The following is a 121,394-nucleotide window of genomic DNA, read 5'->3' on the forward strand; positions in this document are numbered from 1 at the left end:
TTCTTTCTTTAATGTTTTGTAATTCTCATTGTAGAGATGTTTGACATCCTTGGTTAAATTTATTCTAAGGTATTTGATTTTTTTGTAGCTATTGTGAATAGGATTGATCTTAGAAGTTCTTTCTCAGCTGTGGCAATGTCTGTGTATACAAAGGCTGTTGATTTTTGTGTATTGACTTTATATCTTGCTACTTTACCAAACTCTTCTATGAGTTCCAGTAGTCTCTTAGTGGAGTTGTTTGGATCCCCTGTAAATAGAATCCTGTTGTCTGAGCATGTGGAGCCTCCCACAGTGACTGCCCAAAGTCTCAGCCATACCCACACAGCCTCAGTGTTTTCACAGTCCCGGCACATGAGCCTCCCACAGTCACGAGCACCCAGCCCCCTTCAGCTCTCCCTGCCAGACTCAGGAGTCTCTGCTTGGCTGGTTGCTGCGTGTGGACAGAAGCCAGCAGAGTTGTTATGTGTGTCCTAAATGGCGCCTGCGCTCAATCAGCTTGTTACAGGACACCATTGCAGGGTGACCGGGGAGTGAGAAACATGCCCCCCTCTTTTCTCCTCTAGGTTGGCGGGTACACCATCCCCCACGGGGCTCCAAGCCGGATTTCCTCCAGGCTCTTCCTGCAGCTTTATTGCCAGTGGCTGGGGCTGATGCACCTGGTCTCACTTCACTCCAGAGCTGGTGCTGAGGTTCTCGGCTGCGCGGGTCCTGAGTTGTGTGTATCCACACCCTCCATGTAGCTCCACAGTGTCCCTCTAATTTGCATGGAGTTCCCTCTGCCATTTTTGCCCTACTCTTCCCTGAGACTTTTTTTTTTTTTTTTTTGACAGGCAGTTAGACAGGTCTTCCTTTTCCATTGGTTCACTCCCCAAATGGCCACTACGGCCGGCACGATGCACCAATCTGAAGCCAGGAGCCAGGTGCTTTCTCCTGGTCTCCCATGGGGTGCAGGGCCCAAGCACTTGGGCCATCCTCCACTGCACTCCCGGGCCACAGCAGAGAGCTGGACTGGAAGAGGAGCAACCGAGACAGAATCCGGCGGCCCAACCAGGACTAGAACCTGGGTGCCGGCACCGCAGGCGGAGGATTAGCCTAGTGAGCTGCAGCACCGGCCCTTCCCTGAGACTTTACTCTCTCTACTTTAAAAACTGTCTTCTCCTAGACTTGAGCAGTAAGCTGCCTCCCTTCTCTGCCTTCTTAATCCAATCCATTTATATATATATATATATATATATATATATATTTATTTATTTACTTGAAAGTCAGTTTATTTATTTACTTGAAAGAGCGCAGAGAGAGAAAGAGGTCTTCCATCCAATGGTTCACTCCCCAGTTGGCCACAACAGCCTTAGCTGCGCTGATCCGAAGCCAGGAGCTTCTGGGTCTCCCACACAAGTGCAGGGGCCCAAGGATTTGGGCTATCTTCTGCTATCTCAGCCCATAGCAGAGAGCTGGATTGGTAGTGGAGCAGCCAGGTCTTGAACTGGCACCCATATGGGATGCTGGCATTTCAGGCCAGGGTACTAACCCACTGCACCACAGTGCCAGCCCCATCCCTAGATATTAGATTTATTTTATTTCTTTGAAGGGCAGAGTTAGAGAGTGAGATTGATCTTCCATTTGCTGGTTCATTCTCTAAATGGCCACAACAGCCAGGGCTGGGCCAGGCTGGAGCCAAGAGCCTGGAACTCCATCCTGGTCTCCTAGGAGGGTAGCAGGGGCCCAGGGACTTGGGCCATCATCTGCCAAGGCACTGCATCAACGTGGAGCAGCCAGAACTTGAACTTGAAGGCAGTGAGCCAACCTACTGTGCCACCATGCTGGCCCCTAGACCAGACTCTTTTATCCAGAACGAAGAACTCTCATATCTCGCACGAGACCATGTCTACATCCTTAGCCATTAAGGAAACAAAACCATGAAGAGTGATAACTACATCTAATCCTACTTGGATTAAAGTAAAACACACCATGCTGAGGGCAAGGGAGGCCGCGCAGCAACTGGAACCGTGGGACACTGCTGCTGGGAGGGTGCTGGACTGCAGTGCTGGGGGCAGCCGGCCTGAGAACCGGAAATGAGGGTGAACACGCACCTCCTGTCCAGCCGTGTCTTGGGTACTGTCCCAGGGGAAGGTGTGGACAGTGGCGCTATTTCCAATTGCCCCAAACTCCCAGCAACCCGGATATCTCTGTTGGATGGATAAACAGATCCCTGTGCATTCGTACTGCGGAATGTTACTTGGTGATTAGGAAATAACGGACTTTTGACACCCAGAACAGCTTGGATGGATCTCGGGCATTGCTGATTGAGAGGCCGACCCCACTTACCTGATGTTCTGGAAAAGAAAGAAACCACAGTGACACAGAACGGGGGATGCAGGGCTGAAGTCGGAAGGGTGGGACAGTAGAGGACCAGCATGGGGGCTGGCGTTGTGGCCTAGCAGGTGCCGCTGCCTGCGATGCCTGCATCCCATACGGGCACTGGCTCGAGTCCCAGGTGCTCCATTTTTGATCCAGCTGTCTGGTAACGCACCTGGGAAGGCAAAGGAGGATTGGGTCCCTGCCACCCACATGGGAGACCCGGATGGAGTTCCAGGCTCCTGGCTTTGGCCTGGCCCAGCCCTGGTCACTGTGGCCACTTGGAGAGTGAACCAGTGGCTGGAACATCTGTCTCTGCCTTTCAAATAAATCTTTTTTAAAAGGAATAGAATTAAGGAGCCCAAGGGGGTGGTTGAACTGCTTTGTGTCCTGATCCACAGTGGTGGTTCCATGAATCCGTGTGCTGAGATCCACTAGTTGCACACAAATCATCAGCTTTACTGCGTGACTATTTGGAAACGATGGACTGGGAAGGTTAACCGTGGGACAGGCTTGCAGCTGTACGTAGACCACGTTTCCTGCACTGCTAACGGATGAGGTCGTGTGTCAGTCAGCTTTTTGTTACTTTAAGACTTGTGAGGGGAGCTTCTTTGGAAAGAAGGTTTGCTTCCAGCTTAGAGCTTTGAGGTTCACCGCCTGAGGCTGCGCAGTCATTAGTCCGGCCTCTGATGAGGGCAGAACACTGCAGGAGAGGGGAACAGGGAGCGGGTGGGGAACCGGGAGCACCTCCTGAATCCCCCCACCTGCTCTCGCGTAGCAGCAGCACTTTTTAAGGATTCACTTATTTGAAAGGCAGAGGAGGAGAGATCTTCCCTCCACTGGTTCACTCCCCAAATGGTTTTACTTTAAACTTCCTGGGCTTTTCATAAATCATCTGTGTTTTATATATACTGTGGTTAAAATCTTTCTTGTAATATCCATTTTTTTTAAATTTGGATTTTTCCTGAAGCTTCTCAAAAGACAGAGTAGGTGACCAGAAGTCTTTTTAGAGGCCGATACTTGAGAGCTTTTTTACTCTTGATTTACTGGAGCTGAGGTCTCGCTGGGGCCACTGCATCAGTGGAGACAGTGTGTTAAGCGAAAACCCGGTCTCGGGACACAAGTTGTTGTCTGGGGAGGCAGCCCGGGTCCCTGGGGCTCGAGATGCACTTGCTTCCCTCTGCATCTTCAGGAGTGTGCGTGACGTGCACAACGTGTGGCAAACGTCCAGCATCTCCAACAGAAGGCAGAGGGGCGGCGCCCTCGGGGAGCCGGCGGGCCGGAGGGGAGGGGGCTGGGCACAGGAAGGACGCTGGCGTCCTCACCTCCCAGAACGTGAAGGGTGGCATTGACCAGTTTGTCGCTGCCACACAAGCGTCCTAAACAACACAGCCACATAGAAAGCCGGCGGCCGCGGCAAACCATGTCCTCAAGAAACGGTTCGCTCCCATGTGCTTGAGAGGCGACCAGGTGGAATGACCACGTTTCACCAACTCGCCCCAGATTGGCCACGTAGCGTGAAGCCCGCGAGCATCGTCCCAGGGCCGAACTTGCACAGGGGCGAGGGGGTCAGTCGTGAAATGTCCACACTGAGGATGCAGCAAGCCCACACCAAGCCCGGAGGCCCTCACCTGGAACCACGAAGGGATACATCGTCCATCTTTGGGGGAGACAGGATGCAGAGCGGCCGAGGCTGGAAGGTGCCAGGCTCCACGGCTGTCTCCAGGCCTCGGCTCTCTGGGTTGTTCTGGGCTTCAGGTGGGCAGAGGAAGGAGTGAGCGCCTGATGAAGTACAGGAAAGTCTTCAATCATTACTCAAAACTGGTGCATGCAGCGCCCCCTCCTGGTGACTCCGCGGAAGAACGGACTGGTGCCCACGGGATGAGGGCGAGTAAATGGCCCACGCCGTGACTTCCCACTGCGCGGCTTCGTAGTCTCCGCCACCCACGTGCACGTGCTGCCTCGGGGCATCCCCCACGTGATCTGTTAAGTGGGAGAAGTCTCAGGCTCCCTGTGCCCAAGGAGCACGCCAACTCGCCGGGAGGAAAGGCACTCAGGCTGCGTGTGACCTGGGTCTCGCCTCCGAAAGCGCACCTGGACTGGGACGTACGCGCTGTCGGTGCGTCAGTGGTGGGCGTACATCCAAGGGGAAAGTGAGAGAAACACACGGTTCCTGGACACTGCAATTAAAGGGTAGTTTTATTACTACTTTTTTTTTTTTTTTTTGGACAGGCAGAGTGGACAGAGAGAGAGAGAAAGGTCTTCCTTTGCCGTTGGTTCACCCACCAATGGCTGCTACGGCCAGCGCACTGCGGCTGGCACACCGTGCTGATCCGAAACCGGGAGCAAGGTGCTTCTCCTGGTCTCCCATGCAAGTGCAGGGCCCAAACACTTGGGCCATCCTCCACTGCACTCCCTGGCCACAGCAGAGATCTGGCCTGGAAGGGGGGCAACTGGGACAGAATCCAGCGCCCCGACGGGGACTAGAACCCGGTGTGCCAGCGCCGCAAGGCGGAGGATTAGCCTATTGAGCCGCGGCGCCGGCCTATTACTACTATTTTTAAAAAGTCTTTATCTGAAAGGCAAGGAGGGGGATAGAGACAACTTAGCTTCTCTGGTTCACCCTCCAAATGGCTGCAACAGCCGGGGCTGGGCCAGGCCAAGGTCAGGAGCCAGGCGCTCCATCCAGGTCTCCCATGTGGGTGGCAGGGGCCCAAGTCTTTGAGCCCTCACCTGCTGCCTCCAGGGTGTGCATTAGGGAACTGGGATTAGGAGCGGAGCTGGGACTTGAACCCAGGCGCTTGGCATCCTGGACAGTGGCCGAGCTGCTGTGCCCACTCAGCCTGATCGGTTTATTTGGGTGCAAAAAAAACCCTGAAATCCAGGCAGTGCCTTCGTAAGACACATCTCACGAGCTTCTCAGAGACTCCCGTGTGTCGCTGAGTTGTTTGGTGATGTCAGATCCGCAGGCTGTTTCTCCACGTTTTAATCCCACACAGGATGTACGTAGATGGGGCCTGGCTCCGGACTCGGGGGCTCTGGTGGAGACGCAGGAAACTCGCAGAGAGCAAAGGAAGGGAACCAGGCAAACAGGATGGGGTTGGAAAAACCTCCCTAAAACCTCTCTGGAGCGCAGTGACTGCATGTCCAGTTTTTTTTTTTTTTTTTTTTTTTTTAATCATTCTCATTGTCATGGTCAAGGCTCTGAATTTCACTTACGGGTGCAGCTGTCCCCTCCTTCAGGGCCAGGTTGAGGGTGAGGCGGGGTGGGACTGTTCCTGCTGGTGTCCTGGGGCCGGGGTGCAGGCGCTGAGCCCCCTCTAGGTGCCTCTGTGGGTTCTCCAGGCTGCTGTTCCCTGCCGGGAGCTGGCGCCTCCTCCCTCAGTCCTGCAGCAGCAGCCCCGCCCCCTTGTGGGCCATGCGGGGAACTGCACCCTCAGCTACAGACTCCAGGGTCACGGCTGCACGTGCTGTGTCAGGACGGCCCAGGCTCCTGCGTGGCCTCCCTGAGCCCCCACATGCTAGGCCAAGGGAGAGGAGCCCGCTGTCCCTCCCGCCGTGGGCTCAGATCTCCCCTCTCCACCTGGTCCTCCGGGTCCCCAGCGGGGGAGAGGCAGGAGTCTAGCAGCGGCTTCTCACCTTGGGAGGCGAGGTCTGGGACCCCAGCCACATGGGGTGGAAATAGCTGCATGCATGCACTGTCTCCTGAGGGGTCCATCTAAGGAAACCCGCAGAGCGCGTGCCCACCGTCTGACCACTAGGCGAGACGCCTCCCAGCCCTGGAACTGCTGTGAAGGGAGCTCCTGGGCAGGGGGTGGGAACGTGGCACTCGGTGGCCCTTGGCTCACGTCTCGGCTCTGTCTTTGATTAACGGTGTGTCTCGGACAAGCTTTCTCTGCTTGTGTCCAACAGATTGTTTTATTTTCAAGATCTATTTATTTGAAAGGCAGAGTTAGAGAGGCAGACTGGGCGAGTGAGCATGCTTCCATCCGCTGGTCCACCTCCCCAAATGGCTGCAATGGCAGGGCTGGATCAGGAGCTACTTCTGGGTCTCACACATGGGTGCAGTGGCCCGAGCACCTGGGCCATCCTCTGCTGCTTTCCCAGGCCATTAGCAGGGAGCTGGGTTGGAAGTGGAACAGCCAGGACTTGAACCAGCACCCATATGGGGTGCCCGTGTTGCCGTCGCTGCTGCGTATGATGCTGGCCCCTCTCCAAAGATTAATGTGCAGGCTGCCTGCCGTGTGTCAGGCACTGTTTCTTCCTGGCACGTCATGGTGAGGGTTTGGTCAATGGCAGCCATATTGCTGTTGATGAAGGTCCTGGCTCTGTGTCAAGGCTTCACCCACCTTGTGTTTAATCCCTACAGTGCTATAGGACTACCGGCTGTCTTTGGACAAGGAGCTCAGGAGGCTCTGCAAGTTCATACTTTGTGATCGCTGGAAGCCAAGTTCAAAGCCAGGCCTGCCTGCCCCAGGCTCTCAGATGCCCTTTGGGCTTATCCCTTAAGGCAGAGAAAATCTTTGACCTCCTTGTTTGAGAACCAGGCCAGGAATAGCCCTTTAGAATCTAGCTCCAGGGTGCCCTCTTGTGGCTCCTGTGTCCACTTGCACTGGTCAGCCGCGCCGCAGAGCCTTGTGCTCCAGGGCTGTGGCTTTGCCGTGAGGGTTTGGATGCGGTTCTGCCTCTTATTTCGTGTGTGTGAGTTCAGGCAAGCCCCTGACCATGCTGGGCCTCAGTGCTGTCTTCTGTAAGGTGGGCAGCCACGGAACCTTTGGGTTGTTGTACACATGGCTTGGCTCAAAGTTAGTGCCCAGCAGACTGCAGCTGCTACTATGGGCAGCAGCTAAAGGCTAAAGGTTGGAGCCTTTAAAAAAAAATTTAGCCGGTGCTGCGGCTCACTAGGCTAATCCTCCACCTAGTGTCGCCGGCACACCGGGTTCTAGTCCCAGTCAGGGTGCCGGATTCTTTCCCGGTCGCCCCTCTTCCAGGCCAGCTCTCTGCTGTGGCCCGGGAAGGCAGTGGAGGATGGCCCAAGTGCTTGGGCCCTGCACCCCATGGGAGACCAGGAGAAGTACCTGGCTCCTGGCTTCGGATCAGCGCGGTGCGCCGGCTGCAGTGTGCCGGCCACGGCGGCCATTGGAGGGTGAACCAACGGCAAAGGAAGACCTTTCTCTCTGTCTCTCTCTCTCTCACTGTCCACTCTGCCTGTCAAAAAAAAATTTTTTTTTTTAATATTTATTTGGAAGGAAGAGTTAGGGAGGAGGTAGAGGGAGGGGGGAGAAGAGAGGGGAGGAAGAGGGAAGAGACATCTTCCATTTGCTGGGTTTACTCCCCCAAATGGCTGCAATGGCCAGGGTTGGGCCAGGCAGGAGCCAGGAGCTTCAGCACGAGTGTAGGGACCCAAGCACTTGGGCCGTCCTCCCCTGCTTTCCCAGGTGCATTAGCAGGGAGCTGGACCAGAAGTGGAGCAGCCAGAACTCTGGTGGTCATGTATGATGGCAGTGTTGCTGGCCGTGGCTTAACTTGCACCAGAGCCGACCCCTAAAGGCCTAGTCTGGGCCTGTAGGGTCTCCAATGCTGCTGGGGTGGGAACCTGGCGGTTGGTGAACCTAGTGGAGCTGAGGGGCTGGGCAAGGTGTTGGGGGCGTTCAATACTCCCGGTCCCCCCCCCCCCCCCCCCCCGCCGCACCTGTTTTCATTCCACCTTTTCACCAGCTGGGAGGACCTGAGGCCGCAGGTGCCTTTGGAGCGATGCCACCTTGTGGCTGACCGAGAATTTGCACCCGGAGGCAGGGATGGAGGGGCGGAAGTTCCTAGGGGGTACCACACGGGGGCACTCCCAGCAGTGCTGTCTTCCTCCTCAAGCCCAGCAGGCTGTGATCTTTCTCAGCTTTATTCGTTGAGTGTCACGGTAGTGAAGGGTACAGAAATCCCTGCCTACAGGCGTTTAGCATCGATGAGGGCCAGCAGACAGACTCGGAGTAGAAGAGGCAGGGAAAGAAGAGCAGGCAGAGGGGGACGGGTGGGGCTGTCTGGTGGGCTCTCGAGGCGCCCCGGGGAGGTTGTGCTCCCTGTGTGAGCAGCTGTCAGGGCAGGCGCCCACGAGGCTGGTCCAGGAGAGGGCAGCCCAAGGATGACCAGCGGCACCCGGGGACTTGCTGAGGCCTGGACGTGGCGTGAGGACACTGTGAGAGGTGCGGTCCCACGGTGCAGGGCTGGCCCGGGCTGGGATCCAGTGGAGGCTGTGCTTCCTCTGGCCCTCTGCACGTCTCTGGTGGGCGTGGCAACCTGGACCCTGAGCCTCAGTAACGAGCCTCTTGTGGCTCATGGACGAGCCTCCCCCCCAGGCCACCCAGTCAGAAAGCCTGGGCTGGACCCAGCTTGCTGCAGTCTGTGGCCCTGGGCCACCTGACCTGCACAGCAGTCGTGTCAGCTGCCTCGCTGGGTGGATCTGCCCTCTGCCAGCTCCTCTGAGTGGTGCGTGCCCGTGAATGCAGCGGCTGAGGACATGGCGAGAAGGGGCTGGGCACGGGCACACAGGGCGCAGGTCCTGGGTGCGCTCAGGTAGCACCTGAGCCCAGGTCTGGCACTGGCACTGTCTGGGGACTTCCAGCAGCCCCTCAGAAAGCACCAACTCCGTCCTCGTTCTGCTTTTTAATGGCCAGGGTGGCACTGGGCCCTCCAGATCTGCCTGTTTCCAGTGACTGCCGTCTGCAGGGCCCCCTCCCCTGCTCAGGCTCTGGGGACACCGCAGGCTGGGCTGGGGCAGGGGTGCAGCAGCAGAGGACTGGCACGGACTGTGTGGAAGGAAGCCCGAGGCTTGGACGGACTTTGATGTGTTCAATGGGGAGGTGAGTGGGCCCCATCTCTCCCAGCTCTGGGGGTGGCAGAGGCTTCAGGTTGGGACAGCTGCCCCATTATCCCAAGTCAGTGGGGCACAACTGTGACGCAGGCGCTGCAAACCCCAGCCAGCAGCACGTCTGCCCCATGGTTCTTTGACTCTTAGGCCCAGCTCCCTCGGGCTTCCATGAGCCGTCTCATGGGAAACCCCCCACCTCAATGTGTGGAGGTATAGCTCACTTGTCCACGGTGGGGGGCAGTGGGAGGGGCCTGCGGGGGGCAGGTGCTGCTCTGCCCCCCTTCCCCATGGAGGAGGCATCCGGGGCAGTCAGTGGGGGAGCTGCTAGTGCCTGAGGGATTCCTGGGGAGGTCGGATGATGCTTCCTCTCCTCTCCTCCCGCCCTCCGGGTAATCTGACTTTAGGGCAGTCACTGCTCCTGCCACAGCGTCCATGGACCATGCTGGGGACAGTCCTTCGTTTTTTTTGGTGGTTTTATTATTTTTCTTTAAAGTCCATCTTCACAAAAACCCAGGAAATGAAACTAAGGAGAAAACAAATGTCCAACTGAGAACCAAGAGCCCAGAGCTACGGCCGAGACGCGGTGTGCACTGGACTGGGGGTGTGCACGGGGGTGGGGGGCAGGGCTGCCGGCGCCGGGAGGCTATGTCAACCGCTGCACGATGACGGCATTGAGCAGGTTGGCTTCCTTCAGGGTCTGGCTCTCGTCCGCCAGCTCTTTGTTCGGGAAGGTGGTCATGAGGACAAAGCTGGTGGCAGCCATGGCGGGCCGGGCGTCCACGATGAAGAGTCGGATGTCGCTGACCCTGGCGTGGGGTAAGCAGAGAGGTGGTGAGCGGGGCCTGGCTTGATTCTTGCCTTTCTAGTTCATCAGGCCACATTCGGGTCCCATGTTCCAGAGGCTCCCGCCTGACTGCTTCCCATGATCCCCCTCACAGCTCAGCCCCTGCACTGTGTCCTGGAGGAGACCGTCTCCTATAGCCCAGGAATTGCCACAAGGGCCAAAGTGTCCTGCTTGTGTCACCATATCTGTGAGAATTTACAAGGGCCAGGAATCCCTTCTCCCACACTGCTGGTGCCTGGGATGTGGGGAGAGTGGGAACAGCCCGCCTCCTTCCCTAGGGGACGGCAGACGTTTGTTCCTGCCTCCCACCCGACAGCCGGCCCAGCTAAGGGCCCACACGGAGGCAATCTGAGGCTGCTGTGTGGGCCGTCCCCCAGTCATGCTGGGGTTGATGAGGGGCAAGGAAGAGATGTGCCATAGCTTGTTTCACACCCTAGGACTGCTACCCCATTGGCTGGGCCCACTCGGCCTGGCTGACACGATGCAGCCACCCTGTTCTACAGAAGGCCGCTGCTGTATTTCCACCGGCAACCACCCACCAGCTCGCACCGCCTCTGCTTCCTTGCCCTTAAAGCTGAGGCGGCACAGTCTGCTCTAATCTGGCCCCCGGGGCCTGAGACAGTGGAAACAGGTGTTACAATTCTCAAAGGCCAGGTTACCGGCCCTGGACCCCTCGGTCTCACGGAGAACAGCAGTTCTGGTCGTATCTATATTCAACCTTCAGCCTGAAGGAAGTGAGAAGGGACAGGCGCCTGCCGGTCGGGAGGAAGAACGGCGCTCTACTCCTCTCACACAAGAGGCCAGAGCAGACAATCTGGTACCTGTGGCTGTGGTTGAACTTCTGCACCAGCCGCCCACCGTCGGCAAGCCGTATTTGGATATTTGTGGTAGGCTCTGATTCGTCGATTAAGATGGAAGAACTGGCTTTGGCTTCGTTTTCTGCCTGCTGGGCTGGAGAGCTGGCACTCAACACCTGGGGGGCAGTGCTGAAGGGAGAGGACCCGTCAGGACGCAGGCGGAACCCAGGCCCTAAGGACTCTTCTCAGTAGTCTCTGGTGGCCCCTGACAAAGCTGCCCAAGCAGAACTTCAAGAGCCAGCAGCTTCAGTCCCTGAACCACACAGTGCTGCTCGCTCTCCCACCCTGTGTAACCGGGCGAGTGACTCCTCACCTGCGCAAGGGCTGGAAGGGGGGGAGCAGATGCAGGCCAGCCTTGGCCAAGGCAGAGGCTCACCAGGCTGGAAGGGTTGCAGCCTTAGTGCAGTGGCTGAGGCCGTCCTGGCACAGCCTGGCAGCTGACTGGTGACAGGAGGTGGCTTGGACCTGCATCCTATGGTTAACTCGGGCACACTGAGACGTCGTGGGGTTTCATGACGTCTGCTACAGCGGGCAGGGCGCTGACCTCGGCACAAGCTGAACCAAGGCTGGAACTCACCCACTGGGCATGTGCCTTGGCTAAGTTACTCAGTAAGGACAATAAATAGGATTTCTAACAAGGGATGGGGCACCTCCCTTGCTCAGTTTCTGTGCAGACTTACCTAAAGCATGGGGGTCCTTGATGCTACACAGACTCCCCATTCACCACCGGAGTCCTGCCCTGCCTCCCTCTTGGCAGACGACGGAAGCCGGTAAGTGAGCATGCACTAGCCTCCCCTGCTGTGCCTCTCATTCAACCAGCTCCTACTGCTCGCCTTCACCCTGATCTTCACAGCCCAAGCAGGGCACCTGTAGCAAATCCAACTGCAGGGTCTGTGTCTCACAAACCCTAGGCCCTAGGAGAGCTAGGAAATGCCACACCAGCAGAAGCTTCCCTGGCAGCTGGGACAGCAGAGGCTTCGAGATGGTGCAGTCTGATTTAATCACCAAGCTATGTATGTAAATAATGCATATTAGAGAAATAAAACTCAGGACTGCTTATTTCCAAGGCAAACTTGAGAACATTTTCTTAAAAAACATAGCAAAAGGAAAGGTTTTCCATCTAGCTTAGCTGTGTGAAACTCTGAACATCTGTCTCCATGAAAAGCCAATCCTGAGTGAAGTGGAAGGGGCCCTGGACGCTGGTGCACACGCGTACTTACTTTCTAGCGGCACCTCCTGTTGGGCTATGATGTCCACTAAACCCAGCCTGCACGGCCCCTTACAACAGATGTGGGGTAGAAAACTGACACCATCTATTTGAAGGGCAGTTTGACATCTTAACGTGAAGACCTTCTGAGCCAGCAATTGTATTTGTAGCTCAGCTTTAGGGAGTACACGAAGCTTTACTTAGATTCACTGCAGTACTGTTCATAATCCTGGCAGCGACCAGCTAACTCACATGGACACTAGTGTAGAAATGCATTTCTGAATATGGAATGACCACAGGACCTCTGGCAGAAGCAGGTGCTACAGCACCATGTTTACAAACACCGGCAATGCTAGCGGGGCGTCCTCCCCTGGGGGCGTGTGTGTGAGCTGGCCATTCCTGGGGGTTACAGGGAGTTGTTACTCTTCATCTGCACTATTTTTCTAAAATGCAAGGAAAAAGTTGCAAATGCCTCACAGACACTGCCCAGAGCCACACGGAGGCTCACTCCAGGCAGGCTGTCCCAGTAAATAAAGCCTTGGGTCTCTGCCAACCTAACTTCTGATGCTTGCTCCCAATGAGGCACAAATGGCTGGTAAGGAGGGGATTCTAGGAGGGCCAGCTGCAGGTCGACCAGGCCAAACCCTTGAAACCCAAGAGCCTCAGTGTTCCCAATGTAAAACAAGGGCTGTACTGGCAAGGAGAGGGTCACTGCTCTGCCTGCCTGCGCAACCTCACGGCCAAGGCCAACAGTGGGCCTTTGAGAGAAGACAGCTGGCAAGGGCCTGGTGGGAGAACCCTGCCTTTCAGGGATCACAGTGACTATTACCCAGTCAGACTCAAGTGGGGTTGAAATGCAAGATCAAGAATATCTGTTGGCGGGGGGCTACGGAGGTGAGAAAACAAGGTGGTGACAGCAAGAGACAAGTGCCAGGTAAAGACGAGTTGCTGGGCAGCCCTGAGTGGGGGCAACCCTGCCCTGGAACTTCCTTGGACCAATGCTACGGGGAGGCCTGGTGGGTAGGGGACTCCAACTTCTTCTTCCCCTCAGCATCTCCAATTCAGGCCTGAAGCCATCAGGGAGATACTGCCTTCCCTGGCTACCCTAGGGTCGCCACAACAACGCTGACCTTGCTGCGGTAACAGCAGGGTAAGGACTCCTTAGAGGAAACAGGCTGAGCATCAGGCCTGTTCAACCTGCAGCGCACATCTCCCACACTCTTCCTCACAAAATAAGCCAGAGTGTTCCTTGGACGGCAGAGTTTGCAGAGAGCAGCTGGCCCTGGCTGCTCCTCACCTGCCCAGTTTCTGACCCTCGCCGGTGAAGGCTTTGAAGGCTCCCTTGGGCTTCACGAAGTCCTCATCCCGATGGTCCTCCATGTCCAAGTTCACCTGCCCGCCGTGAGCTAACCTCCGCAGCTCTGCTGGCACCTCCCTGTGGGAGAAAGGGCAGGCAGGGTGGAAACGACAGTGCGGGGGCTGAGGGGAGATGAGACCTCTCGGGCCCCGTGGTGAAGCCGGCTGCCCTCTGGAGGGAGCTGCTGACTCTGGCGCCTAGCTGTCCGCTCCACCCCTACACACACTTCTTTTCCCTCGCAATTCGACTTTCCTCCCTCCTCTACTCTGAGCCCTAAGCAAACACATACAAAAAACTCTGGACCGTGAATTCATGGGAAAGCACTTCGCTCCCAGGGCTATGTGCAGACTGGGCAGGAGTGGGTTGCATACTCGGCCCCCAGGGCCTCCCTTCCCCAAGGGGCCGTGCCCGGGACACACCTGAGCATTTATGCAACTCCCCAGCAAGTCTGCACACACCCCAACCCCACTGGAGCCACCCGAGGAATGAGGAGAGTGGCTGAAGTTTCTGGAGTTGGTAGGAGAGGTTGGAAACGTAACTTGCCTGACAGGAATAGTGTCTGTGCTCCTGTCGCCCACGGGCACACGCCTATTTCTTATTTGGCCATTTGGCTCTGCTCCCAGAGGGAAAATGGACAAACAGCGTTTCTGGAGCAGATCTGTATCTCAACCACGCAAAACCTGCTTTAAAGAATTTACTTTCCCGTGGCAGGTTACTTATCCTCGTGGTTCAGACACACATGCTGGAGTGCCTGTGTTCAACCCCCAGCTCTGGTGTCTACCCCGGCTTCCTGCCTGTGCAAACCCTGGGAGCTCAAGGGTTTGGGTCCCTCCACCCATGCAGGAGACCAGGACTGAGTTCTGCACTCTCGGCTTCAGCCTGGCCCGGCCCTGCCGTTGCCAGTATTTAGAGAGTGAGCCAGCAGATGGGGGCTCTCTAATAAATCAGTATTCAGAAAGTTTTTCTCAAATCATACACGTTCTGCCTCCTGTTGCACCTGCCATCTCATTTACTGGTTCAGAAGGTGGTTTTTCAGCTCACCCTCTGCGAATAGACTCCAGAAACTGGGCATTGGACGGGTCCTGGTAGCTTCTGAGGTCACCGTTGTCCAGGCTGAATCCACTCTTCCAGAGCTTCAGCACTACATGAACCTGAAGTGACAGGAGGTCAGGCAGCTGGTACGTCTGCCAGGTTGCTGACAGCGTACCAATGTGAACCTAAATTAGTGGGGCTTCTCCTCTTTCACTGTGTTGGTTTTAGAACACCAACCAACCCTTGGACACACACACACACAGGTGTGCAAAAGGAAATCAACCAGTGCCCAACCAAATCAGCACTAACCTCAAGAGGAAGGTGCTGGGCGCGGGGAAATGAGCAGGGGCTTTCTTTTAACGAGACCTGGAGTGTGTCCTGTTCCTGCCACTCGCCAGCCGCGTGGCTCTAGGCAGGTGACACGATCCAAGTTGTGCCTCCTCCCTGCCCCAGCAGAGAGCTGCCTGGGTCCAGAGGGAGACTGCAGGGCACCATCGACGCAGGCCTCCCTCTCCAGCCTGGCAGAGCAGCAGTTCCCACCTTCCCTCCCGGATACTCACATCTTGGCTGGAATGCCGCCGCCTCTCTCCTGCCACATAGGCTGACTCTTCCTCTGGTGTCGCCCCCAGGCGGTAGCCACCCCCTGCAAATGGCTATAAAGGACAAATTGATAAATGCTGGGTGGAGCGTTACTCAGATACAATGATGCCTCTCAGGTGAGTGGGGAAGAGGACACGGTTCCTAACCAGGTTGCTTCACCAGGCCCACTTTCTCTGGGCATCACACTTGGTGCCTACTGGGCCAGGCAAGATGGTAAATGAAATAAAGGACCCAAACTGGAGTGCAAGCTGGCAGGAGTGCATGCCTGATTAAAGGGAGCAGCTGCCACCAGGCTCTGGTTACAGGGCCCTGTAGGAATCTGGGTGCAGGAATATACTAAAGACTTGGATTTTTCCAGAGAAGCCAGAAATCTAGATTTTATGTAAAACAGGTAGCCATTAATCCAATGAAAACAAAACACCTAGTAGGCCAAACTGGACAGGACGAATAAAACATGTGCAGGACCCACACGCCACAGGCCTGAGAACTATGCCCCCAAATCTTCAGTTTCATGTTGAAAGGTTAAAGAGAGAAACTACGCTAGTCTTCTTCTGCAGAGCAGGCCAAGCCAGCAAGAAGAAAAGCATGAGCAAAAGCCCCCTTCCCCAGCCGGGGGTCCCGGGGGCAGACGGCGGCCGGCACGCTCACCCTTGGTTTGCTTGTCTCTCCGGGGCTCTTGGTCACACGTTCCACAGCTACAGCTCCGTGCTCCTTGGCACCTTTAAAGAGGTCGTCCACCAGCTCGTTGGGACTTTTCTTCCTCGGAGGGCCAACAATCTGCTGTCCGCTTCTCTCTGAGCCCCCAGCATAAAACCTGCACAGAAAATGTGTGGCTTAGTATCAGACACACTTGGAAAGCAGGAGAGCACGCGCCAGACTAGGCTGGGTGTTGGGCACAAGGTCAAGTGTACGATGCTCATCTTTAAGGAACCTGCTGGCTAGCTGGGGGCAGCGGTGAGGAGGCAGGTACGACGCGGTGTGAGCAGCAGTGCAAGTCAGTAAGTGGGAACACTGGGCTGGGAGGGCAGCTGAGGCTTCCTAGAAGGGCGTCTCCTGGGCCGAGTGTTGAGGACGGGCTGATCAGGGAACAGCATTCCAGGCATGCGCAACAGCATGTCAGCTCAGAGTCCCGCTGGGAACCTCCCAGTCAGTGGCCAGCAGCTGCACGGGTCAGAAGCACTACCCCAGCAGCTCCAAGTTACCGGTGGTAGTGTGTGGTTAGTACAAGCAGCTGGGCTGCATCCTGGCTTTGCCACTGCGGGACCTTCTAAGCCAGTTTGCTGCCCTCTACATCTCCTTTGTCTTTGAAACCGGAAGGAAGTAGCACATGCCCTACCTACCTGCTCCTTAAGTCAGGGCCGTGAGGTTCAAACCAGCGGATGTATGCAAAAGAACAAGCACAGAGTAACGCACGCATGTAAGGTGGTGTGACACAGCCCTAGGAACTCCCCACGCCGCACCACACTGCTCCTGGGACACACACTGGTGGCCCCAAGCAGAGAGGGGAAGCTCCAATCTCAAATACTCAAACCCAGGCCCTGAGACAGCCACTCTGGGCATAGCAATAGGCCTGGCATGGCCTGAGATTCAGCTAGTTTGTTTTTTTTTTTTTTTTTTAACCTGACTCCTTATCATTCCTATTCACAGTTAAGTCAACAGATAGTTCCCAAGTGGGTTGAAGTGAAAACCTGTAACATCATCCCCGGCTCTCTATTTCCCAGCATTCACCAGGATATGCAAAGCTCTGGCAGGACAAGAATACCAGCATCATTTTGGGTGTGGAATGCTGAGGGGCCCAGGAAGTAATGGGGCCGTGAAGTACAGGAACATCGCTCAGAACATGTCACTGGTCGGGCGGGGCAGGGCGAACTGTTTAGCAAGTCCCACACAGCGCAGTTGGTGTAGCAAGTTAAGCCTCGGCCTGCAACTCTGGCATCCGCTGAGGATGCCGGCTCGGTTTGTGTCCTGGCTGCTGTACTTCTGATCCAGCTTCCTGTTAATGGCCTGGGAAAAGCAGCGGAAGACGGCCCAAGTGCTTGGGCCCCAACACTCAGGCTTCAGCCTGGCCTGGCATTGGCCGTTGCAGCCCTGTGGGGTAAACCAGCAGACAGAGTATCCTTCTGTGTCTCTCTCTCCCTCTCTGTAACTCTTTCAAAATAAACTTAAAAATTTTTAAAGATTAAATTGAAAGGTAGAGTTACAGAAGGAGGGAGAAACAGATCTTCCATCTGCTGGCTCACTCCCCAAACGGCCGCTACGGCCGGGGATGGGCAGATCCGAAGCCAGGGGCTTTTTCTGGGTCTCCCACGCGGGTACAGGGGCCCAAGGACTTGGGCCATTCTCTACTGCTTTCCCAGGCCATAGCAGAGAGCTAGATTGGAAGTGGAGCAGCCAGGACTCAAATCAGCACACATGTGGGATGCTGGCGCCACAGGTGGAGGCTTAGCCTACTGTGCCACAGTGCCAGCCCAAAATAAATACTTTTTTGAAGATTTTTAAAACAATAGTTTGTGGAAAATTTAATTAAAGGATACCTATTTTGGTGTTAAAATTTTTGAAATCTAGGCATGGTTTTTATATAATATGCATTTCTCACATTCTTTTAGAACTCTCATGTACACACATTTAAAAATTTTTGCACTTAAACAAACTTATCTTAATTCTGTTTTTCTGCCCGCACTATGGTGCAGCGGGTTAAAGCCCTGGCCTGAAGCACCGGCATCCCATATGGGCGCCGGTTTGAGTCCCAGCTGCTCCTCTTTTGATCCAGTTCTCTGCTATGGCCTGGAATGGCAGAAGATGGCCCAAGTCCTTGGGCCCCTGCACCCACGTGGGAGACCCGGAAGAAGCTCCTGGCTTCGGATCAGCACAGCTCTGGCCGTTGCAGCCATCTGGGGAGTGAACCAGCGGAAGACCTCTCTCTCCCCATCTCTACCTCTCTCTAACTCGGTCTTTCAAATAAAAATAAATTTTGTTTTTTAAAAAAAGAAATTCTATGTTCCATGAACTTTGGATGTACCTTGTACTTGATGACACTGCCTTTCACTCAAGGAGTTAAAACTCTACAATTAACATATTCCTGAGCCTTGAGTGTAGCTCAAAGCAAAGTTCGGAGGCAGTGTGAAGGTCACACCGTGGATAAAAACAGAGAACAGAACATATGTAATTTCTCAGGCCACTTCCCAAAGACTGGCCGTGACGAAGTAACTGCATTTCCATAATGGTTACTACACAATGTTCTTAGAAGTATTTGCCAGGCCGAGGCAGAGCACATGGAGAACCAAAACCCGTGAAATGAAGCTGCAGCCAGTTCACTCTTGTTTATGCCAGGTGGATAAAGTTCTGCGCAACGGACTGTAAGGTCTTATTAAGGGATCTTAAGCTTTCCTTTAAGAGCTGGGAGCCTCACAAATATTCATGCTCCTGACCTTGCTTTTCATTTCTAGGAACTATTCTAATAATCAGAAACATGGCCAGTGATTAATACACAAAGATGTTCAGAGCACTGATATTTACAACAGTAAAACAATCTAAACAATCAAAATGTTGGACATCCCATATGGTGATTACAGCCACTGCAAGCTGTACAAAGAATTCTAACAACAGGGGGACGTGTTAAGATGTAGCATTTATCTGGGGCTGGCACTGTGGCACAGCAGGTTAAGCTGCCATCTGTGGCGCCAGCATCCCATATGGGTGCTGGTTCAAGTCCCGGCTGTTCCACTTCTGATCCAGCTGCCTGTTAATGTGTCTGGGAAAGCAGCAGAATATGGCCCAAGTACTTGGACCCCTGCACCCACACTGGAGACGTGGATGAAGCTGCTGGCTCTGGCTCTGGTCTGGCCCAGCCCTGGCCATTGCAGACATTTGGGGAGTCAACCAGTGGATGAAAGACTTTCTCTCTCTTTCAAATAAACAAAATAAACTTAAAAAAAAAAAAAAAGTTGCATTAATTCAACAAAAGCAAGAAATGAAATGATCTGACCCTCTCCATGTGAAATACAAAATAATCGAGACTGAATGGGAATATACCAAAATATTAACTGCAGTCACCAAAGGATGGATTGCTGCTAGACTTTTCATTACACTAGCCTACCTTCCATAGTGCATATTAATTTTTATAACATTCCCAAGAGTTAAAAACAAACAGCGTGTGTGTTGGAGGAATATATACTTATAAGGCTATTATTCTGTTATTATGTGATATATTGCTTTTTCAGCTAAAAACAAAAAGCTGAGAAGAAATATTCCCAAAATATTGATAACCTGGTCATGTCCAAGTTGAGGTATTATGAACAACTTTTTTTTTTTAAATATTCTTTTTTTATTTTTTATTTATTTATTTTTTATTATTTTTTTTTTGACAGGCAGAGTGGATAGTGAGAGAGACAGAGAGAAAGGTCTTCCTTTGCCGTTGGTTCACCCTCCAATGGCCACTGCGGCCGGCGCACCGCGCTGATCCGATGGAAGGAGCCAGGTGCTTCTCCTGGTCTCCCATGGGGTGCAGGGCCCAAGCACTTGGGCCATCCTCCACTGCACTCCCTGGCCACAGCAGAGAGCTGGCCTGGAAGAGGGGCAACCAGGACAGAATCCGGAGCCCTGACCGGGACTAGAACCCGGTGTGCCGGCGCCGCAAGGCGGAGGATTAGCTTAGTGAGCCGCGGCGCTGGCCATGAACAACTTTTTATCAATTTGCTTCCCTCGGGGCCAGTGCCGTGGCTCATTTGGTTAATCCTCCACCTGTGGCGCTGGCACCCTGGGTCTAGTCCCAGTTGGGGCACCGGATTCTGTCCCACCTGCTCCTCTTCCAGTCCAGCTCTCTGCTGTGGCCCGGGAGGGCAGTGGAGCATGGCCCAAGTGCTTGGACTCTTGCACCCGCATGGGAAACCAGGAGGAAGCACCTGGCTCCTGGCTTCGAATCGGAGTAGCTCCGATCATAGCGGCCATTTGGGGAGTGAACCAACGGAAGAAAGACCTTTCTCTCTGTCTCTCCCTTTCACTGTCTAACTCTATCTGTCAAATAAAAAAAAATTGTTTCCCTCTTCCCAATATTTCTCAATAACCCATAATACCCCAGAATACCATAAAAGAAAAAACATTAACAGGGGACAGGGATCACTTCCAAGCTGTAGGAGGTAGGAGCCTGTTCCTACTCGGACTGGCCTACAGTAATGGCTAACAGCTATGGCATCTGTCCCCCCATTAAGTTATCTGTGACTGCACTTTCCTGTGCATTGTGTCCTCTATCAGACTCACCTCTGGCCCTCCTCCTCCTCCTCCTCTTCATCTTGGTCATGAATGAGGTCTCTGAAGGATGTTACTCTATTGTCACTGGAGACACAAAAAAGAACAAATTTCAGGGAAAGCTAAAGAAAGGTAATCTCTATTCTCAGCTGCTGAGTTGAGGACACTGGGGTTTAATTTTTTTTTTTGGTAGAGCAAGAAAGGGATATATGTGGAAAAGGTCAATCCCCAAATCTGTATGCAAACACAATGTGCCCTTTTCCCTTCAATGTCACACAGGACTGAGAGCGAATTAAATGAGGTAAAATGGAAACCAGTATCAGCTGTCCTGTGGGATGGAGAAGATGCGGTCATTATTACTTAAAAATTTACTACTGGATAACTTTTCATCACTTAATTTTTGAAAAGTTTATTTTTATTAGAAAGGCAGAGATGGGGAAGGGGAGATGGAGGGAGGGAAAGGGGTAGGAAAGAGAGGAGAGAGAGATATCTTCCATCTGTTTATTCCCCAAGTCCTGCAGCAGCAGGGGCTGGGACAGGCTGAAGCCAGGAGCCAGGAACTCCATCCAGGTCTCCTACGTTGGTGGCAGGGACCCAAGTACTTGAGCCACCATCTGCTGCCTCCCTGGGTGCTCATTAGCAGAAAACTGGAGTAGGGGTGGGCACTCTGCTATGAAACATCTGGCTGGGTGGGGACTTAACTCACTGTACCACAACAGCCATCCCTCATTGTTTAATTGTTAAATATGGCCAGGCACTGATCTGGGTGCTACTTCTACATAGATAATACAGATAATCAGTTGGTTCTTACAAATTAGTGGAACACATGGGCCAGGAGAGCATCCATTCAACGCTGCACAACGGGGCCACGTGTGTACTGTTCCAAGTGTGTATGGGGAGGAGGATCAAGAAAGGTGCCCCCAAAAAGGCACCATTTGGCTGGAATGCCAAAGAACCAGAGGACCGGCAGGCGGCGGGGGCTGGCAGGAAAAGGGCACCAGAGCGCTCTTCCAGGAATGCTGCGTGTGCAAATGCAGACCCGGGAGCGCAGCGCATCTCAGGAGGGACAGGGAGTGAAGAAGCAGGAGTGAGCGTGTGGCTACCCAGCACTGCAGCGGAGAAGGCTCCTTTCTCTGCTGTAGGCCGGCCAAGAAAACTTTTTATTATTATTATTTTTGACAGGCACACTTAGTGAGAGAGAGAAAGGTCTTCCTTCCATTGGTTCACCCCCCCAAAATGGCCGTTACGGCTGGTGCTGCGCCAATCCCAAGCCAGGAGCCAGGTGCTTCCTCCTGGTCTCCCATGCGGGTGCAGGGCCCAAGCACTTGGGTCATCCTCCACTGCCCTCCCGGGCCACAGAAGAGCGCTGGACTGGAAGAAGAGCAACCGGGACAGAATCCAGCGCCCCAACTGGGACTAGAACCTGGGGTGCCGGTGCTGCAGGCGAAGGATTAGCCAAGTGAGCCATGGTGCCAGTCAAAACTATTATTATTTAGGGGAACAGCAGAGTCGTGTGGGTCGGGAAGGGCAAAGCCACAACTGGGTGAGAAGGGGCTGATGGTCTCCCACTGCCACCTTTGTTGTATCTTAAACCTGTCTTCAAGAAGCAAACCTAGTTTTCAGGATCCTAAGACACAAACTCTATGCTCAGGGGGAGAGCAGGTTTCCTGTCTGTGGCAGAGAGGGGAACGCAGCGTTAGCAAGGCCGACTGGGAGGAGCGGCTGTCTGCTAGAAGGAAGCTCCAGCTGGGTCTTGAGGTTTATTCCAAGGAGACGGTCAGGGACCACAAGAGGCTCTGAGGGCAGATCAGCCAGAAATGAGAGGACAGAGACCAATCAATGTGGCAAGTGCACTCTTGGCTTGGGTGAGCAGAAAAGCCTCCTGGGCATTCCCTAGAGCACAACAGGACATACGTGGTTCAAAGGACCCAAGTGATGTTTACACCAGTGTCCGAGAGGCTGATTCTACTTGCTCCTCTTCCTAGTTTTCCAGAGAGACTTGGCCAGTCTTCAAATGAGCAGGCTAGGTGAGCATCTGCGGGAAAAAACCCTCTCTCCTTGTTAACCCCCTTCAGATATGCCTGTGTATACACATCTGAGCAGACGACTCGCTTAGGCAGGGTTTGTTTATGTCCGTTAAAATTCACACCCAGACCTGGTTGGAATCAGACAGATTCTGGCATCCATGTATCTAGTTCCAATCCAACTCTGCCTCTGCTGGGATGCTGAGTGCACTGTTCAACGCCTTCATTTCCTCATTGCAACCGAAAGCCACCGCGTCAGCCTGCTGGGCATTCTGTGTGTAGCCAGGGGACGCAGGCAAAGCCCTGTCAGCCTGACTGGCACATACATACACACCACTCTTGAGTAGTGGTTCTAAGTGTGGTCTTTGCACACAAATCAAACTCGGGAAAGGGTGCCCAGCAATCTGACTGTAAGGAGCCCTCCATGGACTTCCACTGCAGACTCAGGTTTGAGAACGACCACTCTGGCTGGAGTAAATGCATGGGGTGTCCAGGGCCATTAACCATTTCAGAATACTTTGTCCTATGATCTCCACAAGTGGGCAAAATGTCTCAGAAATTGGAATTTTTCTGCATTAAAAACTTGCCCAGCCGACCCCAGCAAGCTGAAGGGACACAAGGTCAGAGCCCCTCTCCTGCTTTCCCTCTGCTCGCCCTGGCTCTACAGCGGTTCTCTCCTGTGACCATGGAGACGCTGCTGCACGGTCCTGGGGGGGAGCCACTAGCCACGTGTGGTGCAGAGCATCTGAGCGTGGCTACTGCCAAGGAGCAATGCAACGCTTCTTTTATTTTAACTAACTTACGCAGCTACATGAGGTCAGTGGCTGTGGTTTTGGAGAATCACAGCTTTTTCCCCCCCTTTCATGGGACAGAGACGGGAAGAAGCTGTTGGTTATTTGTTGCTCAACCCTAAGCACAGAGGTGGGAGGTGCTGGCCTGGAGGCAGCACACAGCAGTGGAAGCAGCTTCGGGTTTGGACAAGTGTGGCCTCGCATCTGCCCACCAGCAGCCGTGAGCTCCTCGATGAGCACTCACCCTACTCCTCAAGCTGCTGAGGTGTAAGAGAACAGAGGTGCCAGAATCTGACAGACGTGAAATACTAGCCTCCCACTTCCAGAAACACAACTTACCTAAAGAGGGAAAAAAAATCAAGCTGAGTATCAGGAATGAGTTCAAGACAAGACAGAAGTTACCCAGATTGTGTGGATGATACTGTCACAGCAGCGTGGCCGGGTCTAAGGACAGGACCAGGGCACGCTGCCTAGCCACGTCAGGGCTGCCGGGCTTGAGAGAGGGGTAGGGATGGAGGTGAACCTGGAAGGGTTTGTTCACACACGAGAGTGGGCATGTCCATTTGGGTAAGATGTTTAAACGGAAGTGGAACAAAATAAGGCAGAACTGAGACACCAAAAGAAATCAGCTCGGCTGGAACAAAGGAGTTAGGAAGGAGGAAAAGGGATTAAGTTTGGGGCAAACTCCGGAGGACTTCAAAGGAGAGGTGGAACACCACCACGGCCGAGAGCTGAGGTGCTGGATGCAGGACAGCCCTGCACCGGAACCCTTGTTTTCGTGGGAAGACACGAGCTGGCCTGTCCTCACTGCACAGGGTTGTCGTGAAGACTGAACCAGTGTGTCCGTGAGGACTTTCCCCGGGCCTGGCACCCGCTAACTGCACACACACGAACTCGGGAACTCATTACTGAGGAGCCCGGTTTTCTCCCACAGCAACGGTTAACCTCTTTAGGTCCCCTAGCCCTTTGAGGATCTGATAAAAGCTATGGATTCTCTTGCCAGGAAAGATACCTGCACATGCGCACAAACTTTTGGCTACAATTTCAGGCCATTTATGGGCCTCCTCACACCCAGTCCAGATTCCTCCTAGGGTGCAGGGTTCCACCCTGAGAACCCGTGTTCTAGGGACAGAGGAGGCCCTCACTGGTGTGTTGCTGTGGCAGTGGTGATAACACGGACTGGTGTCCGACAAGATGGAGGGGAGAGTAGGGAGAGGCCAGCAGCTGGCTAAGGGGCTTGCCACAGCCAGGTCGAAGGGAGTCTGGTCCCACAGAGTCCTGATGAGCGAGCCGCGTCTGCCTTCTGAGAACAGGGGTTTCCTCCTGGCTGAGGATAGCAACACAGTGAACTCGGCCCTCCCTTACCCCAGCCAGCCCAGTACGCAGTCTGAGTCCTAACCAAAGCAACAGGCAAGGCCTCGGAGCCTGGGGTGCATCCGGCCCAAATGCTGTTAATTCTTTGGCTTTTGGGTCTATTTTAAAACATCTGTAGGGGCCGGCACTGTGCTGCAGCAGGTTAAACTGCTGCTTGGGTCATTGGCATCCACATCAGAGTGTCAGTTCGAGTACTAGCCACTTCACTTCAGATCCAGCTCCAGGCTAATGTGCCGGGAAAGGTAGTGGAAGATGGCCAAGGGCTTGGGCCCCAGCCACCCACATACAAGACCCGGATGGAGTTCCTGGCTCCTGACTCCAGCCTGGCCCAGGCCTGGTTGTTGCATCCATTTGGGGAATGAACCAGCAGATCTCCTGACACCCTGGCTTTCAAATAAATGAATAAATCTTTAAATATATATATATATATATATACACGCATATATATATACTTGTGGAATGAGCAGGATATATGCACTGGCAAAAATAAAATGACAACAGTAGGTAATAGAGGTCAGTGTTGTGGTGCAGTAGGTTAAGCAGTCCATGTCAGAGCACCGGTCTGAGTCCTGGCTGCTCTGTTTCCAATCTACCTGCCTGCTCATGAGCTTGGGAAAGCAGCAGATGATGGTCCAAGTAATTAGGAACCTGTCCCCTGCATGGGAGATCCAGATGGAGTTCCTGGTTCCTGCTTCAGCTTGGGCCAGCTCTTGTTATTGTGGGCACTTTGGGAATGAACTAGCAGATAGAAGGCATCTGTCACTTTGCCTTTTGAATATTTTTTTTAATAGCAAATCATACATAATGTCTTTTCTTTTTCTTTCTTAATTTTTTTTTTAAAGGCAGAGTTACAGAGAGGCAAAGGCAGAGAGAGGTCTTCCATCTGTTGGCTCACTCCCCAGATGGCCCAATGGTCAGAGCTGTACCAATCCGAAGCCAGGAGCTTCTTCCGGGTCGCCCACACAGGTGCAGAGGCCCAAGGACTTGGGCCATCTTACATTGCTTTCCCAGGCCACAGCAGAGAGCTGGATCGGAAGTTGGAGCAGCCAGGACTCGAACTGGCACCCCTATGGGAAGCTAGCCCCGCGGGCCGCAGCTTCAACCACGTATGTGCCACAGCACCGGTCCCTCATATGTGTTCTCATTGCTATACTCAATATTAACTCATGTAATCTGACATGTGGTGGGCACTACTGTCACTCCATCTGACAGGTGAGGAAAGCAGACCGAGATAATAACCTGCTCAAGGTCACAGAGTAGTGGCAGAGCTGGGATCTGAACACAGGCCACAGTCTAATAAGTCACTGCCTCAATGCGACTCTGGGACCCCTGGAGGGAAGAGGAATGGCTGGCTCTGGAGGTCCAGTTTCAACTTCTCCACCTTGTCTTCCTCCCGTGCCCCGACAGTAACCATGCTCACGTTCTGGGCAATCAGCCCTAAGAACAGCCCTCATCCTAACAACCACACCGGGGCAGGAACTTCCTGACGCACCCCTGCTGACACCTCTCAGACAAGCACCTGGAATTCACTTTGCGGTTCTCTTTTCCCGAGACGGAAGGTGGGGAAAGAGGTTAAGGAAGCAATGAGATCTGAGGTTAGCGCTCCTTCTTCAAAGGCAGGAAATGTCCATTAAGACTCAAATGCCATTAGAAAGAAACACAATTTATCACTTCATGGCAAACAAACAAACAAAAACATCTACATGTGTTCTTGGATTGAATTCAAACCCAAATAAAATATCAGAAAGCAGGAGCAGTCAGGCTAAAGCAGAGAGGTCACAGTTCAGACACACCCGCCACAAGAGGCCCTGCCTGTCCCCTGGGAGCCCAGCACTGTCCCACTCTGCACATCGCAGCTGTCGCCTCCCTGGGAGCCAGGGGGCTGGGCCCCAGTAAGGTCTCCCTAATCCACCAGGGAAGTGTGTGTGGTGTATTTTCTACCTGACTTCTTACGGGTTAACAGGCTTCCCAAAATATCAACACAGCCTTTGTAGTCACCTACCCTACTCTTTTACAATAATAGCACCTGCAGGAGGTCCTCTGGCTTCTACTTAAAAACTTCCGAAGACAGGGCAGTCACTGCTCGTATCTCATGGCTAGAGACGCTCCAAGACCCTAGGCGGGCTCCGTGGCATCTCCAGGCTGACCCACAGTCACTCAGGGAGGATGCCTGCTCTCAGCGGTGGCCACCCACCACGCAGTGTGATTTTTCCACGCAAAGCTCTGGTCCACACACCCCCGCCTTGTCAAGTCAGGAACAGCTCCCAGCATTGCTGAAAACTCATGTGGCAACCATTAAAGCTGGTTAACGCACCTAGGAAAGCAAAAGATGGCCCAAGTGCTTGGGCCCCTGTACCCACGTGAGACCTGGTTGGAGTTCCTGGCTCCTGGCTTTAACTTGGCCGTTGCAGCCATTTGGGGAGTGAACCAGCGGATGGAAGATCTATGTCCCTAAAATGAATCTTCAAAAAAAAAAAAAAAAAGAAGTGGCCCTTACCTGGGGGCTGTGCCTCTGGATACTGAACTGGGGGCTGCCTGCGAAGAAATGGTCACGATATCTTCATCCCCTCCATCCTCATAGAAGCTCGCTAGTGCGATCTGAAACAGAGAGGTAGGACCTTGGGACCCTGAACAGCCTTCACCTAACCCACATCTCATTGGCGCACAAAGGAACAAAGACACAGCCATGCTTACCAGGAGGCCTGTGACTGGGGCCACAGAAAACTGGCCTGAAGGGTAACAGGCTTCCTGCTAGTCTACGTGTCGCCTGGGCAAATCTCACCCAGGGAGCGCTGGGACGGAGCACACTCTGCACTCTGCCAGGAACAGCAGCGTCCACTGGCTGAGCACCCCGCTATGTGCCAGGTCCTCCTGTGTTGCGACAGGCGCTACCCTGAGAAGTTAAGAAAGCTGCCCGAGTTTCACAGATGGCAGTCTGGTTGAGGCAGTCTGGCCAGGCTCTCGCCCTTAAGCTGCCGTGTTATGGCCAGAGGCCTGGGGCTGTGGGACTAGTTGGAGTCGCTTCCTCTCTTTTCTTTCTGAAGCCCAGTTTCCCAAACTGTGAACCGGGGCACACCTGCCCCAGTCTGCACCCTGGACGAGTTGACCCGTCAGGATTTACGCACTGTCAGGAATTCGCTCTACACCACAGGAGGACCACGGGAGTCCTGAGACCCTGTGGGATGTAGCACACATCCTTCTTCTCACTGGATAGGCAGTCACCAACGGCTCGTTCCCAGGGGAGGAGAAAGGGCCCTGGGACCCACAAAGGTGAAGACGACGCAGCTCCTGCCCCCAAGACCAGCAGCCTCACAGCGGGCAGCGAGCTCAGAGGCAGCCTGGTCTCAGGGCATCCACCCGTGCGGCGTTCAGCCTTCAGGAAGGCTACATGCCGGCCCTGCCTGCGGTACACGCGCGAGCCTCAGTTTCCCCACTGGCAGTGAGAGGAAAACCCACAGCATTGTATTTTCAGGGCTTTGGGGCCAAAGCTTTTGTTTCGCATTTCTGCCGGGCCCAGGGACGTCACGCCGCACCTTAGCTTTGGGGAGCAACTGAGACGGGGGAAGTCCGCCGTGCGGCGGCGCACTGGCTGCTGGGTGGAAGACCCTGGGCACAGCCCCTGCCCTCTGGGATTCCGGCTCCTCGGTCATACACCGGGGCTAGTTTACCGGACCTGTCTGCCTCCGACCACACAGAACTGAGTTCTAGTCTCCTCTCTCCCGCTCCGTAACCAGCGAGCCTCAGGGCACATGACCTGACCGCCCCAGGGCCACAAGGCCGAAACCAGCGCCCGGCTCGCGGCAGGGCCCCAGCAACCACAGTCAACACTACGGGAGCCTGAGGCCGGCAGAGGCCGTTTATGCAATCGCGTCTCCCACCGAGTACTCTGGGCAGGCACCGTTCCGGGTGCCTGGGGACCCACCGGTGCGCACAAACCGCCCCCTCACACGTCATCTTCCAGTATTTAATGAGCATTTACTATGCGCCAGTGACCAGGGCAGCGAATTCCACGGGGAAGTTCGCCGCGAAAGGTGAAGCGGCTCCTGCCTGACGTCACCTCCCCGCAGGCACACGCAAGCGGTCAGGCCGGAGGGGGGCGTGGGGCCAGCTCTCGGGCGGGACCTCTCCCTCCATCCGCGACCCGGCGGCGGAAACGGGAGCCGGGCATTGCGACCCACCCGGCCCCGGCCTCCAGCGGCCGCCACGCCCCCGGGCGGTCCCGCTCCACGCGGGCGAAGCAGGGGGGAAACTGAGGCCCAGCAGGGGACGCCGGGGACCGCTCGCGTTCCCCACGCCCCAGTAGCGCCGGCGACGCGCAGCAAACGACCCCTAGACCGTGAGGCCTGGCTCCGGCGCCGGCCGGCCAGGCGGGGATGACTGTGCGCTTCGGCCACCGCGGGCTCACCGTGCTGGGCGCCCCTGCCCCGCGGCCCGCTCCCCGCCCACCGCCGCCCGCCTCGCGGCCCTACCTGCAGGTCCCAGCCGGCAGACTCGAGGAAGAAGCGGGCCCGGTCCTCCTCGGCGCCCGTCACCGCCACGAACTCCCTCAGCGCGTCCTGCCGCTCCGCCGCCATCTTCGCCTTGTGCACCTCCCAAAGTGCTCCGGACGCCGCCGCACGGCCCGAATCCCGTTGCTGCGTTCCGCCCGCCGCTCGAGCCGGCCCAGCCCCTGGGCGCCCGCCGCAGGCCACGCCCCGCGCAGTGCCTCACGCAAAGCCCTCCGTGCGGGAAACCTCGCCGCTCCGCGCCCTCTGGCGGCCGCGGCGCGCACCGCAGCCCAACGGCGGGCGTGGAAGCCCGGAAGAGAATGGGGGGTGGGGGGAGGCTGTCTCTCCGGCAGGTGCCTGAGGGGCGGAGGGTCCCCGAAGGAGTCGAATCGGCAGTTACTCGGGGGCTCGTCCCTTCGTTTCATCAACGCATTCGTTCGCTCATTCACTAGTTCCGGCGTTACTGACAGCCATCAAGGATTCTGGGCTCTTCCAGGGCGGTGGAACAAAGTCGCTGCCCCCCTGTCGCTCACATCCCAGAGGGGAGAACACAAGCCAGCCAGACCCGGACCGTCACGTCACTCACTCCTCTGCCCACAACCCTTCCGTGGCTCCCTGTCTCGCTCCGACGGATGCCAGCAGCTCCCAATGCTCCAGGCACCGCGCCCTGCTTGCTGCTCCTGGAATGTTCCAGACGCACGCCTGCTGCCCCCTTTCCCTTGCCGTCTCCAGCCTCTGCCCCTTCTCAGACACTGTTCTGTTCCCTGGGTCCTCAGCTGCTTTACCACCCTGCCTGGGACACTCCCACACCTTCTTCAGGTGAGAAGGAGTTGTTCCTAAAAGCCTGCCAGGTGTTCAAAGGAAACACCTGCTGAGCCTCCCACCTGAGCAGCACAGAGCTGGCGCCCTCAGCGATCAGGTGAATTTCACCTGGGTGAGGTCGGCATAGGGCCTGCTTCTGGTTGCCTTCTGGAGCACCCTTGAGCAGCCCCTTGCTCCTCACCCACGCCTGCCTTGCGCCTTCCCAGACTAGCCAGTAGCTTTCTCTTCAACGCCTCCTTCCGGGACAGCACTCTACCCCTCTCTGAAGGTGTTTTTGGTCAATGGTCTTCTAACCCCCAGGGCATAGGGAATCCCACCCCGCCCTGCTTAGCTGAAGCCCACCTTTCTAGGCCAAGCCGCTGGGTGCTCACTGTGGGACAGAAAATTCTGGCTAGCATTTGACCACTGTGAAACTCTTCCCAAGGCTCCTTGAAAGCCACTAGGCTTGTGTCTCCCGGACCCCTGTCACTCATATTCTGCCCTGCATAAATGTTATATTAACAATTTAAAAATTTATTTGAAAGGTAGAATGAGAGAGAGAGAGAGAGAGAGAGAGAGAGTCTTCCATCCACTGGTTCACTCCCCAGATGATTGCAACAGCCAAAGCAGGCCCAGGCTGGAGCCAGGAGCTTCATCCATGTCTCCCACGTGGATGCAAGGGCCCAAGCACTTGAGCCATCTTCTGCTTTTCCCAGGCCATTAGCAGGGAGCTGTATCAGAAGTGGAGCAGCTGGGACGTGAGCTGGCACCTACTTTAACCTTCTTACAGATCCTGTTTATTTCCATTGACCCATGCAAATAATACATGAAGTTTTCACATCACATGTTCTGAGCAGGTTTCCAGCTACACTGGGCCCTGGCAGGACCTGCGGGGGGAGGAACCCCCCAACTGAGGTGCATGGCCCTCCCAGCACCAGTGTCCCAGTCCCCTGTGGCGGCAGATGGCAGGTCCTGCACTCCTGGGCAACCGTTACTGTTACAAGAGCACTGGACTCACCTTCCGAGAAAGACAACACTGGGTATTGATTACAGGCCCGAGGGAGGAAGGAGCGGTCACCTCAAGGCCCCAGTCCATCTCCGCATCGAGAAAGGCGTCTGGGAATTTATGGAGTTCAGGTCACTGGGGCGGAACTGTCGCAACCAAGTGACAGCACAGAACAGGTGCAGAGGAAAGGGGCGGGGCAGGTCCTGGGAGCACCCACCTTGACAAACCGTGTCATCACACACGCTGTGTTCAGATGGCCACCAGGAAGCCACTGGAGGTGTGTCACTTTGCACGATACCGAGCCACAGGTAAGTCGATGAGTCTGTGCTGACCTGCGTAGGCTCCGGTTATGGAGCCGGCCGCAGCTGGCTGGTGCTGTCCAGTTTTATTAGGGGTCCTGATAGACAGCTCTTCTGGTCCTTTTTTTTTTTTTTTTTTTTTTCCAGTTCAGAAAACTATGATGGGACTGCAAGTTACTAGGCCATAAGTAGGCATGTGACTATTATGGGCTGTGAGTATGGGAGGCAGCCTCCGGAAACTTGCTGGTAAACAAGGGGGAGGGTCCACAGTGGCACCAGCCCTGCTCCCCTCATGGCCGTGTCCATCTGAAATGGGCCCCGACTTCCCAGGCTGTCCAGGAGGCCGAAGGCTCTCTGGACCACATTGGCACTTGGTTGTTTTCTCATTCTGGAAACTGACAATGATTTCATGTAGCTTAGAGATCCGTGGGTGATGGGCTCCCCAAGATCCAACTCCTCGATGGCCTTGGAATCTCTGAACCTGGCTGTGACACCCTCTTTACTTCTGGTCCACCGGGCAGAGCCCTTTCCTGGACCAGAGGGTCTTTGTGCTTCCTCCAGAGGCTGTGGAGAGGGACATCCTGCCTTGAATCACCCCCCACACTCCCCCCATGCCCCCACCCCTGCCGCTGAAGCCTGCAGGGCTGTGCCACGCGCCCCAGACATTCTTGAATGCGCCCTCAGTATCCTGACTCCGCCATCCTCAGGGCGACCCTGAGAGGTGAGTACTGTTTGCGGCATTTCGGCTTTACAATCGACATGAGCTTGAACCCAGGCCCCTGTAGGCCATGAGTCTGTTTTCCTGACCTCTGTGCCATCCTGTCCCGCCTTGGCCCCCAGAACTGCACTGGTCCCGGTCTGTCTGCTTCCTGGAAGCAGCTCCGGGTTGTCTTCCTGGGGGAGCTGACGTCAGAAGTGTGGCTGGAAGAGGACATGACCGCACGGTTAAGACCCAGCCAGGAGGCCAGATGCCACCCCGGAGGACTTGGGCTAAGGCAGACCCTGGGAACCGGCAGGTGATAGCTCTGGTAATTAATTGGGTACCCTGTCACCCACGTGGGAGACCTGGATTGAGTTTCTACTTCCTGGCTTTGGTCTGGTCCAGCCCCAGCTGTCGTAGGCGTTTGGGGAGTGAACTAGCAGTTGGGAGTTCTCTGTCTTTTAAAAGCAATAGATAAATAAATGAAACTAGGAAATAAATTCACCAATTTATTCAGTTATCAAGCTAAACTGACGTCCTCTTTGGCATAGTTTAAGCAATTTTTCTGTTTGTCCCAATGGAACTGTGTCTCCCTCTTCCTCTCTCTGTTCTTTCTCTCAATACCCCTAAAAGAGAAAGCAAAAACCCAGAGCAGCCTCCCACTGGGGGCCCCGGATCAGCCACACTCTGCTCCGCTCCCTGAGGGTGCCCCTGCACTTCTGGGGGCCCGCTTCCTGCCCACCCCCTGCCAGTCTCCACAAGGCACCTGACCCATGCTGGGGCTACTACAGGAGCCTCCAACTGCAGGTGGTGACCACAGTCACTAAAGAAGGGCCCAGACCCCAGGGCCGCCCTCTGCCTGTCACGTGGAGGGTGGTGGCCGCAGCTTACGGCCGGAACTGCGTAATGGCAGCTGTCTGTGCTTCCCAGGTGCCGGGCCCGGGTCACAGGTCACGTGCCTCTGTGCACGTTTGCCGCAAAACCACCTAATCAGGGAGGCACTCTTGATATTCCCAGTCCACAGGGAAACAGAAACAAACTCACCCAGGAGAGACATGGGAAAATGACTTTCAACCACGTGGCCAGATTCCTCAGACCACGGGCTTCGCTTCCACCCTGGAGACCCCTCCAGGTGATGACAGGGGTCTGCCCTGCGCCAGGCATCCTGCTTGGTGTCTGCTGTGCGTGTGCCGTGTCAGCCACACTCCTACCCCAGGGCCTGTGCACTTTCTGTTCCATATGCCATTATGTTTCCCCTAAGGTATCTATGAGGCTGCCTCCCTCGCTTCCTCAAGGCCTCAGCGCAAATAGCACGTCGTACTCTGAATAAACCAATATCATCAGGGCCGGCGCTATGGTGTAGTGGGTAAAGCCGCCGCCTGCAGTGCCGGCATCCCATATGGGCGTTGATTTGAATCCCAACTGCTCCACTTCCAATCTACCTCTCTGCTATGGCCTGGAAAAGCAGTGGAAGATGGTCCAAGTCCATGGGCCCCTGTACCTGCATGGGAGACCCGGAAGAAGCTCCTGGCTCCTGGCTTCAGATCGGTGCAGCTCCGGCTGTTATGGCTATCTGGGGAGTGAACCAGCAGATGGAAGACCTCTCTCTTTCTCTGCCTCTGCCTCTCTGTAACTCTGCCCTTCAAATAAATAAATCTGTAAAACAACAACAATATCATCTCCCCCCACACTCCGGCCCCTCCCATCCCCTGCCTCCTACCTTGCTATTGCCTTTGGCACTCAGTAGCGTGTGGCACATTTGCTTGTCGCTGTTTATGTGCTCACTGTCTGTCTAGCTCCAGCAGGAAGGAAGCATTGAGAATGCAGGCTTCGCTGGTGTGTCCTTAGCACATTGATCAGTGTATACCGTCAGCCCCAAACTGCCTTTTGTAACTGAGTGAAAGGAGCTACAAGGGTGTGAAGGTAGCTTCCTGCCCTCAGCTTAGATTCTAGTAGGAATAACGAACTGCCGTTGAGAAAATAAACACCTGGGTGCATTCACACACATGTGTATGCACACACACACATGTGTACATGTACACGGGCACAGACACGTACACATACATGCACAATGCATGCACACACTACCCCCAGATAAACACGCATACACACGTGTGTGCACACACTCACTTTTCTAAGGCGGCAGTAGGTGCTGTAAAGAAAACAGAAGTGGCCAGGGGACCCGAGAGCGATGGACGTGCCATTATGCACAGAACGGCCCAGGGAGGCCTCTGGAGGGGCATCGCTTCTGGATGAATCGGAACCTGGAGTGGCAAGGGGCCAGGTGGGTGCCTGAGCAGGGCCCGGAGGGGTGCCGGGAGATGAGGTCAGAGGGGCAGCATGTGCAGTTTAGGGATCCTGGTTGTTATGGGGGCCCAGCTCCCTGCTTCCATGCGGTGTTGGATTCCTGTGGCTGCTGTGGCAAGTGACCATGAACTTGGTGGTTTTACAACAGAAACATATCCTTCACGGTTCTGCAGGCCGGAAGTCGGGAATCAGCATGCCCGCAGACTCTGGGGGAGACGTCTGGCGGCTGCAGGCGCTCCTTCGGCTGTGGTCCCGCTGCTCCCTCCTCTTCATCTGATTCAAGGCCTGATGCCTCTCGCTAAGGACACTTGTGATTGCCTTTAGCGACCACCCCACCTCAGCATCTCAGCATCCTTAATGAACCAGCACTCTCTCTTTAGATTCCTGACTCACGCCTGCCAAGCCCCTCCTCTGTCGTCTAAGGAGACAGTCGCAGGTTCCCGAGGTTAGGACGTTGACATCTTAGGGGGCAGGGGTGGCCTTACTGAGCCTCCACGCCTGCCCTTTCTTTGAAGCCTGGTGCTGTGAGGATTTATTCAATTCCTGGGCTCAGTGCATGTCCTCTTGGCTTGATCCAAGCTGTTTTCTGTTTAAGGAAAAATGCCTAGGCGAAGCCTCCATCCCCCCCCCCCCCCGCCCCGGTAGATTCCAATAAGGATTTGCCTGGAGGGAGGACTGACATGCAGTGAATGTGGGAATTGAATTGATTCTTTTTTTTTTTTTAAAGATTTATTTATCTGAGAAGCAGAGTTACAGACAGAGGCCGAGGCTGAGGCTGAGAGAGAGAGAGAGAGAGGTCTTCCATCCACTGGTTTACTCCCCAAATGGCCATAATGGCTGGAGCTGGGCCGATCCAAAGCTAGGAGCTTCCACGAAGGTGCAGGGGCCCAAGGACTTGGGCCATCTTCCACTGCTTTCCCAGGCCAAAGCTGGATTGGAAGAGGAGCAGCTGGGACTCCAACCAGCACCCATATGGGATGCTGGCACTGCGGGCGGAGGCTTAGCCCACTACAACACAGCGCCGGCCCTTGAATTGATTCTTGCACCGTGCAGAGAAACCCATGTTTCTGACCTCAAGCTTCCAAAGAATGAAGCGGCTCTGGTTGTCATCGAGGGCGCACAGGGAGGGAGTGCAGGCTTCAGGGCAAGAAGTCAGATGTGGGTCTGACTTCACGGCCTCTGCTCTGGCCCCGGGGTCAGGGAATCTCAGCCTCAGCCTCACTGACCCTTGGGTCAGAGAAAATCTTCGCAGTGTTGGGGCTGTCCTGTGTTCCAGGAGGTTTGGCTGCAGCCTGGCCTCATACCACTAGATGGCAGTGGCAGCCGCCAAGATGTGACAAGTCCTCCAGGGTAAAGTCGCTAGAGAACTCCAGCCCTCCCTCGTGTCACGCTGCCCCCGTGGAGACGAAGTGGGAATCAGCACTTGCTCAGCTGGGAGTCAGCTTAGCTGTTTCACAAAGCAAGTAAGAGGGTGCCTTTGCCCCCGGAACAGAGCCCGCGGTTCATCCCCTGATGCCTGCAATATCACAATAAAAAATGTGTTCACAATAAAAAAAGAAACTATTCACAATAAAAAAATGAAACCTTTGGAACAAATTTAGATATGAAAGACCTCCACAATGGAAGTTAGAAAAAAGAAGACACAAAATTGGAAAGACGTCCCCTGTTTCTGGATGGAAGAAATGGTATTAAAGTGTTCACACCACCCAGGCAACTTACAGGTTCAATGCCGTTTCCATCAAAATATCAATGATGTTCGCCACAGAACTAGAACAGAGAATCGTAAAATGCATGGGAATCACAAAGACCCTGAGTGGCCAAAGCAATCTTGTACAAAAAGAACAAAACCGAGGCATCACAATACCTGATTTCAAGACATACTGCAGAGCTATGGTAACCAAAACAGCATGGTACTGGCATAAAAACTGACACATAAAAACAGACCGAGGGGGGCAGGCACTGTGGTGTAGCATGTAAAGCTGCCGCCTTGTAGCTAGGTATGACCATGTGACCACATCCCAACCACGAGAGGTAAGTAAGGCGGGGACATTCCCACAAGAGGGAGAGTCATGCTTCCTGCCCCTCCCTCCCTTCTTGCCAGTCTAGCTGCCTGGAAAGTGGACCTCGTACTGACAAGATCAAGGGAGCCTGGGTCTCCACAGCAAGGCCTGACCTGCTTATGGCTGGATATTACCAGAGATGTCAGCTTTTCTATGGTTTCAGCCATTTTTTTAAATTTGACAGAGTTAGATAGTGAAAGAGAGACATTGAGAAAGGTCTTCCTTCCCTTGGTTCACCCCCCAAATGGTTGCCATGGCTGGCGCGCTGCGCTGATCTGAAGCCAGGAGCCAGGTGCTTCCTCCTGGTCTCCTATGCAGGTGCAGGGCCCAAGCACTTGGGCCATCCTCCACTGCCTTCCTGGGCCACAGCAGAGAGCTGGACTGGAAGAGGAGCAACCGGGACTAGAACCCGGTGCCCATATGGGATGCTGGCGCCACACGCGGAGGATTAACCAAGTGAGCCATTGCGCTGGCCCCGCCATTGTTGTTTAAGAGCTTTGTGACAACTGCCAAGCCACCAATGCCAGTCATGGTGGGAAGGAAAGAAGCCAAGAAGGAGACAGACAGTGAGGAGAGAGGGATGTAAGTGGGGAAACACAGGCGGTCTTGCTGGGTGGACTCAGGCCCAGGGAACCTTCTGGAAGGAGACTCTGAGTTGCATGTGAAAGACAAGAAAGATGTGAAGAGGTGCAGAAGGGGCTGGGAAGAGAGAGGGAGCCACATCGGGAGAGCCCAGTGCCGAGCAGGGCGATTCCAGGTGGGCTGAAAGCAGGTGTGCAGGTCTGGTAGTTCACGTGAGGCCTGGGGACGTGGGGAGGCTGGGGCCGGGGGCAGAGGGGTGGCTGAGGAGCCTGACTTCTCTCTGACTCGGAGCTTCTGCTCCGGGGCTGACCTCTCACTCTCGTCCCTTGTCCCATGCCGAGATGTCCACAGTTCTGCTGGGCCTGGGGTCCTGACGCCGTCTCGTCTTCCAGCAGGCAGCCAGGGCCAGCAGCAGCACGGCCAAGGTCACGGCCTTCAGCCCCAGAGCGAACGTGAGCACAGGTAGGAAGCCTGGGGGACACAGCTGAGGGCTCAGCCAGGCCCCTGGGGGAGCACCGCCCCGCCCACCCCTCACAGCCACAGTGGGCAGGCTCGGCCCCAGGTCGGTACAAACTCTGGGACTGGATTGACCACGAGGAGGGGACATCAAAGCCAACCCCTGCCCGCTCCGCCCCCGTCCTGGCCCAGCCTCCTGCCCTCTCCATCACAGAGCTCTGCCAAGGGCTTTCCTTTCTTGGCTTCTGAGCTCCCTGCCTCGGACCCTGGGCCAAGCCCTTTCTTATCGCCTGTTTGAATCCTCACACTGGTCCTCCAAGGTTGGATAATGATCCCGTTTTCATGGACGAGGACACATATCTAGAGGGGAAGAGATTTGTTCAGGGCCACCTGTGTGAAGGACGTGAGGGGCCCTGGCTGGTCCCACGAATGCAGGAGCAGTGCTGAGCATCAGGGGGACTAATCGGGCCACCTGGTTGCCGTGTGCCCACAGACACAGAGTGCCCAGGACTGGTAACAGACGCTGTGTCAGACCAGTCCCCGGTGCTTGGCTGGCGGCAGCCCCATGAGGTAGGCTTCTTGTCCCTGTCTCCCTTCCTTCACGGAGTTGGACATCAGAGATTCATGGAGCAAGGCCACCGCCCGCAATCACACAGCATCCGGGAGGCCTGGCCACACAGCCACGTTCTTCACCACTGGGGCACAGAACTGTCAATCACAGGCACTCACGCAAGACCGCCCACTGAACAGTGAGACGGTGCTGGCTGTCAGAACCGCCTCTTGGACCAAGCCCTTACACCGCCGTTCTCTCGGTTCCTGTTGTGCAGCTGAGATGGGGCCCTGGGAACTTTCTTGGTGGCAGATGAGCCCCAGGAGTCTGGGGCCGTTCCCTTCCCACGGCCAAGCTCTCCGTGGTCTCCCATCTGAGGGGTCTGTGAACTCCCCCTGGGGCGGGCACACTCACCCATCGGAGCTTCCCGCACTGCACGTCCTCTGTTCAATTCTGCGTCTTCAGGAGCGGTGGGTTCTGCTGCAAGGGAGAGAAGCTTGCTCATCCTTCCCCTTCCCTCTGCCACCTCCTGAGCTCTGTGCTGGGAGCACATGCCACCCACACAAGTCCGCCAGTTCCCACCCTGGGCGGCGTGGGGGTGGGGGTGGGGGCTACGAGTCAAACCCTGTGGCTAGGGAGGACTAGTCAGACCTCTGGGGCATAGCAAGTATCTGATTCAGCGCAGTCTCCCAGGCACTTGGCACAGGGAAAAGCACTCAGCAAGCACGCGACAGACCCGTGTTGAATTCTCAATGAAGTTCTGTGGAGGCCCGAATGGGGAGTGGTGACCTCTTCATGGTTTCACAGAGGAGGGGCTATTTGTGTTGGGTCTTTTTTTTTTTTTTTTTTTTTGACAGGCAGAGTGGACAGTGAGAGAGAGAGAGACAGAGAGAAAGGTCTTCCTTTTGCCGTTGGTTCACTCTCCAATGGCTGCCGCGGCCGGCGCGCTGTGGCCGGCGCATCGTGCTGATCCGAAGCCAGGAGCCAGGTGCTTCTCCTGGTCTCCCATGCGGGTGCAGGGCCCAGGCACTTGGGCCATCCTCCACTGCACTCCCTGGCCACAGCAGAGAGCTGTCCTGGAAGAGGGGCAACCGGGACAGAATCTGGCACCCCGACCGGGACTAGAACCCGCTGTGCCGGCACCGCAAGGCGGAGGATTAGCTTATTGAGCCACGGCGCCGGCCTGTGTTGGGTCTTAAAAGATGATTAGGAGTTCTCCGGAGTAAAGGGGAAAGGATTCCTGGTGGGGGGAAGATCTGGCTTCTTTGGGACACGAGGAAGAGTTGCCTGTGGACCATCCGCCCCCTCCCCAACACGTCCTGGACACCCACACCACCTTTCACTCTCAGCCTGGTGCCCGGCCCCGACAGGTACTGGCGGTTGGGTTTCCTCTGAAACTTGACACAGTAGTAGGTGCCCGCCTGCTCAGTGGAGACACCTTGCAGCAGGATGCTGAAGTCATTATTGGAGGCCCGCACGGCGGTGATGTTGGGGTGGGAGATGCCCTGGAAGTTGTAGATGGCCTCCCGGCTCAGACCAGCCCCCCGGAACCACCTCATGGGGCCAGGGGGGCCATCTCCAAGTGCCGTGCAGTTCAGGAAGGCGTTGTCTCCCGGGGCCACCAACACCAGCTCCTGGGGCTGGATGAGCCAGAGATCTGGCTTAGGGTCCCCAGTGCCTGAAGCCAAAGAGAGAGTCCTTGTTAGATCCCCGTCCTCCTCCATCGCCCACCCACTTCCTCCCTCAATTCCTTCCTGATCCTTGACTTCTGTGTTCAGTACCCACCTCCTCCCAGCTCCTCCATTATGCACCTGCTGAATTCCTGCTCTGTACCCATGCTGGGACTGAGAAAGACAGAGCTCAGAGAGACACATGAACACCTGCCCTGAAGTCACTCTCCATGTGGTGCTGGACACAGTGAGTGAATTGGCCTGAGACGGGAAACCCGGAGGAGAGCAGGACCCCAGAGGAGGCCCCACGGCGGCTGGGAGGGAGCTAGAGGAGCCTTCCTGAAAGGGTGGTGTGGAGTCAGTGTGACCCCACCCCCAGCACCCACTGTCTGAACCAGCATGACCCCACCCCCAACACACGCTGTCTGAGCCAGTGTGACCTCACCCCCAACACCTGCTCTCTGAGCCAGGAGCAGATGGGCTCCCTGCTCACACCGGATCATCCGAGTGGCCCCTGGGGACGGACCTGGGGCCCATTCTGCAAGTTAAGCTCCTGAAGCCTGCAAGCCTCCATGACCGACTTTAGGACACGATGCCGCCGAGGGACAGACGCAGGATTTGGGAGTCTGGGTCTCTGGTGGTGGAATCACAGGTACTGTGACTGATTCTGCGGGGAGTGGATCGACTACATAGTCGGCTCCAGGTGCGGACACCTCCTAGCACAGTGTGTCACATCCACACTCCCGTCACAGCCTCCCGAGGGAGGACTACACATCCCTCCCCCCTGACTCCGAGCTGTCTTGTGACTTGTTTTGCCCAGAGTGCTGTCAGAAAGCCCTGTGACAGGGCACTGAGATGTGCTGGGGTCACTGACTGGACCTCTTACCCTTCTGCCACTCCCTGGAGGAAAAAAAACATACCCCAAGTAGCTGCTACCTCTCTTGCCTGGGACCTGGCATGACACACGGGGAACAGAACAGCCTCAGACACCAGGAGACATGAGAGTGAGATGGAGATCTGGCTCACTGGTGTTTGGTGTGATGCTGTGTGCTGTGCTGGTGCATACAGGGGACCGAGCCGGGAGCCGGGTGAGAGCGAGCGTGTGAGTGGCAGGGCCTGAGACTCACCCCTCACACGCACGGACGTGCCCTCCTCCAGCTGCTTTTCTGAGCGCTCACCCAAGCTGTCCACCCCGACGCAGTGGTAGGTCCCGGTGTGCTCCCTGGTGACGTTGTGGATGTAGATGGAATAATCGCAATCGAGTGGCCCTGGTGTCTGCTGGGTCAAGGGCGTCACCCCAGGGAAGGAGCCATGTTTGAAGTTATAAATGTCTTGTCGGTCATGAGAGCTCACCTTGACCCATTTGATCATATTGCCAACGCAGGAGCCCAGCACCACGCACCTCAGCAGCAGGCTCCCACCTTCTGCCACCAGCATGGGGCCCTCGGGCTGCAGCACCTGCCACTCACTCCCCTTGCTCTGTGCACAGGCGCCTATGACAGAGGAAGAAAGGTCATCGGTTGGGTGGGAAGGACGTGGAGCCCTCAAAGGCAAGCTTAATGCAACCTAACCATTGTCTAGCCAAGGGGAATCGCCCAGCACAAGAAAGGGGTATTGCTGGAAAGGGGAGGAGGGCCTGAGTGGCTGGCTGCAGAGGACAGAGCGTGGGCTGCAACACCTGCAGAGGCCAGTGGGAACTCCAGTGCTCCCCACGTGCTGGGCTCTGCGTGAGGTACCTCACTGGTGCCCATGATGCTCCTGTGAGGCAGGACCATTGGCCCCATTCAAGGACAGTGGAAACTGGAGGCCCAGATGGGCTGGGGTTGACTTGTGCCTTCCTCTGGCCCCAGCCCAAATGCCTGTGTTGAAGTCCTCCCCCCAGCACCATGGAGTGGGACTGCATTTGGACACAGGGTCTGTAAAGCTGTCAGTACGTTGAGATGATCCCATCTGATGGATACCCTTCGAAGAGGGAATGGGGGCAGCTACAGACAGAGGGAAGCCACAAAGGGAGGCGGCTGTCTACAAGCCAGGGAGGGAGGCTGCAGAGAGACCAGTGCTGCCGGCACCCCGAGCATGGCCTCCCGGCCTCCAGAGCTGTGAGAGATGTGCTTCGGCTGTGAGACTTTGTCACAGAAACCTGAGCTGGTTCAAACAGCACCCAGCTAGGAGAGCACGGCAGGGCTGGCGTCAGAGCCTGGCTGCCTGTGTCTGAGGCCTCTGCTTTCCCTCCTCACCCCCAGCTGGGCAGCTGTGGTTTGTGTGCTGTGGAGTTGTTAGACTCTCCTGCCCTGTGTGAACTCAGCCAACAGCAGTGCTCGCCCATGTGTGAAGTGGGTCTGCCTGTGAAGAGTCTGGTCTCAGGGTGGGTGCCGAGAGAGAGTGAAAGCTCCCGTGGAGGGTCTTCTACATGGGGTTGTGGAGAGAGAGAGAGAGAGAGAGAATTTCGGTCTCTAAAGTCAAGGGCACAGGTGACAACACTACAGACACAACAGATATTACAAGTATAAAGGATTATTATGAGCAACTTCATGGCTATATGTATTTGACAAATTTTTAATTTTTAATTTTTTTTTTGACAGGCAGATTGGACAGTGAGAGAGAGATACAGAGAGAAAGGTCTTCCTTTGCTGTTGGTTCACCCTCTAATGGCCGCTGTGGCCGGCGTGCTGCGGCCAGCGCACTGCGCTGATTCGATGGCAGGAGCCAGGAGCCAGGTGCTTATCCTGGTCTCCCATGGGGTGCAGGGCCCAAGGACTTGGGCCATCCTCCACTGCACTCCCGGGCTACAGCAGAGAGCTGGACTGGAAGAGGGACAACCGGGACAGAATCCAGCGCCCTGACTGGGACTAGAACCCGGGGTGCCGGCGCTGCAGGTGGAGGATTAGCCTATTGAGCTGTGGTGCCGGCAACAAATTTTTTTTTAAAAGATTCTATTTATTTACTTGAAAGGCAGAGTTACAGACACAGAGAGGTAGAGACAGACAAAGAAAGAGATCTTCCCTCTGCTGGTTCACTCCCCAAATGGCCACGTTGGCTGGAGCTGAGCTGGTAAGAAGCCAGGAACTTCCAGGGTCTCCCACATGGGCACAAGGGCCCAAGCACTTAGGCCATCTTCCACTGCTTTCCCAGGCCATAGCAGAGAGCTGGATCGGAAGTGGAGCAGCCGAGACTTGAACTGGCACCCAAATGGGATGCTGGCACTGCAGGAGGTGGCTCAGCCCACTGCACACAGCACCAGCCCTGTATTTGATAAATTCTTGAAAAGTCCAAACTGCCAAAGCTACCTTAAGAAGAAATAGATAACCTGAATTGTCCTATTACTTGTTAATTTTCAGGTCATTATTAAAAACCTCCCCAGAGGTCTTTCATGTCAACTAGGTGAGATGCAGTCTCTGTGAAGACCCTGATGGGCAAGACCATCACCCCTGAGGTCGAGCCCAGCGACACCATCGAGAATGTCCAAGCCGAAAGCCAAGTCGAGGAGGGGTCCCACCCGACCCGCAGCGTCTGGTTTTGGCGGGCAAACAGCCGGAGGACCGCCTAGCTGTCAGAGGCCGCCCTGCACTTGCTGCTCTGCCCGCGAGGTGGCGTCATCGAGCCCTCCCTCTGCCAGCTCGCAGGACTGCGACATGATCCGCCGCAGGTGCCACGCTCGCCTGCGCCCCGGCGCCCTCATGCCCCAAGAAGACATGCGGCCACACCGACAACCTGCGCCCCGAGAAGGAGGTCAAAGAGGCCCCGCCCGCACAGGGCGGCCTCCAGAAAGCGTCCCTTTCATTGCCCGGAGCAGTTAACAACAACAACAAAACCAAGAAACCTTCCCAGAAAGAAAACTCTGACTCCAGCTGCCTGTAGTAATGACTTCTACCATCCACTTGAGAAAGCAGTCATGCCAATTTCATAGAAATACTTCCAGACGATGGAAAAGCAGGGCACACCCTGACTTAGGCCGTGAGCCCAGTGTTACCTTCACACAAAATCCTGGCAAGAAAAGGAAAGCGATGCCCCTCTTGAACAAAGCAGCAAAATTTCTGAACAAAAACTTAGCCAATCGAATGCAGCAATAGATAAAAATAGAATACATCGTGCCCAAATTGAGTTTATCCCTAATTAGAATCGGAAGTTCATTTAACATTCCAAAAGTCAATCACCGTATTACTTAACTAACACACACACATACATAGGCACACTGCACACCTATATGAACGTCTACATAGACATGGGAAAGGCAGTTGATAAAATCCCACATCCCTCCCTGATAATAACCTCCAACAACGCGAAACATGGGGAAACTCCATCAGGCTGCCAACGACAGCTGTAAGGATGCTGGAATAAAGAGCACACTCCACGCCAAGAGAGGGAGTGTTTTTCTCGGCCAGATCGGGCACTAGATGAGAGGGCCTGATCTCGCTTCTGCTCTTTCACAGGGTGCCAGAAAACTCGAGTCAAAACAGTTTGACAAAGAGCAGAGTTGGAGAAGTAATGCCAGTGAGTTCAAGCCTTACGCAGCTACCGTCATCAAGAGGGAGTGGGAGTTACAGCAAGATGGGCGCGTCCGGGAGTGGGAGTTACACCAAGATGGGCACGTCCGTGGACATGAATTGAGTGTCGAAATAGCTAACTGAGTGTAGAAATAGTCAGTGCACATACAGACAATTTTTGACAAAGGTGCAAAGATCATTCAGTGGTGAAGGAGGGTCTTGTAACAAGGTGCTAGGATAATTGGAAATTCACATGCTAACAAAACTTCGATTCACATTTAGAACACAGACAAAAATCAACTCAAAATGGATTGGAGAACTAGGATAAAATGTAAAATGCTACAACTTCTGGATGAAAACAAAGAAAAAAATGTTTTTTTAAAAGATTTATTTTATTTATTTGAAAGACAGAGTTACAGAGAGAGGTAGAGAGAGAGAGAGAGAGAGAGAGAGGTCTTCCATTCGCTGGTTCACTCCTCAGATGGCCGCAACGGCCGGAGCTGAGCTGATCTGATGTGAAGCTAGGAGCCAGGAGCTTCTTCCAGGTCTCCCACCTGGGTGCAGGGGCCCAAAGACTTGGGCCATCTTCTACTGCTTTTCCAGGCCATAGCAGAGAGTGGATAGGAAGAGGAGCAGTCAGGACTAGAACTGAGCCCATATGGGATGCCGGCACTTCAGGCCAGGGCTTTAACCCGCTGTGCCACAGTGCCAGCCCCAAGGAAAAACATTTGTAACTTTGGGTTGGGCAATGATGTCTTAGATACAACACCAAAGGCATGATCCATAAAAAGAAAAAACTTGATAAACAGGACTTCATGGAAATGAAGAACTCCTGTTCCAAAAGCCACTTGTAAAAGAATGAGAAGACAACCACAAAGCGGGAGAAAACCTTTGCAAAGCATACATCTCATGGCGGTTTAGTATCTAGAATATATACAGAACTCATAACACAGGAATAACAACACTTAAAAAGTGAGAGTACAGGGGCTGATGCTGTGGTGTAGAGGGTAAAGCCACTGCCTGTGAGGCCAGTGAGGCCGGCATTCCATACGGACGCTGGTTTGAGTCCCGGTCGCTCCACTTCCGATGCAGCTCCCTGCTAAATGGCCTGGGGAAGCCGTGGAAGATGGCTCAAATGCTTGGGCCCCTGCTGCCCACATGGGAAACCTGAAAGAAGCTCCTGGCTCCTTCTTGGCCCAGCCCTGGGCCATTACGGCCATCTGGGGAGTGAACCAGTGGATGGAAGACCTCTCTTTGCTCTACCTCTCTCTGTGTAACTTTGACTTTCAGATAAATAACTTTTAAATACTTCACTAGAAAGGGTGAATGAGGAAGATACTCAGCTTCATGACATGCTAGGGAAACACAGCTCGAAACCAACCACACCTATCAGAATGACTGACATGAAGAAGACAGCCCAGCGAGGGGTAAGGAGGGGGTGGAGGAGCCGCCCTCCGTACACTCTCCCCATGAGAACGGGCAGCGGTACAACTGCTTTGGAGCTGTGTCTTAGAAAGTAAAAAATGTGCCTGCTGCGAGAGCCGCCCTTCGAATTCCCTGAGAGAAAAGGAAGCATATGTCCACACGGAGACCTGCCCTTGAATGCTGATCTAGCATTCGTGCGTGACAGTCCCCATGCCATCAACCCACACGTCAGCCGGAGAACAGAAGAACCAAGTAGTTTATCCACTCGACAAGCAGGCGTGGGAAGAAAGGACTTTGGAAATGTGCAACACAAGCACGTCTCCCGTTATGCCGAGCGGAAGAAGCCAGACAGATAGGAGTACAACCGACTGCACAAGCCCCGGTGACGGACAGGTCTGGACAATGCTAACCAAGTGACAGAGAGCAGGTGAGTGGCTGCCGGGGGACCTGGGGCGAGGAGGAGTGGGAAGGCTGGGTCCCACGGAGACGTGTGTGGGTGCCCCATGTGGCGGCATCTTGGTTCTGGGGGTCTTTTCACAGCCTGTTAACGCCCACAACATCCATCAGCTGATACCTTCCAGATGCAGTCCTAACTGAATGTCAGTTGCATCACAATAAAGCGGTTTTAGAAAAGCTAAAAGCATTTATGAGGAAGGAACTCTGCTTCCCTGGGCGCAGGCTCCCTGTTGGGGCCAGGAGAGTTCTCAGCAGCTGCCCTCTTGCCCCCCATCCTGGTATGCAGTGCCCATGGCACCCTTCTCTGGGACCAGCCCAGGGAGAGCCCGATTCTGTCCCAAATCCCGCTTACCCGAGAGGACGAGGAGCTGCAGCAGCAGCAGGGAGCAAGGGGGTGAGCAGGTCAGGTGCGTGGCTCTGGGCATTGCCAGGGGCACGAAGCACCTGCTGCAGCCCAGGACTCGCAGGCGATCCTCTCCCTGGGTGGCGCTGGAGTGCGAGGTGGGGCTGGTGCTCCAGGCTGTTCCTGCTGGCTTGGCCACGGCTACTTGGGGAAGTGTTTTGACTGTGGCAAGGCGAGGCTGATGGTGCAAAGAGGAAGGAGCTGGGTCCACGGGTTTTCGGCTTCCTCGTCCAGGCCAGGGTTCCCGTAATTGCTGTGTCCAAACCTAGAGCCCTTGCCAAAGCTCCATCCTGGGTGCCTGAGAAGGAGCCAAGCACAGGTGCACGCTGGAATCGGACTCAGGATCAGATGCTGGGCTGGGCCTCTCTCCGGCGGTGTGAGATTTCCAAGTTGCTAATCGCCTCTGAGCCTTTGCTTTCTCATCTGTGAAATGGAAACAGTAGCGATCCCCTCCTCAGAAAGACATCGGGAGGATTACCGGAGATGATGTTTGCGCACCAGCCATCACTCTTCCTATCTGCAGGAACCTGGGGAGGAGACACTCGTGTAGAAGGGATTTGTTACAAAGCAAGCCCCACGGAGGCCTCTTTCTGCAGGGCAGGGAGGGCACAGCCCCATTCCTGGATGTGCAATGAGGGGCAACTCTCCGAACCTCTGTTTTCTGGGGCTCAAATGTAGCAGAGTCAGATTGTGCAAAAATCCGTGTGTGTGGCATCTTCACTTCCTGTAACTGATCTAAACTTCCCGGGGAGCCTCCCAGCTGCAGACTTGATGAGACAGAAAACAGACTCAGCAGGTTTAAAGACGACTTTTGTAATGACTGAGGCAGAGGAGGAAACGAATGAAGAAACTGGGCTGGCGCAGGTTAAGCCGCATCCCAGATGAGCGCGGGCTGGCAGCCCTGCGGCCGCAGTTCCTGTCCTGTCAGCTAGCTCAGCCTGGCTGGAGAATTCTGCTGAATCCTTTCTGGGGATGCATCCTCTTGCTTGCGGACGTGCACGCCCAAGCGAAGCTTTCCATTTTCTAGGCAGGAGCTCCCTCTGGTGGTAGGTCTGCGATATTGTTGGTGGGGGGGGGGGGGGTCACGGGAACCGAAGTCAACTGCGGTACTGGAGCTCCGCCTCGTGTCCATCTGTGATACTGCAGGCTCTGGGGCTAGTCCAAGCCTTTACTGAACATTTTTGTTTTCATGGGTCCCAAACTTGGCCTACACTTCTGTCACTGCTTCGGTACAGGTAAGACAGAAATCAGTCTTCCAGGAAGAATCTCCAAAAGTTTGAACATCAGACAGATGTTGCACTCCCTCTGATCCCCCGGGAGAAGTCAGGACTTCTGATTTTCCTCCCATGCATTCTGCTCTCTGCCAGGAGGAGGCGCTCTAACAAGCGCAAGCCAGGACTTTTCCTATGGGACCTCGGTTCGGTTGGCTTTAAACTCACGGCGTGCAGGAACCTTTCCACTAGTTTCTGGATTTCTCACAAAAGCAACTGATCCCTGCACTATTGTTAAGTTCACATCTTGGAATGAAAAAAAAAAGTCTGAGTTGTCATGAATGTGTGTAGGTCATGAATTTCTCCCAGCGTTAGCTTTCTGCTCTCTACAAATGGTATAATAATATCGATCTTCTGTATGTTTATGAGGATTAAGAACACCACAAGCGGTTCCAGGCGTGCCATTAGTACCAAATGCAAAGTTTTACAACAGGATACTAGATGAGGCTGCCTACCTGGTGCTCCCCAGCTGGCCATGAGAACTGCCAAGCACCCCGGGAAATGAAGGAGCTGGAGCAGCTGCACAGGACGTACAAAAGGGGTGGCAGAGGGCCAGTTCTGCTGGCGACAGCCCGACACCTGCACTGATGCAATCAGAGGGGGCTGGATGGTGGACCAGGGGGACGCCAGGGAGTGGGACTTCCTTAAAGCTCACACGATAAAGATGCTCGGGCATGGAGGAGGACCTTTGCCCCACCCTGGGCCAACCGGGGGGCTTTCGGGGGCCCCTCAGCCAATCTGCCGTGTGTTGCCAGGGCATTTGCACTGCGGCACACCTAGACAAAAGGAGGCTGGGGCACTAGCCAGCTGCTTGGACATCCCCTCTGGGACGCCTCTGGGAGGCTCACAAAAGTGCCGCTAGAATAGCACGTGACTTGCAAATCGCCTCAGGAGAGGGGGAAGGAAAAATGGGTGAGAAACCCCTTCTCCCTCCCCTTTCCTCTGCTCCCATCTCACGGGAGCCAGAGAGAGCAGCGAGAGGAAGAACGGAGGGGCAAGGTGGGAACGGCCAAGCAGCCCACCCTCGCCCAGCCCCACGCGGCGTAAAGCGCACTTTCCCACGGCGGGGCTTGTTGCCTCTCAGGACGGCCCATGTGGCTTATCTGACGGGCCTGTGCTGAGGAGGGGGCAGCAGCTTTCTCCTGGACCCTCACTGAGTCCAGCTCGCCCTGGACGTTGTATGGAAACAGGAACACGAAGGGGCAGTGTTCAGGAGGGCTGGGTGAACTTGACCCGGATAGGGATTGGGAAAGGCCGTGTTGTTCCCTGTGGACCCTGCTTCCTGGCTCGGGCCATCGCGTGTGTGGCCTCTGGGTTCAGCTCCCCAGCAAGCCTGTTTGGCCCCTCATCCTCCTCACGAGGTGGCCAGGGGACACTGGTGTCGGTGGGCTGGAGGTGGCCAGCACGGTGCCCTAGGGCTGCATGCTCTGATCACCGGAAGCTCTATCCTAAGAAGGGAGGGGAGAGGGCAAGAGAGTGCCCGGACAGAGAGGGGTTTCAGTCCTGTCACAAACGGCTGCTGCTTCCCCCACCTTCGTCCAGGGAACCTGGGGACAGCGTGTGACAACTCCTCCACAGCACAGGACGTGTCTTTCAGCCACCAGGGAAATGACAGCCACGGATGAGCCCAAAACCACCTCAGATCCCGCTGCTTGCTGTCCAGTTCCGACCACTGCTCCCCCCAGCATGCTGCTGTCACACCGGGGCACGCCGTCGCGGACTGTGGGCGCGGCTTCTGGGCTGGCAGGACCAGGCGCTCTCGCTGCAGCCCTCGGTCCTCCCTTCCTGTCCTCTGCTCTCCAGTCATCCTGCTCTTATTGCGACACGAGACATTCCAGGGGGCAGTCGCTCATCCATTCAGCAAACACTGACCACCCACCCACCACGCGCCAGGCACTGTTCTCAGCGAGAGCAAGCAGACAAAGCTCACCGCCCTTGTCAACCGGAATTTGCATTCCAGTGGGGTAGACAGGCCATGCAAAATGCGTAACAAGTAAAGCAAAGAAGTAAACGATGCGGCACGGCCTACGGAGAACACGGAGCAGGTTCAGGAGGGTGGGGCAGGCGGTGGTGAGGGCCGAGGGGGTGGGGGGGGGCTGAGGCAAGGTTTCACCTTGCAGCGAGCTGAGTAGCTGTAGCAAGGTGTTGAGCAGAGGAGGACAGCACTTGTCTCATTGAAAAGGAGCTGGGGTGGGCAGTGAGCCTATCCATCATGATGTCTGCATCCCATGTTGGAGGGTCTGGGTTCAAATCCCAGTTCCGGCTCCTGACTCTAGCTTCCTGCTGATGCTGATTTTGGGGGCAACCGTGACAGCTCAGGTGCTTGGATCCCTGCCACCCACGTGGGAGACTTGGGCTGAGTTCACAGCTGCCAGCTGTGGCTCTGTCCAGTCTTGGTCATTGCAGGCATTTGGGGAGTGAAGATTGGAGAGCACTCTGTCTGTCTGTCTGTCTCTCTCTCTCTCTCCCCCCCTTTCAAATAATTAAGTAGTTTTTTTTTTTTTTTAAAGTCTTCTTCCCTTGGCTATACTGAGAAGGAGTGAGAAAGGTGAACAAAGGAGACCAACAAGGAGCTCATTGCTGCCATCTGGGAAAGCGAGGATGGAGGGGGACTCTTGGCGGGGGTGTGGTGAGGAGTGGTCAGATTACGGATGTATTTTATTTATTTTTTTTAAAGATTTATTTATTTATTTATTTGAAAAGCAGAGTTACAGAGAGGGAGGGAGGGAGGGAGAGAGAGAGAGAGAGACTTTTATCTGCTAGTTCACTCCCCAAATGGCTACAATGGCCGGAGCTGCACCGATCCAAAGCCAAGAGCCTCTCCCAGGTCTCTCACGTGGGTGCAGGAGCCCAAGGACTTGGGCCATCTGCTGCTGCCTTCCCAGGCACATTAGCAGAGAGCTGGATTGGAAATGGAGCATCCAGGACTCAATCCGGCGCCCCTATAGGATGCTGGCACTGCAGGCGGCGGGTTTACCCCCTACGCCGCAGCGCTGGCCCCATGGATGTATTTTAAAGTGGAGTTATTTCCCGAGAGAAGGGAGGTGAGGAGGCAGAGGAGAGGCGTCAAAGGTGCCTCTTGGGTTTTCGACCCTGATAACCGGGGGAAGCAGGACAGTCAGTGGGGGAGCAGATCTGGGGGAGGATGGGCAGAGGGTCAGATTTTGCAATGTTGACCTTGAGGCATTGCTGGGTGTCCACGTGGAGCTACGGAGCAGGCAGTTGGAAATGAGATTCAAGCGAGAGGAGAGAGAAATGGAAGCTTCCTGGGGCTACTTTTCAATGGTACCTAAAGCCGCAGGACTGGACAGGAACATCACGGCGAGGAGCAGGGAGGTTGAGCCAGGCTGCCCGGGTTCAAATCCCAGTCAGGCTCTTAGCGGCTGTGCGACTCCGGGCAGCTTAATGAGTGTGTGCGTGTGAGTGAGTTTCCTCATTTGCAAAGTGAACATAATTATAGGGCAGGGTATGTCTCATCCAGTTGTTGCAAAATGAAAGTGAGGCAATCAGACCGCGTCTGGCTTGCAGTAACCTCTCAATATGTGTTAGCTGTCTGTTCATTCGCAACAGAGGTAATTTGCTTCATGATACCTGAGTGTCACTTAATTAAAAAATGTTTGAAAATGATCTCAATCTTAGGGGAAATTTGCAAGCATGGGACGAAGAACTCTGTAGAAACACCTGTGAGTGAATTGCGCGCGTGTTGCCTTTTACGTCCCTTGTCGTGGCCTGAATGTTAGCAGCCTCTCAAATGTGAGAGTGAAAGCCGGCAGCCACGGTGGTGGTGGTCAGGCAGTGTCTTAGGGAGGTGATTGAGTAACTAATAGCTTCATAAATGGCATTAATGCCTTCTAGGAAAGAGGCTTGTTGGGCTTTCCCGGCTGCCTGCTGCCATGGAGGATGCGGGAGCAGGCGCCGCGGTGGGAGCGGAGAGCAACCTCTCGCCAGTGAACCGGCCACGGCCTCAACTACCAGTTTCCAGCAAAACCCCCAGACCAGGAGAGCCAAGTTTCTGCTGCTTCCAGATGACCTAACTAAGGTACATGTTTTTCATAAAGCAGCCCAAATGGTCTGAATGTTTTATTTTTGAAATGTATCTATTTAGTTGATTGGAAAAGCAGAGAGAGAGAGAGAGAGCGAGCTTCCATTAACTGGTTCAGTCCCCAAAGGTCTACAACAGCCAGGACTGGGCCCGGCCAACGCCGGAAGCCAGGAGCTCCATCCCGACTGCCTGTGTGGGTGGCCCTGGAACCCTCATCACCTGCTGCCTCCCAGGATGTGAATTAGCAGGAAGCTGGAGTTGGAAGCAGAGCTGGGGCTGGAACCCAGGCACCCGATATGGGACGAGGGCGTCCTGAGTGGCAGCCTCACCCTTACGCCAATCCCGGCCCCGGGGCCAAACATTTCAGCGCGTGTTTCCGCAGCCAGGGCGATCCTGCCGCACGGCCACAGCATCACCCAACCAGGTGTGCGCCACCAGCGGCCTGGCCGCAGCCTCCCTCGGGCTTTGCCACTGCCCCACACGTACATCTTACAGAGGACCCCGTTGTGCTTCACTGCCGGGTCTCGTAGGTGCCTGTAACCCGGCACAGTTTCTCCTCCCTTTACGACACTGGGACTTCGCAGAGGGCAGGCCAGTTCTTGTGTAGAATGTCCCTCATCTGGATTGTTCTGGCACCTCCTCCTGATCAGAGCCAGGTTCTCTCTCTCTGTAACTCTTTCAAAGAAATAAATCCATAAATAAAATAAAAAAAAATGGGCTCTGCGTGGGAGACCTGGAAGAAGCTCCTGCCTCCTGCCTCCTGGCTTCAGATTGGCCCAGCTCTGGCCGCTGTGGTCTTTTGGGGGAGTGAACCAGCAGATGGAAGTCTCTCTCTCTCTCTCTCTCTCTCTCCCTCCCCCTAAGTAAAATACATCTTTTTTTTTTTTTTAAATGGGCTCTTGCAGAACATGTCCCTTCCTATCACTCCCCCCAGCTGCCCCAACCCCGTCACCTGCTGGGATTAGACAACACTCCCCGCCTCTGATGTATGTGAGAGTGGAAGGGGACAGGGAGGGAGCCAACACCGGGCCTCCGGGAAGAGCCCTACGACCTGCTCCCCCAAACCCAGGTCAAATTCGGAGGGACAAGAGAGTCAGGAGGATATCCTTCCTGCTGACCCAGCTCTCGGCGTCCCAGCCTGGCCCGGGAACGGAAGAGCTGAGCTGGGAATGGCTCAGGTCTCCTTGCAGAGTTTCTTGGGGCGTCAGAGCATCGATGCTAGGGGCACTTGTGGGGACCCACGGTCAAGGGCTGCCCACGGCGCTGGGCCTCCCATGTCTGTATGCACTGATGTCATGGAGGAGATTAAGTCCACGGAGAGAGCGCTTAAAACAGAAATCAGATTATGGGAAACAATCTATGCGTAGCTCTGTTTGCCTCCCTGGAATGCATGGTGGCCTGAGCGTTGCATTGTTTTATTTTGATCCCATCACCTACTCTGTTCAGGGTACAAAAGCCTTTCCCGCTCAGGTCGGCCGTGCCCCAAAAGGCAGCGCCTCTCAGGGGCTGTGCGGCCATCGCGGTGTGATTTCCGTGTCACTCGTGCTGGGCCTCTCCAGTCTCCAGTAAGGCCACTGAGAACCACGAGGGGGCGCCAGGAGGACGGGACAGGGAACCAGCGGGACGTTCCCAGCCCAGGCAGGTAGCAGATTCCCAGTAATTCAGACCACATTTAAAACTGATTTGTTGATATGCAAATGAAAAGTGTTCTACAATCTCGCCATCCTGACAGACACGCGCATTTCATCTTTCTGTTCCCTTTCCGCGCCAGGCCTGCGTGGGAACCGGTGCTGTACCGCAGCCCGGAGCTGCCTTGTGGCCCAGCGCTCCGGGCGGCATGGCGGGTGGAAAGGGAGGATCTGGATGCTTTAGTTCCGCTGCCTGGCTGCCCTGGCAACCAGCAGCATAGCCCCAGTGGCTCCAGAAATATCTCTCCTGCTCCGACCCCGCTCCTGAACCCCGGACGTCTGTCCCTCTGCCTGCTCCACTTGGCCCCTGGATGACGAACACGCGCTATATTTAACGCTCAGAACTGAGCTGTGAATTCCCACCACCGACTGCTTCTTCCACCTGTTCCACCTGTTTCCCTTTCTTCTCCATCGCGCAATCCATCCTCCCTGTGACCGTTCCGGTTCAGTCCCCACGCGAGGCTCCGTGGCCATGTTCAGGGTCTCCCCTACCCTCCCTCCCTTTAAGTCCTCGTCACCACACATCCTCACTGGCACCTCTGTGGCTCCCGTCCCGCCTCCTGGCTCAGGGCCTGGCTTTCCTCTCATCTCCCTACTGCACAGGAGTCAGGGTGATTTCTAAACATCCGAGCATCTTGCGATTTGTGCTGGACCAAGTCTCTAACGACTTCCGTTCCAGGATCTCTCCGGCTCCCGCCCATCACGCCAGCGCTGCCCTTTGTCCCACTGCTCAGACCCAGCCCCACTGTCCCCTTCCTGCCCTGGAACCTCCCAGGCCCTGTCCCACCGTAGGGCTTGGCACAATACGTTCCTCTAACAAGCAAGCATTTATTCGAGCTCTGTACAAGCCTGACACCAACTTCAGTGTCCCGCGTCCCGCCGTTCAGAAAGGCTTTCTCTGCCCTTCTTCCTAGCTGGCAGCCGCGTGGTTCCCGACCCCCGTGGAGAGCTGGGTCCTTGCAGTGCCATTATTTTGCGTATACTTTTATTTTCTTCGGAGCGCTCATCACATTTTTAATTCTTCCTCCTCCCTCGAGCCCTCACTGCCTCCCTTTCTTCTCCCTGAAGGTAGGGACCGCCGTGACCAGTGCTCACTCACGTTTGCTCCGTGTCTACGTGGAGTATGCACTCAGCCATCTGTGCGCAGTCAATGAAGGCGTCACCTTTGCAACGAGCAAATATTTATCTGGAAGTGCTGGGCTGGGCTTGCCTGGGACAGGGGCTCCTTCCTCAAAGGGCTAAAGCGCATTCATGCCCACGCCAGGGCTCCTCTGCTTGCTTCGCTTTTCTCTGGGCACCTGGGCCACTCTCCATGTCCTGCTTGAGGACTGATTTGGGGGGATGGAGAGCAAATGGCTTAAAACCGCCCATCCACCCTCTCTTGCCCTGCACACCCACATCAAAGCTCTTAAAGTGTTGCTCTCTTGTCTACTTGTTTGTCTACAGCACAATAAACATTCCTGCAGGCCCCCACCTGACACAGAAGCTACAACTCTGAAAAAAAACTTCCGTCTACCTGTAGGCACCCAACCTTCTCGTCCTGCTGCCTTCCCACGTCCCAGGTAACAGACATTTGGAATCTTGTGTTCATTGTTCCTTTGAAAAAATATGAGTTTTTAACATAGTCCTAAACACAGTGTACTGTTTAGCTTTACAGAAAGAATATCATTCTGGAACACATCTCCTGGGGCTTCTACCCTCCCACCAAGATTTTATTGCTAAGATTTGTCTGAATTACCATGCATGTGGTTCATTCATTTTTTAACCTCCTTAGAACATTCCCTTCTGTGATTGTAGTAAATGGATCGTCTATCATTCTATATATGCATATATGGGTCATTTTCAGGCTTTGCTAATTTTAAACAATTTAATTTTAAATTTAAAACAATTTTGCTAATTTTAAAATGCTACCAGGGATGTATGCATTTGTACATATCCCCTGGTGCGCATGTGCGAGAATTTCTTTGGGGCATAAGCCCAGAGCGGGAATGGCAGGTTGTAGGTGTGTGAATGTTCAACGCAACAAAGGGCTGAGCTGTGTTCCAGAGTCATGAGGTCCCTTCCGTGCCCACAGCGATGCAGGACAGGACCGGCTGCTCCTGGGACTTTTCCAGGGAACAAAGGGCCGCTCAGCGTGCTTTCCCCTTGCTTTTCCTGATGCCTCCGATTCCTGACGGGTTTGGGTGTCTCTTCTTGTTTACTGGCCGTATTTTCTTTAACTTCATCTCATTTGTGGGGCTGACAGACAAAAATGAAAAGCCCTCCATTGTTCATGATTAGAAGAATCAATATTATCAAAATGTCCATACTACCCGAATTGATGTATAGATTCAATGCAGTCATCATCCAAATACCAATGACATTCTTCACAGAATTAGAAAAAGCGATCCTACAATTCATATGAAAACATGAAATATCTAGGATTGTCAAAGCAATCTTGAATGATTAAAAACAAAGCTGGAGGTATCACAATACCAGATTTCCAGGCATACTACAGGGCTATTCTAACCAAAACAGCATGGTACAGCCATAAAAATAGACATGTGGACGAATGGAACAGAATAGAAACACCAGAAATAAATCCATGCATCTAAATCAACTTATCCTTGACAAAGGTGCTAAAACACTCCATGGAGAAAGGACAATCTTTTCAACAAATGATGTTGAGAAGACTGGATTTCCACATGCAGAAGTTTGAAGCACGACCCCTACCTTACACCCTATACAAAAACCAACTCAAAATGGATCAAAGCTCTAAATGTAAGACCTGAAACTGCAAAACTATTAGAGGAAAACTTAGGGGAAACACTCCAAGACATTGGCAAAGACCTCACAAGCACAGGTGATAAAAGCAAAAATAGACAAGTGGAATTATACCAAACTAAGAAGTTCCTGCACAGCAAAGGAAACCATCAACGGGGGGAAGAGACGACCAACAGAATGGGAAAAATATTGGCAAACTGTGCATCTGATACAGGATTAATATCCATACATACAGGAGCTCTTGACATTCAAGGGCAACAGACAAGTAACCCAGTTAATAAATGGGCAAAGGATCTGAACAGGTATTTTTCAAAGAAAGAAATACAAATGGCCTTTAAACACATGAAAAAATGCTCAGGATCTGTAGCCATCAGGAAAATACAAACAAAACCCACCACGAGGCATCATCTCACTGTAGTTAAAATGGCTATTATCAAAAAGTGAAAACAGAAGCGATTCTGGTCCGCATGCAGACAGAAGTGGATCCTAACACACTGCTGGTGGGAATGCAGAGTAGCGCAGCCGTCGTGGAAAAACGCTATGGCGAGTCCTCAAAACCCTAAAAACAGATCAGCCGTACCCTCCAGCTGTCCTACTTCTGGGAATATACTGCAGACGAAACGAAGCTGGCACAGGAAAGAGACCCCTGCACACCCATGTTTATTGCAGCCCAGTTCACAAGGGCAGCTGTGGAATCGACCTAGATGTCCATCAGGTGATGACTGGATAAAGACAATGTGGGTTGTATACGTGATGGTGTATGACTCAGCCATAAAAAGAAAGAACTCCTACATTTGCAACAGAGTGGTGAGCTGGAGCTCATTATGCTAAGTGCAATAAGCCAGACACGGGCAGACAAGTACCAAGTGCTTTCTCTCCTATGAGGAAGTTAATAGCCACACTGAATCAGAATGTGTGGCTGCCGTATTATTTGGTGGACAGATATTCATGAATCACACCCCAAACACGATGACGTGGTCCTCTCGCCTCGCTTTACGGGCTTTGCCACAGATCCCAGGTTGTGCAATGTTAATGCCTCCACCCCTGCTTTCAGGACACACAGTATGTTTGCACATGTCATACTTGCACATGAACCAAATATGGCAAGATTACAAATCCATGTGTGCTCGTTGAACTCTTCTTTATATTTTTCTGTGCCATCTGCAACACTTTATAATAAAAATAAAGGCAAAAGGCGCCAGGGAGCTGCACAGGTTCAATGGCAGAACTTCGGTGGGCACAATGGTTTTTCCTGGGGAGCCAGCAAGGCGTCCAGGTGGGAACCTGCCTTGCCTCTGCTGGGTGTCATGGTCAAGCTTGTGGACTCAGAGGCATGAGTCTTGACAGAAACTTCCTTCCCAGGGAGGGCGTTCGAGCCCGCCTCTCACTCTGACCTTTCCGATTCATGCTGTCACCTCCCATGGGGGCTGTGGGAGACCGGGAGGGCCAGCGGTGGAGCTACACGCATCGCGGCAGGTCCTCCTGACCGGGACAGGAGGGCAGGGCCTTCGTCTCTGGGGAGGGCTGCACCCCTAGGCCTGTGCCCTGCAGAGGAAGCAGGAAGCTGGCCCAGAGCCCTTGACCCCTCCAACACCACCTGGAGGGGTTGTCTTCGCATCCGCTCCCTCCCTCTCTCCGACTCCTGCCCAGACCAAGGGAGCCTGTATCTCTGGGCATCCTCAGGCGGAAGATGTGAGAGGCAGAGTGGAGGGCTGAAGGGACTGGGGGGGGGCAGCTCTGAGACCCTCGGGATTCATCACCTTTCAAGGTCGAGGGGAACTGGGAGCGCGCCTGGAAGCTCAACCCCTACCTGATTCCGCCCTTACCTGGAAGGGTGGCTCTTCCTGTAGGCATAGACAGCAGAGAGTGAAATCAGAGCAAGCACCTTCCAGCTGAGGAGGAGGGAGGCGCTGAATTCGGCGGCACCTGCTGGCAGAAAGCGATCAGGATGTACCTGATTCCTAGGCAGCCTGCATGCAGGCTCAGCCCCACGAGCATCTCAGGGAGTCACTTCATCCCTGTGAGCCTCAGTTTGCTCGTCTTTAAAATGGGGATGATAACATGTACTTTAGAAAACTGTATCCAACGAGAGCACCCAGGCAAAGCACCCAAGAGAATCTCAGTAACCGTCGAGAGTGGATGGCTTTGATGGGTGTGGGGGGGTGGGGGATATGGGGAACTGGGGAAAGGTGCTTCCTGCTGACTTAGTGGCTCGTGGGGGATCTGGTTGTCAGGATCCAGCGGTGGGATGGAAGCAGGGCGCACTGCTCTCTGGTACCTCCAGCCTAATGCTCTGAAGAGGAGGCCGTAACTGCTGTCCCATCTCGCAGATGAGAAAGCTGAGCTTCAGGAAGGGGAAGTGATGGCGAGCAGAGCAGAACCAGCGTCTGAACGGGCCCCGCGTGTCCCTTGGTTACGGGATTCCCACTCACCCATGCTCGCTCGCGCTTCTCCAACCTCGCTCAGCCGCCGGCTGGCCTGGACCAGCACCTGCGCCTCCTGCCCCACCTGGCAGGTGACTCTGTCATCCCGCAGCTCGGAGGTGCTGACCAGGATGTGGCAGTCTTTGCTGAAGGTGCCGTCCGGGTTGGGGGTGGAGCCCGGAGCCTCGGAGGTCTGTACGCATGCGCTCCTCGGCAGCCAGGCGACGCGCAGGTCTTTGGGGTAAAACCCTTGCACATGGCAGGTGAGGACGGAGGCCTGCAGTTCTGGGATGCGGTGTGCTGAGATGGTCACCGTGGGCACCACTGGAACGACAACCCTGCCTGTGTCACCTTCCTCCTGCACGACCCCTTTGGGGACACCCATGCCCTTAGAGGCATCCTCTGGCTCTCGGAATAGGGCAGGGAACAAAGCCAGGGCTGCCCCTGCCTTGCAAAGCTCCCACTCTGCTGGGGGCACAAGGAGGAGACAGCGGTCACCACCCCACCAACCCCCCGACCAGGGGCCCCAAGAGCCTCGGACAAGACCACCGCCTGTCTCTGGAGGAGCACGGGGTTTCCGGAGGAAGCAACTTCGAGCAGAAGTTCGAAGCTGAACCGGAGTTAACTACACGGGGTAGATTGTACTCTCCAAAAAGGGGGGCGCCAAGCCCACCAGATGCTCCAGAACATCTCCCCTCCCCATCAGAGGGGCCCTCTTTCTGCTGCCTTGGACAGTGGGATGTAGCAGGGAACGGCCCTGGGTGACAGCTGAGGCTGGGTCGTGGAGGTGGGTGTGGCTTTCGCCTGGCTCTGTCTCCCCGGGAACACAGCCACCGAGATGACAGCCGGCACGAGGGCCAGGCATGGGAGTCCCGGGGGATCCCAGTCTCTGACTGGTCCAGCTCAGGCCGAGCTGTCAGGGGGCAGAGCCAAGCCATCCCTGCTCAGCCCTGTCACAGTTCCCAGCCTGCCGAATCCACGAGCACGCTCGTCGTGGGCTCTGGAATGCACGTGGAGCAGGGGAGGAGACGTGGGGCTGATTGGTTCCATGGCCCTCAAAGCCGGAACAACACGAGAAAGGGCTTGGGGGCGGGCAGGCTGTTGGGGCGCTGGGAGCGGGTGGGGGCAGGGAGGGCATGGCGGAGGCCCTGAGCTGAGCTCAGCACAGTCCAGGGACTTTGGCTGCATGCAGTCAGAGCTAGGAGGGGGGTACATGTAGCTTGCATTGCTCCTTCCCCCGATGCCAGGGTGGGTTCTGGAAGCATGGCCCAAGGGCAGTGACTGGCAGCAAAGCGATGGTGGCATGGTGGTTAGGACAATGGTGTTGGGATTCCAGATGGAGACCTTGAGTGGGAGAAACCTCCTGGCTGCAGCCTAGAAATTCTGTGTGATCTGGTCCCCATCCCCCTGGCTCCAGCCTCTTCCTCTCCCAAGCACCCGACTTCTCCCCATGCTGGCCTCCTCACTTCTTGCTCTCTACCCCCACCCCACCCCATACCACAGGGCCTTTGCACACACCCTGTTTCCTCTATCTTGAACACACTTCTTTTTGCTTGGCTTCATGCCTTAGCTCAAACTTCACTTCTACAAAAAGGCGTTTCCCAAGTGAGCTGGATTTCCCATTTCCCTCGGTTTCAACAATCTGTTCTTTCCCCTCTTGGCAAACGCTATCACTGTAGAATTGCTTATGTCGTGGCTGACGGGGGTCACGTGACTGCAAACTCAGCGAGGCAGAGCCAGGCCTGCTGTGCTTCCTGTGGGTTCCCCGAGCACCGGGGCAGTCACTCAACAAGCACCCACAGAAAGTAGGAATGGACTTCCGCCTCCCAGAGATGCTTCCAGAGGGAAGGGAGTTCTGGGAGGAAAGGCCCCGAGCAGGGCGTTGTGTGGGCGGAGGATGGCGGTGTGGAACAGGGACCCTGGCACCCACCTCCCTGGGGGTTGTGGGGAGTGAGTGGGAGGATGCAGGTGATGCGCCCCTGGGGTCGGGGGTGGCTGTGGGGGGGGGGTGGGGGCTTACCTTGCAGGAACTGGGAGATGTTCACGTGCTCCCGGAGCGGGCTCTGCAGCTCACTGTGGGCCACCTGGCAGGTGATCTGGGAGTGGAGGGAGGAGAGGGACAGGGACACCAGCACGGTGCTGGTGACGCTGTAGGAAGAGGCACCTGGCGGTGACAGGACTTGAGTCTCCAAGGCCGGGAGCTCCGTGCCGTTTTCAAACCATCTCATGCTTATGTTTCCGGGGAAGAAGCCGGCCGACGTGCAGGTGATGTTCACTCTTTGGCCTGGGCTAGCCCTGGTGCCGGGGCCGGAAACCTGCGGAGGAGAGGGCTTAGCTGCTTTGGTCAAGGCAAAGGCAGAGAGGAGGAGAGAGAGGAGGGAGAGAAACGAAGACAGTGAGTGACTCTCCGTGCGGGCCTCGCCCTGCTGGACCTCCCGCCCAGTCCACTGAGGGGCCTCCCCGACCTGGCCTCTCACTCAGAGGCCAGACCCCCGGGGTCCCACGAAGATGCAGATCTGACCTTGGCACTTCCTGTCCCCCTCCCTCCCCAAAGCACACTGTCACAAGGTCCTGCAACGCCTGTCACAAACAGCGCCTCTCAGCAGATCCTTAATTTTGTCTCCTTGCAAACAGTTCAGATCAACTGTTTTGAATTATTTTGTCTGATTCTTTGGGCATGGCTCTCTGTGTTTTCAAATAACATAGACTGCTATTTCTCAAATGTTTAGCTTTACATATTAGGGGTAGACCTACTACTATGGACGATAATGATTTAGCTCGTATGTCTCCCTTCCTGCCAGCTACGCATGCTCTGATCATAGAGACATAATTTTTTATTTTATGAGTATTCAATATTTATATTATTAAAACCATATGAGTATTGTTCACAATTGGGCCATGAAATACTCTACGGTATAGTCTTTTGTTTTCCCAGGGTTCTTAATCGCCTCCTTATTTGCATTTGCTTAGTTTCCTATGAACAAACTCATCCCCAAACTTTCTGTCTGCTAATTGTTGTAGTGACTTCAGTTTGGGGTACATGAATAGCTGGGGGAACACAAAGATTTTTCAGGGAGGTGTACAGGCTTGGATTAAAAAGAACTTTTTATTATAATTTTTAAATAAACACAAAAATAGAGTGAAAACACTCATCATGGGACTTTAACAACTAGCAACAAAGGGCTGATCTTGTTCATCATACTTCTACCATCCATTATATATTTGTGTATATTTAATCTATACAACCTAAGGTTTTGATACCAACATATTATGGAAATTATTTTTATGATCAATGAATTAATACACCCATTATTTCACAGTTAAGCCTTTTTAGCTTAAAGTACCCAACATCTATTTTCTGAGCAAATTTCTAGTATATGATACCACAGTATTAACTTGCATAGTCCTCATGCTGTCCGTCATTAGCACTCTAATTCTGGGGCTGGCCCTGGGGGCAGTGGGTTAAGCTGCATCCCGCATCAGCATCCACTGTGGGAATGCCAGCGTGAGTCCTGGCTGCTCTGCTTCCAGTCCAGCTCTCTGTTAATGCACCTGAGAGGGAAGAAGAAGTGGCCCAAGTCCTTGGGTCCCTGCCACCTATGTGGGACACTGGGACAGAGTTTTGGATTTCTGGCTTCAGCCTGGCCCAGCTCTGACCTATACAGCCATTAGGGGAGCAAACCAGCGAATGAAAGCTCTCTCTCTCTCTCTCTCTCTCTCTATCTCTTATTCTCTCTCTGTCACTCTGCCTTTCAAATACAATGAATCTATATCTCTACACTTAATTCTCCATAACCGCACTTTGGCCTGCTTGGACCTCCATCTCCCCGTTCCCCCATTCAATTCTGTTTCTGTGTATTTGAGGATGTTTTTCCATGGCCTTTAGAGTCCATATAGATAGAGAAATTAAAAACAGAGGAGCCACACGATCCAGCAACTCCTCTTCTGGAGATGAAGTCACCACCTTGTCGAGATCTTTGCCCCGGGGCTCATTGCAGTCCCATTCACAGTAGTGAGTGTCTGTCAGCAGGTGCGCAGTAAAGGCATCAGGGCGCAAGCACACAGCCTTGAAAAGAAGATCCTGCCATTTGGACAACAGATAAAGGCAGTGGGCATTGTGCTCAGTGAAATAAGTCACACATGGGGCTACTTCAGGCAAATAGCAGACATTCCTTCTTTTCTTTCCTAACTCCTTCAGCACATATGTCCAAGAGTAAGAATTCTTTTAAAAATCAAAATACCATTATTATACTTAACATTTCATAATAATTATTTGTTAGCTTTTAAATTTTCCTGCTCGTCTCATCAGTATACTTTTATAGCTGGTTTGAATTAGGATCCAAGTAGCATCCATGTATTACATTCTGCTGTTGCTTCCCAAACCTTTTACTCTCTTTTCATAAAGGAATTCTTCTTCTCTCTTTTTCCTGGTCAGTTCTTTGTTGGAGAAAACAGATCTTTGAGTGTGCAGACTTTCCCATGTTCTGTACTGATCCCCAGGGTTTTCCACCTGGATTGAGCTCCAGTTTCCTGCAGGGACCATGACACACTCACGCACCCTTCACTGAGCGTCTGATTCTGCCACTCGCTACTGGAGTTCTTTGCATTCAATCCTGTCTCATGAGCCGCTTCTCAGTGAACCCAAGCTAAAACTCCATGCTTTAAAGTCCCTTGAACTACTTCATCTCCATGTGGTTACTACTTCATCTCCATGTGGTCAAGGCATAATGAGATTAACTACTTTCATTTTAGACTTAGTAATTTAGATTTTGAAATTTTTCTCATTTTGGATTTTGTTTATTAATTATTGAAAATATGTGTTTACAGAATCAGAACTTAAGTAAGGCATATTCAGAGAAGTTGAGCATTCACCTCTGTCTCTTCCACCCTCTTTCTTCCCTTCATTATAACTAAGCATTTTTTTTTTTTTTTAAGATTTATCTATGGGGCTGGTGCTGTGGCATAATGGGTACAGCCACTGCCTGCAGTACCGGCATCCCACATGGTCACTGGTTCTAATCCCAGCTGCTGCACTTCTGATCCAGCTCTCTGCCATGGCCTGGGAAAGCAGCAGAAGATGGCCCAAGTCCTTTGGTCCCTGCACCCACCTGAGAGACCTGGAAGAAGCTCCCGGCTCTTGGCTTCGGATCAGCCCAGCTCTCACTGTTGCTGCCATGTGGGAAGTGGACCAGTAAATGGAAGACCTCTCTCTCTCTCTGCCTCTGCATCTCTGTAACTCTGCCTTTCAATACATCTTTTAAAAAGATTTATGTGTATATTTAAAAGGCAGAATTACAGAGAGAGATCTTCTATCTGCTGGTTCACTCCCTAAGTGGCTGCAAGGGCCAGAAGTGGGCTGATCAGAAGCCAGGAGCCAGTATCTCTATCTGGGTCTCCCACATGGGTGTGAGGGCCCAAGCATTCTCCTCTGCTTTCCCAGGTGCATTAGCAGGGAGCGGGATCAGAAGTGGAGCAGCCAGGACTCGAACCAGCACTCTTATGGGATGCCGGCACTACAGGCAGTGGCTATAGGGGCTACACATTTAAAAGTAGATTTTGGTTTATGCTTCTTTTTTAAAAATGTGAGAAAAAAATATACGCTTGTACAAGAGCACTTCAAAAGATGCATGGAAAAATGGAATTAAAAGATCAATTTATTTTGATGCAAACATTTTTGAAACCTCTGCATAGTTTGCTCACATACAAAAAGAACTTTTTGAAGACCCTTCATATGCATGGATTTTCAAAAGTTTTTTGTTCCCAGATAAACTTACCTTTAATCCCATTTGCCATGAACTTTAAACAGTGCCCCCACATTTTCACCCTTTTTAACACAGAACTCCAGGTTGTGTCAGTGTGAGTGATTCCTGTTGTCATCTTTGAGCCTATTAGTGCTCTTTAATGTCGTATCTGTTATTGGTCCTCCCCAGTCTAGTTTTCCTGCTAGACTTTGCAGCCTTTATCTTCAAAGCTCACTGAGGGTCTTTTTTATATTTCCTGTGCATCAGCTTTACGTAGTTCCTCTAGAATGTGCACATATAATAAGAGCGTAGAATGTGTACATACACTAATGTCCTCGTGTGCTAATTCTACACTTGCTCTTAGCCAACAGGCAGAGCTGCAATCTCGTGTGCTAATTCTCTCGCCTGTCTTCCCTGGTTAGGTTTCCAAAGGCTGACTTTTTTTTTTCTCATTATGAATCACACTTGCTGCCATTTCCCTGCCTGCTGGTCTCGCGTTGTGTGCCAGCTCTGGAGAATTTGACCTCGTTGGGTTTGGATGTTTTGCATCTCTGTGAGTGTGCTTGGGCTTGCTTTGGGACATGGTTAAATGGCCTGCGAGCAGTTCGACCTCACGCCTAAGCTTTGTGCGTCAGGATCGCCGCATCACTTAGTCTGGGCCTAATTCCTTCCCCTCTGAGGCAGAAACGCTCTGCGTACCCTACCCGATGGTGAGGATCTTCACTCAGGTTGCTAGGCACGGGTGCTGTTCTTGCTCCTGTATGAGGGCCAGGATTTCTTCTCCTGGGCCTCAGGTAGCTTCCACACGTGCAGACACTTCACCCCTCCACTCAACACCAAGGGAGACCTTCTAAAGATCTCGGAGTTCTGTGTGCGAATCTCCCTGCTCTGCCATGCTCGCCTGGCAAACCCTAGCCACTCTGACCTACATCCACTTCCACTTTCTTCTTACCTACTCAGCAAGGCCTCCAGGATCCTCCCTTCCTGCCTGCCGGCCTTGAAGCTTCCGCAGGGAGTAACCTGGGGCAATCCTAGTGGTCACCAATTTGCTTCCCACCTTGCAGGGATCACTATGCTTGGTTGCCTGGTGTCCAGTGTCTTGTCCACCATTGCTTCAAATACTGTGCCTAGAGTTTTGTGGGCAAATGAATGTAGTGCTTGTCACTATTTTGGTAAAAGTTGTCCTAAGTATTTGATTTAATTTTTCTATAACGGTATATGTTCATCTTTCCCATTATATCTTCTAACTGGATAAATGTTACAGATTTCTGTTCCTTGATTTGACAACTTTCTATGTTACTAAGTCATCTTATTGTTTGTAATAGCTCAATGTCAATGTTATTAAGTTTTCCAGATACCATATTATCTGCAAACAGAAATAAGCTTTTTCATTTATTTGAAAGGCAGAATTGACAGAGAGAGAGAGACAGATTGATTTTTCTACCCACTAGTTCATTCCCCAAATACCCACAACAGCCAGGGCTGGGGCAGGTTGAAGTCAGGAGGCAGAAACTCCATGCAGATCTCACACATGGTGGGAGGAAGCCAAATACTTTGGCTATCACCTGCTGCCTTCCCAGGTGCATTAGCAGGAAGCTGGCCAGGGAGCAGAGCCGGCAGAACTCCAGCTGGCACTGTGATATGGGACACAGGCAGCCTAAGCAGTGGCTCAACGTGCTGTGCCCCAACCCCCATCCCGAGAGAGAGTTTTTCCATTTTCTTTACAATCCTTATACATTTTGTTGCTTTCTCCTTCTAAAAGCATTGGCTAATATTTCAACACAATATTAAATAACAGTAGGCAAGAGTTTGAAGGCTATTTGAATATTCTACCAATTCTATCTTTTTGTGATGTCCTATTAAGTCCCTCAGTCTTCCTGGGTGGCCCATTGGTCATTTCTGGACCTCCCATATGTTGTCTTGAAATCTCCAATCCCTTATTCCTAGTTCCCATTCTCACTTTGTCTTGCTTTAGCTCCTATTGTGATCAAGCATAAAGGGTGCATGGAAGTCAGTTCTCGGTGATTTTGTCAACACCATAGATAAGCTAGGTATAGCATTGAGTTTGGAAACAATTTTCCGAGAACACTGAAGGTATTATTCCTGCCTTGTAGGGTCTGATTTTGCCCTTGGATATCTCATACTGATCTCATTCGCAATGCCTTTTGTACAATTTGGTTTTTATTTTTAAGTCTTTTTAAAAAAGATTTATTTATTTGAGAGGCAGAGTTACAGACAGAGAGAGGAAGAGACAGAGAGAGAGAGAGAGAGGAGAGGTCTTCGATCTAATGGTTCACTCCTCAAATGGCAGCAATGGCTGGAGCTAGACTAACCTGAAGCCAGGAGCCAGGCGGTTCTTCCAGGTCTCCCACATGAGTGTAGGGGCCCAAGCACTTGGGCCATCCTCCAGGCCATTAGCAAGGAGCTGGGTTGGAAGTGGAGCAGCTGGGATTTGAACAGGCGCCCATATGGGATGCCGGTACCACAGGCAGAGACTTAGTTTACTATGCCACAGCAACAGCCCCTTATTTTCAGTTCTTCAAAATTGTATGACCTTCACTTTGACCCAAAAGACTGCCTACCATTCTCTGTTTCTTCATGGCTCTGAGGTGTTAACATTTTAAAGATTCAAATGCTGCTATATGTTTATATGGTTCTGCCAGAGCAAATTATCACATTCAGTTTTTAAAAGAAAAAAGATCCTGATTATTAATTCATCAGTACAAAGAGGCATGAACTGACGTCTCTGCTTCTCGGGATTCCTTTTGACAGTGCTATTTACAGTCTCTGTCTTCAGCCACGATCGCATCCGTCAGGCCCAGATTCAGGAACTTGCAGAAATGAAGGCCAAGATTTAAGAAATAGATCATAAATTCTACATAAAAATGCGGTTCTTGGGACCAGAACTTCTTGTGGCATAGTAGGCTAAGCCTTTGCCTGTGATGCCGGCGACCGCGTGAGCTCTGGTTTGAGTCCCAGCTGCTCTGCTTCCGATGCAGCTCCCTGCTATTGTGCTTGGGAAAGCAGTGGAGGATGGCCCGGGTGCTTGGGCTCCTGCACCCGCGTGGGAGACACAGAGGGAGCTCCTGGCTCCTGGTTTCCACCTGGTTTGACCTCAGCAATTGCAGCCATTTGGGGAGTGAACCAGCAGGTAGCAGATCTGTCTGTCTCTCCTCCTGTCTCTGTCAGTCTCCCTTTCAAATAAATAAAAATTGAATATTGAAAAAGGAAATGCTTTTAAAAATTTAATGCTTATACTTTCCTACCTTAACAATTCTATCATTCATATTGATGAGCAAGGACAAAGCCTTAGATCTATTTTGGCCTCTCACCTGTGCGCCTGGGAGCAGGCCCCCAACTTCCTGCCACCTTCTTCAGCAGGCTCAGCCCTGCCCTGCCTCACCTGTTGGCCATACCACCATCTTAAGGTCCAGCCATTAGCCAAAACCCTCCCCACTGTCTTAAGAGTCCAGCCTTAGTCCAAACCCTCTCAAACCACACCCTATCTTGAGGGATCAGCCACTAGCCCAAGCTCTCCCTCTTCTCAAAAGCTCAGCCTTAGCCCAGACCCCACCACGCTCTCCCAGGATAAGCTGCTGGTGTGTGGGAGCAGGGGCTCTGTGCCCATGCATTCACCAGGGATGAGTCCTCTCAGGCGGTGAACAAACCTGTTCTAGCTGTGAGTCCGTGTTCTGTCTCCTCTTTGTCTTGCTCTCCTATCCTACACAGATCATATGGGAGTCTGCGGCTTCACGCCTGTAGGTTTATATTTTAAGTTTAAATGAAATATCCTGAAACTGATGATGTACCCTAATATGATTATCATGTAGCGAGCAATCTCAGGTAGGTGTTTTACGTTTACAAACACATTAATGTGTAATCTTCATGACCAACCTATGAGATCAATACTATCCCTGTCTTATTTTTAAAAAAGATTAATTTATTTATATCCAAAGGAAGAGTTAGAGAGAGAGAGAGAGAATCTTCCATCTGCTGGTTCACTCCCTAAACAGTTGCAATGGCCAGGGTTGGACTGGGCTGAAGCCAGGAACCAGGAGTTTCTTCCGGGTCTCCTGCATGGGAGCAAGGGCCCAAGCACTTGGACTAGCCTCCACTGTTTTTCCAGGTGCATTAGCAGAGAGCTGGACCAGGAGTGGAGCAGCCAGGACTCGAACGGGCTCCCCTAAGGGATGATGGCACTGCAGGTGGCGGCTCAACTTGCTACACACAGTGCCGCCCCCTCCCTATCTTACAGATGAGCAAACCAAGGCATAGAGAAGTTGAGAAACTCATTAAGGTCACTCAGCGGCAGTGCTAGCCGGTGAATCCAGGCCGCCCGGCCCTGCAGTCCTGCTTTTTTCCCTGGTCCTCTCAGTCTGTTCTGTGGGTCTAAGCTGGAAGGTTGCAGAGGGCTAGGAATCTGTGGATTATTTCCACTCTGCTTCATCACTGTGAGCTCCCAGTTTCTAGCCTCAAAGTGGGCCCACGGCTTAGCCAAGGGGGTACCCTCTGGCTGAGCTATGGACTTGTGATTCGTTACAGAACAACGGGCTGGATTTCTAGGGGTCTGGACTCACCACGCACAGACACCTGCGTGCCTCCTCCAGACTTAATCTCCACGTCATAGGCACCCATCTTCTGGAACTTGACGCAGTAGTAGGTGCCAGCGTCTGCAGTGGTGACGTCATGGATGCGGATGGAAAAGTCCGTATTGTTTCGCATTGTGGTGTCTGAGACATTTGTGGCTCGGGGGTAGTGGCCTCCCTTGAAGCTGTAGATCATCTTCCGGTTTGGGCCAGCCCCCCTGAACCACTGCATGGGCCCCACGGGCAGCAGGGTGTTTATGGTGCAGTGCAGGGTGACCGAGTTTCCAGTGGAGACCGACACCCGCTTCTGAAGCTGAGTCACCTGCAGCGCCTCCTTTGCCGCCACTGCTGGGGGGAAACAGGATTCAGTTCCAAGACCCCTGCCCTGGCTCAGCAGGGGCTGAGGCTGGGGTCCAGGCGCTTGGGTCCAACCTGCAGGTGCAGCTCCTCGATTCTCTCTGTCCCTCTGGTGTATCAGCTTCTAGGAGGGACAAATTGCTGGAGAGCAACGCAGAGACAGTTCAGACAGGCTGTGCAAAGGTACAGACAGGGAAGGAGATATGAAAAGATGTCCCGGAACCTCAGTCAAACAAGGAGATGCATATTTAAAGCAGAAGCTAAATGCTAAAGTCCACAGTAGACTAGCTGGAGAAGTTAAAAAGCAATGCACGCAGTTCTTGGCACATGAAACATGAGCACACCTCAGGGTACAGCGACAGAGTGGGGTCGGTACTGAGGCAGGAGCTGGGGAGAATGGAAGAGCCAAAGCCCCTAGAATCAGCCCTGAGCACACATGCATATACAGATTTGCCAGAGGGCCCGGGGGCAGCTTATGTCCATGGCAGAAAGCTACATGGAAGAAAGCCAACAACACTCTGAAAAAGTGGCTGTCCCCAGGGAACGGGATGGGGCTGGAGACTTGGTTAATTACTTATACATTTCTCCCCGGTTTGGGTCATTTGTCAACAAGCTTGTAATGCAATAAAAGTTAAAAATTATCTTCCTTCTGGACCCTGGGAGCATGCCCTGTTTTCAGAATGCCAACTTGGAAAAATGAGAGACTTTGCCAGGTCTCAGGGTGGGCAAGGATGTGGGAAGCAGCTCTCCCACGCACTGGGGGCGAGAACATAAATTGGCCAATGTGGTAGGTGCAAAGTGGCAGGCCGGCGCGTGGCTCAATAGGCTAATCCTCCACCTTGCGGCGCCGGCACACCGGGTTCTAGTCCCGGTCGGGAGCCGGATTCTGTCCCAGTTGCCCCTCTTCCAGGCCAGCTCTCTGCTGTGGCCCGGGAGTGCAGTGGAGGATGGCCCAAGTGCTTGGGCCCTGCACCCTATGGGAGACCAGGGTAAGTACCTGGCTCCTGCCTTCAGATCAGCATGGTGCGCTGGCCGCAGCGCGCCGGCTGTGGCGGCCATTGGAGGGTGAACCAATGGCAAAAGGAAGACCTTTCTCTCTGTCTCTCTCTCTCACTGTCCACTCTGCCTGTCAAAAAATAAAAAAATAAATAATAAAAAAAAGATGCAAAGTGGCATTACAGTCAGGACCTTGGGTGACTTGTGCCCTTGATACACCCATGTCTTAAACAAGCAGAGGACACAAGACTGAGTGAATCGGTTTTGGTCCGAAATGCTCAAAACGGGGCACCTGTGCATTGCTTTTGCTTCTATGCGGCGTGTGTTGAGACAATGTATTGCTAACACTGAGACAGACTTATTTCACAGGGAAATTCTGTGTTTCAAAATGCACACATACACTTTGACTTAATTCCTCTTCTAGAGACTTCTTTGAAGGAAATGTCAGAGGACGATGAGCTCATTGTGTGAAGGAATGGTGATGACAGTACTTACAATACAGAAAATTTGATTCAAGGCACGGGTCCAAGAACAAATCCGGAGTAGTTAGATAAACAATGGTACAACAGCATAATGAACAAACTACGTAGCTGTTAAGATAATGATGGTAAAATATATATAGGGGATGTATTGATAGTGTAGACACACATACACACATCAGCAAAAAAGGCCCTGATTTGAAGAATAATAAAGCATCATATTTAGTGTGATTCTGATTTTGTTGAAAAATTCACTAGATATGGAGGTAGCACAGTGGAGAGGTTAGAAAGGGTTAAAAAGTACTCCTTTGATTGGGTTTTGATTCCTCCTCCGTTGCTTATTTGAGATTTGACCTTGAGAAAATTCCCGAATCTCTCGGAGCCCCCTATTTCCCGTTGCTACAATATACACAACGTGAGGAATTGTATACATTGTGGTTCATGGTAAGTTTGCAGTTTTGTTGAGAAACTCAACCTTGGGAACCCTTGAGAACCACTCAGGACCCCGCCGGGCTCACAGAAGGGCTTCTGTGGGAGGGGCTCCCCCTGCTGGCCGGGAGTCCAGCTGCTGAGGTCCTGGCCTGGGCATCTGGCCCACCTGGGCTCAGGTGCATGCTTCAGCCCCGCCAGAGAACTCGCTCCCTCCCCTGCTTTCTGTTTCTTCTTCAACCAGGCAGGTTTGATCATTCCTGTGCCCCTGGCTGCTGTGAGCATTAAAGACACACAGTGGGTGCTGTAATGGCCGAATCTGTAGAGCCATTACGACGATTTTTCTTACTGTGTATTCGGGGGGTGGGGAGAGGGGAGAGAAAGCGAGCAAGCTCTCAACAGCTGACTCACTCTCCAAATGCCAAGCGGTCCTGCGCAATCCAGGTCTCCCACAGGGTGACAAGAACCCAGTCACTGAGCCATTTCCGCTGCCTCCTAGGGTCTGCATTAGCAGGAAGCTGAAGCTGGGAAATGAACCCAAGCACCCCAATGTGAGACGGAGGTGTTCTAACTCCTAGGCTAAATGCCTACTTCCAGGGTCATTTAAAAATATATGGCCTATGCATTTTATTATTTTAAAGATTTATTTTATTTATTTGAAAAGCAGAGTTACAGAGAAACAGAGGGAGATACACACACACACACACACACAGAGAGAGAGAGAGAGAGAGAGAGAGAGAGAGAGAGAGAGAGAATCTTCTGACTGTTGGTTCACTCCCCCTGCTGGCCCAGGCTGAAGCCAGGATCCAGGACTGTCATCAAGGTCTCCCACATGGGTGCAGGGACCCAAGCCCTTGGGCCATCTTCTGCTGCTTTCCAAGGCACATTAGCCAGGGGCTGGATCTGAAATGGAGTAGCCGAGACTTGAACCAGCCCTCATATGGGATGCCAGCATCGCGCATTGCAGGCAGCAGCTTAATCTGTTGTGCCACAATGCCGGCCCCTCCGGGCCCATTTTTACATGTTTGTATTTGCAGTTCCTGAACCCTGGAAGACTATAACAGCGATGCTTCTGGGTGCTGCATAGTATTCTCAACACTTCACTGTGTCACCGAATGCATTTCATTTTCACCACAACCTTACAAAAAAGTGTTATTATTCATCCCAATTTCACAGGCAAGAGAACTCGAGCAGAGAGAAGTGTAGTAAGTTGCTCAAACAGTGAACAAGTGATGAAACTTGAATTTGAACCCAGGCAGGCAGGTTTTCACTGGTTTTCTAGTTGGTGCCTCCCCTGAGATGCTAACACAGCTGGGAAGAGAAGGTGCCTCTCTTCTCCTGCCAGCCCAGCCCAGCTCTTCGTGGAATGGAATAGTCAGCAGGAGAAACGCCCACATTAAGGACATAATCTTAGCGTGCTGAGCTTCTGGGAGATGTAACAGTCTAAAAAGCACCTTTGCCTGTTCTGTTTTGTTTTTTAAAAATTTATTTACCTATTAGAAAGGCAGAGTTATGGAGAGAGAGAGAGAGAGAGAGAGAGAGAGATCTTCCATCTGCTGTTTCGCTCCCCAAATGGCTGTAACAGCTATGACTGAGCCAGGCTGAGGCCAGGAGCTTCTTCTGGGTCTCCCACATAGGTGCAGGGACCCAAGCACTTGGGCCATCTTCTCCTGCTTTCCCAGGTGCATTAGCAGGGAGCTGGATTGGACGTGGAGCAGCTGGGACTTGAACCGGCACCCATATGGGATGCCGGCACTGCAGGTCAGGGCTTTAACCCGCTATGCCACAGCGCCTGCCCCTACCTGTTTGTTTGTTTTTTCCTTAAGGGTCTACACTGTATGGACAGAGCCCATTATTCTCTCTCTTTCTCTACTCAGCTACCAAAACACACCTTGACCAGGGCAGCCCGGCCTCCCAGGGGCTAGGTCTTTAGCTGGACCCAGGAGCCAGATGTTGCACCTGCACCCCTTCCCTCAGGATGGAACCAGGTCCTGCAGTCAAGCCCCAGGGGTCACAGAGCCTCAGAGGGCAGGCAAAGGGACGGTGGCTTGGGCACTCTGGTGGGCTAAATCCTGTCTGGACCTGGATGTGAGAGGAAAGGACCCCTCCAGTCAGGGGGCAATTTAGGGACAAAAGAAACCATTTAGGGAAATGTTTTACGGCAAAGGGCAGTGAGGACACAGGCCCTGGAGCAGAGGTCCTCCAGCCCCCTGGCCACGGGGAAGCAGCACAGCCAGTCGGGGAGCACCCCTACACTGTGGGGCCACGGAGGGTGGAGGCGCTCACCTGTGAGTCCCAGCAGCAGAGGCGGCAGCAGCAGGCATGGCAGGGGCAGGCAAGGCTGAAGGGCTGGGCTCGGCATCCTGGTGGGCCCTGGAAGCCGCTCTGTCCCGAATCTGGGCTTTGTGGACAGACACAAAGCTTTGTCTCCCGTGATACAAGAGGAAGTGACTGTGGGATGGGAGGAAGTGGCGGCGAGGTGACAATAGTTCCCGTTTCTAAGTTGTAAAATAGGAATCAGAGATGAGCTGAGATGTTACTGGTACGAAGGGCAGTGCCCCCAGTCCTTAGGCACTGCCACTGGACCCTCACTCCTTGCCCGGGCTGTGGGCGGCCCTTCCTCCTCCAGCCCAGGGATGTGGCTGGGTGTGTTCAGCCTTGTGTGACAGTTGAACACCTGGGTTCAAGTGAGTTGCACAGGTGGAATCAGGAGGCAGGCTCCTGGGCACGGGGCCCCCGGTGCTGGGGCCTGTTCTTTCCGTTCCATCGGCCCTGGTGGTCAAAAGTGCCAGTGGCCATGTCTGAAGGGGACCCTGTGTGTGCAGAACGCACTTTGGTGAGCAGGGAGTTGGGTCTTGGGAGGGGGTGGTGGTTTCTGCTTAAGAGGGCGGAGGAGGCCTGGGGTCTTAAGAGGGTGGAGGTGGGGCAGGGTCTCAGCATGTTCATCTCGCAGGCAGGAGGAGGGAGCCGATGCCCTTTATGACTGTCCCGGATGTGAGGCTGGGGCAGGAGAGACTCCCACACCAAGCGTGTGCCTCCTCCTCTTTTACTTCTGAGCAGCCACAGGCCCCACATGACCACGTCCAGGGCCTCTGGCTTCTGCCCCAGTGTCCATGCGCCTCTGTGACCCGGTCTCCCCACTGCTCCCAGCCACTGCCTCCTCCTCACCGTAGGCTGGCCCAGAGCCACAGGGCAAGTCGGAGATGGGGTTGAGCCGCTCTGCATCACGATGTTTCCAGTCCCCTCCCCACCCCCACTCGGGACACACGTTAGCCTGTTTCCTACTGCTGGGCAACGCAACCCCAGAGACCAGGTGAGTTGTAAGAGAAAAGCTCTATTTCGGCAGTGGATTTGCAGGTCCAAGGTCAAAGGGCTGTGTCTGGCGATGGCCTTCTTGCTGGCAGAGCGCTGAGGTGGCACAGGGTATCACATGGTGACAGTCAGGGAGCGTGTGTGAAAGTATATGAGTGTGTGTGTGTGTGAGAGTATGTGAATGCGTGTGAGGTGAGTGTGTGTGAGGTGAGTGTGAATGTGTGTGAAAGTATGTGAGTGTGTGTGAATGTGAGTGTGAATGTGTGTCAGAGTGAGTGTGAGATTGAGTATGTGATTGTGTAAGAGTGTGTGAGTATAGGTGAGTGTGAGTGTGTGTGAGCACGTGTGTGTGAATGTGTGAGAATATGTGTGAATGTGTGAGTGTGAGTGTGTGACTCTGCATGTGAGAGAGTAGGGGAATGTGACAGTGTGTGAGTGTCAGAGTGGGGGTGTGAGACTGAGTGTGTGATTGTGTAAGGGTGTGTGTGTGTGAGTGTAGGTGAGTGTACAGGTGGCAGGGACCTGGCCACTTGAGCCATCACTACCACCCCCAGGGTGTGCACTAGCGGGAAGCTGCCGTCAGGAGCCAGGTAGTCCAGCGTGGGACGCAGGTGTATTAGCTGGCGTCTGCACTGTGGGGTCCAGCATCCACCCTCGCGCCCCTCACCCTCAGAGCCTTTCGTCTCCACACCTCTGTGTCTCAGTGTGTTCGGGCTGCTGTAACAAAACGCCATAGCCCAGGTGGCTCACAACCCACAGGATGCACCCTCAGAGTTCTGGGGGCTGGGGAGCCCAAGGTGAAGGCATCAGTGGGTGCTGAGGACCCACCTTCTGGCTCAGAGACGGCCCTGGTCTCACCGTGTCCTCTCGTGGCAGAAGGGGCAGGGAATTCTCTGGGGTCTCTGTTATAAGAGCACTATTTCCACTCATGAGGACTCCACCCTCATGACGTAAGGCCTACCAAAGGCTCCCATCTCCTAAAAACATCACGTGGGGCATTAGGATCTAACATAGGAATTTGGGGGAACACAAACAATCTGACTCTCTCTCTCTCTCATCTCTGGCTCCATGGTCATCTTGGGCTTTCCATTTGCCTCTTAGTCTTTCCCTGGTTCAATCTTATCCTCACACTGTAGCTGGCCGAGGGGTACCTTTAAAAGAGAAATCTGAGTATGCCACTCTCTGTAGTTTCCAACTGCTATTAAAATAAAATATTCTGGGGGCTGGCGCTGCTGCTTAGAAAGCTAAGCCTCCACCTGCAGAGCCGGCATCCCATATGGGCACCGGTTGAAGCCCCTGCTGCTTCAACTCTGATCCAGCTCTCTGCTATGGACTGAGAAAGCAGTGAAAGATCGTCCAAGCCCTTGGGTCCCTGAACCCTCATGGGAGACCTGGAAGAAGCTCCTGGCTCCTGGCTTCAGATCGGTGCAGCTCCAACCGTTGAGGCCTTCTGGGGAGTGAACTAGTGGATAGAAGACCTCTCTCTCTCTACCTCTGCCTCTCTGTAACTTTGTCTTTCAAATAAATAAATTAATTAATTAAAAATAAAAATAAAATAAAAATAAAAAATGGCCGGCGCTGCGGCTCAATAGGCTAATCCTCAGCCTGCGGCACTGGCACCCCGGGTTCTAGTCCCAGTTGGGGCGCCGGATTCTGTCCCGGTTGCTCCTCTTCCAGGCCAGCTCTCTGCTGTGGCCTGGGAGGGCAGTGGAGGATGGCCCAAGTGCTTGGGCCCTGCACCCCATGGGAGACCAGGAGAAGCACCTGGCTCCTGCTTTCGGATCAGCGCAGTGCGCAGGCCGCGGTGGCCATTGGAGGGTGAACCAACGGCAAAAAGGAAGACCTTTCTCTCTGTCTCTCTCTCTCACTGTCCACTCTGCCTGTCAAAACAAAACAAAAAACAAAACAAAACAAAACAAAACAAAACAACACGAGTGCCGTGCCCCAGGTGCTGTCTCTGGTCTGGCTCTCCCCAGAAGCTTTGGAGCCACAGGGTTCCTACCTATTCTGATATCCCACAACTTCCCTCCCCTTTGTGGGGCTCCCCTGGGAGCCTGACTCATTAACTAAACCACAGCAATGGCCTCACAGCTGCCTCAGCCTTGACCCCACTTGGCCGGGGTTGGGTTCTGCTTAGTTCTGGGTTCTCCCCTGAGTGAATGTTACTGGAGGACAAAGAGTTGACACCCAGCCCTGAGACTGGACACTGCCCTTTCCCCCCAAGCCTGAGTCCTATGCCCTCTATCATCCTGTAGAGATATTTTGCAAACCCTTGGTCAAGACCCATTTCTCTCACAGCCATCCCCACGGTGGAGCTTTGGAGTGGATGCGAGAGATTCCTGGGTGCTTGAGAGTGAGGGGTGCTTCTCCTGCCGCGTAAGCTTTGGCATCACACGTCCTCGTAGTCCCTTCATGGGCTGACTCCACCTTATCCTGCCTCTCTCAGCCTCTCGGCCACCCCTCGACTTACAGTCAAGCCCCCTTCTTCCTGCTGCATGGCAGCCGAGACTGTCACCAGCACCAGCTCCTCTGCAGGTAGGTCCATCTTGCTTATCACTCGGTGGCCACTTACTTAGTGCCCGCCTAGTACGTGGCAGTCCGCAGCACAAGGTGTTGCTCACCAGCTGGATGTCCCCGCTGTTATTCCAGCCCATGCCCTGATGCAGATTTGGGGAGGGCGAGCTCCAGCGCCAGTGAAAGTCTGGCCATATGTGGTGTCGCCCACCTTGCATGGTCTCAGCCGACTCAGCATCCCCGAGAAGAGAGTGTAGGGTGCTTGGGGGGTTCACCTTGCAGGTAGTACACGGAGCCAGGGCCGTGTCAGCATACTGAAGACTTTACAGGCATTTCTTTTCTTCGCCTGAACCATCTGAATGTGAAGGATGAGTGTTCTTTCCTTTTTTTTTTTTTTTTTTTTTTTGACAGGCAGAGTGGACAGTGAGAGAGAGAGAGACAGAGAGAAAGGTCTTCCTTTGCCGTTGGTTCACCCTCCAATGGCCGCCACAGCCGGCGCACCACGCCGATCCCACGGCAGGAGCCAGGTACTTATCCTGGTCTCCCATGGGGTGCGGGGCCCAAGCACTTGGGCCATCCTCCACTGCACTCCCTGGCCACAGCAGAGAGCTGGCCTGGAAGAGGGGCAACCGGGACAGAATTCGGCTCCCCGACCAGGACTAGAACCCAGTGTGCTGGCGCCGCAAGGCGGAGGATTAGCCTAGTGAGCCGCGGCACCAGCCTCTTTCCTGTTTTTGAACCATGTCGGGGTGATGTCTATAGAACAGCAGAGAGGGTTCTCTGACGTGGATGGGAAAGTCTGTGTTGCCAGGTTTGCTGGCATCTCTGGTGCTTTTGCTCTGGGAAAGTGACCTCATTTGAAACTAGATTAGGTGTCAGCTTGACCCACATCCCTTGAACTATGGGACGGGTACCCTAGGGTGTGTGTCTGTACGTTACAACCATGGGCGACTGTCTCCCCTCCTGGCAGAACCTGTGATAGCTTGGCGTGGTGCACCTGGAACATCTCACCCCTGAGTCCTGGCCATAAACTGAAAATCATCTCCCATTTTACCCACTGTGGCTGAGGCAGGGCCTTGAAGCTTGGTGAAGGTCATGGTTGTGCCCCATTCATTCATTCGTTCTGTTGATGATGCGCATAACCACACACTGAGTATAGAGAGGACTTTGCAAGAGGACACAGCTCCGCCCCTCAGTGCTGAAAGAGAGTTAGCTCGGGGGACCTGATGCATCACCTCCTCAGTGCCATGTCTCAGCCCTGGAATGATCAATACGTGGTTTTCACAGGGAGATAATAGTGCCTTTAGCCACCTAAATGCCTAGAATCACTCATACATTTGGAGTTGTGTCCAAGTCTTGTCCTCCCACGCCACCCCTCCAGGGAGTACGGGCTTGTCCTTCAGTGCTCTACTGAAGGAACACGGAATTTCTGGAGATATTTTTGTTTGTTTGTTTGTTTGTTTGTTTTTGACAGGCAGAGCAGACAGTGAGAGAGAGAGAGACAGAGACAGAGACAGAGAGAAAGGTCTTCCTTCCGTTTGTTCACCCCCAAATGGCCACTACGGTCGGCACGCTGCGCTGATCTGAAGCCAGGAGCCAGGTGCTTCTCCTGGTCTCCCATGGGGTGCAGGGCTCAAGCACTTGGGCCATCCTCCACTGCACTCCCGGGCCACAGCAGAGAGCTGGCCTGGAAGAGGGGCAACCGGGACAGAATCCGGCACCCCGACCGGGACTAGAACCCGGTGTGCCGGCGCCGCAGGCAGAGGATTAGCCAAGTGAGCCATGGCACTGGCCTTCTGGAGATGTTTGTGCTAAGAGAGAGCATGGATGAAGAAGGAGGAAGACAAGGGAACAGCCTCTGATTCTGCTGTAATCTCGAGGGTAAGACAGAGGAAGGGGCTCCTGGCTGTCCTCAACAGAAAGAGACTGGAGCCTGGAGGGCTCCCCCCCCAGATCTTGGAAGTCTTCCACCAGCTCACTGTCCCTTCCCACAAAACCACCATCGCTACCCCACATGATGGAGGTCCTCCACTGGCCCATTCTACCCTGGAAGATGTCATTCTCTTTAGTTCTGCTTTCTTTAATTTCTTTCAACAATGTTCTGTCAGTTTCAATGTATAACTTTTTCATTTCCTTGATTAGGCTTATTCATAAGTATTTTATTCTTTTGATGCTATCATAAATTAAATTGTTTTCTTGACTCCTTTTTGAATTGCTTGTTGATAAGGTATAGAAACTCAGCTGATTTTTGTGTGTTGACTTTTTATCCTGCTACTTTGTTTATTAGCTCTAATTGTGTATGTGTGTGTGTGTAATCTTGAAAGTTTTCTTTATCTAAGACCATGTCATCTACTAAAAGAGAGCATTCTATTTCTTCCTTTACAATTTGACTAACGTTCTTTGTCCCAGTTTCTCTGGACAGGACTTTGTTGGCAGTATTTTGTTGACAATTTCTCTGGATAGTATTTACAGTATTATTGTTGAAAAGATGTAGGGAGGGGACCGGCGCTGTGGCTCACTTAATTAATCCTCCGCCTGTGGCACCGGCATCCCATATGGGCTCCGGGTTCTAGTCCCAGTTGCTCCTCTTCCAGTCCAGTTTTCTGCTGTGGCCTGGGAGGGCAGTGGAGGATGGCCCAAGTGCTTGGGTCCCTGCACCTGCATGGGAGACCAGGAGGAAGCACCTGGCTCCTGGCTTTGGATCGGCGCAGCACCGGCCGTAGCGGCCATTTGGGGAGTGAACTAATGGAAGGAAGACCTTTCTCTCTGTCTCTCTCTCACTGTCTATAACTCTGTGAAATAAAAAAAAAAAAAAAAGAAAAAGAAAAAGAAAAGAAGTAGGGAGGGTATGCATTCTTCCTTGTTCCTGATCTTAGAGGAAGATCTTCATTCTTTTATCACTAACTATGATGTTAGCCACTGCTAATTCATTTATGAATTTTTCAGTATTATGTTGAAGTCATTTCCATCTGTTCCCAATTTGTTTAGTGTTTTATCATGAAAAGATATTGAATTTTATCAAATGATTTTTCTGCATCAATGGGAATGATGAGGTGGTGGTTTCTGTCCTTTGTTTTGTTAATGTAGTGTCTTGCATCCATCAGCTTACATTTGCTGAACCATCCCTGCCTTCTAGGAACACATCCTGGTTGGTCATGGTGTGTAATTCTTTGTGCTACTGAATTCAGTTTGTTAGTATTTTGTTGAGGATTTTTGTTTAAAAACTCATAAGGCATATTATCTGTCAGTTTCATTTCTTGTAGTGTTTCTGTCTGGCTTTGGGATCAGGATAATGGCGGCCTCATGGAATGGGTTTGGAAGAGTTCCCTCCTCCTCAATTGTTTTGGGAGTGTTTGAGAAGGATTGGTGCTAATTCCTCTTTCAATGCTTGGCAGAATTCTCCAGTGAAACATCTGGTCCTCATCCCTTGGTTCTTTAGTGTGTGTGTTTAATTTACATATCTTTGGATTTCCCCGTTTTCCATCTGCTATTGATTTCTACTTTCATTCCAGATGCTTTTATAATTTTAATTTGTTAAAACCTGGAAGGTTTGTTTTGTGGCCCATTGTGATCTATCCCAGAGAGAGCTCCATGTGCCCGTGAGATGAGTGTGTACTCTGCTCTCTGGGTGGGGTGTTCTGTATATGTCTGTTAGATTGTGGTGCAATCCAAGCCCCCTGTTTCTTCATATCTTCTGTGTACTTGTTCTACCAAAGACTGAAAGTGAGATGTCGAGGTTTCCTACGAATACTGTGTTTCTATTTTTCTTTCCAGTTTTGTCAGTCTTTGCTCCATATATTTAGGAGATCTTGTTTCTCGGGCTTAAGTATTTATAATTATTATGTTGTTGAACTGACCCTTTTGTCATTATATAATGTATCCTTCTTTGTTTGTTGCAACTTTTTACTTGAAGGCTATTTTGCCGGATATCAGAATGGCCACTCCTGCCCTCCTTTGAGTAACATTTGCAAGAATACACTTCTCTCTCCTTCCACTTCCTGCTTATGTGTGAGAGAGATGGGGGGGGGGTACTTATCCTTTTATCAAGAGCCCAGTCCTGAGATGATCAGCCCCCTCCTGTGACGTGGCATTGGTATTCATGAGGGCAGGACCTTCCTGACCTAGGTACCTCTAACCCCCCACTCCCCACCCCCCTATTGCTGCATTAAGGATTATGTTTCCAACACATGAGCTTCAGCAGGGACACATTCAAACCATAACAGCTGCTACAGTCACTTAGAAACTGCTTTCTGTGTGTCTTGTAGGGTTTTCTTTTCGTCCCTCTTTTCCTCTCTTACTGCCTTCCTCTGTGTTTTTTTTTTTGAGACATGGTTTGACATCCCTCTCATTTACTTTTTTTTTTTGACAGGCAGAGTGGACAGTGAGAGAGAGAGACAGAGAGAAAGGTCTTCCTTTTTGCCGTTGGTTCACCCTCCAATGGCCGCTGCGGCCGGCGCACCATGCTGATCCGAAGGCAGAAGCCAGGTGCTTCTCCTGGTCTCCCATGGGGTGCAGGGCCCAAGCACTTGGACCATCCTCCACTGCACTCCCGGGCCACAGCTGAGAGCTGGACAGGAAGAGGAGCGACCGGGACAGAATCCGGCTCCCCGACCGGGACTGGAACCCAGTGTGCCGGCAGGCGGAGGATTAGCGGAGGATTAGCCTAGTGAGCCGAGGCGCCGACCCCTCTCATTTACTTTTGCATATACTTTGCGGATGTTTTCTTTGTGGTTACCTTCACAATGACCTAAAACATCTTAAAGTTGTAGCATCCTATCTTAAGCTGATCACAACTTAGCCAGTTTTGTAGGAAAATCTTCTTTATAACTCTACATTAGTATATAACAATGTATCTTTAAATATTTTATAATCATTAACATAGGTTATGTTTGTTGCTTTTGTTATTTACATTTTGTTTAAGAATTCACATGAACTGATGCACCAGACTGAACACTAATACAGTTTTTATCAGTGCATTTACTTTATATAGTCACGTGGCTTTGTGTCGCTGTCTAGTTTCCTTTTGAAGGACTGACTTTCCTTGTCTTGTAGGGCAGCTCTAGTTAGTTAACTCTCAGCTTCTGTTTAATGGGGAAGTCTTAATTTCTCCCTTGATTCTGAAGGACAGCTTTACCAGATACACATTCTCAGTTGACGGGTTCTTCTCTTTCAGCACTTTCACTCCATCCTCCTACTGCCTGCTGACTTTCAAGGATCCTGCCGGGAACCCACTGATATTTCTACAAATGTTCCCTTGCACACCCCGAGTCATTTTTCTTTTGAAGCTTTCAAGATATTCTCTCAGTCTTTGCCTTTTAGCCATTTAATTATAATGCAAATCTCTTTGGATTTACATCAGGTGGAGTTTTTTGAGCTTACTAACTCAGTATGTCCATTTCTTTCCACAATTTGGGAACTTTTGGCCCTTGTTTCTTCAAATAAGGTCTCTGCTTCTCTCTCCCGACGCTCTCCCTCTCTACTCCCCGTATACTCCTGTAATGAGGATATTCTGTGTGATGTTATCTCAAGTTCCTATGGTTTTCTTCACTCCTTCTTGTTGTCCCTCTGACTCAGTGGTTTTAAACCACCTGTCTTTGTACTCACTGATTTCCGCCCCCCTCCCTGGTCAAGTCTGCCACTGAACTTCTCTAGTGAGGTTTTCAGTTCAGTTCTGCATTTTTTAGCTCCAGACTTTGTTTGGTTCCTTCTTTTTGTTGGTAGTCTCCTTTTGCCCATATATCATTTTCCTGATTTCATTCAGTTGTCTATGTGTATCCTCTTTTAGCTAATTCAGCTGTCGTTTTGACAGTTTTTGGTCAGGAAATCAGTGCCCTGCATTTCTTTAGAGTCAGTCCTGCAGTTTCCCCCCCCCCCCCCTTGCATTTTATTGGGCCATATCGTCTTGGTATTTTTGTTTGCCTCTTGGTCTTCTGTTGAGATGTGGGTATCTGAAAAGCTAACTCCCTCTCCCAGTCTTTGTGGACTGACTGTTGGCAGAGAATGATCTTCATCCATCGGCCCAGCTAGAGGAGCCTCTAGAGGCACTTCTCTGGGGCTGCGTTTTCTCTGGACCTGTTTGTGTGCTGGTTTTGATCTCAGATTCCCTGAGCAGCTTAGCTGATTCTTCTCAGCTACCCGTAATCTCTTGCTCCCCCTGCCATCTGCCTGTGGAAATGCAGAATCTTTGCCGCTGTAATGAGCCACAGAAATTGCCCCTGATTGCAGAAGCTTCCACCTGCATTGCTGTTCCTAATCCACACTCTGAGTCAGGTGAGGCAGAAGCAGATCCCCTGGGCAACCTCCTGACAGGCCAGAAGGTTGGTTTCCTGGGCCACTCTTTTGTTTCTGTCTCAAAAGAGATGATCCAGAAAAGGTGCATCCCTTGGGCACGGTAAGGGCACAGAAGCACAAGGTGGACAGAATTTCCCACTCCTCTCTCTAGATCCTCTTCTTGGCTTCCCATCAGCCTAGGTGCTGCTGTTTCTCAGCTGGTCTCTAGAGTTCTCTCCAGGGCATTCTGGACCATATATTTTTGAGTCAGTACCTCCGTGGGCGAATGAGGGCCTAAGACTCCCTAGTTGATCATCTTGCTAATGCCACTCCACTAAATTTTTATTATTTGTTTATTTGAGAGAGAAATAGACACACACACACACACAGCTCCCATTCACTGGTTCACTCCCCAAATGTCCACAATGGCCCCTAGCTGAGGCTGAAGCCAGGAGACAGGAACTCAGTTCCAGTCCTGATTGGCAGGAACCCAATCACTTGAGTCATCACCAGTTTCCCAGGGTCCACATTAGCAGGAAGTTGGAGTCAGTAGCCAGAGGCAAATATTAAACCCTGCACTCTAGCCAATATGGGGATGCAGGTTTTTTTTTTTTTTTTTTTTTTTTTGACAGGCAGAGTGGACAGTGAGAGAGAGAGACAGAGAGAAAGGTCTTCCTTTGCCGTTGGTTCACCCTCCAATGGCTGCCGCGGCCAGCGCACTGCGGCCGGAGCACCGCGCTGATCCGATGGCAGGAGCCAGGTGCTTCTCCTGGTCTCCCATGGGGTGCAGGGCCCAAGCACTTGGGCCATCCTCCACTGCACTCCCTGGCCACAGCAGAGAGCTGGCCTGGAAGAGGGGCAACCGGGACAGAATCTGGTGCCCCGACCAGGACTAGAACCCGGTGTGCTGGCACCGCAAGGCGGAGGATTAGCTTATTGAGCCGCGGCGCCGGCCTGCAGGTATCTTTTTTTAAAAAAAGATTTATTTGAAAGGCCCAGATGGCAGAATTACAGGATGGGGAAGGGATCCTCTATCCACTGGTCTATTCCCCAAATGACTACACCAGCTGGGACTGGGCCAAACTAAAGCCAGGAGTCTCATCAGGGTCTCCCACATGGGTACAGAGACCCAAGGGCCTGGGCCATCTTCTGCCACCTTCCTAGGCGCATCAGCATGGAGCTGGATCAGAGGTGGAACAGCTGGGACTCAAACCAGTGCTCAAATTAGTATTATAGGTAGCCCCAGTGTAGGCCAAACACCTGGCTCTAAGTGAATATTTTAAAAAATAAGTGAATATTTTAAAAAATAACTCTTACCAGTTTTACTGGGGAGCAGGCCTGCAGAGCTCCTGTCACTGTCATGCTGTCTGGATAGATTAATTTCTATTCTTCTAAGCCCTAAAGTTTGTGGCAATTATTTACAGCAACCATGGGAAACTGATACATAGTTCAGTATCTTAACCCTCTGTGGATGTGTTTGTTTATGTAGAAGTGGCATACATTTCAGATTTTTCTGAGTTTGAAAGTTTTGCTTTTTAAAGAAAAGATTTATTTATTTGAAAGCAGAGTGAGAGAGAGAGAGGGAGAGAGAGAGAGAGAGAATCTTCCACTTGCTGATTTACTCCTTTACTCCCCAAATGGCTACAACAGCGAGGGCTGGGCCAGGCCAAAGCCAGGTGCCTGGAACTCCGTCCTGGTCTCCCATGTGGGTGGCAGGGTCCCAAGCACTAGGGCCATCTCCCACTGCTTTCCCAGGCAGATTAGCAGGGGGCTGGATCAGAAGCAGAGCAGCTGGGACTTGAACTGGTGCTCTGCTATGTGATGCCAGTGTCACAAATGGCAGCTTAACCCTCTGCTCCACAGCTCTGGCCCTGCCTGTTTGACTCACCGGGGAAGTGGAACTCATTCCCATTTTCCTCTCTGAATCATCTTCATGCACTCCTTCACTTCCACTCTGAAGAGGGTCTTTTCCCTGGTGAGGCAGGAAAGCCAGGAACCCAGAGGATGCTGGGAGCTTGAGATCTGAGGAATCCATATCCTGTGTAACGTTAAACAAGGCAATCAGACTCCCAGGTCTCAACGTCCTCATCTGCGAAGTGAAGGTGCTGGACCACGGGCGGACTATTTTGCTTCCAGTGGGCTTCATATCTGCTTTCTTTTTTCTTTCTTTCTTTTTTTTTTTGACAGGCAGAGTGGACAGTGAGAGAGAGAGACAGAGAGAAAGGTCTTCCTTTGCCGTTGGTTCACCCTCCAATGGCCGCCGCGGCTGGCGCGCTGCGGCCGGCGCACCGCGCTGATCCGATGGCAGGAGCCAGGAGCCAGGTGCTTTTCCTGGTCTCCCATGGGGTGCAGGGCCCAAGCACCTGGGCCATCCTCCACTGCACTCCCTGGCCACAGCAGAGAGCTGGCCTGGAAGAGGGGCAACCGGGACAGAATCTGGCGCCCCAACCGGGACTAGAACCCGGTGTGCCGGCGCCGCTAGGCGGAGGATTAGCCTAGTGAGCCACGGCGCCGGCCCACATCTGCTTTCAATGGGTTGATGGTTGCCCCTCCACCCCCCAACCATGGCACCTGCTCTCTCTGGCAGTGATGGGTAAGTTAAATGTTGGGCACATGACAAGGGAAAGGGCAACTCAAGGACAGACTTGTGACTCATTGGTGGAGGCCGGGAGGAAGAAGCTCTGTGACCCCCTTGGTTGCTAAGCTGGGAGATCGAATGTCAATATCGTCCGCTCTTACCTGGAAGAGGTCTGTGTGCAGCCAGGCAGAGATGAGTAGAAGAGGGAACGTCAGAGGGTAGGCGTCTTGGTAGCACTGAACTCCAGCCTACTCTGCAGTCCCTGGTTCGCAGCTTCTCCATGGATGCTGCGAGGAGCCCAGAACCCTCCTTAACCATAGGACCAGTTAATTCCTACTTTGATTAATGCACTGAGCTCTTATCCCTGTAAGAAAAGGTTCTCACCACCACAGAACACCTTGGACTGAGCCCAGAACAGCCGCGTCTCTGCTCCCTGCAGTCCGCACCCCTCCCTGGATCTCCTTGAATCTCAGTTTGCTCCTTTGTACAATGAGCACAGAGGTCCTTACGCTCAGGGGTCGCCATGTAGGGAATGGGGGTAAAGTGCCTGGGACATGGCAGGTGCACAATTAATGGCAGCATTATGGTACCACCAATTGAATCATTTCTCAGGGTGGGCATTGCTCAGAGTTCAGACAGCACTGCAAGTCACAAAACACTCAGGACAAGCAAGGCTTTGGGAACATAAAGGAAACTGATTTGTACTTGAAATTCAACACCCTGTGGATGCCTGACCTCCGTCACCTGGCACCTTTTGGGACACTGTTGACTTTAAGTAAGCTGGCTTAACAAGATGCTTTCTCTCCCACTACAAAGAGTCTGGAGGTGGGGTTGGAACCAGGAGCAGGACAGCTGTACAATGTTTGCAACCCTTGCTCCTTACAGCTCTGCACACTCATCTTGAGTAGAATATTCCTCAGCTTGGTTCTCCCCTTGGTCATACCTGTCTAGAGCACCTCATATAAAACAATCGCTTGTTCCCAGTCAACAGAGCGAGAAGCTTTTCAGGCCCCCACATGTCTCTGCAAACCTGTCTTTCTCTCTTGTAGACCTAAATGGCTTAAATTGGTCCATATTTGCATCAACCACTAGCAGGGGGCATGGAATTAACTTATTGGTTCAGTCTAGGTATCAGGGATCAGTTGAATGTTAGGAAATCAACCAAAATATCCTGCATCATTCAACGTTTCTGAGTCTCATTTCTCCCTATTGTAAAACACCTAGCTCATGGTTGCTGAGAGGGGCTGGTGCTGTGGCACAGCGGGTTAAAGCCCTGGCCTGCAGCTCTGGCATCCCACATGGGCACCAGTTTGAGTCCCAGCTGTTCTATTTCTGATCCAGCTCCCTGGGAAAGCAGCAGAGAATGGACCAAGTCCTTGGGCCCCTGCACCCATGTGGGAGACCTGGAAGAAGCTCCTGGCTCCTGGCTTTGGATAGGCTAAAAACTCTGGCTGTTGCAGCCATCTGGGGAGTGAACCAGCAGAGGGAAGATTCTCTCTCTCCCCCTCTCTCTCTCTCTCTGTCTCTGTCTCTTCCTCTCTCTCTGTAACTCTTTCAAATAAATAAAATAAATCTTTAAAAAATAAAACAAAAACAAATGGTTGCTGAGAGAATGACAAGATTAAAGGTATTTTGTATTGGGGCTGGTACCGTGGCTCACTAGGTTAATCCTCCGCCTGCAGTGCCGGCATCCCATATGGGCACCGGGTTCTAGTCCCGGTTGCTCCTCTTCCAGTCCAGCTCTCTGCTGTGGCCTGGGAGGGCAGAGGAGGATGACTCGAGTGCTTGGGCCCTGCACCTGCATGGGAGACCAGGAGGAAGCACCTGGCTCCTGGCTTCGGATCGGCGTAGCTCCGGCTGTTGCAGCCATTTGGGGGGTGAACCAATGGAAGAAAGACGTTTCTCTCTGTCTCTCTCTCTCTCTATCTATAACTCTACCTGTCAAATAAATAAATAAAAGGTATATTGTATCTTCAATAATATTTAGCATAACATAGTTGTTCAGTGAAGAGAGGACATTATTGCTGAGATGATATCACACACACATCAGGAAGTAGAGAGGGTCAGACTCACCAACAGCAGGCACCTGGGTGGTACTCCTTGTCAGGTTTCCTTCCAGAAACTTCCAGCAATGGTAGAACCACATCTGCAATGGAGATTACACTGATGCAGGTGGAAAGCTTTGTTGCCAGGTTTGCTGGTGTTTCCAGTAGCTGTTACTCTGGGGAGGGGACCTCACTTGAAATGTTGGATTAGTTCCCAGTTTGGCCCAGATCCCTTGACCCATGGGATGGGTCCCTTTGGGCACGTGTCTGATACACTGCAACTCATGGTGATTGTGCCCCCTGCTGACAGGGTCTGGGTTGGCTCAGCTTGTTGCACCGAGAACATCTTACCTGTGGTTCTTGGAAAGAAACTGAAAATCATCTCTCACTTCCCCTGCTGTTGCCTAGGCGGAACCCTGAAGCGTGGAGGCAGCTCATGGTCATGCCTCATTCATGAGCTCTGTTAACGGCCTGTGTGCACGCCCACACACTGAGTGTACCTTTCTCCCTCAGTCCCGAAGGAAGAGTCAATCCAAAGCGCTAGGTGCATCACCTGCCATTACGATCATTTGGCGAGTGAGCCAGAAAATGGAGGATTTCTCTCTGTCCTTCTCTGTACCTCTACCTTTCAAATAAATAAATAAAATCTTAAAAAAAAAAATGAACCATCTTCACAAGCCCAGGGAATGGAGTGCCTCAGGCTGCGCTTGTCTTTCACAGACGTGTGTCAGGATGTCCCACACTCAGCTTCACGTAGTCCTAAGTGCCAGCATCCTCTGTGACATGCCACTGATGCAGATGGGACTGTCTGTTTAGTTGGCCATTGTGTTTTCCACTTGGGTTACTTGGGGACAGTGGCCTCCACTGGAACTGTGGATGACTGGCATTCTGGGCGTCTCCTTGAACCACAAGACAGGCCCTGCTGTAGCCAGTGTTTGACAACGGCAAAGCTTGGTGCCCCATGGGATGAAGAGAAGGGGACCAGTGCACAGTTAGGTGAATGGATCCTTCCTTCAGCATCAGTATATGAGGATGGTCTGGAATATATTATGTACCAAATAAGCATGGGTCAAATGAATAGATGAGTATATCTTTATTAAATGCAAAATAGACTTTGAATCAGACTTCCAGTTGTCTCAGAATTAGGGATATGACCAATTTGAAGCCAGGAGCCAGGAGCTTCCTCTGGATCTCCCATGTGGGTACAGGGTCCCAAGCCATCTTTCACTGCTTTCCCAGGCCATGAGCAGGGAGCTGGATTGGACGTGGAGCAGCCGGGACTCAAACTGCCACCCATATGGGATGCCAGAGCTGCAGGCAGAGGCTCAACTTACTACACCACAGTGCTGGCCTCTCGTTTATTTATTTTAAGCAAGATTTATTTATCTATTTTAAAGGCAGAGTGTGAGAGAGAGAGAGAGAGAGAGAGAATCTTTTATCTGCTAGTTCATTCCTCAAATGCCCACAATGGCCAGGGCTGGGCCAGGCCAAAGCCAGAAGCCAGCAGCCAGGAGCCAGGAGCTTCATCTGAGTTTCCCATTGTAGGTGCTGGGCCCTAAGTACTTGGGCCACCTTGCACTGCTTTCCCAGGTACATCAGCAGGGAGCAGGATTGAGAATGGAGCAGCTTGGACTTGAACTGGCACCCATATGGCATGCAGGCATTGCAGGCGACAGCTTAACCATTATGCCACAATACCAGCCCCAACGTGTACCCCTTACGAAACCATGGAGGACTTTCTTCTGACTGATGTCTCATTCTTACTTAGTGTGTTCGTTTTTATCCCAGTCGGGGCGCCGGTTCTGTCCCGGTTGCTCCTCTTCCAGGCCAGCTCTCTGCTGTGGCCCGGGAGTGCAGTGGAGGATGGCCCAAGTGCTTGGGCCCTGCACTTGCATGGGAGACCAGGAGAAGCACTTGGCTCCTGGCTTTGGATGGGCACAGTGCGCCGGCCATGGCAGCCATTTTGGGGGGGTGAACCAACGGAAGGAAGACCTTTCTCTCTGTCTCTCTCTCTTACTGTCTAACTCAGCCTGTCAAAAAACAAAAACAAAAACAAACAACAACAACAAACTAATCAAACTCCATGATTGAAAACAATGCAATAATTATTTCATGGTTCTGCAAATTTGCATTTCAGACACAGGTTAGCTGAACTCCTTGCTCCAGGGTCTTAGCAAGCTCCCATCACAGTGCCAGCTGGGCTGGGCCTTGGGGGAGGCTCCCGTGGTCTGATATTTCCTCAGAGCAGCCAAAGGCCTTGGCTGGTCACACCCTTGTAGTGACTCCTGGTGTGGGGACTGTGGTCCCAGAATTTGTGGTGTGGCCATGCAGGCCCCTGCTTGCAGTCCCACGCTGGAGGCCTGGAGCGGCTCGGGGTGCTAGAGCTACAGAGGAGCCCTCCCTGCCGACGACACAAAGGGCATCTGGGGACCAGCATCTTCGCTTTCTCTCACTGCTGTTTATGATTTTCCTCATATAAAACTTGTGGATATTTTGTTAGTTCCTGCCTGTATCTCAATTTTTGGTGCTGTTTGTTTTTAGTATATAGAATTGTAGCTGATTTGTGTATGCTGATCTTGTAACCTGACACCTTGGGAATGCACTTATTAATTCTAGTTTTTTTTTTTTTTAAAGTGGATTCTTTGGAATTTTCTATGTAGAAAATCACGTTATCTACTAATAGGTGCAGGTTTACTTCTTCCTTTCCAATCTCTATGCCTTGCCTTTCTCTCTCTCTCTCTGCCTCCTCGCCTTTATTGCAATGTCTACACATTTTTAGATTCTATTTGCTAATATTGTATTGGGGATTTTTGCATCTAAGTTTATAAGAGATATTGGTGTGTAGATCTCTTTATTTTTGTACAGTCTGTAACTGGTTTTTCTACTAAGGTAATAATGGCCTCATAAAATGAGTGGAGAAGTGTTCCCTCCTCGCCTATTATTTGGGAGAGATTATATAAAACTCATGTTAATTCTGCCATAAAGAGTGTCTAAGACTGGTGCCTGCTAAATTCTCATGGGCCTGGGTGTCTCATTTATTGCGGTCTCTCTTCAAATCCCCAGGCCTTTCTCCTCCATCCTCACACACAGATGATGGTTTTGCTTCCCCTTTTGTGTGGTCCAAATGCCTCAAAAATCTGTTGTGTGGCAACAAGGACTGAAAACCCCTACCAGCATGAGGGTTTGAGGAGGCAACTGCAGGGCTGCTTAGATTTTTTTAGCAAGCAGGGGCAGAGCTAGGCAGGGCGCAGCTTCCATAGCTGGCTGGGAGAGACTTCTAGAAGTGGCCATTGATGGCCAATGTTCCATGAGCACTGAAACCTCTGCAAACGTCTTTCCTTTTTTTTTTTTTTAACTTATTTATTTGAGAGACAGAGAAGGGGGTGGGTGGAGCAAGACAGAGAACTAGAGAGAGTTGTTTGCTATGTGCGGGTTCTCTCCCTACGCCTGCAATGACTAGGGCTGGGGCCTGACCCAGCACCAGCTACTGAAGGCATTTGGGCAGTGAACCAGTGGAAGGTAGACCTCTCTCTGGCTCTCTCTTCCTTTCAAATAAAGTAAATATGTACAAAACTTCATAAATTACCTCCTAAATCCCTCTTCAATTGATATGTTTCTCCATCTCCCTCATCATCTTTTGAATGAAAACAATTGCTTCCTAACTAGGCTACCTCATCTTCTTTTGCCCCTGTCACCTCTTTCCTGTATTTCAGCCAGAGGGGTGTTTTACAACATGGATGTGGTCAGTTCCCTCTCTTGCATAATCGCTTCTGTGGATTCTCATCACTTTTGAAGTCACATGAACAGTCCTTCCACCCATGACTGACTTCGTTCCCAGAGAGACAAAGGGATCCCACCTTTCGGATCCCTATCTCAGCCTCTTTGTCCTAGATTCTGAGAGGAACATTGGCCAACAAGCCATTTTTCAGGCAGTGCTTTTAGGATGAGCAGCTGAGGAAGGGGGGAGAAGGAAGCAGGCTTGGGTAGAGAGAGAAGCTGAGGGGCCACGGAGACCTCAGCTGACCACACATGGAGCTCAGGGTTTAGGGTGTTCTTTTAGAGCTGTTCTGATTAGGGTGAGCGATCTGGGCCTTTATTGATTTCATTTTTAAGATTTATTTTATTTTAGGGGCAGAGATGGGAGAAAGAGAGAGAGAGAATCTTCTATCTGCTGGTACACTCCCCATATGGCTACTGGGGGGCCAGGGCGAGCCAGGAGCCTGGAACTTTATCCAGGTCTCCCATGTGGATGGCAGGGGTCCAATTACTTGGGCCATCTTCCACTGCTTTTCCAGGCACATTAACAGGGAGCTGGATTGGAAGCAAAGCAGCTAGGGCTTGACCTGACACTCCTATATGGGACGCCTTTGTCACAGGTAGCCCACTGAGCCAGGATGTAGACCCTGGGAGCTGTCTTTTCTTTTTCTTTTCTTTTTTTTTTTTTTTTGGACAGGCAGAGTGGACAGTGAGAGAGAGAGACAGAGAGAAAGGTCTTCCTTTTTGCCGTTGGTTCACCCTCCAATGGCCGCCGCGGCCGGCGCGCTGCGGCCGGCGCACCGCGCTGATCCGATGGCAGGAGCCAGGAGCCAGGTGCTTTTCCTGGTCTCCCATGGGGTACAGGGCCCAAGCACCTGGGCCATCCTCCGCTGCACTCCCTGGCCACAGCAGAGGGCTGGCCTGGAAGAGGGGCAACCGGGACAGAATCCGGCGCCCCGACCGGGACTAGAACCTGGTGTGCCGGCGCCACTAGGCGGAGGATTAGCCTAGTGAGCTGCGGCGCCGGCCGGAGCTGTCTTTTCATACCACCAGATATGGCCTGTTCCGGACATGACTCAGGCAAGGTAGCTCCCTCCAGCAGAGGCAATCCCAGAAAGGGCTGGTATGTCACAACACCCACACATTGCTCTTTCGAACATCTGCTGCCTGCGAATGTTTGGGCTCAGAACACACATTCACTCCCCCACAGTTGGGTTCTCAAAGCTACCACACCTCACTCAGGTCAGCCGAAGTTCTCAGACCCCACTTGATCTGACGTGGGCTTTATTAATTTGAAAAAGTTTAGGGTAAAGGTTTCAAGGGATTACATAGCAGTTGCTTCTCAAATCTGGGCTTGTGATGAGCTCTGGTAGAAGACAGAGGAAGGGAGGGAGGGAGGGAGGGAGGAAGGAAGGAAGGAAGAGAGGGAGGGAGGGAGGGAGGGAGGAAGGAAGGAAGGAAGAGAGGGAGGGAGGGAGGGAGGGAAGGAAATCTCAGGCTGTGAAGTGAGACAAAGCTTGGGATACTGACGGAGTCTCCACACCACTCACGTCCCTGTCCCTGCCTTGATCCTTGGAGCAGAGGCAAAGAGATGTTGAAATGTTTTTTTTTTTTTTTTTAAGCTGACTACATTTGAGTCTTTGATTTACAGAAACAATGAGAAGATAATAGAGTTCTCATATACCCATGCCATTTTCCCCCTTCCTCTGCTGTAGGAGCCCATCCAGATGCCAGGTCACATTAACTTGCCCTATTTCCCTAGGTCCACTTGGCTGTGACATTTCCCTAGGCTTTCCTTGATTTTGATGTCCTCACAGTTTTGAGGAGTGCTGGGTGGGCATAATATAGGATGCTCTACTGTGAAAATTTATCTGATTTTTTTCATGATTAAATTCAGGTTATGGGTTTGGGGAAAGAAGGCAACAGAGGAAAATCACCACTTCCCTCCTATTAAGGTACATATTTTTGACAGGATTTCTGACTGCTGCGCTTGACTTCCGACTGCGGCTGTTGATTTCTGGCTGTGGATGTTGACTTTTGACATAGATAATTGACTTTCGACTGTGGATGTTGACTTCTGGCTGTGGATGTGACCTCTGACTGTTGAGCTTGACTTCTGGCTGTGGATGAACTCTTGCTCACCTGGCTGCAGCAGTATTTGTCAGCTTTCTCCACTGTGAGGTTATTCCCCCCTCCCGTCCCTACTGCTCTGTTGGGGGGAGGGGAGTCACTGCACAGCCCACACTTGGGGTGGGGGGAGCTGAGTCCCACCTCCTCAGGGGCAGTATCCACGTCAGTTGTCTGAGACTCTCCTGCCTGAGATGCATCTCCTCTCTTCTATTTGTCAGTTTATTCAATCATTTATTTATATCAGTAGGAGTCATGATATTTATTTTATATTTGGGGTTGTAACCTAATACTACTTTATTTATTTTGGTATTCCAGCTTTGGCCACTGGGAGTTCTTTCAGTTGGCTCCTGTGCACTTTCGACATATTTCAATCAAAGTGGGTTTGTTTGTTTGTACTTCCTTGCTTTCTGGAGGATGTTGAATTCTTGATGAGTTATTTTTAAACACAAAGACACAGAGTAGACTTTAAGAACAGAGCCTGGGAGTATAAGAGCCAGGTGATGGAATGAAGAAAATTCATATTAATATAGAAAGCAAAGTATGATTTTCCAAATGAAGTCTACTTCAAGGAATTGCTTTTATTCCCTCTGTCACAGTTAACATCAGTGTTGGGAATTAAATTATAATTTGAGGGAAGAATGTCACTCAATAAGAATGCATGCAGATGGCTAAACGATACTGACTCAGTGTAATGCATAATTTAACAGGAACCCTTGTAAATTGTCATATGCCAATAAAATGTCCTAAGTGGTAAAAAGTAAAAGAAATCCAGTCTCTAGTAGACACCTATGTCCTCGAGGAGACATTCCTTCATTTATTAACAGAACTCTGACGGCTCCTGGATAGCAGTCGCTCTCCTAGCACCTGAGGTGCCCAGCCCCTTCCCTGCTAGAACTGCCACGCTCTTTGAAGAGAAAAAGCAAACTTCTCACTTTGGTGTTAATATGCATGCATTTTAGTTATCCCAGTTCACTTGAATAAGGCAAGTCCCCCAACGCATGGCTCCAATTCCAGTCACCACAATGAACGTACGTACGCTGAGGAAATCTGAGACGTACTGTGAGTGAGCAAAGTAAAAACTGCAGGCAGCACGAACTTCAGTGCTGGTTCTTCAGTCGCTATGCAAATCCCTCTAAATAACAAACGTGCATCTTGACCATTCACCAATTTTGTCATGGTCTTTTTTTTTTTTTTTTTTTTTTTTTTTTGTCATGTCTTTCAAAGTCTGCTGTTGATTGCTCCCTGCGAGTCTCAGTTTACATCCAAGACGTCAAAGCCTGCAGCTGCGTGGTCTCCTCTTTTCCCAGGGGTGAATGCACATGATGTTTTACAGAAATGAATCATTGAAAGGAGGATTTGGCCACAAAGGGACGACTGCCGCGAAGACTGGAGAAGGTGTAACTCGGGGAGGTATAGGACGAATAGGACGGAGGCGGAGTCCGAGGCGGAGCAATAGCTGACCACGGGTCCCCTGACACTGAGACACCAGAGAATTTGGAGAAGGAGAAGCTACCAAGCTGAGGGAGGAAAGTGGGGCGACAGAGGAAGTGACACCTGCAAAAAAACTTCACGTTAAAGACACTTCCGGTGAGATTCACAATCTTGGTGGCGCAAAGGGTAGGATGCAGGCAGAAAGGAGGGAAGGCGGGAAAGACGCTTGCTTCCTGTTGTAAATTATACAAAAAGGCAAACTGCCTTGGACAGGGTTTTCCAAAGGAATAACGCACTTCACTCTCAATGTTTCCAATGTGTCCAAATACAGTACACCAAATAGATACTTGCTTTATTTATTTATTTGAAAGTCAGAGTTACACACAGAGATAAAAGGAGTGGGAGAGAGAGAGGTCTTCCATCTGCTGGTTCACTCCCCAATTGGCTGCAGCAGCCAGAACTGAGCCAATTCAAAGCCAGGATCCAGGAGCTTCTTCCAGGTCTCCCATATAGGTGCAGGAGCCCAAGGACTTGGGTCATCCTCTACTGCTTTCCCAGGCCATAGCAGAGAGGGGGATGGGAAGTGGAGCAGCTGGGACTTGAACCAGTGCCCATATGGGATGCACACACTGCAGGAGGCAGCTTCAATGGCTATGCCACAGCGGGGGCCCCAATACTTGTTTTAGTATTAGTTTATTGCCCTATATGTTTGTAACTAGCAGGATGAAAGCCTTTACTATTTTGGCATCATGAAGGAAACCAGAAAGCTCACAGAAGTAGCACTTCATAATCCTTTGATCATGAAGGTCATTTTCCAGGCCTGCAGTGTAGACGATCGTGTTCCCAATCCTGCCCTGCCATGCAAAGTGGGGACTGCCCGTGTTCGGTATGCTATCCACAGAAGCAAATGCCAAGGAGAAACATGAATCAGGTCAAGAGGAACTGGAGTGCCGGCTACAGAAGGGGGGTGGCATTTCCTGCAGGGCGCTTCATGGAAGGTGCCTGGATCCTGTGACACTGGCCAGAGGCTTGGATTGGGGAGGGACTGAGCCAGGCAGACACGCTGGGAAGAAGCAGGAGAGGGGTTCCACCTGACTCCCATGGCCACCACAAGCCACTGAGGCTGTAGCCATGGTGTAGCAGGAAGCACCGTGGGGGTGACAGGTGTGCAGACTGTGGGCACAGCCCTGCGTTGTGCTTGAGTGGCCTTCTACTGGCGCAGAAGAGCCGACCGGCCAATTGTCAGGAGTTTTGCCGTCTGGTGGTTGACAGCTTGAAATTGGCCACTGAGGAGAGGATTTTCACCCAGAAATTGGCAGCACTACACATCAGTTTTTTCTGTTCAGAGTAAATTGTTAAACATTACCATCGCTGCACCTCGGCGTTTTTATTTTTTAATTTTTCTTTAAAGATTTATTTATTTACTTGAAAGGCAGAGTTACAGAGGGAGGGGAGGGAGAAGGGAGAGGGAGAGAGAGAGAGAAGGGAGAGGGAGGGAGGGATGCAGGGGAGGAATCCACACACTTGAGCCACACCTGCTGCCTCTCAGGGGATGCATTAGCTGGATGCTGGTATCACAATTAGAGCTGGGACTTGTACTTGGGGATGCGGGTGTCCCAAGTGGCACCAAACCCCAGGGAGACTAACCCTAGAGGGTAGCCAGAGCCTGTGCTTGAAGCCAACCCCAAGATGATAAGAGATACCTTGGTGGGTTTAGAGCTGGCTGTTCCTCACCTCCTAGGGAGATGCCAAGAGTCAGTGGCCAGAGTCAGCTCCCATGGCCCCTGCCCACGAATGCAGAGCCAGCTCTGGGGCTGTCAAGGACCTCGTGAAGGAGCAGCAGGAACCATGGGCAGGTGGGTATCCTGGAAGCAGGGAGGCAACTGGAGTTTATGGAAGCTTCTTGCGGGTTCCTTCTCTCAGGCTGAGGCCCTCGGAGCGAAGTCTCACGTGGCTGGGGAGGATGGAAGGAGCTGTGAGGAAACACGTCCACACGGAATCACTGCTCACCTTCAAGGACTGTCTTCTGTGTCTGACATCCCCGGAGCTGCTGTCCTAGGATCCCGGCTGTGAGTGGCTGGGCAGCCCCTGAGACAGGACTCTGCCTCTTCAGCTTTCCATCTCCAGCTCCTACCTCCCTGTCCCCGTCCCTTCCACTTGGCCACCCAGTGCCCTGTAGCAGCCATCCTGGGACTACTTGATGCTGACCTAAGCCGTGCATTCCTTTGGCCCCAGAGTCCAGCCAATGGATGGTGGCCTGTAAGGGAGCCACGGTGGAATCCCTGGGACTCTGTGGGTGCTTGGCCTGTGCCACCTCCTGCAGCACCCCTACACTTCCGGGGAGCTGGGAACCTCTCAGAGGGATCCAGAAGACTCCCAAGGGGGCTGAGAGATGTGGGTCATCTTTGGTAGACCCAGCTGGCCCTGACACTGTGTGATGTGTGATCTGGCCCCTTCTGCTGGCCCTGCTGTGCTGGGGCAGCCCTTGGCCTGCACCCCTCCTCCCAACCCCCAGCTTACCATCAGGTCTTCTGCTTCTTGAGCACAATGATGACAGAGACGCCGACTGCCAGCAGCACCTTGGGGCCCAGGAGGAGAGCTGTGAGGAGTGGAGCAGTAGATGATGACTTCCGGTCCTGGCCTGGAAATAAGGAGACAGGAGGAATCAATGGAGGGGCCACCCTGGCTGGAGTCCATTCCCAGGGGCCCTCTCTGGCCTCCTGAGGCTTCTTGGACCCAGCAATACTCTGACGCTTTGGAACCTGCCTCCTGCTCTGGCTGCCCTGGCTCAAGCCCAAGGCAGGAACCTGGGTAACGAGGGTCCTGGTGGCCGGTCACCCGTGGCTCAGGCTGCCAGGCTGTCCTCAGTGAGAGAAGCGTGGACAGTGCACACTCAGCCATGTGGTGCCGACAGGTGGCACCTGCTTTCTACTCGATCTTCACCACCCTGTAGTTAGGGAATTATTTGCTCCCCTTCTGAAGGGGAAACTGAGACTCAGAGCTTAGGAAAGGTCACGAGACGGGTGATCCAAACCTGCCGTCTCTTACAACAACCCCTGAGGCTGTGTCCCTTGGACCAAGGCAAGCCTAAGCTCCCAGGGCTGCAGGTGCAGCTACCAGCAGAGCACGCCCATGGAGTGAGGATGTCCCACAGTGAGGGCAGCAAGGTGCTCTGCTCTGCCCCAGGGTGGGCTGGAGGCCCCCGTGCCCTCAGGAGCCGAGTGAGCCACCCGTGGGAGAGGGAGAGGCTGGCTTTGGTCTGTGAAAGCTGCTGGTGGGAAAACATCCCGGCGAGTCAAGGAAGTGGGTCTCATCTTGTACTTAGGGGGCCTCCATCATTGTCCAGTCCCTTGTACCCTGGGGGGCAGATGTCATCAGAACATTTGTTGGTCACAAAAAGACCTGAAGCAGCACATATTTGGACTCTGCATTTTTACAGTGAGATGTTTGTGTTTTTAGAATTCAGCAAAGGTGGGGCAGGCGTCATGGCACACTAGGTTACTCCTCCGCCTGCAGTGCTGGCATCCCATATGGGCACTGGGTTCTAGTCCCGGTTGCTCCTCTTCCAGTCCAGTTCTCTGCCATGGCCTGGGAAAGCAGTGGAGGATGGCCCAAGTGCTTGGGCCCCTGTACCCACATGGGAGAGCAGGAAGAAGCTCCTGGATGCTGGCTTCAGATCAGCACAGCTCTGGCCATTGTGGCCATCTGGGGGAGTGAATCAACGAAAGGAAGACCTTTCTCTCTGTCTCTCTCTCTCATTGTCTGTAACCCTACCTGTCAAATAAATAAATAAAATCTTAAAAAAAAAAAAAAAAGAATTAAGCAAAGGTACTGAAATAATGTATTTTGTAAGTAAAATTGTGCTGACAGCTCCATAAGGCAGAGGGGGACCCCCGCACATGTGGCTGTGGGGGGCTGGAGGCAGACAGCTCTAGGACCCTCACTAACGGGGAGAGAGCTGCACCCCCAAGTGCACGCCTCCAACAAGGGCAGCCCTCAACACAGACTCGTTAAATAGGGAGCAAGGGAACGTCCTGGCCCAGCCCGGCCCCTCAGTTGAGAACAACCCTGACAGCCCATCCTTGCCTGTCTATCTTCGAGGGAGCTGTGGGGCCAGGCCAGCTTCCCCACCCATCAGGTGTGTTGACCCTGCCAGCGTTCCTGAATCTTCCCTGCATTCCTGCTCCATCTCAGAGTCTGCTTCCCAGGAAACTGACCCCAGGTGAGTGGTCTGGAAACCAGGCTCTAAAACGCACGTTTGGAACCCGATCACTCCTAGGCGGGCAGTGAGGAGTGCAGCGGAGGTGGCGCCCTGGCTCGCTGGTGCTGTGCTGGTCACGGCTTTCACTGGCAGTGATCTGGGGTGGTCACAGCAAGGGGACTCCAGGAACACCGGGCACTTGAAATGCTGTGGGAAGGGGTCATGCTAAGGAGTATGGGTGGAGACTGCCACTGGGCATCAACCCTTTGGCGAAAGACATTGGAGCTAAGATCGATTAACCACAAGTTAAAGGCTAAATGGGAAAGTCAAAGGACCTCCTGACAGCATTGTAGATTCTGATCTCCTAGAGCCAGAGGGCAGAAACAGCTGAGGATTCTAAGAGTAGCAGAGGTTCAGGGCAGAGCCTGCTATGCTAGGATAGGGCCCCGGTGGGAGCCCGAGATATGGGACAGCATATACGGGCCAGAGCACTCAGAGACCTTCCCTTGACTTCTAGAAGGACCAGCATAGCAAGGCAACTGCCATCTCCACAAATACCTCCCCCAAATTAAAAGAAACAAGAAATGAAAAATATATTCTATGCAAAATTGGCCTTCAACGTTACTCATGGAATAGAACTGAGAGAGAGAACGAGCAACCCCTTGGGCACAGTCTCTCCCTCGCTCGCCCCTCTCACCATCACCCGGCGGGGAAGGAAAGTGCTGGAAGAACAGAGAAGGCTCCACGCAGAGGAGCCAACATTGCACCCACCCTGACGTGGAAAACCGTCCTGTAGATCGGAGCACAGACCCTCGGAAGAAGGGACCTTGAATTAGGCCTGACCTAAAGAGCTGTGAATGCTTGCCTTTCCCCTGCAGGACACGGCAGTGGTGACCGTGAGATGGGTGGGGTCGGGGCCATTAGCTTGGGTTCTCCAGGTGGGCTTGAAGCAATCACAGGGGCCTTGGACGTGCAAAGGGGAGGCAGAGGAATCAGAGTCTCAGAAGGAGATGTGGTCGCGATGGAAGCAGAAGTCAGAGAGACGTGGGACCACTCACTAGGCGAGCTCTCACGGGTCGGGGCACTTGTGTTAGTCATGTGGTCTGGCCCTGCCAAGGCAACCGCAGGCCAGACTCAAAATTCAATACCTCTATAGCAGGCTTGTTTTTTAAGTTGACAGTTCTGTGTGGCCCCTGAATGATGTTACAAATATCTGGATGGCCCTTGGCAGAAGAAGGCTCCCCACCTCTCCATGATTTGGGCAAGGGGACAGCCTCTCCCGCCCCCACCCCCAACTCTGCACCCCAGAGCCTCCAGAGGGAGGACCCAGCCTTGCTGACCCATGGGAGGGATCACCCTCCAGGACTGCAGGGTAATGAACTCATGGGGATGTGTGGCAGTCGCATCAGTAGGAACCCTGCACAGGGTGGCAGGGACATTTGAAAAGGACAGGCACTGGGGGAGAGAAAGCAAAAGGAAGGAAGGAAGGAAGGAAGGAAGGAAGGAAGGAAGGAAGGAAGTGCTCTTTTGGAATCTTACTGGTAAAGGGGAAAAAAAGTGGAGATGGAAACGTAGGATCCTGAAAGACAGAAAAGAACCAAAAAATTAGGGGACTCAGGGCCATTTTGCTGAGGCCAGAATTGTGGCGCAGAGGGTTAAGCTGCTGCCTGGTCGCTGGCTTCTCATGTGAGTGCCAGTTGGAGTCCCAGTGGCTCCACTTTCAATCCAGCTCCCTGCTAATGTGACTGGGAAAGCAGTGGAGGATGGCCCAAGTGCTTGGGCCCCTGCACCCACTGGGAGACCCAGAAGAAGCTCCTGACTCCAAGCTTTGGATTGGCCCAGCTCCAGCTGTTTGGGTAATGAATCAGCAGATGGAAGATCGATCCTCTCTCTGTCTCCCTCTCTCCTCTCTCTCTGCCTTTCCAGTAAATAAAAAAATATATTTTTTAAAAATAAAAGAACATTTTCCCCACCATCAAAACAAACAACTCAAACTATATCAGCATATCTGGATTTTCCTATACTAACAGAGAGAGGTAAACTCAGTTAGGAATATTGTAAAAAACCCAGAAACCATACGCACGGCGCCAAAGATGTGCATCCTGTGGTATCTGGGGCTGCAACGGCTGGGGACCCCCGAAGCCCTGGGTAGGCTGTGGCGTGCAGGAGGCAGCATCGTGGATGTCGCTATAGCCTACCACGCCTCTCCAGCTTTAGTGCCAGCTAGGACGCTGCCAGACAAACTGAAAGCCTGCGGAAGGGACTGAGCCCTGCCAGCGGACAGAAGACCAAAAAGCAGACACAGGTCAGTCCCAGTGCTGCAGGCTCATTTCTTCCTGCTCCTGTGAAGACAACTTCGGACCCTGGAGATACCGCCGGGGCAAGCAGAGGAGGTCATCAAAGCTGGAGGAGGAAGGCAGCAGGGCAGGGGCCTGAGGCCTGGACAAGGACACCACGGCCAGCATCTTGGGACCCAACTCCAACCCCCAGCTGCAGAAGGCAAGCCAGGCGCAGCCCAGAGAAGAGTGGAGGTCTCAGGTCAGAGACCTACGCTCCCACCTCAAGAAAGGGGAGAAAGAACAGCAAAATAACCCCAGGGCAAGCGAGAGAAAGGAAATTAAAAAGGAACGATCAAGCAGAAAACCAAGGAAACTGCAAGCAGAAAACAGCAGAGGAACTGACTGAAACAGAGCAGGTCCTTTGAAAAGGTCAATAAAATGGAAAGACCTCCAGCGATACTAACAAAGAAAAGAGAAAGGACACATTTCCAAAAATCATAAACGAAAGAGGGGCTGTCACTACAGGCACCGCAGGTACCAGACGGGTGGCAGGGGGATACTGGGATGAATTCTACACACAGAAATTGGACAAAAACAGATAAAATGGACCAAAAATTCCTCCAAAAGCACAACCTACCACAATTTGCCCAATATGAAATGAATAAAGTGAATAGCCTTAAAAGTATTAAGAAAATTGAGTTCATAATTTTTCAACTTCGGGAAAGATTTCTGGGGGCCCACAGTTTTCACAGCAAAATCCCACAAAGCACTCAGAGATGCCTGTGCAGGAAAGCCCGAGTGAGCGTCTCAGCTGCTTAACCAGGAAACACCGAGCCGCTCACGTGGGGTCCTGTGCTGCTGACGTGAGTCCATCAGGATGGGTCCCACACTCAGCAGTGGTGACTCCTGGAGTGTGGGTTTGGAGGAGACAGCAGACTTTAAACTCTGCCCACTGTTTACAGATTTCCAGAGAATTCTTCAATATGCATGACCACAACTTGTAACATTTTTTATAAAAAAGGATGAGGTTAAGATAAAATTTCAAAAGAGCCAGGCCAGCTGGAGGGGCGGCCTCACCAAGGCTGGTGTCTGTGCCCTGCTCCTTAGGCGGGGCAGAGACCTGCAGGGTGTGGCTTCTGGTGACTGCTGGCTGCCGGTCATGCTCCACCTGGCAGGACAGTACCACATCTTCCCTGTGGGCGGAGGAGTTCACCAGGAGCCAGCTCGTGCGGTTGTAGGTCCCGTCCTTGTTCTCCACCAGGGTCCAAGCCGTCTCTGTCCGGGGCACGTTTCCATTCTCCAGCCAGCTCAGCTGCACGTTCCGGGGGTAGAACTTGTCCACGTGGCAGGTGACGTTCACCTGGGTCCCTGCCCCCATGGGCTGCTGTGTGACCTCCACAGTGGGGGGAACTGAAACAGCAGGGCAGAAGCTCTGAACTTGTGGGACAGGCAGATCCTGGAGGAGGGGCCGAGTAACTCGGCTCCCACCACCAGGGCCAGGGCACCCCTGCGACAGGGCCAGGCATGCAGCAGTCACATGCATGTCTACACATGCATGACATCACTAAACATGGTGCCAAGCACACAAGCAGTACTCAAGACAGGGAGCTCCCATTTGGGCAACAACGAGTGAAACCAACAAGCCTGGGGCTGGCTCTGTGGCATAGCAGGTAAAGCCACCACCTGCAGTGCTGGCATCCCATATGGGTGCCGGTTCGAGTCCTGGCTGCTTCACTTCTGGTCTAGCTCTCTGCTATGGCCTGGGAAAGCAGCAGCAGATGGCCCAAGTGCTTGGGCCCCTGAACCCACATTGGAGACCTGCAGGAAGCTCCTGGCTCCTGGCTTTGGATCAGTGCAGCTCCGGCCATTGCAGAGTGAACCAGCGGATGGAAGACCTCTCTCTCTCTCTCTCTCTCTCTCTCTCTCTCTCTCTGCCTCTCCTTCTCTCTGTGTGTAATTCTGACTCTCAAATAAATAAATAAATCTTAAAAAAAAAAAAGAAAGAAATCAACAAGCCCAAACCCTGGATGCAGGAGGAACGTGGCCACTGCAGAGACAGGGGCTTGGCTCACACAGGTGCTCAGCACCTGCAGAATATTCTGGAATGGTAGAATGAGAGGAGTAACTGGCACAGCACTTGGCACGCAACCAGGCTTCACCCGGCAGCTGCCACTCAAAGGTCAGAGACTGGCACGCCAGCCACTGGGGTGGACTGGTACGGGGCCAGTGGGCAGGGCTGCTGGGAATTAGAGGCAGCAACTCAGGCCCCAGAGCAAAGCCAGCAGGGGCAGGCACGGCAGCCAGGTGTGGGCGTGGGTGGGGGTGCGGTCGTCTACCTCGGATGGTCTCAGACAAGTTGGCAGTACCACGGAGAGGGGGGCCTCCCTGCACAGTGATGTGGGCCACCTCGCAGATGACCTGGGAGTGCACATCGCTGGAAGCCAGGGCCACCTTGACGGTGCTGGAGACGTGGTAGGAGACGCTTTCTCCCACGGGGTACACGCTGGTCTGGAAGGCCGGGAGCTCGTTCCCATTTTTGAACCATTTCAGGCTGATGTTGCGGGGGGAGAAGCCGTGGGACTCACACGTGAAGTCCACTGTCTGCTCCGGGGTGGACCTCGCCCCAGGCCCCGACACCTTCGGGGTGGAGGGCTTGGCTACAAAAGGAGCATCAGACAAGAAAGAGGATCATGATGACCTGGCGACAGGCAGTGACTCACGTCACGTCAATCTTTCTAATCATGCTGGGGGGACAGAGGGGGTCGCGGAGTCTCCCAAGGCCAGACAGTGAGTGACAGGCAGGGCACGCACAGGGGCACTCCCAAGTCTGAGTTCAAGTCCTCTACAAGGCCTACTCCCTCCAGCCCTGCCCAGGAACAGAATCACAGCTGCCCTCTCCTCTGTGCTAACTCTTCCCAGCAGCCTCCCCAGGAAACCTTGCAAACCTCAGACAAAGTGTTTCTAGAAGCAGATGCAGGGGGCACTGGGCAGTCTCTCTGCTCTCACAGCTGGACCCGGGACGACCAGGACCAGGAGGTGGACCTGACACACCCCGCTGGCCTCTGAGAAATGGGACGGCAGGCATTTCTCCTCCAGACTTGCATCGAGAGTTACACGAAGCCAAGGCTTTGGAGACGGCACCCAAGGTGCGCCACAGAAACAAACGTCACGGGTCTCTCCCTTGAGCCTGGGTCTGCTTCTATCCAGAGCTCTCCCTCCAGGGAGTAGCGAGTCTACTCTGCATCTCCCACAAACATTCCAGCAGGGCCCAATCTGTGCCAGGGCCTCCCTGAGAGGGGAGAAGGGCAAGGGGTCTTCTGCGGAGCCCGCTGTGGACTGCGAACAAAGATCACTGAGTGCCGAGACAGCCAAGGTGGTTAATTTCCCAGTGGCTCCTGAGCTCCAGGAGACGCAGGCACAGCCCCCGAGCCGGCAGAAGCACCTCCTGCAAGCACACACGGGGTGAGGCAGAAGAGCCAGGGCAGCCCCTCCCTGTAGCCAGCTCCTGCGGGGGTCTCCAAAGTGCTAAGATCACACCCAGCTTTTATGTGGGAGAGGTCAGGCCACAGGGGACACAGGTGTTTGCTCCTGTGAGTATTCAACCTGCTCCCCAACACCCATCACATATTTTGAATCATAAAGAGGGTGCTGAGGCCAGCGCTGTGGCACAGCGTGTTAAGCTGCCACCTGCACCACCAGCGTCCCCTATCAGGGCGCCAGTTAGAGTCCTGGCTCCTCTGCTTCCAATGCAGCTCCCTGCTAATGCGCCTGGGAAAGCAGCAGAAGATGGCCCAAGTGCTTGGGTCCCTGCCACCCACGTGGGAGACCTGGATGAAGCTCCTGACTCCTGGCTTTGGCCTGGCCCAGACCTGGCCACTGAGGCCATTTGGTGAGTGAACCAGCAGATGGAAGATGTCCTTCTGTCTCTGACATTCACTAAGCCTTTCAAGTTTAAGGTTTTTTTTCTTTTTAAAGATTTATTTATTTATTTGAAAGTCAGAGTTACAGAGAGGAGAGGCAGAGAAAGAGGTTGGTCTTCCATCCACTGGTTCATTCCCCAATTGGCTTCAATGGCTAGAGATGCACCAATTCAAAGCCAGGATCTATGAGCTCTTCTGGGTCTCCCATGTGGGTGCAGGGGCCCAAGGACTTGGGCCATCCTCTGCTGCTTTCCCAGGCCATAGCAGAGAGCTGGATTGGAAGTGGAGCAGCTGGGTCTCAAATCAACGCCCATATGGGATGCCGGCGCTTCAGGCCAGGGCATTAACCCACTGTACCACAGCACCAGCCCCTAACTTTGTTTTTAAAGGTGTTATTTGATCAGTCAAGTCATCAAGACCCCAGCAGCCCAGACGTCCCTTTGTGGACAACGGGCACTGCACTCAACGTTTGGGATCTGAGATTCCCCACCTACGGACTCCACTGAGTACGGATCAAACTGATCTCAGGAACAAAATTGTACTAAACAAGCAGACTTCTTTTTCTTGTCACTATTCCCTGAACAATACAGTATACCAGTGATTTCCATAGCATTACATTGTAATGGGGCTTAGAAGTAAGCCGGAGATGATTTAAAATCTCTGGGAAGATGTGCATAGGCTATGGGCAAAACGATCGGAGCATCTGCAGATTTTGCTAACTTTGGGGGTCCTGGAACGAATCCCCCCAGGCTATCACCATTTGTGAGGGGGGTCTTGGGAGCCCAGCAGCCCCATGAGGTGGGTGCCCGTGGAGACTCAAGGAGGCAGTGGCTGGCCAAGGGCACACAGCTGGTAAAGGGTGGGGCCCATCCCACCCCACACAGGCTGATCTTAGCAACCCCGTTCTTATCTTTTCAGAGCCCCAAATCTCTGTTTAAATCAGATAACATTACCACCCTAGTGAGAAGGAGTGAGGAGGGATGCAAGTCAGAGACTGGCAGACAGTAGGTGCTGAATAAGTAGCACCCGTGACTGTGCACCGGTGCCCTGCTCATTCCTGGTTCTGAACCTGCAGGTGTGTTCGGTGGCGGCAGCAGGCTGGGCGCAAGCAAAGGCTCCTAGCAGCGTTCAAATCCGGCCCCAGCAGCAGCCACAAAACCCAAATGGGCACAGGAGAAGAAATCACCCAGGGAGGTCGCGCCCCCTCCCCTTAATGATCCCCAGGAGAGGAGCCTGGCGAGTGGGCTTGCAAAGCCCCAGCAAGACCACAGGTGTCTCGGGTGTGCAACTGCCGGGCACTGGAAGCCTGGGGATAGCAGGGGTGGACCTCAGGGACCTGAGGGCTGTGCAGGAGGGAGGGTCTGTGGCTGCAGGCCAGGACCTGAGGGCCCTCGCTGAAACAGGCAGGTTTCAGATGCTGAGACTGGATCTAGCTCAGTGTATCTGGGACGTGTGTGGGAGGGGTCCTACCAGGTCTCTGGGGCTCACGAGGGCTGCCCAGGCTCCTGCTGTTCTGAAGCATCCGCACCCTCACAGCTGTTCTCACCCCAGTCCCAGGGGCCACCTGTGCAGGGAAAACCCCACTGCTCCTCTGTGGCCTCAGGCTTGCTCAGGGCTTCGGGGCCTTGGCCCTGTTTCAGCATCTTCCGGTAGAATTAAGACATCATCTGCCCAGGACCTCAGCAGGTGGGTTCTGTTGGAATGTCCAGGCCGAGCCTGGCTCTGGGACTTTGCTCAGTGTCCCAGGTGATTCCAAGGAGCCACCTGAACCCACCCAGACCCTGTGTCCATCCGGGGCTTGGAGAAGAAGTGACCATCCAAGGTCACGTGGCCCGGCCGCAGCCTCAATCTCCATTATCCAGCACCCCGGCCCCTGGCGCTACTCTCAGCTCCTCACAGGACTCGACTCAGCCCTGCCCTGCTGGGGGCAGGGTGCCAGGGAGACCCCAAGGCCCCTGGGGGAGCACCGTGTGCTGGGGCACAGCCAGGCGGGCCTGGGCAGGTGGGCTACAGCGCACTCTCCTGGCCACCGCACTACTGAAGCACGGGGACAGCCCTGAGCCCAGTGACCAGGGCTCTGAGCTTGTCCTCTGCAGGCCTCACAGAACCCATCGGGGCTATGATCATCCCCATCTCACAGGTGGGGAACAGGACTGCGGGGAAGCCAGGCCTGGCCCGGGATCGCACTCCTTGGCCAAGCCCACATCACAGACCCTGGAAGCAGCCCTTGACGCCCAGTGCCTGCTCCGGGCTGCGTGATTTCCTTCTGCGTCTCCCAAAGGTGCCCCAACTGCCAGCATTTTAAAGATGTGAACACTGAGGCTGTCGGAAACCAAGGCCCTGTGTCCTCACCCTCACTGCAGCCCCTGGACATGTCCTGTCCCCCTCGCCCTCCCTCCATGTTCCCAGGTTCCCCTGGAGCCCGCGCCCTGGGAGATTTGTTGACTCCAAGCAACTCTAGCGGGAAGCCCTCCTGGGTGCCCGGCCTGGAGACCCTGGATGAGAGGGGAAGCCGGGGGCTCCTGCTGGGGGCTCGCTCACAGGGCGCGCACTCCCTGAGGAAAACGCCAGTGCTCAGTCCTGGTCCTGTCAGACACGGGGGCGGAGCCGCGACCCACCCGGGGGCGGAGCCTGCAGGCTTCCCGCCCTTTCCGTGGTCGCCTTTCAGGAGCCTGAGGGAGGGGACCTGGAGGGGCCTTTTCACCCCGGGACCAGGCACACAGTAGGCGGCACAAGAGCCTGCTGCACAGAGAGACGAGGGGCCACTCTGATGGGAAGCACCCCCTGGAGGCAGCAGGCGAGGCCTGGGCGGAGTCCCTCTGACTGGCCGTCCCCCGCTGCGGGGCAAAGCCTGGGCCGGCTGCAGAGGGGGTGCAGACGTCCCCTAGAGGAGCAGCCTTGAGCAGGAGCACAGACCCTGCAGCCTCGACTGTCCTCATCTGTGGAAGGGGAGGAAACCAGGCTGGGAAAGTGAGCGCCCGCACGGCCGCTGGTTCTGGGGCCCACAGAACGCAGGGTGTCATGGGCCGGGCGAGGTACCGCCCAGCAGACAGCACGCAGGCCCGCAGCGTACTCACCACTCACAGACACCTGCGTGCCTCCTCCAGACTTAAACTCCACGTCATCGGCATCCTGCTTCCGAAACCTGACGCAGTAGTAGGTGCCGGCGTCAGCTGGGGTGATGTCACGGATGCGGATGGAAAAGTCCATGTTGTTTCGCTTTGTGGTGTCTGAGACGTTTGTGACTCGGGGGTCTTGGTCTCCCTTGAAGTTGTAGATCATCTTCCGGTCTGGCCCAGCCCCCCTGAACCACTTCATGGGCCCCACGGGCAGCAGGGTGTTTATGGTGCAGCGCAGAGTGACCGCGTCTCCCTCTGCCACTGACACCCACCGGTCAGGCTGAGTCACCTGCAGCTCCTCCTGTGCTGCCGCTGCTGGGGGAAAGACACAGACCTTACCTATCCATCCTCTCGTGATCCTGTTTACATCGGAAGCGTGTGCCACACTCTATGTACTATGGCCCTAAAATACCCCATGTTGGGCATATTGCTCCAACATAATGAATGACAAATATTTAACGCTTATATTGACTTGATAAATGGAAGCCCATAAACTCCCATTAATAAGGTCCGAAGTAAGTTGAACCAGATCTTTTGAGGATTAACATTTCTTATATAAACCTAATGAATAGCTGGTTAACCGGCTGCTTGCACATCTGACAGCACAATTTTGCTTGTTCTTAAATATTCAGAAAAAATTAAAAAACAATGGATTCATCATGCGACACAACCCTACACCATAAGGCATTTACCTAGCTCCCCATAGCCAATCATCTATTATTGAAATCACTGGTTCTACTCAATCAACAACTTTGCTCGTAGATATTGGCTGACTTATTCTGTTCTCTAACCACAGCTGCTCAGCTGCCATCGGCCCCCACCTCTACGGGACACTGTTCCTCCTTCCCAGGCCACCCCAAGGGGACCTCAACAGTTTTGCCACCAGACACAGTCTTTGCACATAAGCTCTTATCGACACCCCCTTTCTCCAGGTGGGACACATCATCATCACTAGTCTCCTTCAAGGCCATTCATTTGAAACTCTTATTAATGACACCAAATCCAGTATCTGTAAGTTCTCTGGGGTTTTAGCAGCAGCATATTTCCTGTACATACTTTTTACATATAAATTAAAACCAGCAGTCACCATTATTGTCTTCAAATCCAGCCAGTAGACAAAGCCAAACTCCCTTACTGTAGAGGGTTTTCCAACCTCTGTCATGCGTCCTGGGGTCTCTAGACTACTCCCAGTGGCCTTAATGATAGCACCAAGCAGGTGCCAACAGTGGAGCATCATTTGGCTCCTTTCCTCATGCAGATATTTAAACCCCGGGGTCATAAATTTTTTTAAAAGGTTTATTTATTCATTTGAAAGTCAGAGTTACATAGAGAGAAGGAAAGCCAGAGAGAGGGAGAGGGAGAGGGAGAGAGGAAGAGAGGGAGAGAGAGAGAGAGAGAGGAGAGAGAGAGAGAGAGAGAGGTCTTCCATCTGCTGGTTCACTCCCCGATTGGCCACAATGGCTGGAGCTGAGCCGATCTGAAGCCAGGAGCTTCTTCTGGGTCTCCCACATGGGTGCAAGGGCCCAGGGACTTGGGCCATCTTCTACTGCTTTCCCAGGCCATAGCAGAGAACTGGATGTGAAGTGGAGCAGCTAGGTCTTGAACCAGCGCCCATATGGGATGCTGGCACTGCAGGTGGCAGCTTTACGTGCTATACCACAATGCCGGCTCCTAGAGTCATAAATTAGTGATATTAAAGAGGGTGGAGAATTGATCCAATTGTGGTGCTTAGGAGTGGGACTAGTGGGGGGGGGTCCTTAAGTTGGTGGGGGGGGGCTGTCATTGGAAGGTAGCTCTTGTGAGATGGTTGATTATAAGCACCTGAGTCAAGCCTAACTGTGCTCTCTTGTGTTGTAGCAGGTTGAGCCATCACTTGCGACACCACCATCCTATATTAAAGTAATGGTTCAAGTCCCAGCTATTTCACTTCTCATCCAGACTCCTATTGATGTGCTTGGGGGGGCAGCAGAGATGGCCCAAGTACTTGGGCCCCTATTACCCACACGGGTGACCCAGATGGAGTTCCTGGCTCTTGGCTTTGTCCTGGTCTAGTCCTGGCTGTTGTGTCCATTTGAGGAATGAATTAGTGGATGGCCAATCTGTCACTGCCTCTCTGTCCCCCTACCCCCATGCTGGTACATGTGTCGCTCTGCCTTTTAAATAAATAAATCTTTTAAAAAGTGCCTTATAAACTTAAAACTATAAAACATTGCTGAAATCAATTTAAAAAGAAAGAATAAATGAAAAAAAAGATCAAATGGACCTGTTTATGGATTTAAAGACTTAGTATTACTAAGATGTCAATACTAGCCAAAGAAATCCACAGATTCTATGAAGTTCCTATCAAAATGTCAGTGGCATTTTTGGGGGGACATAAATGGAAAAGATTATTCTAAAATTCACATGAAATCTCAAGAGAGCCCAAATAATCAAAATAATATTGAAAAATAAAAATATGGAAGAATTATACTTGGAAGAATTATGCTTCCTTATTTTAAAACTTCAAAGCTCTACAAATTCAAAGCAGTGTGGATAGACACATGGACTAAGGAGACAGAATAGAGAGTCAATAAATAATTTCACTTATGGTTAATTGCTTTTCTTCTTTAAGATTTATTTATTTATTTGAAAGGCAGAGTTACTGGCAGAGAGAGGGACAGACAGAGAAAGAGGTCTTCCATCTGCTGGTTCACTCCCCAAATGGCTGCAATGGCTACACTGGGCTGATCTGAATCCGGGAGCCAAGAGCTTCCTCTGGGTCTCCCACATGAGTGCAGGGGCTCAAGCACTTGGACCATCTTCCACTGTTTTCCCAAGTCATTAGCAGGGAGCTGGATTGGAAATGGAGCATCCAGAACTCAAACCCATATGAGATGCTGGCATCACAGGTGGAGGCTTAACTTACCATGCCACAGCACAAGCCCTGGTTAACTGCTTTACAACAAAAGTGCCAAGAACATTCAATGGGAAAAGAACAGTTTTTTCAATATGTCAGATATCCACATGCAAGTTAATGAACATAGACCCTTACCTCACCCCATATACAAAACTCAAGGAGGGGTGCTGTAGCACAGCAGGTTAAGCTGCCATCTAGAATGCTGGCATCCCATGGTGCTCCAATTCTGATCCAACTCTCTGGTAATGCACTTGGGAAAGCAGTGGAGGATGGTCCAAGTGCTTGAGCCCCTGAACCCACAGGGGAGACCCAGATGAAGCTCCTGGCTCTTGGCTTTGGCCTGGCCCATCCCCGGCCATTGTGGCCATCTGGGAAGTGAACCAGTGCATGGAAGATATCTATCTCTGTCTCTCTGTATCTCCCTAATCAGTAACTCTGCCTCTCAAAAAAATTAAGTCAATCTTAAAAAAAAAAAAAAGGTAACTCAAAATGATCAAAGACCTAAGTAAATTAACCAAAAGTATAAAACCCTTAGGTAAAATGGGAAAACTCTTCATGGCATTGGATTTAGCAATGATTTCTTCAAGATGAAACCAAAAGTATAAGGAATCAAAGTAATGCGGATGAACTGAACTAAAACATTTGTGCATCAAAGGACACTATCAAGAAAGTGGAAAGAGTGCACAGAATGGGAGGAAATGTTTCCAAAGCATGTATCTCAGAAGAGATTAATATCAGAGACATATAAAGAACAGTTGCCACTCAACCACAAAATTATAAAATGGACAAAGGACACGAATATGCGTTTATCCAAAGAAGACACACAAATAGCCAATAAGCACAAGAGAATACACTTAGAAACACTAGTAATTAGGATAATGTAGGTCAGGACCACATGAAAACAGGCATGGGGGCTGGCGGTGCTGGCTGGAGAGCATTGGCTTTGTCCACGTGTTCCTTGATACTAAAGCCACTCTGGATACGCGTCTGGATTCCCTCATGCTCAGCCAGCTGACCACAAAGCGCTGCATCCCACTGGTGACACACAGCACACTCATGCCTTCTCCACGGTGGCCTCGGCTACTGCTTTTCCATTCAGGGCACAGGACTTCTCGCTCACCGCCTCAGTGAGTTCACACGCATCACTGTAAGCTCAGGCCAGGCACCAGAGAAAGTCCCGCCGGCTCCCATACACTAGCTTGTCGTTGAGCAGGAGCTGGGGGCCTTCTCGCCTGTTCTGCTCACCGCCCGGGTGCAGTTCGTCCCCCTGCTGCAGGACTGGCAGTGCATCGTCCAGGTCCAAGGAGTCTCCGGCAGGACCTGCAGCTGCCTCTGCCTCCACTTCCAGGCCCAGAGGATCCCTTCTCCCCTTATTCATGGTCTCACAGCTGACTTCATCTTCCCCATCCTCACTCTCCTTGTCAGAGTCCCGCTCACAGTCAGACCCAGCACTGGCTGTGGCGTAACCGCCTTCACTCTCTGCATCTGTGTACATGGCTCCCGAGGAGGCCGTGAGCTGCACAGAGCTGGAGTCAGAGGAGCTGCTCCTCTCCTGGGCAAACAGGAACCTTCACTGCAGAGCCACTCTCCGAGGCTCTTCCATGTGGGATCGGACCTCCCCAACAATTTCCCCAGCAAGTCCTTGCAGGCTGCTTCTCCGCTCCTCCACCTCCCGGCTCCTGGCTGCTGGCAGCGCCACAAGACCGTTCAGCGTGAAGTCCAGGCTGTCTAGCACCTTCTCCTGCCCTTCCTGTGGAAGGCCGGGCAGCACCGCGGCATCGCCTGCCTCACCCGGGATGGCCCCTAACAGCATCGCTTGGCATCCAGGCTCTGGTCTGTCCATAGTCCAGGGAGTTGGGCAGCCTCTGGCTCTGGCCATGGCGCTGAGTCCGTTTCCACTGCTGGCTGTAAAGGCCGCACAGGAATCCAAAGCCAGCAGCAGCACCCAGCAGCAGTCTCAGCCCGGCACAGGGTGCTTCCCAGAGCCCCCAGTCTAGACATGTTGCACCCGGCCACCAACCACCATGGCAGCAGCTGCCACTGCCTCATTCTGTCAATTGATGGAGTCTTTGCACCTGCTGTTTGCCAGACAGGAAGGCTTTACCCCAGATAGCCATGTGACCCACTCCCACAGCTGTTTTAGATCTTTGCTCCGATTTCTGCTTCTCAGGAAGCTCACCTAGACCACCCTGTTTTTTTCTTTCTTTTTTTTTTTTTAAAGATTTATTTATTTGAAAGGCAGAGTTACAGAGAGGCAGAGGCAGAGAGAGAAAAAGAGAGAGAGGTCTTCCATCTGCTGGTTCACTCCCCAGATGGCTGCAATGGCTGGAGCTGCGCTGATCCGTGGCCAGGAGCCAGGAGCTTCTTCCAGATCTCCCATTTGGTGCAGGGGCCCAAGGACTTGGGCCACCTTCTGCTTTCCCAGGCCATAGCAGAGAGCTAGATCGGAAGAGGAGCAGCCAGGACTCGAACTGGCACCCATATGGGATGCTGGCACTACAGGCAGTGGCTTTACCTGCTACACCACAGTGCCGGCCCCAACCACCCCCTGTTTTCAATCCATATCCCCCCACAGATCTCATTTCTCTTACCCAGCTCTACATAATTTTGCCTCAGCCCTTAGTGTTGCTCATTCCCCACATCAGGGCCCTACATGTTGTGTGAATTGGTTACGGTCATTTCCCGCAGTGGGATCTGAGGTCCACAAGCACAACCAGTTGGTGTTATCCAAGCCCTTGTCACAGCTCCTGGCACATAATAGGTACCTCCTAATGTGCGATTCCTCCCTGGGACACTGAAGGCTTTCCTGTGGATCATTTCTGTACAGTTGTCAGAAGCTGTTTCTCCTCTAGATGACTTGGCAAAAACAACCAAAACCAATTCGCATAGACACAGAAGCAGAAGAGCCCAGGAGAAGGAAACCACAAGCCCTGGTGTCCACGCCCCAGGCGCCTCCTCTCCACCCACAGGCAGAGGCTGTGGGACAAAGGTCGCAAGCTTGAGTGTTTAAGAACGAGTGAACCTGAGAGCTTGCCGCCAGCCCCCCCCGAGGTCAAAGTGTGGTGCTGCCACTTGCCGATGAGGAACCTTACTGCTATCAGGCCTTTCGTTTCCTTACTGGTCAGGCGGAGCGACAAGGGTCCCTTAGATATAACGATCACACTGGATGGGGACCCTAACACATTTCCAACAGTGTCTGGCACCTGGTGAGTGTTCAAGAAATGGAACAGGGGCCGGTGTTGTGGCAAAACCTGTTAGGCTGCCGCTGGTGGCACCAGCATGCCATCTGGGTGTCGGTTTGAGTCCCAGCTGCTCCACTTCCGATCCAGCTCCCTGCTAATAGCCTGGGAAAGCAGAGAAGATGACCCAAGTGCTTGGTCCCCTGCACCTACAAGAGAGACCCAGAAGAAGCTCCTGGCTCCTGGCTTCTGCCTGGCCCAGACTCAGCCATTGCAACCATTTGGGGAGTGAACCAACAGATGGAAGCTCTTTCTCTCGCCTCTGCCCCCGTAAATCTCTCAAACAAATCTTTTCTAAAAAACGGAAACGTTATGACTCTGTAGATTGTGAGGAACGAGGTCTCAGCTGACATCAGCCCACGACCTGGGTGTAGACATAATTACAGTCAGAGGCAACAGCAGCGGCAGAATCTCTTTCATCCCCTCTTCCTCCCCGCCACCCCAAGCACAGAAGAACAAGTTCCCAGCCTGTAAGGCACAGAAATTGTGCTTTGAGAGAGCACTCATTTTACCAGGGGAGAATTTTGCTCACCTGAAGAGCTTAGGGGAGGACAGAGAAGCGGAAAGTGCGGGAAGGTGGCTGGGCGGCCGGAAGGCCAAATGTCTAACGTGCCTTTTGTGCTGCAACAGTCGCCAAAGGCTTCTTCAGATTCCTATCTGTGTGCCTGTGTCTTCGCGTGTGTCCGCTTGTGTCTCTTGTCCACCTACATACACATGTACACACAGAGTGCCATTCACAAATGTGTGTGTGGCCTCGCACGCTGGTGCACAGGTGGTTTTGAGGATCCAGGGACATAGTAATGCATGACAACCTCCGCAAAACAGCAAGTGTCCAGGGCGCTGTTTCTGAAAGCCTGGGAACGGACGCAGCAGAGTTTTCAGCCTAGAGATGGAGCAGTGGGGTGGGCCACGGTCGCTCCTCACTGCTTCTCTGCCTCTCCTGATTTTCTGAGAGCAGACTGCACCGGCTTCCGACGGCACAACACTGCTAAAAGGACGAAGCCTGGAGCTGGCCAGCCTGGATGTGGGTCTTGGCTCTTCCACGACTGAAGGAGGTGCCCTTGAGCTCATGCCTCTCTCTGCCTCAGTTTCTCCACGGGAGGAGGATTTATCGCCCAGGGATGTTCAGAGCACAGAGTGTGAGGGACTATGCCCTCTGGTCAGAAGAGCTCATTAGTGAACGGCTACTGCTGTCACTCAGGTGCAGCGGGTGTGAAGCAACCTTAGAGCTAGACTCCTGCTCTCTGTGTCCCCTGAGGTGGCATCACAGCTGGAGCAATGTGGGGAACAGGGAGGGCTGCTGTGCCCAGCCAGCGATCACGGGGTCAGCTCCACGGCAGAGAGGGGGAAGCGCTCCGGGAGCTCTGAGCAGGGGCTCCCCAGGCTGCACAAAGACAAGCCCTGGCTTGGAGCCAGGCAGCGCTCTCAGCTGCCTCTGAGCTCACTCTGGGGCCCCGGGCAGGTGGCCTTGTCCCTCAAAACCTCAGGACTTGCAAGGATTTAAATAATGATCCTTCGGAAAAACTTCTGTTGATGAAAATGTTATGTAAGTAGAAGTGAATATTAGTGCTGTTGCTTGGAGCGTTTCTGCTTCAAGGCTTCCGGCCACTGCTGCAGAGAGAATGCTCGGGTTCCTGGCTCTGTGCTCTCAGTAATGCCCAGCCCTTGGTCTGTCACAGCACCACCCAAGTGTGTCTGGAGTCCCTGCAAGTCCTCGGGCAGGAGGGGTCAGGGGACAGGGAGTCGTCTGCCCCCTGGCTGTACTTACCTGTGAGTTGCAGCAATAGCATCAGCAGCAGGAAAGCACAAGGAAGAGGGGGCTGAGAGGCAGGGGCAGGCATTGCGGAGGCCTCCGGAGCACCTTTGTGCAGCCGTCTGTGCTGGGGGGATTCCCGTGTGCTCCTGGGCTCGGGGAGAGATGCTCTGCTTCCTGCACCACAAGGGGAAGTGGCTGTGACAGCGTCGCCTTCCAGATGGTGAAATAGAAATTCGGCAGGGCAGGCAGCTGCCAGGAGTTACTCAACATGCACTTTTAGAGAGACAGGGTCCCTGGATGACCCCTGCAAAAGTCCCTTTAACCAAAGATGCAAAGCTGAGCAACTTAGGCTCGAGGAGTGACTGGGGCTGCGGCCCACGTCCCCGGAACAGAAGCTTCAGACTGGTGAGCACATTTTTCTACCCTCAGACGTGGGCTTTGACACACGAGCGCTTTCAGCATTTTGGCTTGTTGATGTGAAGACTGAAACATTTAAAATTAAATTGGATTGAGATGAATATATAATGAGTTGGTGTATATGCTAATTTGATGTGTTATTCTCCAGTTGAACCACCAATTACTAATCAATCATGAAAAGCTAAACCGAAAAAAAAAATCCACATCTTCTTAGCTCTGTGAAAGGAGTGAAATCACAGGGCAATCCCCCTGCCCTGGGCCCTGGCCCTGAAAATCGCAGAGCTAGGGCTAGGATTTTGGCATAGTGGTTAAGATACCGCTTGGGAATGCCCGTGTCCCACACTGGAGTACCTGGGTTTGAATCTTAGTTCTGCTTCAGATTCCAGCTTCCTGCTAATTTGCAGTCTAGGAGGCAGCAGGTGATGGCTCAAGCACTTGGTCCCTGCCACCCACATGGGAGACCCAGATAGAGTTCCTGCCTTATAGCTTTGGCCTGGCCCAGTTCTGGCTGTTGTGAGCATTTGGGGAGTGAACCAGCAGATGGAAGATGGATCTCTCTCTCTCTCTCTCTCTCTCTGACTTTCAAATAAATGAAAATGAAATTTAAAAATTGGCGAGCTCCACAGAAGATACGGAGAATCACAACCTATGGGACCCAGGCCAGGAAGGGAGACACCTGTGCGGCCACTGGTGCGCTGCCAGAGGCTTAGGTGGCTGGTCTGAGGGTTAACGACCCGAGAGGGCTCAATCAAAGGGGTTCCCAGGAACTTGGCTGGGTCTGTGCGGTGAAGACGGAGGGAAAACATGCCCCTCATGCTTCCCACAGCGGGAGGAGGGGGACCGTCTGGCTGCGTGTAAGCGGAGCCATCAAATCCAGAAGCCCGAGCACCTCGCACATCGGCTGCCTTTCCTCGTGTCCAGCCTGCAGGTGCAGGCGCTGGCTTCTGTTGTGCTGTGTTCTTTCCCTGCAAGCTTCGTCTGTGTCAAGTAGGAAAACGTAAAAACAAACCAACTTACCTGCTTAAAAAAGGGAGAGAGGGGGAGGGGGAGGGGGAGAGGTGGAGGGGGAGGGAGAGGGAGGAGCATTCGTCTCTTGTTAACAAGGCCTGACTTCCAGAGAAACTACTTTAACCTGGTGGAGCTTCTCCAGAGCCCCGGCAGCACTGCCTCCCGCCCCTTCCTCGTGGGCCAAGGGAACACCTGATGCCAGCCCCCTCTAGCCTTCCACACACATGGGCACAAAATACACAACCCCGACTCCCCCAGCCATCCTGTTCCATAGAAGTGTCCTTGTGACGTTCCCATGGGCACAGGTCACCAGGCGCCCCAGTCACGGCCTTTGCTCCCCTCCTCAGCACCACACCCCTGCAGGCCTGATTTGATTTCCACAGCTTGCTCCCCCTGGCACATCACACGCAGCTAGGAGGACACATGGCAAGGCCTACTGTGCGGCAAAAAGTACAGCTGCAAGAGGCAGAGCTGGCGTCGGAAGAGGCAGAGCTGGCGTCGGAACCTCGGTCGTATGCGGCAGAAATGTTGCAATCACCAGAGCAGAAATGAAAAGAAATACCACGATTAACACGCTAAGGGCTTTCGCAGCAGAAGCAGGCAACAGGCAGGAACGGTGGATAATGCGAGCCCAGAGACTGAAAGTCTAAGAAAAAGGAGAACAGGCACACTGGGAATCAAAAACCCAGAACTGAAGAGAGGGGCAAGGGAAGCGAAAGACTCCGGGCTCAAGGACAAGACGGCAGAAGCCCCCAACGCTGAGAAAGCAGAAAGACTGAAAACAAAAGAGAGAATCCCACAGCCATGGACCATGAAAACGGTGTGAGTTACGTTTAAGAGACTGTCAGAAGAAGGGGAATAAGAAAAGAAAAAAGAAAAAAGAAAGAAAGAAAGAAAGAAATGCTTGAAACAGCAATGGCTGACGTTTCCCCAGATCATGTCAGCCACCAAACCGCAGCTGGAGGCAGCTCAGAGAACACCAGTAACGATAAACGCAGTAAAAATAAAAACCAACTAGGTATAAGCTCATCATGCTCTGAATCCAGAAAGTCAAAGGTAAAGAGAAAAATCATGAAAGAAGCCTGAGGAATAAATCATAAATGCGTATGTAGGCCAAGGTGTATGTTTATAGCTATCTGCACCCCAGGAAACATTTCCTGGAAAGGAGGCGCTCACTTGTCTGGTCTGGATCCAGAGCCCAACCTGCAGCCAAAGCCGGGCCTGCAGGAGCTGTGTCGACTTCTGTAGAGGAGACGGTTTTCTGTCTTTTCTCTTTTGCTCCCTCCCTTCCTTGTCCCTTCTCTCCCTCCCTCCCTTCCTTCTACCCACCCACCCATCCACCCATCACAGCAACCACATGAATGGATCCCAGAGCCGCCATCAGGGCTCCTTCCTTTTCTGTGTGCACAGCACTTCCCTTTATAAAGTGGCTCAGCAGCCACTCCCCTGTGGCCAGAGGAACGGGGGCTGAAGGCTTAGCAGGCAGAAGTGTGCTGCTGTGGCTGCCCTGCAGGTGGCTTACACGGAAGCCAGAACAAAAGTGACACAAGATGCACAAGCCCTTGGACTTATCCTTTTCTTTTCATTCTTTCCTTTTGAGCATGAATGATTAACAGAAACCAACTGGTTTCATGTTTTAGATAATACTTACATGTTAAGAAAGCTAAAATTTAAAATACGTTGATAAGATCTTTCTACATGTTTACATTATGACTCTGATCTTATTTTTTTAAAAAAAGATTTGTTTATTTGCTTATTTGGCAGGTGCAGTGACAAAGAGGGAGAGGGAGAGGGAGAGGGAGAGGGAGAGGGAGAGGGAGAGGGAGAGGGAGAGGGAGAGGGAGAGGGAGAGGGAGAGAGAGGTTCCAACCACTGGTTCACTCTCCATTTGGCTACACCAAAGGAAGGAGCTTAGAATTCTACCTGGGGCTGGCGCCGCAGCTCACTAGGCTAATCCTCCTCCTTGCGCTGCTGGCACACCAGGTTCTAGTCCCAGTCGGGGCGCCGGATTCTGTCCCGGTTGCCCCTCTTCCAGGTCAGCTCTCTGCTGTGGCCAGGGAGTGCAGTGGACGATGGCCCAAGTCCTTGGGCCCTGCACCCCATGGGAGACCAGGAGAAGTACTTGGCTCCTGCCATCCGATCAGCGCGGTGCGCTGGCCACAGCACGCTGGCTGCGGCGGCCATTGGAGGGTGAACCAACGGCAAAGGAAGACCTTTCTCTCTGTCTCTCTCTCTCACTGTCCACTCTGCCTGTCAAAAAAAAAAAAAAATTCTACCTGGGTCTCCTATGTGGGTGGCAGGGGCCCAAGCATTTGTGCCATCTTCTGCTGCTTTCCCAGGTGCATTAGCAGGGAACTGGATTGGATGTGGAGCAGCCGGGACTTGAACTGGTGCTCTGAAATGGGAAGCTGGCATCACAAGTGGTAGCTTAAATCTTCTGCTCCATAATGCTGGCCTCCTGATTTTACTTTCCCAAGAGCAGTTGCTCAGGTGGGAAGAAAAGCAACCTGCCCCTGACCTTGTCCCTGGGACTTGCATTCCTTCTCAGGCCAGAGGTCCCCAGAGCAGAGCAAAGCATTGATGTGAAGTAGCAAGTGCCCCTCCCCACCCCCTCTCCTGCTGCCTTTCGTTTTCACTTGAAGCACTTCGGAGTAACAAGTATAAAATTAGGTTTGGATATAAACCAAAGAACTAGATGACCACCCCAATTCAGGACTGTGTTTCATTCACAGAGACGGCACAGAATGGACAGGAATTACCCTATGCTGACTGAAGTCAGATGGCCTGTAAGTGTCCTTTGCAATTTCAGGGCAAAAGCAAAGTCAAGGCCAAGGCCAAGGCCAGTATCAACTCATCCATGACCCGGGGTTCCCCTGGATGCCCTGCCTCTTCCCAGCCAGCCTGGCATTGAAGGCCCAGACCGTCCGTTCACCTATGAGCACCTTCCCTGCCTGCCATGGGGACTTTTCCCTTCCTAAAAAAAGAATCAAGTTGGCCGGCGCCGCGGCTCAATAGGCTAATCCTCTGCCTGCGGCTCCGGCACACCGGGTTCTAGTCCTGGTCAGGGCGCCGGATTCTGTCCCGGTTGCTCCTCTTCCAGGCCAGCTCTCTGCTATGGCCCGGGAGTGCAGTGGAGGATGGCCCAAGTGCTTGGGCCCTGCACCCCATGGGAGACCAGGAGAAGCACCTGGCTCCTGGCTTCAGATCAGCATGGTGTGCCGGCCGCAGCGTGCTGGCCACAGCGGCCATTGGAGGGTGAACCAACAGAAATGGAAGACCTTTCTCTCTGTCTCTCTCTCTCTCACTGTCCACTCTGCCTGTCAAAAAAAAAAAAAAAAAAAAGAATCAAGAGGAACCAGCATTACAGCACAGTGGGTTGAGCCGCTGCATCTTGTATCAGAGCACCAGTTTGAGTCCTGGGTACTCGGCTTCTGATCCAGCTCTCTGCTAATGCACCTGGAAAAGCAGAGGAGGATGGCCCAAGTGCTTGGGGCCTTGCCACCTACATGGGAGAC

General features: G+C 52.8%; 4 protein-coding genes, 2 long non-coding RNA genes and 1 pseudogene across 18 annotated transcripts; 2 read left to right on the top strand and 5 right to left on the bottom strand.

The window, feature by feature from the left end:
* Positions 1 to 9,655: 9,655 nt before the first annotated feature.
* NSFL1C (NSFL1 cofactor) lies at positions 9,656 to 29,242 on the bottom strand. Of its 2 annotated transcripts, XM_051845176.2 has the most exons (9): positions 29,017 to 29,242; positions 27,045 to 27,145; positions 20,371 to 20,445; positions 15,763 to 15,928; positions 15,075 to 15,167; positions 14,524 to 14,633; positions 13,423 to 13,560; positions 10,883 to 11,047; positions 9,656 to 10,023 (listed from the first exon to the last, which is right to left on the bottom strand). In XM_051845176.2, the coding sequence occupies exons 1-9, from the start codon at positions 29,119 to 29,121 to the stop codon at positions 9,861 to 9,863; spliced, it is 1,116 nt and encodes a 371-aa protein (XP_051701136.1). In that variant the 5' UTR covers positions 29,122 to 29,242; the 3' UTR covers positions 9,656 to 9,860. The 2 variants fall into 2 exon arrangements, with proteins under 2 accessions (XP_051701136.1, XP_051701137.1); XM_051845177.2 differs by lacking the exons at positions 20,371 to 20,445; positions 27,045 to 27,145; positions 29,017 to 29,242 and adding an exon at positions 16,455 to 17,193.
* Positions 29,243 to 34,857: 5,615 nt separating this feature from the next.
* On the bottom strand, positions 34,858 to 47,227 carry SIRPB2 (signal regulatory protein beta 2). 8 transcript variants are annotated; one of them, XM_070051992.1, is made up of 6 exons: positions 46,183 to 47,226; positions 40,644 to 40,958; positions 39,132 to 39,473; positions 38,210 to 38,272; positions 37,100 to 37,260; positions 34,858 to 35,663 (listed from the first exon to the last, which is right to left on the bottom strand). In XM_070051992.1, the coding sequence occupies exons 1-5, from the start codon at positions 46,253 to 46,255 to the stop codon at positions 37,103 to 37,105; spliced, it is 951 nt and encodes a 316-aa protein (XP_069908093.1). In that variant the 5' UTR covers positions 46,256 to 47,226; the 3' UTR covers positions 34,858 to 35,663; positions 37,100 to 37,102. The 8 variants fall into 8 exon arrangements, with proteins under 8 accessions (XP_069908093.1, XP_017197211.3, XP_008254419.3 ...); XM_017341722.3 differs by having other exon boundaries at positions 38,210 to 38,275; positions 46,183 to 47,225; XM_008256197.4 differs by having other exon boundaries at positions 40,593 to 40,958; positions 46,183 to 47,222.
* LOC138844321 (uncharacterized) lies at positions 44,405 to 55,965 on the top strand. Its single transcript, XR_011379958.1, has 4 exons — positions 44,405 to 45,801; positions 50,015 to 50,133; positions 51,360 to 51,543; positions 54,681 to 55,965. It is a non-coding gene; the product is annotated as an uncharacterized lncRNA (long non-coding RNA).
* Positions 55,340 to 73,455, bottom strand: LOC100350239 (signal-regulatory protein beta-1). 2 transcript variants are annotated; one of them, XM_070051987.1, is made up of 6 exons: positions 73,295 to 73,455; positions 68,739 to 69,092; positions 60,441 to 60,755; positions 58,430 to 58,744; positions 57,824 to 57,926; positions 55,340 to 55,472 (listed from the first exon to the last, which is right to left on the bottom strand). In XM_070051987.1, exons 1-6 carry the CDS (start codon positions 73,368 to 73,370, stop codon positions 55,364 to 55,366), a joined length of 1,272 nt encoding a protein of 423 aa, XP_069908088.1. In that variant the 5' UTR covers positions 73,371 to 73,455; the 3' UTR covers positions 55,340 to 55,363. The 2 variants fall into 2 exon arrangements, with proteins under 2 accessions (XP_069908088.1, XP_051701135.2); XM_051845175.2 differs by having other exon boundaries at positions 57,824 to 57,923; positions 73,295 to 73,454.
* Positions 73,456 to 94,747: 21,292 nt separating this feature from the next.
* On the top strand, positions 94,748 to 98,856 carry LOC138844322 (uncharacterized). Its single transcript, XR_011379959.1, has 2 exons — positions 94,748 to 95,200; positions 96,968 to 98,856. It is a non-coding gene; the product is annotated as an uncharacterized lncRNA (long non-coding RNA).
* Positions 96,429 to 116,674, bottom strand: LOC100350480 (signal-regulatory protein beta-1). 4 transcript variants are annotated; one of them, XM_070051988.1, is made up of 6 exons: positions 116,467 to 116,674; positions 108,522 to 108,878; positions 103,861 to 104,181; positions 102,602 to 102,934; positions 97,565 to 97,685; positions 96,429 to 96,998 (listed from the first exon to the last, which is right to left on the bottom strand). In XM_070051988.1, exons 1-5 carry the CDS (start codon positions 116,537 to 116,539, stop codon positions 97,567 to 97,569), a joined length of 1,203 nt encoding a protein of 400 aa, XP_069908089.1. In that variant the 5' UTR covers positions 116,540 to 116,674; the 3' UTR covers positions 96,429 to 96,998; positions 97,565 to 97,566. The 4 variants fall into 4 exon arrangements, with proteins under 4 accessions (XP_069908089.1, XP_008254428.3, XP_069908092.1 ...); XM_008256206.4 differs by having other exon boundaries at positions 96,429 to 97,017; XM_070051991.1 differs by having other exon boundaries at positions 108,522 to 108,875; positions 116,467 to 116,643.
* Positions 112,345 to 113,460, bottom strand: LOC108176686 (regulator of microtubule dynamics protein 3 pseudogene; annotated as a pseudogene).
* Positions 116,675 to 121,394: the final 4,720 nt, after the last annotated feature.

The sequence above is a fragment of the Oryctolagus cuniculus genome, chromosome 11, assembly GCF_964237555.1.
Source record: "Oryctolagus cuniculus chromosome 11, mOryCun1.1, whole genome shotgun sequence".
NCBI classification, from domain to species: Eukaryota; Metazoa; Chordata; class Mammalia; order Lagomorpha; family Leporidae; genus Oryctolagus; species Oryctolagus cuniculus.

Coding starts and splice junctions, on each gene's coding strand:
- NSFL1C (XM_051845176.2), bottom strand. CDS start 29,121: ATGGCGGCGGAGCGGCAGGACGCGCTGAGGGAGTTCGTGGCGGTGACG. Junction 14,634..15,074: donor GGCGGCATTCCAGCCAAGAT/GTGAGTATCCGG, acceptor CTGTCACTTCAG/GTTCATGTAGTGCTGAAGCT. Junction 10,024..10,882: donor AAGTTCAACCACAGCCACAG/GTACCAGATTGT, acceptor ACCCCACGCCAG/GGTCAGCGACATCCGACTCT.
- SIRPB2 (XM_008256196.4), bottom strand. CDS start 46,255: ATGCCCAGAGCCACGCACCTGACCTGCTCACCCCCTTGCTCCCTGCTG. Junction 38,276..39,131: donor CACCAGGCTGAGAGTGAAAG/GTGGTGTGGGTG, acceptor TCTCCCTTGCAG/CAGAACCCACCGCTCCTGAA. Junction 37,261..38,209: donor AGTGCGGGAAGCTCCGATGG/GTGAGTGTGCCC, acceptor TGTGTCCCCCAG/GCTTCCTACCTGTGCTCACG.
- LOC100350239 (XM_070051987.1), bottom strand. CDS start 73,370: ATGCCGAGCCCAGCCCTTCAGCCTTGCCTGCCCCTGCCATGCCTGCTG. Junction 58,745..60,440: donor CATCTCCCAGTTCCTGCAAG/GTAAGCCCCCAC, acceptor TTGTCGTTCCAG/TGGTGCCCACGGTGACCATC. Junction 57,927..58,429: donor AGAAGCGCGAGCGAGCATGG/GTGAGTGGGAAT, acceptor GCTTTCTGCCAG/CAGGTGCCGCCGAATTCAGC.
- LOC100350480 (XM_070051988.1), bottom strand. CDS start 116,539: ATGCCTGCCCCTGCCTCTCAGCCCCCTCTTCCTTGTGCTTTCCTGCTG. Junction 108,879..116,466: donor GCTATTGCTGCAACTCACAG/GTAAGTACAGCC, acceptor TCTTTCCCCCAG/CAGCGGCAGCACAGGAGGAG. Junction 104,182..108,521: donor CACGCAGGTGTCTGTGAGTG/GTGAGTACGCTG, acceptor CTCCTTTTGTAG/CCAAGCCCTCCACCCCGAAG.